At 38.1% G+C, this 121,896-nt stretch overlaps 1 protein-coding gene and 1 pseudogene across 2 annotated transcripts; both read left to right on the top strand.

Annotated features, from left to right (window-relative positions):
• The first annotated feature begins 4,034 nt into the window (after nt 1–4,034).
• Nucleotides 4,035–22,556, top strand: LOC133093023 (small ribosomal subunit protein uS2-like; annotated as a pseudogene).
• Nucleotides 22,557–24,232: 1,676 nt separating this feature from the next.
• NMD3 (NMD3 ribosome export adaptor) lies at nt 24,233–61,917 on the top strand. Of its 2 annotated transcripts, XM_061193475.1 has the most exons (16): nt 24,233–24,333; nt 24,891–24,947; nt 26,046–26,180; nt 28,302–28,398; nt 32,427–32,507; nt 33,262–33,390; nt 33,672–33,762; nt 41,377–41,455; nt 42,147–42,243; nt 44,937–45,054; nt 51,076–51,221; nt 56,884–56,996; nt 57,803–57,875; nt 59,130–59,236; nt 60,163–60,233; nt 60,686–61,917. In XM_061193475.1, exons 2-16 carry the CDS (start codon nt 24,904–24,906, stop codon nt 60,814–60,816), a joined length of 1,512 nt encoding a protein of 503 aa, XP_061049458.1. In that variant the 5' UTR covers nt 24,233–24,333; nt 24,891–24,903; the 3' UTR covers nt 60,817–61,917. The 2 variants fall into 2 exon arrangements, with proteins under 2 accessions (XP_061049458.1, XP_061049459.1); XM_061193476.1 differs by lacking the exons at nt 24,233–24,333; nt 26,046–26,180; nt 28,302–28,398.
• The last annotated feature ends 59,979 nt before the right edge of the window (nt 61,918–121,896 follow it).

Below are 121,896 nucleotides of genomic sequence, written 5' to 3'. Positions count from 1 at the left end.
ACTTTTATGTGTACTGGGAGACCAGAAAATTTGTGTGACTCCCTTTATTGCAGTGGTCTGGAACGAAATTGTAATCTCTGAGGTATGCCTGTACCTGGACAGCACTAGTGAGGTAATCTGCCTGATAGACCCCACCTTCCCACAAAGGAAGGTGACCTTGCCTGAAATAATCCATTCTTTGCTGGAAACTTCCACTTCCAGTCCCCTGCTGCCTATAAAAGCCTCACATTTTGTACAGCTCCTCGGAGCTCCTTTCTATCTGCTAGATGGGATGCTGCATGATGCATGAATCATTGAATACAGCCAATTAAATCTTTAAATTTACTCCGTTGAATTTTGTGTTTTAACAAGTTCTACAAGACAGTCCATCCTCGCCCCACCCCACCCTTCCCCAGACACACACACTTCAGATGCCAGTCACAAGCCCAGGCTGGTACCTGAGCTTCTGACCAACTGGCTATAAATCAGCGGTTTCCACAACATCCTTCTTGGGTTCAATTAATTTGCTAGAGTAGCTCACAGAACTCAGAGAGACATTTTACTTACTAGATTACTGGTTTGTTAGAAAAGGATATAACTCAGGAACAGCCAGATGGAAGAGATGCATAGGGCACAGTGTGGGGAAAGCGCTCAGAGGTTCCATGCCCTCTCCAGAGTCACCACTCTCCCCAATCTCCATGTGCTCATCAACCTGGAAGCTCTCCAAACCCCATCCTTTTGGGTTCATATGGAGGCTTCATTACATGGGCATGATTGATTGAATCACTGGTCATTGGTCACTGATTCAACCTCCAGCCCTTCTCCCCTCCCTGGAGGTCAGGGGGTGGGATTAAAAGTTCCAACACTCTAATCTCATGGTTGGCTCCATTGTCACCTCATTAACATAAAAGACACATTTATCACTTTCCACACTGATGAAATTCTAAGGGTTTTGGGAGCTGTGAGTCAGGAACTGTGGATGAAGACCAAATAGATATGACAAATATATTTTGGTCATCTGAATGACCAAATATATATTTCTTATAAATCATAATATCTCAAGTACTAAACCAGTTTTCTTTTCTGCATTGATGTGGAGGGGTCTCTGTTTACTGGTAGGACTTTTACTTCCCCAATACATGCAAATGACTTATTTTATGCTTCAGAAGCAAGTCAAGAAAAAGGAGATGTTGACCTATATTGGGGACCATGCTCTAGAAAATAGAGATGGGATCCTTACACAGAAATAAGTTCTCAGGAGCAGAAGTTTGGAGCCAGAGAAGACAAGGAGAAATGTAGTACTGCTCCTCTACTTTCCCTCCCTGCTCCTCACCCCCCAAACATATCTTAACTCCTAGAGCTGTTCAGAGTAACTCTGGGTTTCCAGTTATGAAGTTGGAATCAATTTTATTAGGCTCTTCTTACTTTAACATCTGGGATAGATACATAAACCATTTAATGTTTGACCTAATTGGGATCATCCTGTATAGATTTTTTTCATTTCTACCTTCTTTTTTTTTTTTAAAGGAATATATATGTAACATTCTCCCATGTAAAGGAACATTTTTTAAAACATCAGTTTTGATGACAACATTGAATGGATCCATAAAAATTTACTTAATAATTTTTCTCTTTCCTTTTTTTGCTATTATAGATAATTTTTCAATGAATAGCTCTGTTTTTTGGGTTTTTAAAACTTTTTTTTGGATATGATTTCAAACTCACAGAAAATTTGCAAGAATAGTACAAAGAAAACCCATATACCCTCCACCAGATTCACCTATTATTTAGATCTTGGTTCATTTGCTTTATTGTTTGCTCTTTGTTGGGGGAAAAACTGTTCCTCTACCGCCTCAGAGTGGGGTGGTGGAGGCCTGTGAATTAACTGACAATAGCCAGATTCACAGGAGGAAAGACAAGGCTTATTTACAAACATGTGGGACCACTCATAACAGTTTGTAGAGCAGCTTAATAGAGGAAAAGGTTGGGGGTGGTTAAGGGCTTCAGTGGGAAAGTACGAAAGGTTCCACTGGGCTTTTTCATCCTGGTGCTAATGGGCAGCCTCCTTCCTGGCTGGAAACTCCCCTGGAGGGGAATTTATGGCAGCTGAATTCTCACCTCCTGGTGCTGGGATTCCATTTTCTCCCAAACATGCAACTCCCTTGGAGGGGTGTTAATGGTTGCTGTATTTGGGGGTTGGCGGGCTCTGCTTTAGTCAGATAAGGGCAGCTCAGATAAGATTTCTTTATGCATCTTTTGCGCAAATGTTTCTCATTTAAAGTTATCTTTATGCCATTCTGGTGGGTTATTAGTCCCTTCATCTCTCTATATATCTATATCTTTATATCTATATCAATATCGATATAGATATATTGATATAAACTCATCAAATGTGTATATTTTCTGAACCAATTTTTTCCACCACATTTACCCCTAATACTTCAGTTTGTATGAACTATTTATTTATTTATTTATTTAATTTTCGGCGCTGTGTTGAGTCTTCGTTGCTGCGTGCGGGCTTTCTCTAGTTGTAGTGATCAGGGGCTACTCTTCGTTGCGGTGTGTGGGCTTCTCATTGCGGTGGCTTCTCGTTGCAGAGCACAGGCTCTAGGCGCATGGGCTTCAGTAGTTGTGGCATGCGGCCTTCAGTAGTTGTGGCACACAGCCTTCAGTAGTTGTGGCATGAGGGCTCAGTAGTTGTGGCTCGCAGGCAGTAGAGCGCAGGCTCAGTAGTTGTGGTTCACGGGCTTAGTTGCTCCACGGCATGTGGGATCTTTCTGGACCAGGGCTCGAACCTGTGTCCCCTGCATTGGCAGGCAGATTCTCAACCACTGCGCCACCAGGGAAGCCCTGTATGAACTATTAAAGGACAAACTGAGGCATATTAAAATTTTAAAGAGATTATTTGAGCAAAAATCTATTCCAATCTATTTAGGCAGCACCAAACCGGAAGTGGTAAGGAGCTTTCCACCAACAGGAGCTCAGGGAAAGCTTTTATAGAGAAAAGGCAGAAACAAAGCAAGGAAATTATTTGATTGGCTAGAACTTAAGTTTGCGTTATTTGGAAAAGCCTACTTTGCTTTGGTGATTGGTTGTCCTTTGGTTTTGATTTCTTCACCTTGAAGCATTTACAGGCTTAGGTTTTGGTTTGCTTACACAGGCAAACCCTTTCAGTCTAATGGCTTCCTTGTTTAATTAATTTAACTTTGCAAAGAACAGGGGTATCCCTCTTACATAACCACAGTACTGTTATCAACTTTAGTACACTTAACACTGATATAATTATATTTCCTAAATCTACCATTCACGTTCCAATTTTGTTAATTGAACCAATAATGTATTTATAGCAATTTTATCCTTTCCAGCAGAGGATCCAATCTAGGATCAGGTATCATATAGCAGACCCTTGAATAACATGGGTTTGAACTACATGGGTCCACTTATACAGGGATTTCTTTCACTGGATACATATATAGCAACGGTCCCCAATCTTTTTGGCACCAGTGACTGGTTTTATGGAAGACAATTTTTCCACAGACAGGAGGGCGGGGGATGGTTTCGGGATGATTCAAGAGCATTACATTTATTGTGCACTTTATTTCTATTATTATTACATTGTAATATATAATGAAATAATTATACAACTCACCATAATGCAAAATCAGTGGGAGCCCTGAGCTTGTTTTCACTCACTGATGGGCTTTTGATATGAGTCTGCAAGCAATTGATTTATTATGATCTCTGTGCAGTCAAACCTCTCTGCTAATGATAATCTGTATTTGCAGCCACTCCCCAGTGCTAGCATTACTGCCTCAGCTCCACCTCAGATCATCAGGCATTAGATTCTCATAAGGAGCGCGCAACCTAGATCTCTCGCACACGCAGTTCACAGTAGGGTTCACCCTCCTATGAGAATCTAATGCCGCCGCTGATCTGACAGGAGGTGGAGCTCAGGCGGTAACGCAAGCGATGGGGAGTGGCTGTAAATACAGATGAAGCTTCGCTCGCTCACCCGCCGCTCACCTCCTGCTATGTGGCCCGGTTCCTAACAGGCCATGGACGGGTACCAGTCTGTGCGTGGCCCAGGGGTTGGGGACCCCTGTACTACAATACTACATGATCCGCAGTTGGTTGAATCCAAGGATACTGAACTGCGGATACGCACGGCCGACTGTAAAGTTATACGCAGATCTTCGACTGTGGGGAACGTTGTTCCCCTAACTCCCTCATTGTTCAAGGGTCAACTGTACTTAGTTGTCTCTTTAGTCTCCTTTAATACAGAGCATTTCCTTGGCTTTTCATTGCCTTTTATGACATTGACATTTTGGGAAAAAATAGTCCGTTTTTAAAAAACAAGTAGAATATGTCTTATTTTGAGCTTGTCTAATATTGTCTCATCATTAGTTTCAGATTATGCATCCTGGCTAGAAGAGTACATTAGTGGCATTGCATCCTCAGGAGACCACACCTGGAGGCATGCAATGTGTGTGCCATCTGACCCTCATTTGTGGTGTTAGTTTTCATCTTCTGGTCAAGGTGTTGTTCACATAGTTAGCCGTTTTTTTTTTTCTCTCTTGTTACCAATAGGCAACCTGTGAGAAGAATTATGTGCAGTAGCACACCTTTGGTGGATATCAGAATCTAGTCCTGTTAATTGTCTTTGAGGTTTTGTTATATACCTGTAAACCGGCTGTATCCTGAATTCTTCTAATTTCCTCAAGTATCTGGCTACAGCGCTCCAAACTAACTTCTAATTTCTTCCATCCTTCTGACTTGAAGTCACTAAGAACAAAGGCTGCCCTTTTCTCTGCAAACTGAAGCTGGACAACTTGATATAAACTAAAGAGAAATCACTGCAACAGCTCACGTGTGGACAACCTTTATGCCTACTGCTGTGTGGGCCATGCATAAAGTTCCCTGGAACACCTGACAACATCACCAGAGAGATTCAAACCACAAAATATTCTGCAAGCCCAACATCTTGAAATCACTGGCTGTCCTCAGAACTCAGAAACTGGACTCACAGTCTGCTCTAATCATTAACCTTTGTTTTTATTTTGTTTCCATAGAAATACCTCTTATTAAATACCTGATTGCTTGAACCATATAAGCCTAACTTTGGGAGCCCACCTGTATCACTGCTATAGGGGTTCAGAATTTGTCACCTCAAAATATGCCATGTTAGTATATTGATTATTTTGAACTAACGTTACTTGAGAAACAACTGGTACAAGAAGGACACTCTGACCCTCCTTTGTCTCCCTAAAAGTAGGAGATAAATCTCCCATGAAAGGTACCCTCCCTGTACCAGCAGGGTAGAGGCATTCTTATCAACAGAGAGAGGGAATTTAGGGCCAAGAAGGCTGTGTAAACAAATGTTGCTACTTCATCATTTTACTAACCCAAGCCCAAACCCTCTTGTCTTGTCAATCTTCACAAATTTATTGTTTCTTTGTCTAAAATGTATAAAACCATCCTGCTTTGTTTACTTCTTTGTGGGGCTCCCATATAATTACATTTGTTTAACCTAGAAGGGTAGAGGAGAAATTATTTTTCCTCCCTTACACCGCCTCCTGAAATGAGACACAACTCTTTAACCGAACTGACCTATTCTCAGTACTAAGAGACTGGTTCAGTAAGATGGAGGAATCTACCAACTTCACAAGGGCTGTGAAACTTGGCGGGGAAGTTTCAAAGGCAGGAATGAAAAATAGCAGAATATGCCACACTAAAATATACCTCTTTGGCATAAGGTTTATTTTGAGCTGATTATTTTTTTAAAAAAAGCAGACACAGGAGAAGCTCCAAAAACAGAGTTGAATTTACCCTTTTTTAAGGGAAATCTCCATTGGTTAGGATGTCTCCCTCTCTGTACCAGGAAGCGAAGAATGACTCTAAATCACAAAAGACTCATCCATGAAGAAGGCGCTGGCTTAAATCTGCATAACAACCTTACCCTGTTTACTGTGTCTTTCCTGATAACCTCCCATAACTGCCCCCTCTACTCCCCAAGATCTTTCTTTTGTCTTTAGCTGAAGATAGTATTTAAAGTGATGGCTTGGGCCATTTCGGGGCTTTTTACTCAGTTTTCCTGGATATCTCTCATGTATACATGAGGTATATGTGTTAATAAACTTCTGTGTGTTTTTCGCTTATTAATCTGTCTTTTATTACAGGGGGTCTTATCACAGAACCTAGAAGGGTAGAGGGAAATTTGTTTGAAAAGGGCTTTTTTTGTGGAAAAGAGGAGGATAAAGAAGAATGACAATTAGTTCCAAAGATAATTTCATAATAGTAACAGTTATTAATGCTAGAACTGTTAATGAAAAAGATAGTGTGCGTGTTTCTAAGAGTTCTTTTAATAGGATCATTCACAACTTTCTCTTTAGGGTCAGGAGTAGTTAAAAGGTAATATGACAACATTAAGCAAAATATTAGTTGCTGTTGTTTATTTTTACAAAAGACCAAATGGAGTAAAGACACCCTCTAGTGGACGGTTAGGTCCTTTCTACAATCAAACTGAAAGAACAGAAAATCTATCCACAGTTACATTGCAATTGCGATGTGGAGATTTTGCTTTCTTTCTGAACATAGAATCAATAACAGAATTAAGAAATTAATTCCCTTATGTAAGAAATTAATTCTCATTTATATGTTCTTTTTTAAAATATATTTATTTATTTATTTAATTTATTTATTTTTGGCTGCGTTGGGTCTTCGTTGCTGCGTGCAGGCTTTCTCTAGTTGCCACGTGTGGGCTTTCTCTAGTTGCCACAGCAGGAGCTACTCTTTGTTGCGGTGCGCGGGCTTCTCATTGCGGTGGCTTCTCTTGTTGCAGAGCACAGGCTCTAGGCACGAGGGCTTCAGTAGCTGTGGTGCACGGGCTTAGTTGTTCTGCGTCATGTGGGATCTTCGCGGACCAGAGCTTGAACACGTGTCCCCTGCATTGGCAGGTGGATTCTTAACCACTGTGGCACCAGGGAAGTCCCATATGTTCTTCCTGAATGAATTTTATTTATTTTAATTACTTCTAGGGTACATTATCCTGTAAATAGGAATAACCAAATTGTCATGGTCCAGGAAATCTGTTGTTTTCTATTTTGAAAAAAAGGGTTAGCCACTCTGTATTGACAAATAAATCTACTCTTTCTCACAAGTTTATACAAATAAATATTGACTTGTTCAATAGATAATCTGAATGTGTTATCAAAATTTGCTTTAATTTTATAAAAGAAATTAATATTTGAGAGAGAATAGTTTGCAAAGTTATCAAAAGATCTAATAATAAATATCTAGAAAAATAAGATGTTGACAGAAATGCTTATTTTATGACTTTCAGTGCCAAGGTGCTTGAGAAAGAGAGAAAAGAATGAAGGGACTGAGTGTGTAGACCTGGTGGGGGTGGCGGGCAGGAGATTATACTCTCAGAGTCTAGCCCAGGGTCTTGTTCACAGTGGAAATCAATAAACATTGTTGATTGGAGGTGAGACAAGTTGTTCCCTAACCAACTGAAATAAAATCTGTTCTGGATGAATTGCTAAGATGATTGCGGTGGTAAAATATCTATAAAATGCAAAAATCCATTGTTTCATTGATTTAAAACTGTCCTGTAAGACTTACATGTTGACATTTCCTTGGTTTTGACAAAAGGAACACTGAAATACAATGGTGGAAAGATGGTCTTTTCAACGAATGGTTCTGGGCCTGTTGGATAGCCATCTGGACAAAAAAAATGAATCTTAGCTTCTACCTCACACCATAAAGAAAAATCAATTCCAAGTGGATTGCAGATGTAAATGAGAAAGGTAAAACAGCAAAGCTTCTAGAAGAAAACACAGGCACCTCAGGGACAGCAAATATTTCTCAAACTGGACATGAACAGCACTAACCACAAAGGAAAAGGTTGATAGGTTGTACTAACTGAAAATTAAGTACTTCTCTACATAGGGCTTCCCTGGTGGTGCAGTGGTAAGAATCCGCCTGCCAAGGCAGGGGACATGGGTTCAAGCCCTGGTCCAGGAAGATCCCACATGCCGCGGAGCAACGAAGCCCATGTGCCACAACTACTGAGCCTGCGCTCTAGAGCCCGTGAGCCACAATTACTGAGCCCACGTGCCACAGCTACTGAAGTCCATGTGCCTAGAGCCCATGCTCCGCAACAAGAGAAGCCACCGCAATGAGAAGCCCGCACACCACAACAAAGAGTAGCTCCTGCTCGCGGCAACTAGAGAAAGCCCGCGCGCAGCAACAAAGACCCAATGCAGCCAAAAATAAATAAATCAAATAAATAAATTTAAAAAAGAACTTCTCTACATAAAAAACACCACTAGAAGACATTTGCAATACATATAGTCAATAAAGGACTTTTATCAAGAATACATAAAGAAGGGACTACCCTGGTGGCGCAGTGGTTAAGACTCTGCACTCCCAATGCAGGGGGCCCGGGTTCGATCCCTGGTCAGGGAACTAGATCCCACATGCATGCCGCAACTAAGAGTTCACATACCGCAACTAAGGAGCCCACATGCTGCAACTAAGGAGCCTGCCTGCCGCAACTAAGACCCGGCGCAACCAAATAAATAAATATTTAAAAAAAAGAATACGTAAAGAATTACTACAAATCAATAAGAAAATGAACACAGTAGAAAAATGACCAAAAGACTTAATAGGGACTTTATAAAAAAAAGACATTCTATTGACTGATAAACTTATGAAAATGTGTTCAACTTTCTTAGTCATCAGGGAAAGAGAACTTAAATCACAGTGTGACAGCACTATAACTAACGGTATCCTGGTAAATATTCGACAATTGGCTTTCCAGAGGGTTAAAAAAGTGTGTATGTTTGTGTATCACAAATTGACAAATAATAATAAAATATACAACATAATATATACTCTTTATTGTAAATTCCATATAGCCAATTAATTCTAACAGAATGCTTCTGTTGATTTTTGGTGAACTTCTGTATCCTTATCTACAGTTGTAATTCAACCATGATTTGATAATTTTTTTTAGCTATTCACAAGATATCAACTACAAACATGACACTTTTAAGCTTAATCTGCATTATTAACGTTTCCCCCATCCCTATCTTAAGTCTATGTAAATCATCAGAACAATAAATCAAGCTCTGATTAGTAGCACTTCCCAGTTTCCAGAGTGTAAATACTCCACTGTGGTCAATTTCAAACTACCTAGAGGATATTGCTGAAGAGATGCATATAGTATTATGCACTATATAGTATTTCCACCATACAGATACAATTACTGTGAATAACCTTAATAGCATAGATGATAGTCAAATGTAGTAAAATAATTAAGAGGTGGTGAATTTTGAATACTTATTATTTTTGTTTTAATATAACATTTATATTTATGTAAGTTAATTTTTTAATAATGGTTGTGTTTAATAACGAGCTCTTAAAATTACTACAAATTTAACCTTTGGCCCCTGAGAGCCGATCTGAGCCAACTCCAACAAAGGTGAACACAAGGTAGGTTCACCTTTGAACCTACCAGAAGGAAAAGATAGCCAATACCATATGAGGCCCTATGACCTGACAATTCCTAGATATATCCCCAACAGAAATGAACACATATGTTCACCAAAGACATGTACAAGAATGTTCACAGCAGTACTATTCATAGTAGCCCTGAACAAAAAGCAACCCCAAAGTCCATCAGCAGTAGTGCAGATAAGTAAATCATACTATATTCAATGAGAATGAACAGACTATTGTTACATGTGCCAGCATGGATGAATTTCATAAATGTAATGTTGAGTGAAGTAAGCCAGACCCAAAGGTATACATGCTGTTTGTTTCCATTTATATAAAGTTCAAAAACAGACAAAAGTAGTCTACAGTGTCAAATCAGGAGAGTGGCTTCCTCTTGGGGTCAGGGCACAAGGGAGACAACTGGGGTTCTGGTTATGTTCTTTTTCTCAGCTGGCACTGTTTCCACAGGTGTGTCCGGTTTGTGAAAATTCATTAAACTGTACAGCTTAAGATCTGTGTGATTTTCTGTGGATGTTGCATTTCAGAGTTTAAAACATTTTTTTAAAACCCAGTCCCTAGATTTAAAAAAGTAAAACTGACCTAACTGATAAGTCCAAGGTAAAATTAGGTTGGCTAATTTAATTATCCATAACCGAAGGAGTAGGGGAGTAGAAACCAGAAGGTTAAGTCATGGAGTCCCATTGTCTCACCATGAGACCCTGTGAAAGGATTTTTATTCCTTTTGTGACTCAATCCTTTCTACTACAAAACAGCAGTGGCTTACAAAAACCGGAAAATTACTGAAAGACAGAGCTTACCAAATCTCTATACTAACCTTAAAAATAGCTAAACTCTTTATGAAGCTGGATTATGTCAGAGAGTAATATATCCAAAAAAAATCTACATTGTCCTTAAAAATATGACTCTAATGTTGAGAGTGATATAGCCTTTTAAAGGGTTTTCAAAGACATAATAACCTTGTTCATTTTTTTCCTTTGGCCTGGATCCACAGAGAGAAAACAGCTGCAATCTAATAAAATAAAAAAGAAAGGAGTACTTCCCAGTAAAAGATACAGGTAAATGGTTAAATGAATATTGGAAATGGAGTGAGGGCTCCATCAGCCATAAACCCAGTGGAAGGCAAGGAGCAGCCCTCTGCTGAGTACAAGTTAATTTAACATTATATGTTGCAGATAAATATGTTTGCCAGAGATTATTAATCCCTATAGATCTATACCTAGATCTTCAAATTATTATCAAATTACTTTTGAAGGTTTTCTCCTTCCATATATAGCGTATCAAAATATTACATACAAAAAGACATTACACTCTGTTGCTACATAAAGACCCTCCTTCTAGAAGTTTTACTGCTATAGCACATTTCACATTTCATAAATTTTCATGCCTCTTTTGCCCTAGACTTTCCTTTCTATGTGAGTTACTTAGCAGAACTTAGTTTAAGAATACGTGATATGTCTAAAAGAGTAATCGTTTTAGATGGATGTGATAGAAAGAGATCCTTTCTTGAAGGTTCGTTCCTGTGAGCCTTACACTTTGTTCAAGGATAAGAACCATCACTAGAGCATCAGTTTCACCATAAATCTACCCATCTCCTTTGAAAAGAGTCTATAATCAGCAATCAAAGATCTTAGAATTATTCTAGACATTTGGCTCTGCACACACACCGACTTGACAGATGTGAATAATAGGCTCAGACTGACTGGACAACCAGAAGAAGACAACATTTGGGTAAATCAAACAAAGTTTACATATTTAAAGGTGCAGCATGAAGTCAGAGCAGGTAGGCCGTGCAGTAGATAGATCAGCTCTCATTTCCTATTAATGGACAGAAGTCCTTTCACTTGAGGACCCCTCAAAGGGGCCACACCAGCAGATACACAGTTGGGGGTGGTAAGTTTGAGCAAATGAGGCTCACATCAGACCTTGCAAAGATCAGCTGCCTCCTTCAGACCTAGTCTTGCATACATGGTGCTAAAGCAGTCCAAGATGTGGTCTTGGTCTTGCCTGGGTACACACTGGAGACAACTGCACCCTGGCCAGGTGTACTGCATCTATCAGGGAGTCATAGTACACACCCCAGGTTTGCAGGAGTACATAGGGCTCCATTGGGCTGTATATAATCCTGAATTCCATGCTATGGAGCTAGAGTAAGGATCTGTCACCCATATGGCCCTGGGAGTCATGCTAACGTACCCTTGGGCCAGTTTTAGGATCTAATCTACAAGTCCAGACTTATGGTGACAAGGAATCATGAGATTGAAGAAGGAAAAAAAGACTGCAAAATATATGCCCCAACCATAGACGGTCCAATTATGTAGTCACTAAGCATTGTAAGACAACTCTTCTACATCATAATATTTTACATGTGTTTTTATGTTGCTTATTTGTTTTTGCCTTCTAAACCTACGCATTGAGATATGAGAAGGTTTCTATCTAGCCATCCTTCATCATCTGGGGGCATCCTTTCAACAGGTGGAACACCCTTTTGCTTTGGGTGGTGTCCTTCCTTTCAACTCAGTTTTGAATGATAGGATGCCAAATTGCAGCGTCGCAATGAAATCCCTGAAATCTGGGCTTAATCCATGACATTTTAATTAGGGAAGAATTACTAGATGTTACACGTCTCTGCCTAAAGCTTAATCTACCTTAACTGCTCCTTCATGCTGAAACCCTTACTCACCCTGGATCATTCTGCTGAGGCAGAGAGCTGATTTAGATCAGGAGCCAGGCTCAAACCCTGGCTTTACCATCTACTGGGCTTGTGATCTTCAGTAAGTCCCATAGACCTCTAGTTTTGCTGTCCTCATCAGTGAAGTGGGATTTAATCTACCTCATGAGTTTGTAGCGACAGTTCAGAGAATGTTTGTAACCTTGCCTTGAACGGTGCTTGACAGTCTGTGCTCAATAAATATAAATTGAGTCTAAATCTGACAGTTCAGTATTTGAAATATCTCACGTGTAAAAATTCTTTATTGTCTATAATTTTTACTGACATGCATGGGTTTTACTGAAAAGTCTTTAATTTCAGCAATAAAATAATTGCTAGGATTTTAGAGGATGAGTTTGTTGTGCTCTGAACAGACATTAAAGTGCTTGCAGCTAAAAGCATTTCCTTGTATGTGAACTTAAGGCTTGCGACTACATGCCAAGCAACTCACGAATCAATATAATATTCTGGGCCACCACTTACCCTCTTGGAAGCTTCTTCAGAAAATTAGTAAGTGTAACCAAGAATTTGTTGAACTCAAGTAAATTTTCACTGAGCTGTTTGATTGCTCAGTCTTTTAGACGGATTAAAGGTTATTAGAGAGGGGGCCGTGCTTGACAGTGCTGCTGATGGACGAGGAAGCAATAAGCCTGCACAGTAATGAAGAGAAGGAAAATCATGCCATAGTGGGATTAAGATTTTAATTGGTTTCTCAAGGCACTTGCAGACTCTATTCAGGAGCTAATTCTGAATTTTAAAAGAATATTGAAAGAGTGCAATCATGACCATTTAGGGCTTTCTGTTTTACATTTATAAATATTAATTGAATGCATCACCACTGTCTAAAAATAGCCCAATAAACATTTACCAAGAACATCTGGCTATTAGACTTCTTAATGCATCCAACTATGTTAATTTTGGCAATGAATGTGCAAATTGCTAAGCTTGTTTAGGGATTCTAAACTTGGAAGGGGCAAAGGTTGGGGAGTAGGAGGTAGTTCTTTGAAAATTAGCAAGAAAGGGACTGGACTGTAGCGGTCAGTGGCTCAAACTCTGACTCAACCTCTAGTTACTGCCCCATCTCCTTCATCTGCCCACATGATCTAGGCTCTGCTGATTACAGGTGCCAGCTCTGAACTTCTGAGTTAATGATGCAAAGAATCAGGACTGCAGGAAACCTTATGGTAGCCACACAGAGTTCCTAGGGAAGCAGGGACTGAGGTTCTAGCAGCAGTAGCTGTGTCTGCAGGGCAGGCTGCAGTGTGTATCCTGTGGGAGTGATGTCTGTGTGGTTTTGACTGGATGAGTTGGCTCTGCTGTGTGATTTTGGGTGGTGTTCCTGGCTGCATGACTCTGAGTCTTGTCCTTCACCTTCCTTTCGATTCTGAGGCCTACCAAGAGCATGTCACAAATTCCCTTTTGCTAACTAAGCCACAGTCAGTTTCTCATGCTTGTATTTAAGAATATTATACGATAAAGCAATTCATTCAATTTTTTAAAAGCCAACGTTAGACATTGTCAAAAATTCCCATGCATTGGATTTGCTGTAGTACACCACTTTGAGTCCTCCCTTATAAATTATAAGCTCCTGGGAATTCCCGGGCGGTCCAGTGGTTTGGACTCCGCTCTGTCACTGCCATGGCCCGGGTTCAATCCCTGGTCAGGGAACTAAGATCCCACAAGCCACACGGTATGGCTAAATAAATAAATAAATAAATAAATAGTAAGCTTCTTCATAAATAAAGTGGGAGAAGAGAAAATATGAACAGAATTCACACAAGTTGGGTTTCTTCATTTTCCCCCTCATTATCAAAGTAATACATCATCCTATCTTTTTAAAACAGTATTTTTAACAGAGTAATAATTATAAAGGAATTCTTTAACAAACTTATAGGATCAAAGAAAAGGCAAAGGTCAGGGGGAAAATGGCTGGGTCATAGGGCACATCTAGTTTGCCTGAGTCCTTGACATACCATGCTGACAGGAAAATGCATATTCCATAATGTTTAGAACAATGGGGTAGCCTGGTGAGAAAGACAAAGGAGGATTTTCCCTTTCCTTCTTTTAACACATGCCAATTAGTAAATGTTGTTTACTTTGGGCAAAACATTGTGCTAGCAATCTGAAGAAACTCAAAAAGTATGAATCACCTGACTGCCCTTCAAGGAAACTTATTCATTCACTCATTCATTCATTCATTCATCTTTCAAATGTTTATTAGACTCTCCTGTATTAGACCTGATGGATATAAAGGCCTACAAGGTATAGTCCTTGTCTATTGAGGCTTATGGTTAATAGGTATAATCATCCACATGACTAGAGACCTGTGTGGCCTTGTGACACACAGGCACCTATTAGATATATTTATATATATATATATATATATTTTTAGCTTATTTATTTTTGGTTAACATTTTAAGCATGTACAACCAATTACCATAACCTGTGGTGTTTTTTTGAAATTGATATTCATTGCATATCTTGAGTTTACAGATTTAAGCAGTATATAATCAGAAAAGTTATAAATAAACTCGGATTATACAGGCAAAGGTATGTTCCCAAAGGTGACACGTACAAGTACATTATTAAAAGCAGGCATCTAAAATTGTGACTGAGCTCTTTTTAAAATGCAGAAATGTAAAATTACACTCTTTTTTAAAATGAAGAGATTATCTATACACTTTAAAAATCAAATGTGGCTTATATCAGAGACGATGACAGCTATAGGATTGCACTCATCAAAGCCAATTACCTAAGATTTTTCTTGTTACCTAAACAATAGCAATGGCATTAGAAGAAAATTACACCTGCATCTTAATTGCCAATCTAGCATTAAGCTAGTTCTGCAAAAAGGTAATGCAACCGAAAGACTTCCTCCAAATTAAAAATCTGCTAGGCCCAGATTAAATTATGGAATGTTGCAGATGAAAAATAAAGATACAATTGGATTACTGAATGGAATAAGAAATTGCTGACATTTCTCTGAACCTTGGAACTACTAAATTTCATTTCTTTAAATATTTCCATTATTTTTTCTTAGTGGTGTGAGTTATCTCAAATCGCTTACAAAGTTATTTTCTACAAAGCACTTTTGTTTGCTGCTGTTCAGATAGAACAAAAACTCTTCTGCATTAACTTAACAATATATGTATATTTGTTACAAGATTTTATCATGATGGATATCTAATAGTTTTTCCATTAAAACAAAACAGTAAAATATTTTTGTTCCATTAGCACTGCATCTTAAAAATGTTAACATTAAATACAAAGAACCATTATCTTATTTGGCTATTAGATATTGAGTTGGAAAAACCTACAGTTCTGTGTTTCTCCTTTACTCTCACACTACTGCCACACTCATAACACTTCTGACACTTCCGGTCACCAAATGTTTGCGGTTTTTTCCCCCACACCAAGCAATTCTCCAGGAAACCAGCTGGGTTTATGATTTAATTGAATTCTGGCACTGTCTACCTGGAGATAGAGTCAGATTCCACAGGTTAAGGGTTCAATCCCACAAAACAGCTCCCGTCCCACTTCAGATGTCAGTTTCAAGTACTAGGTCCCTAGGTTACCGACTTCTATCTGACTTGGCTACAAATAGGAGGTTCTCACAGCTCCCTCTTTGGGTATTATTAATTTGCAAAAGTGGCTCACAGAACTCAAGGAAACACGTTTACCAGTTTATTAAAGCTATAATAGAGGATACAGGTGAATAGCCAGATGAAGATACATAGGGTGAAACCTGGGAGGGTCCTGAGCACAGGAGCTTCTGTCCCCATGAAGTGGGGTGTGTCAACCTCCCGGTATGGTATGTGGGTGTTCACCCACCTGGAAGCTCTGTGAACCCCTAACTATTGGCATTTTATGGAGGCTTCCTCACATAGGGATGGTCAATTATTAACTCCATTTCCATTCCCTCTCCCCTCTCTGGAGGATGGGTGGTGAGGTTGAAAATTCCAAAATGCTGGTCATGGCTTGGTCTTTCAGATGACCACCCTTCACGCAGGAGCCAGCCAGAAGCCTCCCCAGAGTCTCCTGAATGGAATGAAAGATGCTCCCAGTGTTCTTACCACTTAGGAATTTACAAGGGTTTTAGAAGCCCTGGGTCAGGGATTGGAGATGAAGACCAAATATACATTTCTTATTATAAATCACAATATCACAGATATATTTTAAATCTCTTACTAGAGGGAAAGGCTATGAAGAAAATGCAGAATTTCTTGAAGTTTAAAGGTTGAAGAACCCCCAAAGGCAAAATCCAATCAAGTGGTTTAGCAGCCTAGAAGGAGGTTAAAGACACTTAAATATCTTAAGACCTGAGTCAGAATGGGCTTCCTCTCTTTCTAGGTATTGTACTGATGACAAATTGAAATTATAGTGGAGGGATCACAGTTCAGGTATACAAAAATGGGGTTGGGCGGCCATGGAGATTCTGGTCTCAGACATGTCCCTGAACCACTGAGAACTGAACATTCTTTAAACTGTACCAGATCCAAGGACACAACCAGCTGTATTCAGAACAATACCTACCAAGTGCAACTTTATGTTCTCAAGGTCTCCCCTTATAACTATGAAACCATTTCAGACCCCAAACATTCCTTACTTAACAATCACCCTTACTTCTTGCTAGCTCCAATTATAATTCTTGATAAACAACTCATGTAATTAACTGTAACCTCGTGGTTTTTGCCTTTATAAGCCTCTCCCATTTTGTAGACTGGTGGAACACAATTCAAGTGCTTCTTGGATCTGTGTCTCCTGGGATGCAGTCCTAACAAACCCCAAATGAACACCTTTTTATTTCAATCAGGTCTCCATTTCATAGGATTGTTGTGAAAATTAAACAGTGAGTGTCAGGTGTCTGGCTTATAGGAGGTAACTTAAATACTTACTCATTTTTCTTTTCTCTAGGAGCTTAAGATCTAGTTGGGATGATAAGCTGTAAACCCCTGAAGAGGTAAAGAAAAATCCAAGATTTAAGCCACAATTCACATGCAGTGAGGAGGCTGGAGAAGATGATTTTTAATGTCATGTCCAGCTCTAAACATCGATTATTCTATGACAGCTGTATGAGAAGTGTCATGGGGCAGTGCATGATGAATTGGCAGTTGGGAGGTGCAGACAGTAAGTGCTATGAGGTCAAAGAAGGGAGCAACTGCCTTGGGCTGGGATGGTTTAGGAAGACTATTAAAAAATTCTGAGCTGTCTGAGCTAGAACAAAAGTCCAACTCAATTAGGAGAGTGACTGGCAAGGGTCTGTTTATAATACAAATTTAGCCCAAGCTGAGGAGAATAAGAAACATAAAATATTGTAGAGAAAGAAGAAAGGAAAAGGCAGTATCAGCAATTTGGTTTCTGAAACACACAGAGAATATAAAGCAGCTATCCTGTTTTTCATCCTTATAATAGTCTTATAATAGGTGAAGTGTATCAGCCCTGCTGAGAATCTCCTGAGTGAGGAATCTGTTAGAAGTGCGTTTGGTTACAAATAATAGAAAACCTGGCCAATGGTGGCTTACACAAATAAAGTGTTTTTGTTTTTGTTTTTTTTCTCCTTCAAGAGAAAGAACTCCAGGGTTGGTGCCACCACATAATAACACAGCCAAGACACAGGCTCTTTCTAGCTCTTTTCTGCCTCACCATACTTTGCTTGATAGCATTTGCCCTTATTGCTCTTTGCCTTATGGTCAGGAGATGGCTGCTGTGCCTCCAGGCATCACATTTGCATTCCAGACAAGAGGCAGACAAAAGAGCAAAGGAGCAAAGAGTGAGGGCAAAATGGCTTACCCACTGAGTCTGTGCCTTTTTATTAAGAAAGCTAAAGTTTTCTGGAAGATTGCCCAATAGATTTCTCCTTGTAACCTGCTGGCCAAAACTGTGTCTTGTGGTTGTTCCTAGTGGTAAACAGACTGGGGAGAAGGGGAATGTGGATGGGGTTAAGTCAGCCAACTGACGATGAAGAAAAAAGTGTTGAAGCCTTGTGAAAAAAAATTACTACAAATTCAATTTTCTTAGTCGTTATCAGGTTATTCAAACTATCTACTTCATTTTGTGTGAGTTGTGGTAGTTTGTGCTTTTTGAGGAATTGGTCTATTACACCTAAGTTTTCAAATTTCTGTGTGGAAATTTTTTCGTAGTATTCCCTTATCAATATCCAACTATTTCCCAGCTGTCTAACTCTTCAAGATATTCAGAAACATTGTATATGTCATCGATTTTTACTTTCTTGTAGAGATCTCTCTCAGAGCCATCTGACTGCTCCAATCCAGATGAAGCTCCCTTTGTGTAGCATATAACTATCCCCTTGGGATTTTGCTTAACTTTTCTCATGTTTCCTGAGTCCTATGTCTTCCTTTTTCTTGGTTTACATCTGTCAGTAACTTCCTCAGAAGGGTGAAACTAAGAATATCTTTATTCAATCCTCACACTTTATTGACAGTTTGGCCTAGGATAGAATTCAAGGTTGGAAATAATTTTTCTTCAAAATTTTCAAAGTATTTCTTCATTGCCTTCTTGTTTCTGGTGTTGCTGTTGAGAAGTCTGAAGGTATTCTGATCTTGATCCTCTGTATGTGACCTGCTTTTTTCTACTTGGAAACTTCAAGGATCTTTTCATCACTAGTGTTGTAAGCCTCATGATAATGATCTCTGGTGTGTACCAGTTTTTTCCATTTTGATGAGAATATGGTGGATTCTTTCAATCTGTACATTCTTGTCCTTATGTTCTGCAAAAATATTTCCTGTATTATTTCTTCAATAATAATAATTTTATAGTAATTTGGGAAGTTTATTAGGAGGTCATGGTTCAATTAACTGAAAAGTATCCTAAAGTAAATCAGCTACAGAGCCAGACATTTTAGAAATTGCTTTTTTCTGACATCCAAATTTGCTTACCTACACTTCCTGTACATCCTTGGCAACTCCCCTGAAACTCAACTTCAGATGCTATAAAATACTGACATAGGCAAAGTAAGTTTATTTCTAAACAGTTTTGGCAGGAAAATTCTCCCCATCACCTCCAGACAAGTACAGTTTTGAATGTCTTTTCCATTCTTGCTACAGGAGTGAAATAAAAAACAGAGCACCAAGCATCTTTGAGATCATCTGAGAGGAAGAAGTGAGCAGGCTTTTAGGACCAATGAGACACTGACATGGTAGCAAGTACTGAAAAGAAGGATCAGAGCAAAAATGTCAGTTTCATATCCCCCAATTCTTAGTTCGTTGGGACCCAGTGCATATAAAGTTTTATTTTTTATTTTTTAATTTTTATTGGGGTATAGTTGATTTACAATGTTGTGTTACTTTCTGCTGTACAGCAAAGTGAATCAGTTATACATATGCATATATCAACTCTTTTTTAGATTCTTTTCCATATAGGTCATTATAGAGTACTGAACTCTACTGTGCTATACAGTAGTCCTTATTAGTTATCTATTTTATATATAGTAGTTTTATTGTTGAAAGTTATTTTGGTGCATCTAAATTTGTTCATGTTTTTTTCTTTGTTCATCTTCTCTTTTATAATACCTATAAAATTTATTTTTGTAAAGTATTTCCTCATCTACTACTATAGTAGTTCATTCCCATCACTAACATCTAAAGCGAGAAGTCAGTGATTACATCTTTGAAAAACTACAGTAGAACATTACAAATTTAATCTCCGATATTTTGCAGTTTGCAAAAGTGGGGAAATTTCTCGAGTACTATTATAGTAATTTTATTATTTTATTTTTTCTGTTTTATTTACTGGGATTCTATGTGAGAGTTTATTTGTATTTTTAAAACTTTTTAAGTATAATACACATGCAGACATGCACGGATGTTATAGGTGAATGAATTTCACAAAATGAACACTCAAATTTCATTTTGTTCATAATTTCTTTATCTGTAAATTAAGAGTGAAGCAAGATCACAAGTGTGATGTTTCAAATTCTATACATTGGATGTATCAAATACTAACCATTCCTTGCCATTTAACTCCATTGCTGTTAAGGAGCTTCACCTGAGAATAACATAACTCTGTCCATAACAGCTTTTTATAGTTTACTAAGCACTTCTTTTTGCAGCTTACTAACATTTCTACATACCTTATCTCAATCATTTCTCACAATACTTTATGAGGGACAGATTATCACATAGTTTTAGAAAGAAGGAACCAACAAGGGCCTACTGTATAGCACAGGGAACTATACTCAATATCTTATAATAACCTTTTCCATTATAATGGAAAAGAATCTGAAGAAGAATACATATATATATATATGTTTATATATGAATAACTGAATCACTTTGCTGTCCACCTGAAACTAACACAAAATTGTAAATCAACTACAATATATTTCAATAAAAATTAAAAAAAAAAAAAAAGAAGGAAACTAAGGCTCAGAGAGGTGAAGCAACCCCTTGGGGGCAGAGGGTCTATAAGTCGCAAGTCATGGACATGAAGCAAGGCCCTGAGAGTCCAGGTCTAGTATCAATCTATAGATAAACTGCTTTTGCGTGGTGCATCCCAGATCCCCTTTCAGGAATGAAGGACTTATTCCTCTGAAAGACTTATTCCTTATTCCTGCTGCTGGCAGAAAGCTCTGAGTCTCAACCACTTCTGGGACTGTCTTGGCTGAAGAGGGAAACCTGACCTGAGGTTACGCCTCCTTCCTTGAGTGGTCACATCCAATGACTCATCAATGAACAAGGGCCCAGCCCCCTCTAGAAAACTCTCAAGTCATCTCAGCTTCAGAACTTCCGGCATTATGGCTGGTGAGGCCTCCATCAGACTGCAAGGCACCTTGGCTTCTCCCTCTACCCACTTGTGGTTCCCTTCCTTCCTTTGCACAGGTGTTGATTCTAAGCATACTCCCTAATAAACCTCTCCTGCGCTAATCTCCAACCAATGAGATCTTGATTTCCCACACGCGCTATCACATTTGATGGTGTGAAAAAAACCACACTCTGCATGTTTAAGTTCTGTGTAGAATTTCAGTGATTAACAGATATGAATGGAGCATTTACTACTTGCTAGGTATTGAAGATATTTAAAATTAATAAAACTCTACTTTTAAAACACTTATTCAGTCTGTCTTCAAGAAAGTTATGTTGTAATCTAAAACAAAACAGATGAAAATCAATATTTATATTTACCTTAATTGCTTGAGAAAGAGATTTTATGGATTCTGATCTAAACTTTTTTTTTTTTAATGAGTTTGTGGATGATGAATCTGGTGAACCTGTAACTTCCTAGGAGGTCTGAATTTAAGTTTGTAAAAACAAATGAAGGCTAAGATTCGAATAAGGACAGATATCCTGAATGTAAGGACTATGATACAAGAGAACACATTTTTTCAAGGTGAGATTTGAGGATTAAATAAAAAGTGCAAAATGAGTTTCTCTCAGGTGTAATTTGCCTATATTATCCCACTGTGAGACCAGTCCTAGCAAGGTCATCCTGGTTTGTGGCAGACATTTAACAGCAAGCACTTACTTCTCACATCTGGAGATCTTAGTACTGAGGGGTGGGAAGTGGGAGGAGAGATATAGGTATGTATTTCATTTATCAAAAGCCTGTGAATCAACTATACTCCAAAAAGAAAAATAAGCCTGTGGCCTTTCTGCATTAACCAGAGAGGGGTCCATAGGGTGGCATTGTTCTGGGCTCCCCCTTGTAACTTACAGGGAAAATTTCACAATAACCGGAGCCCTTGATGGCCTGCAAATGAAGGAGGAGGATATCCTCAAATCCCTCACAGCAGAGCCCACTTAGGTGGCACCAACCTGACTTCCAAATGGAACAGCACATCTACAAAGGAAAAGTGATGGCGTTACCTTATAAATCTGAAGAGAACCCTGGAGAAGCTTCTGCCAGCAGCTCGTGCCATTGTCGACATTGGAAACCCAGCAGATGCCAGTGTCATACCCTCCAGGAATGCTGGCCAGCGATCTGTGCTGAAGTTTGCTGCTGCCACGGGAGCCTCTCTATTGCAGGTGCTCCAACCACTCCTGGCAGCTTCACTAACCGGATCCAGGCAGCCTTCCGCTGTGTGTTGTGCGGTTATCAGGGGTGACCACCAGCCTCACAGAGGCGTCTTATGGTAACCCGCCTACCGTTGCTCCATGTCACACAGACTCTCCCCCTGCGCTGTGTGGACACTGCCATCCCTGCAGCGCGAGGGCAGCTCCCGGCGGGTCTGATGTGGTGGTGCTGGCCTGGGGATTGTGCGCCTGCGCGGCTCCGTCTCAGGTGCGCGCTCGTGGGAGGTCAGGTCCCATCTCTGCTTCTACAGGAAGAGACTGAAAAGGAAGAGCAGGCGGCTGCTGAAAAGGCTGAGACCCTGGAGGAATTTCGGGGTGAATGAGCCGCTCCAGGTCCCAAACTTATTGCTACTCAACCCGAAGTTGCAGACGGGTCTGAAGGCGCAGGTGGCCTCAGCACCTTCCAGCAGCATCTCCTAAAGGACCGCGGCGAGCAGCCAGCCTCTGAAGGCCGGTCTGCAGCTGCCGCTGCTCAGACCACTAAATGGGGAGAAACAACCACGTGGTCTCAAAGCTGCTCTTCCACAGACTCAAACAGAAGATGGAAATAAGGTCGATGGAAAATAAAGTTTCTTTGAAAAAAACGAAAAAAAGCCCACGAATAGGAATAGCTGACCTGAGCCTCAGAAGGGCTGGCAGCCTGGTATGGTGGTACATGTACACAGAGTTAGACAAACTGTTGTTCAGGTCCTGATTCTGCCACTTACTTGCTACAGAACTCTCAGCAAATTACCTAGTTTTTTGGAATATCAGCCTCATCTGTAAAACATAAGCTCCATAAGGGCAGGGACCATGTCTGTGTTGATCCAGTGCCTAACAAGACTGGCACTGTGGCACTTGGTGCCAAATCAAACAGGGTATGGAAGGAGTGTATTGAGAAAGAAAAAAGGAACAGCCCCTGACATTCAGAAGCTGGCCTGTACTCACAGGTAGGCCAGCAAGGAAGATTAGTTCTGCAGGACCTGCCAGTTGGTTTGAAAGGCTGCGTGCTTAGGAATGTGACAGGTTATGTCAGGGTCAGATCCTGAAGGGTCTTTTTTCTATACAGAGAAACTGGAAATAATCCAGAGTGGAGACCATTGAAGGATTAAAAGCAGGGGAGAGTAACAAAATCAAATTTGCATTTTAGAAGGATGGATTGGAGTGTGGAAATAAGGAGAAGGAATGGGAGACTACTTAAGTACCCTACGCAAGAAATGGGAGGCCTTCTTTAATGACCTATAAGGCGACCTTGCTTATTCCTTGAAATTTGGGGTGAGAAGACAGAAAAAGAAAATGGTTGCACTCTTCAAATATTTGAAATTCTGTCATAAGAAAGAGTGATTAGACTCTTTCTGAGCTGCTCTAGGATCAAGGTATAAAATCATAAGGAAATATTAAGTGCACTATGGGGAAGCACATTCTAATAATTAGAGTGGTCTGAAAATAACACAGACTTCTTCACAAATAATTATTTCTTACATTTCTTTCTTTCATCTATTCAACAAGTATTCCTTGGAGCAGTTAGGATGTGGCAGGCATTAGGCATATAACGGTGAACAAACTAGACAAAGGCACTGCCCTCGATGGAGGTTACTCTAATTTTTGTCCAATGTGGTACCGTTTATAGATAACTTTTATATAATCATTTAACCAAGAAGCAAGCTCCCAATAGGGGTATCTGAAAAGTGGCTCTGAGTGAACTCTGGCCAAGAAGATAGGGAAGGACGATAACCAAATAGAAGAGTTGTAAAGTCTGTGTGAGTCTCAGGCGCCATAGGACGAGAGAGCCAGAGAGCCCGCTGCCTTCTCTCCCTGATCTTTTCCACCAGCCTTTTCCGCCCCGCCCCGCCCCGCCCCCCGCTCGCCCCGCCCCCCGCTCGCCCCGCCCCCCGCTCGCCCCGCCCCCCGCTCGCCCCGCCCCCCGCTCACCAGCACCCTCCCCTTTCTCGGTCCCCCACTCGCCGCTGTGATTCGCGCTGTCAGCCCGCGAGATTTCGAGCTCTTCTCTCGCGAGATCTTCAGCGTCCTGGAGTCAGCTGTGGTGGCCGCTAACTGGGCGATAGGAACTGGTCGTGCTGCAGTTTTTCGGCACATCTGGGTCTGGCCCAGAGGCGCTAAGTAGGTTCTGGGGGCCGAGACCCGGCTTGCAGTCGTGCGGGGTCCCTAAGGAGAGAGGGGGACGGACTCCCTGGGCTCGGGCGACCTCGGGCCGCGTGCGCGCAGCGTGTGTGCCGCCGGCGGGAGCCCGCGTGAGGTCTCACCCGCGGGGTGCGGGGTCGGAGTGGGGTGGGTGGGTGGCCCGCAGGTGCGGTGACACCGCCCGCGGACTCTTATAGTGAGGTTCGAGGCACGCCTGCGGCAGGGGTGAGGGCGTGGGGTGTCCGGTGCGGCCCCGGCCCCCTCTGGCCCCTCCTTGGGTTCGCCGGTGTTGGCGCCCAGGTGCCGCCTGAGGTCAGCGCGCAGTTTAGTGGCTCGAGGGTCTTGGAGACGGGAACCTCCGGAATTCGCTTCGTTCTGTTATTAAAGAAACTACTTCTTCCAGAGGTTCCAGGTGGAATTGGTTTTTCTTATTTGCGGCTTTACGAGGCTTGGCTGCCTTATTCAGAGAGGCAGAAGGAAGATGAGTAACACGCAAATGTCTTAAATCTTACTATTCTCTCTCTCTTTAAAATCAGGATATACAGAAAAATGGAGTACATGACAGAACCCGTGAAGCACACACCTGGACACATGTGAGTCGCGTCCCTTTTCCCCCATCCCCCTTAAGTTTAAAAATGTTAGTGACTTTTTGAAACTTACTGTGGGGAAAGCTTTTCTTTGCGGGATGGGGTCGGGGGGATTCTTTTGTCTTAAGTGGGAAAAATGAAAAGCCGTGTTTCCTGAGGAAAACGAGTTCATTTTTCGCTGGGAAGTTTGTGGTAGTAAATACTGGTTTAAGAGTGTTAAAATATTCACTGTACATTCTTCTAGGTTGGCATCAGCCATTGACTTTTAAATTTAAGGTAATTAAAATGTAATAAAATTAAGTATTCAGTTGTTCCATCTACTACCCACATTTCAAGTCCTCAGTAGTAACATGTGCCTGGTGGTTACCATAGTGGACATCAGAGGTTATAGAACTTTCATTTTGGGTAACGTCAATGATTCTTAAACATTTTGTGTTCCCAGTACACCTAGGGTTATGACACTCCCATCATAGTGAGTCACTAGACGTGATACTGTTTCCATCTAAAAATTTTTCTCCTCTGGGTAAATGTTTACATTTTGACAGTCCCTGTGCTATACTGAGGCTTAAAAAAAAAATTTGCCTTTGGACTCTAAAGCTGTCTGATGATTACTATTAGCAGTTATTTTGCCTCTCTAGACCCTTTGTACATCGGCCGTATTTTGAGGCTTTTTGGAATTGCGGCCATCCCTGGGTTTTTTTCGCCTCAATAATCCAAGATTTTTTAATCTACTGCATCTTTGAAGTCAGTTTTTTAAAAAGGGTAGAGATATTATGACCTAACTTGAAGGCTTTGGTTTGTTTGTTTTTTATTTTTTTTTTATTATTTTTTGTTGAAGTATAGTTAATTTTTCAATGTTGTGTTAGTTTCTGGTGTACAGCAATGTGATTCAGTTATATATATATATATTTTTCATATTCTTTTCCATTATTGTTTATTACAGGATATTGACTATAGTTTCCTGTGCTATACAGTGGGACCTTGTTGTTTATTTTATATATAGTATTATAGTTTGTATCTGCTACTCCCTGTTTGATAGTTTTTTAATTTAACCTGTGCACTTATGAAATCTAATTTGAAAAATGTATGCTTTGTTTATTTAAGCTTGTGCTGCGATTGCGGTGTCCCGATCAGTCCAAATCCTGCCAATATTTGTGTGGCTTGTCTGCGAAGTAAAGTAGATATCAGCCAAGGCATTCCGAAACAAGTCTCTGTATCTTTCTGCAAACAGTGCCAAAGGTACGGTGTGGTACTGTTTTATCCTGCTTAAAGTTGAGATTTGTATGTGGGAGAGCCACCAGGATATACTGACAATATTTTAAGAGTGTTAAGATATTCACTGTACATTCTTCTCGATTGGCATCAGCCATTGGCCATATGTGGCTTTTTAAGTTTAAAGTAATTAAAATGTAATAAAATTAAGTATTCAGTTCTGTCTGCTACCCACATTTCAAGTCCTCAGTAGTCACATGTGCCTGGTGGTTACCATAGTGGACATCAGAGATAATAGAACTTTCATTTTGGATAACGGCAATGATTCTTAAACATTTTGTGTTCCCAGTACACCTAGGGTTATGATACTCCTTCCATCCTTTAAAAATACGTGCAATAAGCTGCATGTAATAAAGATAAGATACATGTAATAAAGTGCACGTAATTGAGATTTAAGTTATTTATGTTGGCCTAGCTAGAGATTTTAGAATTTGCAATTTTGTAGTGTTCTTTTCTAGTTTTCTCTGCTAATTTGGTAAAGTTAGTGCAAAGGTATTTGAATCTGTTCTTTTTCTGTTAAGGGATTAATAGGTTTGATGTATACAATTAATAGATACAAGTTGATGTTTTTAAGGGTGAGAGCAGATTTTAAAGACATATTACTATTAATTACCATGAAGCTTTTGTTTTCTGCTTCAATCACTAGAAGCCATGTATGATAAAAAGCACCTTATTTTTTAAGTAATTTAGTGGTGTGTTTTAAATTAAAGATCATATGTATTAATGTTCCCACGTAACTAAAATGACTATAGCTGATGGAAAAACAGCTCAGTATATCATATCTAGGATGGTCTGAAATGAAGACTGGATTTTAAGGCAGACTTCTTCTGAAAGTTAATGTTTTATTCCTTTTGTATTTTCTTTAGTTGCTGGCATAAACAGCTTATGTCTAGGAGGCCATTGAGTAATACAGAACTACACATAAAATTATATGCCTGTGATTTCCCAAATGGGTTAGGACTATAGTGACTTTTAACTTTTTTGGGAGGGAGGGGTTCATGAATCCCTTTAAGAATTTAAAAACTGCATCTTCCCAGAAAAATACATAAAACAAAGACATGAAACTTGTGTTCTGTTTCAGGGAGTTTATAGTTTGTAAGCTTGGCAGGTGTGAGGCTTAATCTATAATAAATATTCGCTATTCTTAAGAATGTCGGTGGAGTGAAAAAAACATTGGACAAAGAATCAGGAGACCCAGTTTATCTTGGATTTCTTACAAACTAGCTCTTTGATACTCTTGGCCACTTCACCTCTCTAAGCCTTAATTTCCTCATCAGAATGAAGGGGCTTTATTAGATGATATATGAAGCCCTTTTTAACTCCAAAAACATTATTATAACAAAGGGACCTATATAAATAATTTTTTTCAGTGAAACTTTAAAAGTGAAAATCAGAATATTTACTTAACAAGTAAGGAAAAAAAAAGCATTCACATAATACATTTAGAAGTATTATGTATTTAACAAACATTTATTGAGCATTTACTGTATGCTAGGCACTGTCCTAAGTCCTGAGCTGACTGGGCTAAAAAACTTAAAGTACATACATAAGGGATTTAAATTTTAATTTAGTCAGGTTTTATATAAGATTTTAAATTTTACAGTTTAAAATTTGAAAAGGGACTTTGAAGTAGATAAATAGTCTGAGCTATTATTGATACATAGTATTAGGTACTAATTTACCTTTTTTGTGTGTGAGAAATAAGCAGTTCTTAAGCATTTTAGATGTACATTATAAACCATTTTAATGCTATTTGGAGGTGATTTTTTTCACCTGTGTTTCAAAGTATAGCTTCAAGGAACACTGGGGCATTTTGTCATCTTCACTGGAATGCCTATTGGTGCTTGAAGTAATAAGACCTTTTAATAAGTTATTTCAGATTGACTTTCTCAAATACTCAGAATTTTATCTTTTTAACTACTTGTCTAACTGAAAGTTTTCTGGAACTTTTAAAATATATTTGGGTTAAGTGCCTCAGATCAACCTTGGGTATTATTATATTTGATTAATAATCATTGTTATGTCTGCATATTCACATGGAAATTTTTTTTTCTGAGAGATCCTGAGTTTCAATATATTTTCTCTCAGATATTTCCAGCCACCAGGAACTTGGGTACAATGTGCATTAGAATCTAGGGAACTTCTTGCTTTGTGTTTGAAAAAAATCAAAGCCCCTCTGAGTAAGGTAGGTCAAATAGCTAAAATCAGTTTTTGTGGGGGGTTGTGTGTGTGTGTGTGTGTTTAATCTCTCATTTTCAGATAATCCTTGTTTGAGTAGATTTTCCAAAATAACTATTAAATGCTACTGTTGGTAAGCACACTACTACAAATGCTGTTTTCATTTTTAAAGTTGTATATATTCTTTTTTAATGGAAATGAAAATCTTTCTGCTTTAAAAGATTTAGTATAGAATCAAATTTTTTTCATTCATTATTTGAGAACCTCTTATGTGCAATAATCTTTTCTGAAAATGTTTATATAAAGCCATTGCTAAACATAATTTGGAGGCTATAGTATTAGGGCTATGGTATTCGGTTTTAAAAAAATGTTCATTACTGCTCTGGAAAGAAAATATTTGTGCTTATTACTTAGTCAGTGTATAAACATCTTCAAAAAACAAATAGGATTTTTTAGTGTAGTTAGCCTCTCTACATAACACTTTCAGTTTTCTTTATGCTAAACTTTATGACTTATTTCCACCAGATATGTTTTTAATTGAAATGGGCTCTTTTGGTTTGAAGAGCTTCAGATTCTCTTAAAACTCTGATAAAATTTCATGTAAGAGTTCTTTGAAGTTTCTCCCTTTATTTTCCTTGTTTTTTCTCCCTGGAATTTGTATCAGTCAAATGTTGACCCTACTAGCTGAAAACTTTGCCTTTTTGCCCTTGTATTGTTTTTAATCTTTTTTTTTTCCTGTGTTCCTGACAGTTTCCTTTATCTTCCAATTTTTGTATTAATTTTCTTTCAGTAGTAATATTTTGAGTTTAGAGTTTTTAATGTTCTTGATACAGTCTGTTGAATATTTCTGAAGGTTTAATAATATGCTGTTATCGTTTTTTACTTTCCTTCTGTTCCCTGATTTGTCTTAGTTTTTTTTTTTTTTTTCTGGAGTCAGTTTTTGTGTAACTTGGTCTTTTGTTTTCATACTTCAGGCTTTTGTCAGATGTTCATTAATAATTCATTAACATTCAACAGATGTTTATTAACTGTCAACTCTGTGCCAGTCTACTTTTGGTGTTAGGGATGTGGAAGTGAATGAGAGAGACGAAATCCCTGTCTTAGAGAGCTTTTATTTTAGTTGAAGGGGAGGGTGTGGAGTAGTCAATGAACAAAATAAATAGGTATATTAAAAGGTATAAATTCTGTGGAGGATAAAGCCAGAACTGTGCAGGGAAGAGTTGCAATTTAAAATAGAATGGTTAGGGGAGGCCTCACTGATAAGGTGATACTTGAATAAACATTAAAGGCAGTAGGGGAGGGAGCCACAATCTGGAGGAGAAGAGCATTATGGGTAGACAAAACAAGTGTAGAGGCCAAAGGCAGGAGAATACCTGTGTGGTTAGAGTGGAGTGGGGAGGGAAAAGTAATTGGGGATGAAGCCAGGGAAGGCATGGAAAGTCAGTAGGTCAGGCCTTGTAGGCCCTTTTGAGGACTGGTTTTTACTCTGAGTATAGTGGGTATAGAGCAGGGGTCCCCAACCCTCACGTCGCGGACAGGTACTGGTCGGTGGCCTGTTAGGAACTGAGCCGCACAGCAGGAGGTGAGCAGCGGGGGTGGGTGAGCGAGCAAAGCTTCATCTGCTGCTCCCCATTGCTCCCCATCGCTTGCATTACCGCCTGAACAACCCCCCCACCCCCGTCTGTGGAAAAATTGCCTTCCGCGAAACCGGTGCCTGGTGCCATAAAGGTTGGAAGGTTGGGGACCGCTGGTATACAGGGTATGGGGCAGAATAGTGAGATGAATGATTTATAGTTTATCAGGTTCCCTCTGGCTGTGTTTAGAATAGATGTGAGGGGCATGGGCACCTTTAGGAAGCGATTGTAGTAATCATGAGAAATGATTTTTGGATCAGTAGTAGAGGAAGTGAGAAGTGGACAGATTCTGGCTGTATTTTGAAGGTAGTCAGTAGGATCTACTGATGAAGCTGGATGTATGTTTATGAGTTGGAATAGTCAAGGGTGACTTCCATGGTTCTTGACTTGATCAACCAGAGGAGGGAGTTACTGATAGTGAAGTAGGAAAGGCTTTAAGAGGAGCAGGCCCGGGGACTTCCCTGGTGGTCCAGTGGGTAAGACTCCTTGCTCCCAATGCAAGGGGCCCACGTTTGATCCCTGGTCGGGGAACTAGGTCCCGCATGCGTGCGGCAACTAAGAGTCCGCCTGCCACAACTAAGACCTGGCACAGCCAAAATAAATAATAAATAAATAGATAAAATTAAAAATTAAAAATGAGCAGGTCAGGTGGGAGAGATCAAAGCTCATCTCAAAGTAGTACTTAGATGTCCATTAGACATGGAAGTAGAAATAGTGGGGAGCTGGATAATGAGCAAGGGAGTGGTCCAGACCAGAGATAATAAATTTGGGGTGTGATGGTATTTAAAGCTGTAAAATTAGATGAGATTTCCTAGAGAGTTTAGAGAAAGGGAGAAATTTCAGGACTGAATCCTGGGATCCTTTAATGATGAAAGTTTGAGAAGATGAGAAAAAAAATCAGTCATTACTTCTAATTAGAGGCAGGGAGAGCAATATATATAATCAGGAGATCTAGAAGGTGAAGGGAATGTTCAGGAAAGAGATTGAGGATTTTGGAGGTTTTGTTGTTAGTGAATGTTGAATTCCAGAGGCCAGTAAAAGGTTTTCAGGATTTGGGGAGGAGTGTTAGATGGGATAGAAAAGGGCATATGTGGAACCGTATGGAGATCGGAGTGTGGGAGATGAGGGAGTGACTGAGGTAATGGTAAAGAAGGATTAAAGGGCTCGATAAGGTGGATTAGTCCTGGTTGTCTGAGGACAGATGGTGTGGTGAGGCTGAGGAATGGGGAATGCAGATGGAGGCTGAGGGAATAAGAAGCTCTCTGTCACCCTCTGTACCTGGTGTGGCTTGTTGACTACTAGGCTTTGCTTTAGGGAAGCCAGTCGAATGAGGAGGGTTTTACTCTGAACTGCTGTACCTATACTAGCTTATCAAGTTCTCACCAGACAGGTCTTGATAAAATTATCTGCCTGCTCATGTCTCCCAAATCTGTTATCTACAGCTCAGATTTCTCCATAGAGCTCCAGACCAAATATATATATCTCACTATATCACTGAACAGCTTCACTTGGACATCTTAGATAAATCCTCTTAAACTTAAATGTCTGAAACCAAATATAGCACATTCCTCCCCATTTAATCTGTTTTTTATTTGTGTCAGAAAAATAGTGTTACCTAGATGCCCAAGCTGGATACTTGACCATCATTCTAGAATCTTCTTTTCTTCCTTCCCATATCCAGTTATTATTAAATCCTATAGATTTTATCTCCTAAATAGCTCTTGGCTTGGATCTTTCTGCTGCTGTTATTTCCAGCCCCTCAGTTCAGGTCACCTACAACCCCTGCCCAAGTTATTGAAACAATCTCTATTTTTGCTCTCCCACCCCCTTCCTCAAAACACGCATTTTAGCCATATTGAGCTACATTCAGTTTGTCACATATGGCAAACTGTTTCTGGCCTCTGCTGATTTAGCAGTGAGTTACCGTTGTGGATTCAGTATTCAGTGCATGAGACTCCCTGTAATGAATGTTCATTCTTTTCTTTTTTAAGCCACATACATATTATAGTGAGAACAATAAAAGTAGAAACCTTTGTTCTTGAGATTTCTAGTAGATGATGAAGTCATCAGGTCTTTGTTTTCTTCTAAAAAGTGTAATTTCCATTCAAAAAACTGTATGCTGTTTTTAGGGGAAAGGAGTTTTTTTCTATACAAGTATTTTAATTTTTGCTTGAATTATACCAGTTTCATTAATATAGTCATTAGATTTTCCCTTTATTTGCTGTTTTTGTTGCCATACCTCTGATGATAAATCTTTTTCTTTTTTTAAACTGGTGATGTTGGGTAGATTAATCATGGATTCCTTGAGCATCTATGAAATTGTTTATTAATGAGTTATTCTCTCATCTCTTTTCTCCTCAGATGGGAACTTATGTTTCTTTTTGTTTGTGTTTTGTTGAAGGTACGGCTTGTAGATGCAAGCTTTGTTTGGACTGAGCCCCATTCTAAGAGACTTAAAGTTAAACTAACTATTCAGAAAGAGGTAAGCTATACATAATTTTCTCAGCATGGTTTAAAGTATAGGTAGGAAAATGAGGGGCTATTGGTAAATTATATTATGACTTGAACAGCTTAAAAGGAAACAAATGCACTCTTAATTTTAACCCTTTGTTTTCTTTTGGATCATCTGCACAGATATCAGGTCGATAGTAAGAGCAGCCATTGTTCATGATTAGTGGACTAAGTTAATCTTCTCAAAGTCATTTTTATTTGAAATAAGATTGAAGTAAAAACATGAACTAAGGCAGTGCTTCTCAAACTTGGCTGATCATTTGACTCACAGTGACTGAATCAAACTGGATTCAACTGGATGTAAGATCCAGGAATCTATTAAAGCTTCCCAGGTGATTTCTGATGATTGCCTATGTTTGGGGACAATTAAATTAAGGAATGTCTTCTTTTTTGAGAGTTTTCTTTGTCTCCTAAGGAAGAACTTTATACACACACACGCATATACATGTATATATAGCTATAAAAATTCTTCAAAGAATATCCTTACAATACTTCAACTAAAGGTAAATTTGAAATGTTAATCTAATAAATCCAATGAATTAAACCTGTGTATCTTTCTTGAAATAGTATGACTTACGATTTTAAATGTAACTCATTTGTTGTTGATTTCCTCAAAGCATTCATGGAAGAAGATTTTAAGTTAAATATGGAAGGATCTTCTTTTAAGAAAACTATTTGTTATTAGAAAGGAAAGAATGAAGGAGTGTGATTGTTTTCTTCGTCAGGTGATGAATGGTGCTATCCTTCAGCAAGTGTTTGTGGTGGATTATGTTGTTCAGCCCCAGATGTGTGGAGATTGCCATAGAGTGGAAGCTAAGGATTTCTGGAAGGCTGTGGTTCAAGTCAGGCAAAAGGTAATGAGAGAAAGATGATGTGTGAATCCTCCATCTTGTATTTCATCTTTGTCGGTTATAAATAGTGAGTAAAACCTTCTCCTTTCCCTTCTTTCCAAATCGTTCAGGCACTAGGGATATTCCAGGTCTCTGGGGCATTCACCTTTAGAAAGAGATCACTGACACATTTTAGATAATCTTTAAAGATTGTTTCTGTTTTAAAAATCAGTGTTCTATATCTGTAGATGGCTTTTTTTTTTTTTGCATTTCATTTATTAATCTGATAATGCATTTATGTTTAGACTTTGCACAAAAAAACTTTCTACTATCTGGAACAGTTGATTTTGAAATATGGCATGCACCAGAATACACTTCGTATCAAAGACATTCATGGTGAGTTAAAATTTAAAGCATTTGAAATGATGTCAGAATTTTATTTCAACTATCCTAAGGAGTCTTTTATCTTTACTGATAATATCTAGAATAGTACTGTCCAAAAGAAATTTCTGTTAGGAAGAAAAAAATCTTAGCTCTTTATCTGCACTGTCCAACTAGTATGGTAGCCTCTAGCCATATGTAGCTATTGAATATTTGAAATGTGGTTAATGCATCTGGGGAGCTGAATTTTTAATTTTTTTCTATTTTAATTGAAATTTACACCAAATAGCTACCAGATGAGTAAACCAGTAACTACATTAATAGAATGTAAAGTGGTATGATAGAAATTCATCAAAAACTTATTTTATGTAGAGGTCAGTTTCTGATTGAAAGAAAATTATTTTTGAGATCTGTAAGTTGTAATATTTTTGTTTTTCATATGCCTAGCGGCATTTGTGCTGGATACATTAAATCAAAAGGCTAAACTCCGTAATAATAAATAGTGATATACAAATGATATAATTAGATTTCTTGAAGATGGAATTTAAAAATGTTTGTGTAATTTCATAATGGCTCCTCAGAGCGTGTCCTGTCTTAGCACTTACTATTGATGTAGCATACTTTTATATACTAGTTGATGGATGAATATTTCTTTAATAATAGAAAAAAAAAATATTCTTCAGCAAACTCTTAAGTCTCTTGCTAAAAGTTAATATTTTTAGTTGTACGACGTGTATAATTTTCCTGGTTGTTAAAGTACAGGTTTAGAGATGGCTGTTCTTGAAGGAATGACCAAATTCTTGTACTACTTATTTTAAAAGTGTAAGTTCCTCTGTTACTTACTGATCTGTTAGTCATTTATCTCATATGTCTTGAGGAAAGTAATTAGAAGTGTGATTTTGGGTCCTTAAATGGGAAGAAATGAATATCAGTTATGGCACCTGGAGAAAATCTTTTAAGCTTTGTATCTGATTTGAGTGCATTACCAGTTTAAGGTTAACAGTCTAAATCTGTAAAACATAGTTTACTGAATACTTATTGTGGGGAAGGTACTTTGCAGCCTGTTTAACATGGTGCCTGGCTATTTGTGGCTAGTCATCAGGCAAAAATACACCTTTGTTCTGAGTAACTTTTGGGAATTAGGGGATCCTAATATTCTAGCAAGGGAAGCAGAAAACTCTGATTATCGTTCATCACCAGGGTAGAAATGTCCTTACACAGAATTTTTTGTAGCAAAAGACTTGGATACATTCTGGTACATACCTTTGCAGTCACTTTAAAAATCAAAAATGCTGGAAGTTTAACAATCCTTTTTTTCATCCAGAGGAATTAATCTATTTTTTTTCCCCCTACTGGTTCTTGGTTTGATGTAAATGAATCTTTTGTTTGTTTGCTTGTTTGTTTGTAACTTTGTTTTTAAAATCATAACAATTGTAGAAATTTGAACAGAAGTATATATGAATAAAGGACCTCTGTCCCATTTATCCACTTGTTATTCCCAGATGTAGCCCCTTAAAACAAGATATTACAATATGTATTCTGTATATAAATTGTGATAGCATTGGTTTCCCCTCATATATGAGACTGTTCTGTAATATTCTGTGACTTGCCATCTTAATATATTTAGAAACCTTTCCACGTCATTGCATATAATCCTATTTTATTATTTTTAACCACTGTGGTTGTGTATTTGTTAATCAGTATGTTTTTAATTATTTAGTTGTTTCCTATTAACTGGTCTGCAAGATGCTCTAGTTTTTTTGCTGCTACAAACAGTACTGTAATAAACATCCTTATGTTTGTGCGTAGTGGTTTTTCTGTGGGACCGAGTTCAGGAATTGAAATTACTAGACAAGAGTATGCAAATGTTAAATTTTTATATGTGCTGCTAGATTGTTTTCCAAAATAGTGCCAGCTTACAGTCCAATCACTTGTGAGAATTTCTGTTTTTCCAAACACTTGCCAACACTGCATAAGATTGTATTGGACTTTCTAATTTTTGCTGTTCTGATGAAGAGAATAAAGGCATCTTGTTTTTATTTTCATTTCCTTGATTACTGATGAGGGTTAACATTTTCATATGTACTGGCCATTTATGTTTATCTAATGTGAATTGTCTGTTCTGCATATATCTGTTTTTTCCTTATTTATTTTGTGTCTGTTATTCAGGATATCAATCTCATTACGTGCGTGTATTATCATATATAGAGAGAGAGGAGCACGCGGAGCATGTGTTTGAGTGTGAGCCTGAGAGAGAAGATACTTTCTTACGATGTCTCATGTCTTTTATCATCTAAATTTTTCATTTTTTAGTTTTATATAGCTAAGGCTTATGACTGTCTGTCTTACATAGGAAAGTTTTTTATACTCCAAAGATTATTTTTAGAAAGTAAATTTTTGTTTTACTTTTGGCTCTTTAATCTTACCTGGTAAGAGTTTTTCCCAGAAAGTTAACTTGCATTTGTCTCAATACTTACCTACCAAGTAGTCTGTCCTTTCCCCACTGTTTTGAAATATCTCCTCTCTTATATATACTAAATTCCTTTGTACACATGGCTCAGTTCTGGTTTATTTTGTCCCACTGCTTTTATTACAGTATGTAAATTATACTTTATAGTTATGTGCCCTTTTATTAATTCTTCTGTAAACCTTGGTTGATAGTGAGTAAGAGCATGGATTTTGGAACCAGATTTTGTGAATTTGAATCTCTGTCCCACCAGTTTTTTGCTGTGTGACCTTAGGCAAGTTATTTAACTTCTCTGAGCCTCACTTTTCCCATTAATACAATAGAGAGGACGATAATAACAGTACCTCATAGGATTATAGTGAGGATTAAATAATTTACGTAAAGCACTTAGAACTGTACCTGGTGCATAATCATGTTTATTTAGTTCTTTTCTGTATTTCAGTGACATGTTATTGTTTTCCTCGTCAAGATTTTGAATGTTTCTTGTTTTTTTGGACTATTCTATGCTTTTTGTTATTGTGGATGGCAACTTTTTTCATTATATTTTCTAAGTGATTATTGCTAGTATTTTGGAAAACTTGATTTTGTATGTTGATCTTTCTGAAATTTCTTAATCACTAATAGTTTATATTCTTGTGTCATATACATGATAATTTACTAGGTAAATTATTATCTGTACACAATGATAGTTTTATTTCTTCCTTTGCAGTATTATTCCCTCTTTTTTTCCCCTTTGGCTAGGAGTGGAGAATAGCATTGAGTGGTAATGTATCAGGCATTACCATCTTTCTGTGTTTCACCCCTAAATAGAATATTTGTTGAGATTTCTATCTGACACATATGCATACATAGTTATATTTAAACTGTTCTGTCCATCATGTTATCAGTTATATTAGTGACATTGAAACAATTGGAGTTTTTCTCTCTTTGTGCATGGTGTTACTCAACATGTTGAAGTTTTGTAAGAACCTGCCCATTAAGCCATCCAGTTTGGTATGAGGAAAGGGGGTAAAGGCTTTTCAACTCCTTTTATTAGGACGTTAGTCTCTTTCAGGTATTATACTGCTTCTTGAATCAATTTTAATAGCATTGTCCAAGGAAATTCACCATTTCGTCTAGCTTTTCATATACTTGGCATAAAATTGAACATGGTATATATATCATAGTGTTAAATCTCATCCATAACTATCGTTGTGTCTTCTTTGTTGTTGCTAATGTTGTTTGTCTTTTTCATCTCCCTTCACTTCCTCTCTCCCCGTTCCCATCAGATTTGCCAAAGTTTTGTCTATTATGCTAGTTTTTTCAAAGAGTTAGCTTTAGTTTTATCAAAAAAGTCTTACTTTTTCTTAATTTTTGCTTTTGTTACTAATCCTTCTATTTAAAAATTTTTTTAATTGAGATAGAATTGTAGAATTGACATAAAACATTATATTAGTTTCAGGTATACAACATATTGATTGAATATTTGTGTATATTGCTGAATGATCACCCTATTAAGTCTAGTTAACATACATCACCATACATAGTTATACAATTTTTTTCCCTTCTACTTTCTTTAGTTTTTTGTTTGAATTAATTGAAAGCTTATTTTCAATTTCTAATATGTAGACTTAATAAATTTTCTTCTGAGTATCATATTGGCTCTGTAGCTGGTACTTAAAGCTGTCTTTTTCCACTACCTATTGCATATTTCTTTTTTTTCTCAGCAAGTATCTCAGCTATTTGATTCTCTTGAGTACATACCTAGGTGTAGAATTGCTGAGTCATATGGTAAATTTATATTTATCTTTTTAAGAAACTACCATAGTGTTTCCAAAGTGGCTGTATCATTTTATATTCCCGTCAGCAGTGTTTGAGGGTTCTAGTTTCTACATATCCTCATCAACACTTGTTATTGTTTCTTTTTATAAATAGCCATTCTAGAGGATAATATGAAGTGGTATCTCATTGTGGTTTTAATTTGCATTTCCCAAATGACTAATGATGTTGATTATCTTTTCATGAGCTTATTAGCCATTTCTGTATCTTTTTTGGTGAAATAGCTGTTTAAGTATTTTGCCCAGTTTTTGATTGGGTTGTCTGAAGTTGTAAGAGTTATTAAAATATACACTGGATACAAGCCCCTTATCACATATGATTTGTAAATATTTTCTCCTAGTTTATCTTTTCATTTTCTTAATGGGATCTTTTTTTAAAATTGTGATAAGAACACTTAACATGAAATCTACCCTCTTAAATTTTTAAGTGTATAATACATTATAGTTGACTGTAAGTACAGTGTTATACAGCATATCTCTAGAGCTTAATCTCTTGCTTAACTGAAACTTTATGCCCATTAACTAATCACTCCTCATTTCCCCCTCCTCTCTGGCAACCATCATTCCACTGTTTAATTCAATGAATTTGACTATTTTAGGTGCCTCATATAAGTAAAATCATGCAGTGTTTGTCTTTCTGTGACTGGCTTATTTCACTTGGCATAAGGTCCTCAAGGTTAGTCCATGTTTTTGTACATTGTAGAATTTCCTTCCTTTTTAAGGCTGAATAATGTTCCATTGGAGGTATATATCACATTTTAATCGTTCATCTGTTGTGGAAACAACCTAAATGTCCATCATCTTGGCTGTAGTGAATAGTGCTGCAATAAACATGGGAGATCTTGATTTCGCTTCTTTTGGATAAATACCTAGAAATAGGATTACTGGATTATATGGTAGTTCTATTTTTAATTTTTTGAAGAACATCTGGACTATCTTCCATAGTGGCTGCACAGTTTTATATTCTCCGTAGTAGTGTACGAGGTTCCAGTATCTCCATGTTCTCGCCAGTACTTATTGTCTTGGGTGTTTTTTTTTGATAATAGCCATCCTGACAGGTGTGAACTGTAAACTCATTGTGGTTTGGATTTGCATTTCCCTGACGATTAACAACATTGAGCTTTTTTCATATACCTATTTGCCATTTGCACATCTTCTTTGGAGAAATGTCTTGTTCCTCTGCCTGTTGCTTACTTGGGTTATTAGTATTTTTGCTGTTGAGCTGTAGGAATTCCTAATAGATTTTGGAGATTAACCCCTTTTCAGATACATGGTCTGCAAATATTTTCTCCAATTCTGTAGGTTGCTCTTTCACTGTGGTGATTGTTTCTTTTGCTGTCTGGAAGCTTTTTGAGTTTGATGTAGTCTCAGTTTATTTATTTTTTATTTATTTTTATTTATTTTTATTTATTTTTATTTTTTTTATTTTTAAAAAATTATTTATTTATTTATTTATTTTTGGCTGTGTTGGGTCTTCGTTCCTGTGCGAGGGCTTTCTCCAGTTGCGGCGAGTGGGGGCCACTCTTCATCGTGGTGCGCGAGCCTCTCACTGTCGCAGCCTCTCCCGTTGCGGAGCACAGGCTCCAGATGCGCAGGCTCAGTAGTTGTGGCTCACGGGCTTAGTTGCTCCGCGGCATGTGGGATCTTCTCAGACCAGGGCTCGAACCCGTGTCCCCTGCATTGGCAGGCAGATTCTTAACCACTGCGCCACCAGGGAAGCCCCTCAGTTTATTTTTGTTTTTGTTTTGGTGTCATCCATGAAATCATTGCCAAGACCAGTGTCGTGAAGCTTTTTTTGTATGTTTTCTCGTAGAAGTTCTATAGTTTCAGGTCTTACATTTGAGTCTTTTTAATCTGTTTTGAGTTGATTTTTGTAAGACGAATTCAATTTCATTCTTTTGCATGTGGATATGCAGTTTTCCCAATGCCGTTTGTTGAAGAGACTATCATTTCCCCACCATGTATTCGTGGCACACTTGTTGAAGATCAGTTAACTGTGTATGTGTGGATTGATTCTAGACTTGTCTTTTTGTTGATACCATACTGTTTTGATTACTGTAACTTTGTAATATATTTTGAAATTAGGATGTGTGATGCCTGCATGAAATGGTGTCTTTTGAATTGTGAAACTTTAAAATTTTGAAGTCTATTTATCATTTTTTAAATAGCATGCTTTTGGTGTCATGTTTAAGAACTCTTGTCTAATCTTTATCTGTTTCTTTCAAATGTTTTATAATTTTAGCTCTTATATTTAAGTCTAATCCTTTTGAGTTAATATTTGTGCATGGTGTAAGGGTCTAAATTCATCTTTTCCCATGTGGATAGCCTGTTTTCCTAGTGAAAAGACTATTCTTTTCCCAATGTATTGCCTTGAATCCTCTGTCAAAGATCTATTGACTATAAATGTAAGGGTTTATTTTTGGATTCTCAAGTCTGTTCCGTAGATCTATATAATCTATCCTTAATATACTAGTACCTCACTGTCTTGACTACCTAAAGTTATTGAGTTTTGAAATTGGGAAGTGTAAATTCCTGACAACTTTGGTCACCTTCAAAATTGTTTTGGCTATTCTAAGTTATTTTAGTCTTCTAGTTAGCTGAGTTGTTTGGAAGAGTATCTCTAAACATTTCTTAGCGGGTAGTTTGCTTTTAGTTATCTCTTTGCTGCTGATTTTTAATGCTACTGCATTGTGATCAGATAACATTGTAGTAATTTCTGCTGTTTGGAATTTATTGAATTTTTTAAATTCTTAGTATGTGATTATTTTATGAATATTCTATGAATTTTTGAAAATAATAGTCTTTCTTGGGACCATGTTCTACAATGTCAATTAAATCAACCTTGATACTTGGTTTTTCAAGTTCTATGTATCCTTCCTATTTTTGGTCAGTTTGGTCATTTTGGTTTTGATAGTCTTATACTGGTCTCCCACAATGATTGCACGTGTGTTAACATTTGTTAATTTTATTCTTTTTAATAGTTTTTGTTTTCTACATCTCAGTGCTGTGTTATTAGATGAATTCTTATTGTCTTCTTGGTAGATTGTTCCATTTATTACATAAAATATCCTTCTTCTGTTTAATATTGTTTTCTTCCCTTTTAACCTTGATTTTATTTTGTCTGAAATTTAAATTGGGCATCTTGTTTTGTTTTGTTAGCATTTATCAGATTTATCTATCCTTTTGTCAAACAAGCCTTCAAGTGATAACGGTATTCCTACTGTGCTATGGCTAGAATATTATAATTAAATTGTTTAATATGCATTTAATTTTTGGTATAGTCATGTTAGTAGAGGAAAATCTTACTTTGCGGTATTATTTTAACATGGCTTTTTTCTTTAAAAGATGGTCTGGATTTCTATTATTCCTCAAAACAACATGCTCAGAAGATGGTAGAATTCCTTCAGTGTACGGTTCCCACTAGGTATGTTTTGAACGTACATGTGATTAAATCCAGGGAACTGGGAATGAACTTAGGTCACATCCATTCTTCAGTCTTTGGCATCCTATCTTAAAATATTTAAATTATAGTAGGAATACTTACACAGTTAGTAAGCATTTATTGGATTAGCCACTTTAAGGGAAGTATTAGCCAAAGAGCATTAACAATCTGTTTGGGGAGCTAGACCTCACCCCGCAATAGTAAGCACTGTAGTACTGAACCACTGATTGAATGTGTTTAAATAAGCGAGAAGAAAAATGGGGGTAGAGGACTTTGGGGAGAAACTTCATGGAAGAGGAAGAACTTAAGCTCATAAAATGGGGAAATTTTCAAAAGTAGAGTTTGTATTGAAAAGTGAGATTAGTGTGAACAATGACTTGGGGTAAGCATTAGTGTGGCTTTTAATGGATGCTATATGTAGACTAGATTGGTCTAAGCCAAGGGCATGTTTTGGAGGTTTTCAGTAGGTAAAGTTGAAAATAGGTAGGGTGCAGTCAGATTGGTGAAGGTTTTTAAATGAAGTGGACGTAATGAGGGTTCACCATAGCAGGCGTCAGGAAGCTGTTTCGGACCTTGGACAGTAATGATTTGATTTGATGAAAATTTATATTCTCGAGACTATACAAGTAAGGACCTTTGTTTTTTTATTACGATTAACTTTTTCTCTTAACAGATACAAAGCCTCACAGAGACTGATCTCTCAGGATGTCCATAGTAACACATACAATTACAAAAGCACTTTTTCTGTGGAAATTGTCCCGATATGCAAGGTACTTTTTCTCATTTAATTAATCCATGTCCTTCTTAATTGGTTTATATGTAATTATTAGGTCCTGGTTTCCTTCTGGGATTGGTTAAACATTTAGAAAACTTCCTTCTTAATGATTTCTGACACGTTTCAGCCGTGTTAAAAAGATGTTTAAAAGTAATCATGCTTAAAATTATGAAGTTTTGGTGTACTAATTAAAAGGCCTGGTTGCAGTTTTTTTTTTTTTTTTTTTTTTTTTTTCCTTTTCTGGTTACAGTTTTTATGGTGCAAATTCCTTAGACTTTGCGATCCTAGTGGACACTTGACAGTTCTGTGAAACTTTGAATACAGGAAATTACTTTAAAATAATTATCAGTGAACCACTTTGTGGAATATATGCAAACTGGATTTTGGCATGATAAAATTAAACAGTATTGTGGAAAGGAGATCATAGAATTATTTTTGTGATTTTTAAAAAAAATTTATTTATTTATTTTTGGCTGTGTTGGGTCTCCGTTGCTGCACGTGGGCTTTCTCTAGTTGCGGCGAGCGGGGGGCTGCTCTTCGTTGTGGTGTGCGAGCTTCTCATGGCGGTGGCTTCTCTTGTTGAGGAGCATGGACTCTAGGCACGCAGGCTTCAGTAGTTGTGGCTCGCGGGCTTTAGAGCGCAGGCTCAGTAGTTGCGGCACATGGGCTTAGTTGCTCCACAGCATGTGGGATCTTCCCGGACCAGGGCTCGAACCCATGTCCCCTGCACTGGCAGGTGGATTCTTAACCACTTCGCCACCAGGGAAATCCCTGTGATTTTAAAAATATAATCTGAATAACACTTGACATAGATTATCATTTCATTAATTGTACTAAGGTAAAACTCTGCTTCAAAAAATATAAATGAATTAAAATTCAACAAATAGTTATTGAGGATCTATTGTATAGAAGGCTGTGTGTTAAGGATTATGTAGTAGAGGTCACTGCCATGTAGGAACTTGCATGTCCATGTTTAAATCACTAATAATAAATGCCATAATTTATTGTGAGCATTCTACATAAAGTTATTATCTCTTATATTATACTTATTATTATAAGTATATTTCACCTCTTCAAGTCTCACAACAACGGGAGTAAATCATATCATCATTTGAAGATGAGGAAGTTGAAGCTTGGGGAGGTTAGATGACTTGCCCAAAGTTACATAACTACAAAAATGAAGCCAGGATTTGTGTCTAGGTCTGTGACTCTGAGGCTTTAAAGTTATCACTAATTTATGGTGTAGCACAGTACCAGGGATGAAATGATGGCTTAAAACCGAGTCAGCAAATTTTTTCTGTAAAGGGCCAGATAGTAAACATTTTCAGCTTTTAGGCTGTATAATCGGTTTTGCAACTACTCATCTGTGCTGTTGTTGCACAAAAGTAGCCATAGATAATAGGTAAATGAAGGGCTGAGGCTGTGTTCTAGCAAAACTTTATTTACAAAAATTTGGCCTGAGGATCTTATTTGCAGACTCCTAGTTTAAAACAGTGAACATTTTCCTGGTGCAAAACTGGGGAGATACGAATCTAGGGGTGAGGGCATATTTAGGCCATGTGTATTAAGTGCTTTGAGTGACTCATACAGGTATCTGGATGAATACACAGTGTAAAGAAGTTTTTTCATTAATCTTTGGAGACTCTTACTAAGTTAAAAAAAAAAGAAAAGAAAAGAAAAAGGACTGAACTAGGTGCCATTAGGGAGGCACAGAATGTCCCTTCAGTGGGGGAGCCTTGTGAATAGATACAGCTTAAAATATAACCCAGATCCTTTTTATATTTTAATAACAGCTTAAAAACAGATAACCACATTGGTGGTAATATCTCCTGATGCACACATAGGCATATGTGCTTTTAAGGGGGCATTAGATCTTTGATTTCATATTGGTACATGTAGACAAGAAGGAGGAACACGTGGCTCCTCTGAAATTAATTTTTTTTTAATAATGGTTATGTTTTTTTAAAAAATTAATTTATTTTTAGCTGTGTAGGGTCCTCATTGCTGCATGAGGGCTTTCTCTAGTTGCGGCGAACGGGGGCTACTCTTCGTTGCAGTGCGTAGGCTTTTCATTGCGGTGGCTTCTGTTGTTGCAAAGCATGGGCTCTGGGCGTGGGCTTCAGTAGTTGTGGCACGCAGGCCCTAGAGTACGGGTTGTGGCGCATAGGCTTAGTTGCTCCGCGGCATGTGGGACCTTTGCGGACTAGGGGTCAAACCTGTGTCCCCTGCATTGGCAGGTGGATTCTTAACCACTGCACCACCAGGGAAGTCCCTGAAATTAATTTTTATAGAGATTAAATGAAGTCACAAATAGATTGGAAAATCACTTTCCTTCTGGTGTTTATAATACTTTGCTTGGAATGTACACTATTAACATGGAGTAAAAAGCAGGCATTCGCACTTCAATAAAATTGAAACAAACTTAATAGTTTGGTGACTAGGATCTGGAAAATATTTTTTAAAGCATTTTTATTAAGACAGATATTCCCATCTTAAGAAGGTGTAGCTTATTTTCTGTTTCTTTAAGGTCTGATTCTTTTTTTTTTTAGGCCCTTTGTTGATACATAGAATTAAAAATGACATTTTGGTTTGGGCAAATGCACTTGGATCAGCTTTACATTGATGAGTGTTTATTGGAGACTGTTACTTAGGATTTCCTTCACACTAAATGTTAGTTCTTATGCCTAGGATAATGTTGTTTGTCTGTCTCCAAAACTGGCACAAAGCCTGGGAAACATGAACCAGATTTGTGTGTGTATTCGAGTAACCAGCGTCATCCATCTCATAGATCCAAATACCCTACAAGGTAAGTTTTCGAAACTATCTGCCTTGACGGTTCTGTCCAGCAAGCAGTAATAATTTGTTAATGTTGTTAATTTTATCAAGCATTCTTAGTAACATTGTTTTAAAAAACTACTGTACAGTCGTTAAAATTTTTACCTTACAGTGTTTTAAAATACTGGAATTTTTAAAGCTTTTAATAAGTTATCCTTGTATTTTTTTGTTTGAAGAAAGATTTCTGGGAAATTTTAAATTTTTATTAGTTGTATTCCATTTAGAGTATAATTGCTTTACAATGGTGTGTTAGTTTCTGCTTTATAACAAAGTGAATGAGCTATACATATACATATATCCCCATGTCTCCTCCCTCTTGCGTCTCCCTCACACCCTCCCTATCCCACCCCTCTATGTGGTCACAAAGCACCGAGCTGATCTCCCTGTACTATGCAGCTGCTTCCCACTAGCTATCTCTTTTACATTTGGTAGTGTATATATGTCCATGGCACTCTCTCACTTCATCCCAGCTTACTTTCCCCCTCCCTGTGTCCTCAAGTCCATTCTCTCTATGTCTGCGTCTTTATTCCTGTCCTGCTCCTAGGTTCTTCAGGACCATTTTTTTTCTTTTGACTCCATATATATGTGTTAGCATACGGTGTTTGTTTTTCTCTTTCTGACTTACTTCACTCTGTAGGACAGTCTCTAGGTCCATCTACCTCACTACAAATAACTCAATTTCATTTCTTTTTATGGCTGAGTAATATTCCATTGTATATATGTGCCACATCTTCTTTATCCATTCATCTGTCGATGGACACTAAGGTTGCTTCCATGTCCTGGCTATTGTAAATAGAGCTGCAGTGAACATTGTGGTACATGACTCTTTCTGAATTATGGTTTTCTCAGGGTATATGCCCAGTAGTGGGATTGCTGGGTTGTATGGTAGTTGTATTTTTAGTTTTTTAAGGAACCTCCATACTGTTCTCCATAGTGGCTATATCAATTTACATTCCCACCAACAGTGCAAGAGGGTTCCCTTTTCTCCACACCCTCTCCAGCATTTATTGTTTGTAGATTTTTTGTTGATGGCCATTCTGACCAGTGTGAGGTGATACCTCATTGTAGTTTTGATTAGCATTTCTCTAATGATTAGTGATGTTGAGCATCCTTTCATTTATTTATTGGCAATCTGTATATCTTTTTTGGAGAAATGTCTGGTTAGGTCTTCTGCCCATTTTTGGATTGGGTTGTCTGTTTTTTTTTGATATTGAGCTGCATGAGCTACTTGTATATTTTGGAGATTCATCCTTTGTCAGTTGCTTCGTTGGCAAATACTTTCTTCCATTCTGAGAGTTGTCTTTTTCCTTTGCTGTGCAAAAGCTTTTAAGTTTCATTAGGTCCCATTTGTTCATTTTTGTTTTTATTTCCATTTCTCTAGGAGGTGGGTCAAAAAGGATCTTGCTATGATTTATGTCATAGAATGTTCTGCCTGTGTTTTCCTCTAAGAGTTTGATAGTGTCTGGCCTTACATTTAGGTCTTTAATCCATTTTGAGTTTATTTTTGTGTATGGTGTTAGGGAGTGTTCTAATTTCCTTCTTTTACATGTAGCTGTCCAGTTTTCCCAGCACCACTTATTGAAAAGGCTGTTTTTTCTCCATTGTATATTCTTGCCTCCTTTATCAAAGATAAGGTGACCATATGTGCATGGGTTTATCTCTGGGCTTTCTATCCTGTTCCATTGATCTATATTTCTGTTTTTGTGCCAGTACCACACTGTCTTGATTACTGTATCTTTGTAGTATAGTCTGAAGTCCGGGAGCCGTATTCCTCCAGTTCCGTTTTTCTTTCTCAAGACTGCTTTGGCTATTCGGGGTCTTTTGTGTTTCCATACAAATTGTGAAATTTTTTGTTCTAGTTCTGTGAAAAATGCCATTGGTAGTTTGATAGGGATTGCATTGAATCTGTAGGTTGCTTTGGGTAGTAGAGTCATTTTCACAGTGTTGTGTCTTCCAATCCAAGAACATGGTATATCTTTCCATCTGTTTGTATCATCTTTAATTTCTTTCATCAGTGTCTTACAGTTTGCTGCATACAGGTCTTTTGTCTCCTTAGTAGATTTATTCCTAGGTATTTTATCCTTTTTGTTGCAGTGATAAATGGGAGTGTTTCCTTAATTTGTCTTTCAGATTTTTCATCATTAGTGTATAGGAATGCAAGAGATTTCTGTGCATTAATTTTGTATCCTGCTACTTTACCAAATTCATTGATTAGCTCTAGTACTTTCCTGGTAGCATCTTTAGGATTCTCTATGTATAGTATCATGTTATCTGCAAACAGTGACAGTTTTACTTGTTCTTTTCCGATTTGGATTCCTTTTTTTTCTTTTTCTTCTCTGATTGCTGTGGCTAAAACTTCCAAAACTGTGTTGAATAATAGTGGTAAGAGTGGGCAACCTTGTCTTGTTCCTGATCTTAGTGGAAATGGTTTCCGTTTTTCACCATTGAGAACGATGTTGGCTGTGGGTTTGTCATATATGGCCTTTATTATGTTGAGGTAAGTTCCCTCTATGCCTACTTTCTGGAGGGTTTTTATCATAAATGGGTGTTGAATTTCGTCAAAAGCCTTTTCTGCATGTATTGAGATGATCATATGGTTTTTATCCTTCAATTTGTTAATATGGTGTATCACATTGATTGATTTGTGTATATTGAAGAATCCTTGCATTCCTGGGATAAACCCCACTTGATCATGGTGTATGATCCTTTTAAGTGCTGTTGGATTCCGTTTGCTAGTATTTTGTTCAGGATTTTTGCATCTATGTTTATCAGTGATATTGGCCTGTAGTTTTCTTTTTTTGTGACATCTTTCTCTGGTTTTGGTATCAGGGTGATGGTGGCCTCATAGAATGAGTTTGGGAGTGTTCCTCCCTCTGCTATATTCTGGAAGAGTTTGAGGATAGGTGTTAGCTCTTCTCTAAATGTCTGATAGAATTCGCCTGTGAAGCCGTCTGGTCCTGGGCTTTTGTTTGTTGGAAGATTTTTAATCACAGTTTCAATTTCAGTGCTTGTGATTGGTCTGTTCATATTTTCTATTTCTTCCTGGTTCAGTCTCAGAAGGTTGTGCTTTTCTAAGAATTTGTCCATTTCTTCCAGGTTGTCCATTTTATTGGCATATAGTTGCTTGTAGTAATCTCTCATGATCCTTTGTATTTCTGCAGTGTCAGTTGTTACTTCTCCTTTTTCATTTCTAGTTCTATTGATTTGAGTCTTCTCCCTTTTTTTCTAGATGAGCCTGGCTAATGGTTTATCAATTTTGTTTATTTTCTCTAAGAACCAGCTTTTAGTTTTATTGACATTTGCTATCGTTTCCTTCATTTCTTTTTCATTTATTTCTGACCTGATCTTTATGATTTCTTTCCTTCTAACATGGGGTTTTTTTTGTTCTTTTTTCTCTAATTGCTTTAGGTGTAAGGTTAGGTTGTTTATTTGAGATGTTTCTTGTTTCTTAAGGTAGGATTGTATTACTGTAAGCTTCCCTCTTAGAACTGCTTTTGCTGCATCCCATAGGTTTTGGGTGGTCGTGTCTTCATTGTCATTTGTTTCTAGGTATTTTTTGATTTCCTCTTTGATTTCTTCAGTGATCTCTTGGTTATTAAGTAGTGTATTGTTTAGCCTCCATGTGTTTGTATTTTTTACAGATTTTTTCCTGTAATTGACATCTAGTCTCATAACGTTGTGGTCGGAAAAGATACTTGATATGATTTCAATTTTCTTAAATTTACCAAGGCTTGGTTTGTGACCCAAGATATGATCTATCCTGGAGAATGTTCCATGAACACTTGAGAAGAAAGTGTATTCTGTTGTTTTTGGATGGAATGTCCTATAAATATCAATTAAGTCCATCCTGTTTAATGTATCATTTAAAGCTTGTGTTTCCTTATTTATTTTCATTTTGGGTGATCTGTCCATTGGTGAAAGCGAGGTGTTAAAAGTCCCCTACTATGATTGTGTTACTGTCAATTTCCCCTTTTATGGCTGTTAACATTTGCTTTATGTATTGCCGTGCTCCTTCATTGGGTGCATAAATATTTACAATTGTTATATCTTCTTCTTGGATTGATCCTTTGATCATTACGTAGTGTCCTTCTTTGTTTCTTGTAATAGTCTTTATTTTGCAGTCTATTTTGTCTGATATGAGAATTGCTACTCCAGCTTTCTTTTGATTTCCCATTTGCATGGAATATCTTTTTTCATCCCCTCACTTTCAGTCTGTATGTGTCCCTAGGTCTGAAGTGGGTCTTTTGTAGACAGCATATATATGGGTCTTGTTTTTGTATCCATTCAGCCAGTGTATGTCTTTTGGTTGGAGCATTTAATCCGTTTACATTTAAGGTAATTATTGATATGTATGTTCCTATTCCCATTTTCTTAATTTTTTCGGGTTTGTTATTGTAGGTCTTTTCCTTCTCTTGTGTTTCCTGTGCAGAGAAGTTCCTTAGCATTTGTTGTAAAGCTGGTTTGGTGGTGCTGAATTCTCTTTTAGCTTTTGCTTGTCTGTAAAGGTTTTAATTTCTCCATCGAATCTGAGATCCTTGCTGGGTATAGTAATCTTGGTTGTAGGTTTTTCCGTTTCATCACTTTAAATATGTCCTGCCACTCCCTTCTGGCTTGCAGAGTTTCTGCTGAAAGATCAGCTGTTTACCGTATGAGGATTCCATATGTTATTTGCTGTTTTTCCCTTGGTGCTTTTAATATTTTTTCTTTGTATTTAATTTTTGATAGTTTGATTAATATGTGTCTTGGCGTGTCTCTCCTTGGATTTATCGTGTATGGGACCCTCTGCATTTCCTGGACTGGGTTGACTATTTCTTTTCCCATATTAGGGAAGTTTTCAACTATAATCTCTTCAAATATTTTCTCAGTCCCTTTCTTTTTCTCTTCTTCTTCTATAATTCGAATGTTGGTGCATTTAATGTTGTCCCAGAGGTCTCTGAGCCTGTCCTCAATTCTTTTCATTCTTTTTTCTTTATTCTGCTCTGCAGTAGTTATTTCCACTGTTTTATCTTCCAGGTCACTTATATGTTCTTATGCCTCAGTTTTTCTGCTATTGATTCCTTGTAGAGAATTTTTAATTTCATTTATTGTGTTGTTCATCACTGTTTGTTTGCTCTTTAGTTCTTCTAGGTCCTTGTTAAACATTTCTTGTATTTTCTCCATTCTCTTTCCAAGATTTTGGGTCATCTTTACTATCATTACTCTGAATTTTTTTTTCAGGTAGGCTGCCTATTTCCTCTTCATTTGTTTGGTCTGGTGGGTTTTTACCTTGCTCCTTCATCTGCCGTGTGTTACTCTGTCTTCTCATTTTGCTTAACTTACTGTGTTTGGGGTCTCCTTTTCTCAAGCTGCAGGTTTGTAGTTCCCATTGTTTTTGGTGTCTGCCCCCAGTGGCCAAGGTTGGTCCAGTGGGTTGTGTAGGCTTCCTGGTGGAGGGCACTGGTGCCTGTGTTCTGGTGGATGAAGCTGGATATTGTCCTTCTGGTGGGCAGTACTGCATCTGGGGTGTGTTTTGGGGTGCCTGTTACCTTATTATGATTTTAGGCAGCCTCTCTGCTAATGGGTGGGGTTGTGTTCCTGTCTTGCTAGTTGTTTGGCATACGGTGTCCAGCACTGTAGCTTGCTGGTCGTTGAGTCGAGCTGGGTCTTAGCGTTGAGATGGAGATCTCTGGGAGAGTTTTCGCCGTTTGATATTACGTGGAGTCGGGAGGTTTCTGGTGGACCAATGTCCTGAACTTGGCTCTCCCACCTCAGAGTCACAGACCTGACACCTGGCCAGAGCACCAAGACCCTGTCAGCCACATGGCTTCTGGGGCCGCCAATGTAGGTGAAAGTATAGGTGGAGTCTGAGTATCTGAAATCCGCCTCATGGGTTGCTGCTGCTGAAACCCTGGAAGCGGGCTCGGACACTCTGGGCATTCACCTGGGACTGCATTTGATGGCTTTTGAAATACTTCAGTTCTTTTGTTCTTTAATGTTCTTTGTTTATTCTTAGTTGCAGATATTGATGGCAACACTTTTTGGAGTCATCCTTTCAATAGTTTATGCCATCCCAAACAGCTAGAGGAGTTTATTGTTATGGAATGCAGCATAGTACGAGATCTAAAACGCAGTGCAGGTGCTGGAATGATATCAAAAAAGGTAAGTTCCATCCTGCTTACCTCTCCCTAGCCCCCAACTTACTGTTTTAGTGTCTCTCTCTCTCTTTTTTTTTTTGTATCTTTGTTTTTTAAATTTGTTGGTAATTCCAAAATGTGGTTCCAAAGAAGCTAAAAGCACATTCAGTTAAAAATGCATTCTGTGTTTGTATGCCATTTGCTTTTAACGTGTGGTCATTGTGGTGAAAACTATCAGACTTACACTATCTAGTAAGTTAACTTTTTCTCTTTAATATTGGGAAAATTAAAAAAATATTATTATGAAAAAGCATTTCCTTTCCTTTTGTACAGAAGGACCAAATGACAAGCTTAACCCTCTCTTGCTTTTTAAAAAATTTCAAACATTTTGAGTTAAATATATATATCATCAGTAAATACTGAATACTTCAATGATCATCTCTAAAACATAGAAACATTTTCTGTATAATCAAAGTACTATCATACATATAAACTGCATAGTTTGCCAGATTTCCTTATTTGTCCCAAAGTGCCTTTTATGGTTTGTTCAAACCAGTGTCTAGTTGGGGACTATATATTGAATGTGAATATTGTACCTCTTAAATATTTAATAACAGCCCCCCCTTTTTTTGTCTAATTCATTTTTTTATGATACCAACTTCCTAATGCAACTAGGGCATTTATTTATCTTGTGGATCTAGTCTTATTGTTTCCTCATGATGTCATTTAACTTGCTTTGTAATCTCTTATAGTTCCTTTAAACTGGAAAATGGATCTAAAGTTTTATTTAAGTTTAGGTTAATTTTTTTTTGGCAGAACATTTCAGAGGTGATGCTATGTACCTTTTATGATATATCAAGAGGCAAGTAATGTTTGGCTGTTTATCTGATAGCCAGGTCTCTGCATTGTAATTTATGAATTTTTTCCTTTTGCTACTACCCTGCCTCCCTTCTTCCTTCCTCCCTCCCTCCCTCCCTCTCAGATCGCCTCAAATGTAGCCAGTAGGAGCCCCTTCAGAATAGTTTCTATTTCCTTCAAAAAAAATTTTTTTAATGACTTACTTTTTTTAGAGCACTTTTAGGTTCGCAGCAAAATTAAGAGGAGGTAAAAGATTTCCTGTATACTCCTTGCCTCCACACATGCATAGCCTCCACCATTATCAAATGCCCTTCTCCTGCCAAAAGAGTGGTACATTTGTTACAATTGATGAATCTACATCGACACAGTATAATCACCCAATGTCCATATTTTACATTAGGATTCCCTCTTGGTATTGTACTTTCTATGGGTTTGGACAAATGTATAGTGACATGTATCCATCATTATAGTATCATGCCGGATATTTTCGCTGCCCTTAAGATCCTCCGTGCTCTGCCTGCTCATCCTTCCCTCACTCCTAACCCCTGGCAATCACTGATTTTTTTTTTTTTTAATACTGTCTGTATAGTTTTGCCTTTTCCAGAGTGTCATATAATTGGACTCACACAGTCTTTTCATATTGGCTTCTTTCACTTAGTAATGTGCATTTAAATTTTCTCCATGTATTTTCACGGCTTAATAGCTCTTTTTTTTTTAAGTGCCAAATAATATTGTTTTGATGTACCACAGTTTACTCATTCACCTACTGAAGAACATATTGGTTGCTTCCAAGTTTTGGCAGTTATCAATAAAGCTGCTATAAACATTCTTTTGCATGTTTTTGTGTGGACATGAGTTTTCAGCTTCTTTGTGTAAATACCAAGCAGCATGTTTGTTGGATCATTTGGTAAGAGTATGTTTAGTTTTGTAAGAAACTGCCAAACTGTCTTCCATAGTGGTGGTATTATCTTGCATTCCCGCCAGTAATGTGTGAGAGTTCCTGTTGCTACACATCTTCACCAACATTTGATGTCAGGATTTTGGATTTGTCAGTGTTTAGGGCCTTCCTAATAGGTATATAGTAGTATCTCATTGTCATTTTAATTTGTATTTCCCTGATGACACATGATGAGGAGTATTTTCTCATGCTTATTTGCCATCTGTATGTCTTTTTTGGTGAGGTGTCTGTTAAGGTCTTTGACCCATTTTTTAATCAGGTTGTTTTCTTATTTTTGAGTTTTAAGAGTTGTTTGTATATTTTGGTTAAAAGTCCTTTGTCAGATATGTTTTTTGCAAATATTTTCTCCCAGTGTGGTTTATCATCTTATTCTCTTGACATTGTCTTTCATAGAGCAGAAGTTTCTAATTTTAATGAAGTCCAGGTTATCAACTATTCTTTCATGGATCCTGCCTTTGTTACTGTATTGAAAAAGTCATTGCCAAACCCAAGGTCAGCTAGATTTTCTCCTTTGTTTTCTTCTAGGAGTTTTATAGTTGTGTGTTGTACACTTAGGTCTATGATCCATTTTGAGTTAATTTTTGTGAAGGATGTGAGGTTTGTGTCCAGATTGACTTTTTTTTTTTTTGCATGTCAATGTCCAGTTATTCTAGCACCATTAGTTGAAAAGACTGTCTTTGTTCCATTGTATTGCCTTTGCTCCCTTGTCAAAGATCAGTTGACTGTATTTATTTGGGTATATTTCTGGACTCTCTTATTTTGTTCCATTGATGTATAATATTTATTCTTTTGTCAGTACCACACTGTCATGATTACTGTAGCATTATAGTAAGTCTTCAAGTTGGGTAGTGTCAGTCCTACAACTTTGTTCTTCTCCTTCAAAATTGTGTTGACTGTTCAGGATCTCTTGTCTCGGTATAACTTTAAAAGCAGTTGTCGATATCCACAGAATATCTTATTGGAAATTTTTTTTAATTGAAACATAGTTGACATACAACAGTATGTTATTTTCAGGTGTACTACACAAGTGATTTGATATTTTCATGCATTATGAAATGATCACCCTGATAAGTCTAGTTACCATCTGTTCCCATACAAAGTTATTACAGTATTACTGACCATACTCCTTATGCTGTAATTATGCCTCTGTGGCTAAACTTGTTGGGATTTTGATTGGAATTGCATGAATCTGTAGGTCAAGTTGGGCAGAACTTACATCTTGACAATATTGAGTTTTCCTGTCCATGAACATGGAACATCTCTCTGTTTTAGTTCTTTGATTTTGTTCATCAGAGTTTTGTAGTTTTCCTCATACAGATCTTATACATATTTGGTTAGATTTACACCTAAGTATTTCATTTTTGGAGGGGTGCCAATGTAAACGGTATTTTTAAAATTCAAATTCCACTTTTTTATGTTGGTATATAGGAAAGTGACTTTCGTTTATAACCTTGTATCCTATAACCTTGCTATATTCTGGGAGCTCTTTGGTCCATTTAAATTTTCTACGTAGATGACCATGTCATCTGCAAAGATAAGTTTATTTTTTCCTTTCCAATTTATTTACCTTTCATTTCCTTTTCTTATCTTTTGTATTAGCTAGGGTTTCCAGTAGGATATTGAAAATGAGTAGTGAGAGGGGACATTCTTGCCTTGTACCTGATCTTAGTGGGAAAGCTGCAAGTTTCTCACCATTAAGTATAATGTTAGGTTTAAGGTTTTTTTTTTTTAATAGATATTCTTTATCAGGTGGAGAAGTTCCCCTCTATTTCTAGTTTACTGAGAGGTTTTTTTTTTTTTTTTTTTATCATGAATGGGTGTTGGATTTTGTCAAATGCTTTTTCTTTATTGATATCATCATGTGATTTTTTTTCCTTTTTAACCTGTTGATATGATTGATGGGCTACATTAATTTGATTTTCACATGTTGAACCAGCCTTGCATACATGGGTTAAATCCCACTTGGTAATGGTGTACAGTTCTTTTATGTTTTGTTGAGGATTTTTGAATCTGTGTTCATGAGAGATTGGTCTGTAGATTACTTTCCTTGTAATGTCTTTGTCTGGTATTGGTTTTAAGGTAATGTTGACCTTGTAAATGAGTTAGGAAGTATTCCCTCTGTTTCTGCCTTCTGGAAAAGATTCTAGAGGAATGGTATAATTTCTACCTTAAATGTTTGCTAGAATTCACCAGTGAATCCATCAGGGCCTGGTGCTTTCTATTTTGGAAGATTACTAATTATTGACTCAATTTCCTTAATAGATATAGGTCTATTCCTTTGTCCTTTTGACATGACTTTCCTAGTCTTTGAAAGCATCCTTACTTTGTGGGACAACACCACAACATTTAGGTGTTCCAAAATCACATTGTGTAATTCCTACCCCATATCTGAAATCAGGTGTTTCTTCAAGGATGTAAGTCTGATTTCTTCTACTATAAAATAGTATTTAGAGGCCCCCCCAAACTGTATACTAACAGTGCTCATTTCTATTGAGGTAATATTGTGTCTTGAGACAAAAATAACTTCCGATAACTTGAGAAAATCAATGGGAATGGAAGAATTACTTTTCATATTTTTCTTTAAAATAAAAAATTTAATAATATGATTAAGAAAAAACGTTTAGGGCTTCCGTGGTGGCGCAGTGGTTAAGAATCCGCCTGCCAACGCAGGGGACACGGGTTCGAGCCCTGGCCTGGGAAGATCCCACATGTTGCGGAGCAACTGAGCCTGCGTTCTAGAGCCTGTGCTCTGCAACAAGAGAAGCCAAGACAATGAGAAGCCCGCGCACCGCAACGAAGAGTAGCCCCCGCTTGCCTTAACTAGAGAAAGCGCATGAGCAGCAACAAAGACCCAATACAGCCAAAAATAAAAACAAATTAATAAATAAATTTATTAAAAAAAAAAAAGAACAAACGTTTATCATTTAAGCACCACCACTTCCCCATAGGCATATATAAAACTACTTTCTTTGCTTTCAAAATATGCATTTAGCTAGAATTTAGTGTTTCCCTGGTAATTCGATTTTTTTTTCCCAGTTTTTTCCTAAATCTGGGACCTGTCTGTTATTTCAGTTTCTTCCTCTCTCTCTACCTCTTCTTTTCACCTCTTTGAGATTCCTTAATTCTATCTATAATTCTTAGTATTTTGCTCTTGATCCCATTTTACTTGGTTCTGTTTTTGTTAGTAAAAGGTATTGGCATGTGCTATACTTCATTCAGCCGGGAAGTTTGAAATGTCAGTTAAAATTGCTTGTAAAATTCCATGTTGGAAAGGGACTTTAATGGTTTTCTGCTTTAAAAGTTCAAACTTGAGATGATGTTTCCATGGTAAATAGTTTAAAAAAAAGTTACACCTCAAAATAGTAGACATTAAAAAAACTGATGAAGATTTGGGTTCTGTTGTGGTAGTGGTGCTGCTGGGATTGCTAGATTATTTTCTCTGAAACCTGTTTTTTTTAACCTTATGTGTAAAACAAGGGGTTGCTTAAGATATTTTCTGGATTTAAGATTCCCCTACTTTTTTAGTTATTCTTTTTGCTCAGTCTGTGTTGGCCCATCTCCCTGTGAGAACATTTCTTTTAAAAATTCTACATATGTGTCTGTTTTTAGGTGACAATGTTAATGTTTTATAAAAGCCTTGAATAAAATCTTAACAAAAATATTTTATGAATTACTTATGAGTCTTTTTCTGTACTCATAATTCAGTAATTTGTTAATTTTGACAGTGTTTCAGAGATCTGGAAAATAAAACAATTTCTGTCTTTAAAATGAAAATCAGAAAACCAAAATCAACATTGTATCTAACTTTTCTGTGAGATGCTTTTTAAGTTATGCCTAGATTATTGAAGAGTTCATTTTCTTTCCTGTTAAGCATACCCTCGGGGAAGTCTGGGTACAGAAAACATCTGAAATGAATACAGATAAACAGTATTTTTGTCGCACTCATTTGGGACATCTTCTAAATCCTGGAGACCTGGTGTTGGGGTTTGTATTATTTTATAGTATTTTAAACTGCCGACTAGCGTTGCAGATTTTCTCTGGGAGCCAGCAAAGCTATCTAAAATAAAGTTGTTTATCCTAAAAAGAATTTAAGAGTTCTTAGGAGCCATATAGCTCACTTTATTATTGATAACTAAATGAAATTATTGATTGGACAGAAGCCCATAGTTATTCCATTTTGGCCATCATCTTAGAGTCATTTATTACAAGATTTTGAGTAATTGAACCCAGAAGTAGTATGATTAGATTATGTTTGTAGTTTTTTGAGGGAGCAGGTAGTTTTTTATTATGCATATGCTGTTGTTAAAATATTTCACTTTTAAAATATGGCAGCTGTACATGTAAGGGGTTTTTTTAGGCATAGGATAGTCCATTCTGATGCAGAGCTTATAAGCATGCCTTAAACATTATTTTTGCTCTTAGGGTTTCAGTTCCTTTTACTAGAGAATGAGGGGTGTTTTGTTTTTGTTGTCTATAAACTGAATGGAACCATGTAACTGAATCCTAATGTTAGACTGATATATAAGTCTGTTTTGCTTCTTTTACAAGAGTATAGGAAGGTGGACAATAATGGATGACATGTGAAACTGAGAGATAGAGTGCATTATTATCTTTACCAGGATCTGTAGAAGCCTGTTCACTGTATAGTACACTGCAAAACTTCTAAAGTGGGAAAGCGTATTAAATGTTTGATCTTAGGAGGAACTGTTAGGTGATCATCTATAAAATAAAAAGTTACATGGAAAGAGTAAGTGTTTTTGTCATTAAGTGTTTCATTGTTTTCATTTCAGGTTTGATTTGGCCAACTGTAACTTAAATGATGAGCATGCCAACAAAATGAAATCAGATAGAGTCCCAGATGTGGTAAGGCTTTAGATTTTCCTCTTTTTCATGTGTTGGAGACGATTGATGTAACTCTTATGGGTAAAATGCATGAGTTCACATTTTTGAAAGTAATAAATTTAGAGGTTTCTTTTGAAATTGCAGTTAAGGTATAATAGCAAAACCTTCATTTAAGATAATTCTTAGTGGATAATATCCAAGATTTTGAGTTTTTTGGTTGCTCTTATAATCAACTTTTCATTCTGTCAGAATGCTTGATAGTATCTGTAGAGTAAAAATAAATTTGCAGCTAAAAATGATGACCTTTAGAATTTATTCCTGTTCATTCTTTTAGGCTCAGCTTATTTCATGTGTTGTTAAGAAGGCATTTAGAGTTAAAACCATCATTCAGGTTTGAATATAATTGTAGTTGAAAGTAATCTTCACAGTGTTAAGTCTTAGAGAAAGAATGTTACTTCTGAAAAAAATCTGTTAAATTCTAACATGAGTTTATCAGAATCCTGAGCAACAGTGAATGTGAAATGTGAAAAGACCCTATCTCCTGTTTGCTTAACTGAATCTTTTAAAATAAACATTGATCTCTTTAGCTGTGGGCAAAAAGTCATGGTATAAGAAGGGCTCCCCTCCTCACCACCCAGTTGTGCTCTTATTAATTAATAAATTAGGAAATAGAAGCATGGTTTCGGTGTAAGTCTAAATAGGTATTTTTCAAAAAGGTCATAAGAGAAGATCAAAATGGTCTTACGTAGATTTTGTATTATAAAGTTATTTTCATTTATTCCACACTTTATTAAATTGTTCTAGGATATACAGTTGTGAAAATATGTAATTCTATAAGTGCTTATTAGTAGGAATGAAAGGGGGAAAAAGCGTCTGCCTGTGATAATGTTTCAGAATGATTTATGTGAATGGTAGCTGAAAACTGAACTTTGGCATAAAGGAAAAAAAAAACCACCAGAAACATGAAATTTTTGGTATAAAAAATTTTAATTTTCAGTCGCTGGAAAATTTCAGTTAGTAAATTTTAACAGTTATACAAATAATGGCTAAATGCATTCTCATAAAATATTAAGTACATTAATAAAAATGTTAAAAGTTCTCTTGACACCACTTCTTGATCCCTACTCCTTTCCCTTAAGGTATAACCACTGTCATTAGTTTGGTGTCTTCCTGGCATTCCCATAAGCTTTCATTTTAAAAATTTTGTTGGATTTTGAGGTCCTGTTACCTAGTTCCCATTTTTTGTAACTTTGCAAATATTTCTCTTACTTTTAGGTGTTAATCAAGAAGAGCTATGACCGTACCAAACGTCAGCGTCGTAGAAACTGGAAACTGAAAGAGCTTGCAAGAGATAGAGAAAACATGGATACAGATGATGAAAGGTCCCACTTTATATTTTATATGTTGTCTCAAAGGAAATCCTTATGATAAATCTTTATGGTTTTTTTTATCATAAAGAAATAGTCACCACACACTTGCTCCTTGCACTCAATATTAATTTTCTGTTCTTATCAATATGTTGTTTGGATCAGTATGAACAGATGTAATGACATTTACATGAAACACAGATTTAGTTATTATTTCCTGGGTTATGACCTGACAGTTGCAGTGTTATTATTGATGATTCATTTGAAAATATAATGAGCAGTTACCTTGTGGATGTCACAAATAGCAAATGAGTACTTAAGATTTAGTATAAAAAGAAAATAGCACATTGATATCAAATATGCTGTTTTTCAAACAACTTAAGGAGAAATGAAGATACTGTGTTCTAGAAAAGTTTATTGGATGATTGGAAAAGTGGCCTTAATGATGACATTAATGACACTGATGTATAAAAAAACGAAAAGTTTAAATAAAGCTGTGTCATGAAATGTGAGTGGGAAACAGCAATATTTCTAAAATATAGTCTCATAATTTAAAATACGTATATATAAGTATATAATATTAAATAGATATTGTAAGTACATATTTGACTGTTTCATCTATGGTCTTAAAGTGTGTGTATTTCAACTTGGCCATACATTTTTTGGGGGGGAGGGTAAAGTATGAAGGGGTCTTCTTACTGTCTTATATTTAATGTCACCTATATTCAGGTGTGTATTTTTTTTAATAATGTAATTTTGAAAGAAAAGAATTTTTAAAAACCTGTCAGTATTTAATTAACATCCATATTTGACCTTCATTTACTATTTTTAAAGATTTTAATACTTGGAACACACTTATAATGCTGAAAATGAAGACAACATTAACTTCATACTTTCTTGGTAAAGGTGAAATACTTAAATGTTTCTTTACCCTTCTATAGGCAATACCAAGATTTCCTTGAAGATCTTGAAGAAGATGAGGCAATTAGAAAAAATGTGAACATTTATAGAGGTTGGTGAATTAGGAGTATTTGATTTAAGTTGTAGCTTCTGTAAATAAATATATTAACCCAGTATGAGTATTTTGGTATCTTAAACTCTGATTCCATAAATGACTTTTATCATGTGTTTTTAAAACTACTCTAAACATTTACCCACCCCCCCCAAAAAAAATCCCAAACTTGCACAACAGTAAAACTTATTAAAATGTTATTTACTATACCACATTTGATATCATTTGCATCCTAGCATGATCCCTCAATTTGCTGACCCCTATACAAGTGGATAGTTATTCATACATTTATGCAAGTTCAGTCATTCAATGCATATTTAAATGCCTGCTCTAGATATGATATAAGTGCTGTGGATATAATATGGTTAAATAATAGTAATGCTGCTGGGCGCAGGTATTTGCATATTTCCATAGTTGTATTTATTTGAAATCCTCTTTGTATTTTTTCTTAGATTCAACCATTCCTGTGGAAGGTGACACAGATGATGAAGGAGCACCTCGAATTAGTCTGGCTGAGATGCTTGAAGACCTTCACATTTCCCAAGATGCTACTGGTGAAGAAGGTGAATCGATGATGACATAATGAGATCATTTGTAGGTGGTTTCCACATCCATAGGCTCAGGATGTTGGACAAAATAATTTTTACTGTCTATTCTGTCTGTGCCTTCATATTGAGAGAAGAGAAATTTAGTTTTAAACCTGAATAAATATGACTATTTTGATTGTTCACTTGAAGCACTGATAAAGGTTGATGGCTTTGAAGTTTTAGATTAAAAAATGCAGAATGTAATTATTACTGATATTTAGGCCATTTTACGTATGGAATTTTATTGGCTTGCTTTTTTATCAGACAGTAGTATTTTCACATACTATAGCTCTGGGTTTAAAAGCTCACAGGTTGTGATTCCTTGGAGGTTACCTAAATCCTCAAGCAGAAAACAAGCTTTCACATCCTTTTTATATTGATTGCTTTAGTAGAAGAGCATATGAAGAATCATTTTTAATAAGAACTTGCCATGCACTTAGTCCACTTTAGATCATTTTTATGTCCTTGGGATAGAAAACTTGGGGTTCAGTTTATCGTTGGACATTCAGTAGGAAAGCTGTCTTTTTTATTTGTAATATTTACATCTTCAAAAGCTGTTAAGCTGGGGATTATCTTAATTTTCATTGCAGAAGAAAGTATATTTAAAATATTTGTAGATTTGTAGCAAACAGTATTTAAAGGTTAAATAACAATCTGTACCTTTGTTGTTTTGGCTTGTGCCAGCAGCTTAGTGAAGTAGCTGCTTATGTCATAAAAATGTCTTCCTATCACTTCATGGATTTTGCTTTTAAAATTTTGGTTTACAAATTGAGAAGGAATTCCCTCTTTATAAGTTTCTATCACTAAACACATCACTATCAAAAAGAATATTAGAATCCAGCATGTAGTTGATGAAGTAATGAAAATGATCTTCATGCTTTATAAAACCACGAATCAGATTTGAATGAGGAATGCCTTCCACATCCTTGAAGGAAAAGCATTGGCTTGGATTTTAAAGTGTTCTGAAAATGAAGTATTAAGATCCTACTTCTGTAAGCAAGATCAGACTTACTAAGCGCTAATTCATAAATTCTATATATACCACTATATAAGGAAATTGAGTAAGTGCTGAATGGAACATTTTCCTTTTTTTAAGATCAGACTCCCTAATTCTGAAGTTTTGAATAAAGGCCTGTGCTTTCTAAAGTGGCTTCTGTCTGCATATTTAAAGTTTTTACCTGTGGTCTGTGTTTACCTCTTCTATGTCAAGACTTTAAAAAGCATGAAAATAAAAACATTCTCCCCCTTTTTTGTGTCCTTGAAGTGATTATGTGGGTGTCATATTTAAATTTCATGCAGGTTTCTGAAGTAGAATTAATGTTATTTAAGTACTTGTCATATGACTTTCCCACTGAAAAATGTAATTTCTCACTCACCTTATTTAGTCTTGTTTTCATGTTGTGTCTTTATGAGTAATGAAATCTGTTGGTTGAAAGAAGGCTGTGACAAGATGAGGGAATATAGCTAAAAGAAAAGCCGTTAGCCAAGAGTGCGCACAGTTATATAGCCTTGATAAATCTGCCATTTTAGAGGATAATTTCCAGGCTTATGTCCCAGAGTTGATACAACTTGAGAATGCTGGTATTAATCAAAATAACAGGAACCTGATTTATAACCCGATTTATAAATATTCTAAGTCAGTATGATTGATTATTTTTTTGTGGCCAAATCTGCACTTGAAGCTGCTGTTTTATTGGCAAGAGGCACTCGATGAGCAAGGAAACAGTTGAGGGGAGAGAGTTGCTTGTGTGGTTAGATGTTTAACAGCATCAAGCTAATTCCTTGCCGCAGTGGAGCCCAGAATTCCAGACTTTGTGCTAGAACACACTTCTCTGATCAGTTCTGAGTAAGTGCCAGGAGTTTTCCCATGACTCTTAAAATTTTAGTAAATGTGTTCATGCTGAGTCCCATCCTTTAATTTTTTTTAATAAGTTTATTTATTTATTTTACTTATTTATTTTTGGCTGCGTTGGGTTCATTGCTGCACGTGGGCTTTCTCTAGTGGCAGCGAGCGGGGGCTGCTCTTCGTTGCCGTGCGTGGGCTTCTCATTGCGATGGCTTCTGTTGTTGTGGAGCACGGGCTCTAGATGCGCGGGCTCAGTAATTTTGGCTTATGGGCTCTAGAGCTCAGGCTCAGTAGTTGTGGCGCACGGGCTTAGCTGCTCCGCGACATGTGGGATCTTCCCGGACCAGGGATCAAACCTGTGTCCCCTTCATTGGCAGGTGGATTCTTAACCACTGTGCCACCAGGGAAGTCGGATTCCCATCCTTTAGATAACTTGATCTGGTATTTTTAGCCCAGAGTACGTTTACTATTAAAAATAATTTATTTTTAATTTTGACATAATTTCAGACAAAAGTTGCAAAATAGTACAGAGAATTCCTTGATACCCTTCACTCGGATTTGGCAAACATGAACATAACCTTATTTTCTTTCTTTCTCTTTTTAATTTTTTTTTTCCTGAGCCATTTAAGAGTAACCACCTAAATATTTGGTTTTTCCCCTCCAAAACAAGGAATTTTCTTACATAATCACAGTGCAATGATCAAAATCAGAAAATTAACATTGACACAATACTGTTATCCAATTGATGGACCACATTGAGATTTTGTCAGTTATCCCAACCATAAAGTCTTATATGGAAAAAATAAATATCTAAGATTGTATGTTGCATTGGGTTCTCTTATGTCTTTAGACTTCTTTCATGTGGATCCATTCCTGAGTTTTTTTTAAATGTAATTGACATTTTTGAAGAGTCCAAACCGGTTGTTTTGTAGCGTGACCTCAGCTTAGGCTTGTCTGACTTTCCTCATGATTAAATTTATGTTAAGCCCTTTTAGCAGTACTTCCCCAGACGTAATGCTAAATTCTCAATGCATTGCATCAGGAGACGTATGCTGTCGATTAGTCCAGATGTTCCCAAATGTTCTTGGGTTATATTATTTGGTTTTCTGTTTGAAGGGATTAAAGGATTTAATCCTTTGCAATTGTTATTTTAACTTGATTTTTCTTTTTAAATTCATTAACTTATAGATGGTGAAGCTTATGCTTTGATTTACAGTTCTTTGAATTTTAACGTGTAGATTCATGTAATCGCCACTGCAATTAAAATACAAAAAAATTCTATCATCCTCCCCAATCCCCCTAAATTCCCTTTGCTACCCCTTTGTTTTCAAACCCTTCACCCATCCTTAACTCCTGTCAACTTCCAATCTGTTTTCTAACCTTATGGTTTGCTTTTTCCAAAATATGTAAATGCAGTCATACAGTATGTGACCATTTGAGTCTGGTTTTTTTCACTTAGCGTGGTACACTTGAGATTCATCTAAGGTGTGGTATATATCAAGAGTTTGTTACTTTTTATTTTGAATAATATTGCATTGTATATTGCATTGTATAATATTGCATTGTATAATATTGCATTGTATAATATTGCATTGTATAATATTGCATTGTATAAATTGTACCACAGTTTATTCATTCCTCTGGTGAGGCACATTTGAATTTCCAGGTTTTGATGATTAGGAGTAAAGCTGCTTTGAATATTTGTATACAGGTTTCATTTTACTTGGATAAATAACTAGGGATGCGACTGTTGGATCCTTATAGTATTTGTATATTTAACTGTTTTCCAAGTGGTTCGTGCCTTTTTGCTTTCCCACCAGCAGTGTATCAACATCTCAGTAACTGTGCATCCTCACCACCACTTGATATTGTCATTTTTTTAAAACCATCCTAATAGGTGGTTGGTTGTGTTCTTTGTGGTTTTAATTTACATTTCCCTAATGGCTTATCATGTTGAGCATCTTTTCATATGCTTATTTGTTATCCATATATCTTCACTGGTAAAATGGCTGTTCAAAACCTTTGCCTACTTTTAAAAATCAGATTGTTTGTTTTCTTTTTGTTAATCTTTTCTTTTGTTGCTCACATTATCCCAGAATTGGCTAGTGGGTGCCCCATCAGTGTGGCTCCTGTGTCCTTTTGCCAGGTTCTTCTCCATATATTTGAGTTTATTCATGGATGCTGATAATGTAACTCTTTGAGTAGGTTTTGGATTTCCCTTGTTCAGGACCTGTGTGCAGTCTCCTCTTGGCTTATTTTCATGATGGGACCAATTTCCGTAAAAATAGACCAATTTTCTTAAAAATAAGCCAGCCTTAGTTGAGTCATCCTGTGAATTAAGGAATCATGAAATAGCATCATAAGAAACACAGACATAGGCTATTCATTCTCAGTTTATCAATTCTGTCACATGTTAAAATAGCTTGAGCAGTAGGGTGGTGAGCCTTGATGAAGGCAAGAAATCAGTCTTAATATCTCTTTGAACTTAACAATAGTGTAAGGAGAATAATCGATTTGATACATTTTGAAAGAACCGCCTTATTGCCTAGGAAAGAAGCATGCTTGAGGTTGCCTCCTGGTAGAACAAGATCTAAATATTTAAAAGTTATTAGAAGTAGGTTTGGCAGTCACTGTGTTTGTGTAGCAATGCTGCTTGTGCAGATGCTCACTGACTTACGATAGTTCAGCTTAGGATTTTTCACCTTTACCATGGTGTGAAAGTGACATGCATTCAATAGAAACCATACTTTGAATTTTTATCTTTTTTTTTTCTCTCTCTTTTTTTTCCTCTTTCTTTTTTTCCTCCTTTGGCCGCGCCACGCGGCATGCAGGATCTTAGTTCCCTGACCAGGGATTGAACCCGCGCTCCCTGCAGTGGAAACACGGGGCTTAACCACTGGACCACCAGGGCAGTCCTTGAATTTTGATCTTTTCCCAGGCTAGGAATATGCAGTATGATACTCTCTTGTGACGTTGGTCAGCGGCAGAGAGCATAGCTCCCAGTGCCATGAGGGAGTAAACAATCAATGTACTTATGGTCATTCTGTACACATATAACCGTTCTGGTTTTCACCTTCAGTACAGTGTTCATTAAATTACATGAGATGTTCAACACTTTATTATAAAATAGGCTTTGTGTTAGATGATTTTGTCCACTGTAGGCTAATTAAGTATTATGAGCATTAAGGTAGGCTAGGCTAATCTGTGATGTTTGATAGGTTAGGTGTATTTAAATGCATTTTCAACTTAATGATATTTTCAATTTATGATGGGTTTATCAGGACTTAAACCCATCATTTTATCTGATGGAGGTTTTGTCTTGTCTTTGGTGGAGTTGGCACTGCAATGGTGCCTGTCACATTTTTCTTCTAACACAGTTTCACATAAATACGGTTATTTAAAACTCACTTCATAGTGTTGTTGTGAAGTACTTGAAGATAATATATGGCACTAGTGAACGAGTAATTCTAGGGAAGCTATATTATCTAAAAATAAAAGCATGTTTGAAGTCAGCTTATCTGCCATCTGTTAGCTCTGTGGCCTAAAATTTCTGAACCTCTAGTTCCTTATCTTTTAAAAAGGCATAGTGGTGTTCTTTTAGAAAGGAATAATAGTGTTCACAGAGTATTGTTAAAATTCTTAGCACAATCCGTATGCAACAAGTTGTAATTATTCAATAAATAGTATCTGCTTTTAAAATTTATAATCACAGTTCTAGTGTTTAGTATTTAAGTAAGTTGAGCAAACAAATCTTGTATGCTTATACGTTTTAGAGCCACATGGAGCTTATTCTAGAAAATGTGTATGGCACAGAGAACTGTAAAGACAAATCATAAATTGCCCATATTTCCAATAGAGAGAGATTTATCATTTAACACTTGGCTGTTTTTTCTTTTTTAATAGACTTTAATTTTTAATAGTTTCAGATTTTCAGAAAAAGTGAGAAGATAATACTGAGTATATCACACCCAGCTTCTCCTGTTTTTAACATTTTACATTTTAACATTTTATATACTTTGTTACGCTTAATAAGCCAATATTGATATATTGTTATTAGCTAAGTCCATAGTTGATTTGATTTCCTTAGTTCTTATGTAATGTTCTTGTTCTTTTCCGAAATCCTATCCAGGATACCACATTACATTTGGTTGTCCTGTTTCCTTAGGCTCCTCTTGGCAGGGGCAATTTCTCTGAATTCCTTTTTTTTGATGACCTTAACAGTTTTGAGGAGTACTGGGCACAGATTTTGTAGGATGCCCCACTATTGAGGTTTGTCTAATGTTTTTCTCATGATATGAATGGGGTTATGGGTTATTGGGAGAAAGACCACATGCAAAGTGCTATTTCCATGACATTATATCAAGGGTATATACTGTTTGCATGATTTATCACTGTTGATGTTGGTCATGGTCACCTGACTGAGATAGTGTTTGTCAGGTTTCTCCACTGTAGAGTTACTCTTATTTTTCCTCTTTCCATAATGTACACTTTGGAAGGAAGTCACTATGCACACTCCACACCTACGAAGTAGTGAGTCATGCTGCTTTTTCTTGAGGGTGGGATATCTACATAAATTATTTTGAATTCCTCTATATGGGATATTTGTCTCTTTTTTCCCATTTGCAGTCATCCCCCCATATCTTTGGGTTCTGCATCCACTGATTTAACCAACCTCAGATTAAAAATATTTGGGGAAAAAAAGAATGTATATATGCGTATAATTGAATCAGTTGCTGTACAACAGAAATTAACAGCATTGTAAATCAACTATACTTCAATTAAAAAAAAGTATTTGGGACAAAAGTTCCAGTAAGTTCCAAAAAAGCAAAACTTGAATTTGCCAAATGCCAGCAACTATTTACATTGTACTTGCAACTATTTACATAGCATTTACATTATATTAGGTATTTTAAGTAATCTAGAGATGATTTGAAGTATATAGCAGGGTGTGTCCAATATGCAAATACTGTGCCCTTTTATATAAGGGGCTTTGAGCATCCTCAGAGTTTGGTACCTATGGGGGTCCTGGAACTAATACCCTGCAGACTCTGAGGGACAGCTGTACTAGTTTGTTCAATCATTTATTTAAAGCAACATGGACTCATGAGTACTTATTATATATTTTGGGTTATTAGCTAATACTATTTTACTTTGCTCTTTGAATTGTTCTAGCTTTGGTCATTTGGAGCTCTTTTGGTTGGCTCCTGTGCTCCTTTGACATAACCCTATTGGGCTTGTGTATGTAGATTTTCTTTTTTCTCTTCCTGCCCTTCCTCTTCTTCCTCCTCCTTCCCTCTCCTGTCTTACCCTTCCCTCTTTCCTACACCCCTCCTGTCCCCTTGTCTCCCTCTCCCTTCACATTCACCTTTGCATTTCCTTATTCTCTGCCACCATAATTATGGCACTACAGAGTCATTTTGTATATTTACTACCTTAGAATCAGCCATTTTGCCAAGAAATTCTGCTTCCATTTATTAGAGAATGGTTTTAGAAACCAATATCTAGGCACAAGGAATGTTTGTTGCTCCTGGGTGTCATTTCTTTTAGGCCCTCTTAGCTGACAGGCTGAAAAAAATGCTTTTATACTAACCTATGTATTTACACATATTTATAAGTATTTCTATATGTAACCATCTCTATCTACATTAAGCTAAACATGAGTTCATACTGTCTCCAACTCTTAATTCATTACATCATGGATCAGTCTAACTTCCCTCGTTTATCTGTAAACTCCCACTCCAGTAGTAAAAAGAAAAAAACAACAAAAAAATAAAAACCCTGGTCTCCGTCATCTGCCATTCATTTACTTAATTATTCAATTCTGGTATACATGTATAGCTGTATCAGAATTGTTAACCTCTGCCCATTACAACATTATTACAGTAAGTGCTTATGTGCAGTTCCTTTTGCCTTTAGTCTTACAGACTGCAGTCATTTCCAGAGTTATTTAGTGACCTAAATAACCCTCCCCCCACCTTCAGTGAGGTTGTTTTTATGTATTTGTAATACAGTTAGAATCTCTTGTCACAGTCTGCATTTAATCCCCTAACCTCCTAAATGATTTTTTAAAATTTGCATGGATTACATTAAGGTTCATTTTGTGCTGTAAAGTTATATGGGTTTTGACAAATGCATCATGTCTTATATTCACCATTACAGTATCATACAGAATAGTTTTACTGTCCTAAAAGTCCCCTGTACTTCACCTATTCATCATGAACCCCATACCCTTGGCAACCACTAATCATTTTACTATCTCTATAGTTTAGTCTTTTCCAGAGTGTCATACATGTGATATACATATCATATATACATATATACATATCATATATACATATCATATGATATGTAACCTTTCATACTGCCTTCTTTCACTTAGCAATATGCCTTTAATGTTATTCTATCTTTTTTTTTTAAATTAATTAATTTATTTTTATTTTTGGCTGTGTTGGGTCTTCGTTTTCTGTGCGAGGGCTTTCTCTAGTTGCGGCAAGCTGGGGCCACTCCTCATCGCAGTGCGCGGGCCTCTCACTATCGCGGCCTCTCTTGTCGCGGAGCACAGGCTCCAGACGCACAGGCTCAGTAGTTGTGGCTCACGGGCCTAGTTGCTCTGCGGCATGTGGGATCTTCCCAGACCAGGGCTCAAACCCGTGTCCCCTGCATTAGCAGGCAGGTTCTCAACCACTGCGCCACCAGGGAAGCCCCTGTTATTCTATCTTTTGTGGCTTGTTAGTGCATTTATTTTTATTGTTGAGTAATATTCCATAGTATAGGTGTACCATACTTTGTTTATTCGTTCACGTGTCAAAACATATCTTGGTTATTTCCAGCTTTTGGTGATGATTAATAAATCTGTTATAAACTTCCATATGCAGGTTTTTGTGTTGATAAAGATTTTCACATCAATTGGTTGAATACCTAGGGGCATATTGCTGGCTTTTATGGTAACACTATGTTTAGCTTTGGAAGAGACTACCAGACTCTTCCAAAGTGGCTGTGCCATTCTACATTCCCACCAGCAATGTGTAAGAGTTCCTGTTGCTTTGCATCCTTGCCAGCATTTGGTATTGTTAGCTTTTTTGATTTTAGCTATTCTAATAGCTGTGTAGTGGTATTTCATTGTTGTAATTTGCAGTTGCCTGTTGACAAAGGATGATTAGCATCTTTTCATATACTTAATTGCCATCTGTATATGTTCTATAATGAGGTGTCTGTTCAGATCTTTGGCCCTTTTTTTTTTAATGAAGTATAGTTGATTTACAATGTTGTGTTAGTTTCAGGTGTACAGTAAAGTGATTCAGTTACACATACACATATACCTATTTTTTTCAGATTCTTTTCCCTTATAGGTTATTACAAAATATTGAGTATAGTTCCCTGTGCTATACAGTAGATCCTTGTTGGTTATCTATTTTATATATAGTAGTGTGTGTATATGTTAATCACAAACTCCTAATTTATGCCCTCGCCTTCCCCTTTGGTAACCATGTTTGTTTTCTATGTCTGTGGGTCTATTTCTGTTTTGTATATAAGTTCACTTGTATCATTTTTGTTTTGGATTCTACATATAAAGGATATCATATATTTGTCTTTGACAGCCCATTTTTATTTTTTTATTATCATTTTTAAATTAATTAATTAATTATTTTTGGCTGCATTGGGTCTTTGTTGCTGTCCGCGGCTTTCTCTAGTTGCGGCGAGTGGGGGCTACTCTACGTTGCGGTGCGCGGGCTTCTCATTGCGGTGGCTTCTCTTGTTGCGGAGCTTGGGTTCTAGGCGCGCGGGCTTCAGTAGTTGTGGCTCGTGGGCTCTAGAGCGCAGGCTCAGTAGTTGTGGCGCATGGGCTTAATTACTCCACGGCATGTGGGATCTTCCTGGACCAGGGCTCGAACCCATGTCCCATGCATTGGCAGGTGGATTCTTAACCACTACACCACCAGGGAAGCCCTGGTGGCCCATTTTTAAATTGAGTTTTTTTCTTCCAGTTTTACTGAGATATAATTGACATGCAGCACCATATACGTTTAAGGTATACAACATAATGATATACATCATGAAATGATTATCACAATAAGTTTATTGAACACCGATTATCTCATATAGATACAGAATTAAAGAAATAGAAAAAAAAATTTTTCCTTGTGATGAGAACTCTTAGGATTTACTCTCTTAACAACTTTCATATATAACATACAGCAGTGTTAATTATATTCTTATTGAGTTTTAAGAGTTCTTTGTGTATTTTGGATACAGGTCCTTTATCAGATAGATACCTGTTTTGAAAATATATTCTTTATTTGTGGCTTACTTTTAAAAATATATATGAAAATAATATATGTATATGAATTATTTATATGTAATATATGTAATTTACTTATATATGATTATGTAGAGGTGAGCTCATACTGCCTGTTTATTTTTGTACCTTCTTTTCTCTTTAACATTATTTTATAAACCTTCTCTAAACCGTTAAAATTTTTTAAACATATTTAATAATAAAACAATATTCCACTGGTAGATTGCAGGAATAGCCCCAATTCTTTACTCTTCACTGTGTCCATTCCCTTTACTGTAATTTTACGATAAGACTAAATAATAAACATTTAAGGATTTTCAGGTCATATGGTCTCTGTCACAACTATTCTGCTGTTGTAGCCTGAAAGATCCATAGAAAATATGTAAATGAAAGGAAGTGTCTATATTCTAATAAAACTTTATTTTAAAAAAACAGGCAGTAGGTCACATTTTGCCTGTAGCCTATAGTTTGTTGACCCCGGATGTAACTTTGTAGTGCCCTTATACTCTTCTCTGGGTTTTGGTGATTAGAATGAGGTGGAAGTTCTGAGTTTAGGGCTCAGGAGGGCTTGCACCTCTGTCTTAACTGTGAAAACATGCCTGGTTGAGTGTTGGAGGAAGAGATACAGGTGGCACAGACCAAGTTGCCCCATTGCCCTGTATGAAGCCAGCCAACCCTCGGACATTGAGCAAGCCCAGCTAAGATCAGCAGAACTGCTGAGCTGACCCCTGACTAACCCCAGACGCGTGAGCAGTAAACTTATATGCCCCTGAAGGTTTGTGTTCACTGCATAGCATTGTTGTGGCATTAGACAATTGGTAGACTGATGTGCCAGCATTTAATTATCCAATTTCTAAAGTTGGTCGTTGCCAGGTTTTTTTCATTTTTTCCTTTTCTTATAAAAATCTGTCCATTTTGCTCATTATTTTCTTAGGAGTGAAATTACTGTCAAAGAGCATGTATGAATCTCAGGACACATTACAAAAATCCTTTCCAGAAAGATGCTTTCCATGTGGTAGAATTTTTACGAGTGTCTCTTTTACAATCTTACTATTCTTGATGATTGACATGTTTCTGTTTTCACTTAATATTTTCTGGGCTTAAGTAGGTGAGGCCCAGTCCACAGTGATCTATTTGCTGAACTTCTGTAGCAGTTACTGTCTGTTCTACTTGGTTAGTTTTTATATGCCTCCTGAGTTATCATTACTATTTTTATGTGTGTTTGTCTTTCTCTCTAACTAGACTGCATTTCCTTAAGGCAACACAAATATAATGCATAAGTCCTCAAATATATAGTTAGTAGTATGATTTGATTGAAGTCAATATTTTGAAAAATGGGTATAGTTTTGTTTTAAATAATTCCTTACGAGTCTGGCCATGAAATAAGAAATCAAGCAGATCTTACTGGCGTTAGAGAGGCAGTAAGTGGGATTTGTAGGGAGAGTTGTTCATGTTGGTCAAGACTTCATTTTACTTAATAGAAACAAAACCTGCATCTAATTCTAAGCTTGGTAAATTTTATGTGAGTAGTGCTAATTATAATTAATTAACCACAGAAGTCTTATGTTGTAGTATTAACACAAACTGTTCAGTGTAACACACAGTAAATAGTTTTCTTACTTTAGGGTACTTTATTGTATATAATAGCACAAATGGTATTTGTAAATGATCATGTGGACAGAGAAGTACAAATGACCTATGCAGAGAAGGTAACTTGTAATCGGATAAACTCTTGGGCAGTATTCAAGAAGTATAAAATATGTCTGGTAGTTTTCCTGTGTTTATGCATTTGGATCAGAATAATGTTGATGTGCTGACTACTTGACAGAGGCTGAGATGAATCAGTGTTCATTTGGGTTCTAGAGTGTCAGCATAAACAAATGCTATAGAAGTCTCCGCGGAGTGTTGCGAGACAGATTCCTGGGTTGGTGACACTCTGAATAGTCTGGAATGCGGAATTCTGTGTTTCCGAGAGGATCTTAAAAATATCTGTGTTCTGATTGTAGAATTCCATTTTGGCATTTTGCCTTTTTATTTTTATTGGAGAATAGTTGGTTTACAATGCTGTGTTAGTTTCTGCTGTACAGCAAAGTGAATCAGTTATACATATACACATATCCACTCTTTTTTAGATTCTTTTCCCATATATATATAGGCCATTACAGAGTTTTGAGTAGAGTTCCCTGTGCTATACAGTAGGTCCTTATTAGTTATCTGTTTTATATATAGTAGTGTGTATATGTCAGTCCCAATTTCCCAATTTATCGCCCCCCACACCCAGCCTTCCCTCCTGGTAACCATAAGTTTGTTTTCTACATCTGTGACTATTTCTGTGGCATTTTGCCTTTTATTTTGTGAGAATACATAGATTCTGATCCTAGGTAAATTTGTAATTTGCAGAAAGTTTGTTTGGGGTTGTTCCCCCAGTCCCTTACTCTGCCTTCCCTAGTCATGTTTGCCTTTTCTTCTTTTCATAGGAAATGATATTCATAGTAAGGGATAGAATAAATAGTTATGGAGTAAAGTGTTACTCCTGAGAGTATTTTCATTTTTGTTAGGGACTTAAGCAAAGGCACATTCAAATGGAGGAAATATATTTTGGGAGATAGCAAATCTTCTGAGTGTGGTAGATTGAATTGTTGGTCACAATTCTTAATTCCTCTGTAAGTAATCAATAGCCTTATATTGCCCCAGTCCTTATGGTGGTGGAGTGTATTTCTTTGTCCCTTAACTTTGGATTTGGCTGTGTGACTTGCTTTGGCAGTGGGGTGTTAGTGGATATGGTAAGAAGATTAAAATGCCTTTGCTTATTTACACTTGTGTTCCTGTCTTTCTGCCTTCACCGTGAGAAGAAATGCCCTGGATAGTCACTGCCTCATCTGGGCTCAGAATGGAACATTTGAAGCAGTGTCACTCTAAACAACCCCGAGTGTAAGAATAAATGATTAGTTGTTAAGCCTTTGAGTTTTGGGGTGGTTTCTTATGTAGTATTATTGGCAATAGCTAACTGACAGTCTCTTCATCTTTAAAATTCATTTCATTAAGTAGTTGTCAATGGATACCTTCTCTGATTGTAGAAATAGCCAATCTCCCTTCCCCCATTCATTGGATAGGGTTAAAGTTAAGATAATAGTGGATATACTCCTGTAGAGTCCCTTAAAGCAGCCTGGCTTTTACTGCTGCTTTCACTGTTGTGAACAAGTACAAAAATTTTATTGGGTTCATTCCCATGCATTCTCCTTTCTGCCTGTATTATAGGCTTTACTGGTTTAAATAATGGTACCTTGGGCAGATGGGGGAGGCCAAGAAGACCTAGCTCCAGTTGTTCCCAGCTCTGCTTAAGGCAAGCAGCTTCACTTTTATTTAGATATTTGGTTTTCATGTAAGATTTTGTTAGGAAAAAAAGGTATTTTTTAGAAAATCTAAAAATTGCTTATAAACAAACTTGTACATTCATACCATGGGATATTATTCATCAATTAAAAGGAATGAACTGTTGATACACACAACTTGGATGAATCTCAAGGGAATTATGCTGAGTGAAAAGAGTCAATCTCAAAAGGTTATATATTGTGTCATTCCATTTATATAACATTCTTGAAACAAATTTATAGATAGAGAATGGCTTAGTGATTGCCAGGGTTTAGGGATGGGTGTGTGTGTGGAGGTTGGGTGTGGCTATAACGGGGTAGCACAAGGGAGGTTTTTGAGGATGGAACAGTTCTGAGGTTTGACTGTGGTGATGATCACATGAAACTACACAGGTGATAAAATTGCACAGACAGGCAGACAGATACACATACACATGCTTTTAAAACTAATAAGATCTGAATAAGCTCTGTAGATTGTCTCAGTGTCAGTTTCCTGGTTTTGGTCCTGTATTCTAGTTATGCAAGATGTTACCCTGGTGGGAGGATAGATGGAGAATGCACAGGACCTCCCTGTACATTTTTTTTTGTTATTTCTTGTGAGTATATGATTATTTCAGAATTAAAAGGGGAATTAAAGGCATTGCCATGTGTAAGAGCTAATATTAGAGGAAAAGAAATAATTTTTCCTTTAATAAATCAAATAATCATAATAAATAATAAATAAATCAAATAATCATAATAAATAATAAATAAATCAAATGATTTATTTGAAAGAAACTTAAGTGAATATTGATACATTTTACTGGCAAGTTATTCATTTCTGATAATCTAAGATGTTCCTTAGAGAAAAGTTAATGTGACAGAAGAGAGGGTGCATGTATGTATGTGTGTGTGTTTATTCAGTTCTGTCAAGTAGAATTTATAGGAGTCCCACAAAAGGACCCATTGTTATTGCTGATATTAGCAAAAGGAAAGAGGAGGATATTAAGTAAGGGAAAAGAGAAGAGAGGGTCTACATTTTACGAGACAGAAGGCAACTAACAGAGGACTAGCAATTTTCAGTTCTGGCAATCCAGGGAGACCTTTGTGTTAGGAAACTAAAAGCAGTTTTCTTTCCATTAGGAATGTTCAAAGCTGTAAATGTTCACAGTAACATGCTCCCTTGCTGTCACGTATTTGGGAATAAACTGAAGTTCACAGGAGTTGGGTTGAGGCTTACTGGTTTGAGAATAAAATCATCTAACAGCCCCTAGCTTTGGACTCTAATCTAATTCAGTGATGTTAACATCACCAGTGTCCTATACAAATTTCCCCATTGTTCTGTGATTTGAGAATTTCCAGTTCAAGCAAAAAAATAGAAATGCTTTTTTTAAAAAATAATTTTAAAGATTGTGATATGATTTGTCTTAGTACTTCTTTTAGTTATTTAAAAACAAAAGTTTATGATGCAAAACAATCTAACATGGGTTACGGGTCTGATAATATGTTTACCCAATCTGGTGCTTCCCACTGACTAAACCATGGAAAGTTGAGCATCAGACCTGTAGTATGAAATAAGGAACCATATTTACCCCAAGCATATGAATGAATCTATCAAGAAGGAAGGGAGGTCAGTCATATCCTTTACTGTATAACTGCTTTTTCATATTTTCCTTTTTCTAAGGTATGAGGATACAAAATAAAAGGCGCACAGGTGGTACTCAGCTGTCTTTACCGTACAGTCATATTTTCTTTTTTTATATGGCATCATATGGTAATACAGTTTTACTCTACTTATATGTGTGCGAAAGGAAGTGCGGAATATAGTTAAGTGCATAGGCTCAAGAGCCAAATGTCCTGAGTCCAGATCCCAGCTGTGATCCTCAGGCAAGTACTTCCCTTCTTTGACTCAATCTACTTATCTGTAAAATGGGAATTCAGTTGTTTAAAATTGTGGTGTCCCATTATTGTGAGGGTAATAGAAATGCGGTATTTTTCAGATGGTCTGTACTGTCTCTACTCACATAAAGGGACTGGAAGTGCAAAAAGGAAAACAAGTGAGCCTGGAGCAGTAAAAAGGAAGATGAAGGGGTGATACCCAGAGATAGAAGTGCAGATGCTGCCGCCCTTGAGTTGACCTGCTGCTGTACTCTTGAAGGCACAGAGGCAGGCCTGGATCTGCTGAAGAGGTGTCACTTAACCAAAGGCTGCTGCTTCTGCCCTGACTGCTCATCTGGAATCCATTTCCATAGCAGCAAGAGTGTCTGCCAGCAACTGTCACACATTGGGAGCCAGGGCCTTTCTCTTTCTTCAGCTTCCTCAGTTCCCTTCAATGCCTAACAGGAAGCTACCTGGCAAGAGAGCTTAGAAATATAGTTGGATGTTTCCCAGCCCCAGATGTTCAGAGTAGCATATAGAAGGGTAGGTGGGGTGAAAAATAACAGGTAACTAACCTGTGCAAAGACTATGTATATGCACATATCTTCTATAATCAGTAACTGTGTCTCTAGGAAGGAGAACTTGGGGGCTTGAGCACAGCAGTGGAGGGATACATTCATTTTATTCCTTGTCTTTGGGGCTTTGTTTTTAATGCCTTTAGATCCACAGAATTAAGTTGATTTTATTCATTTCATAGCATGTTGATTTTTGTTCATGCAATGCATCATGCCATTCCTTTTTCCCATTGTCACTTATGCCATGTATGTCTACCTCCCATACTTTTATATAGATGTATTGAAATTCTTGAAAGAGATTGGGTTGGTGAAAAGGTTCATTAGGTTTTTTCTGTAAGATGGCTCTAGTAGCACTTAGTTGTCTTTAACTTCATTCAAAACAATTTTGTTAGATTGTATGCGACAGCTGTCATTAGCGTGCCTTTAAAAAAAGACTTACCAAAATTGGTGAATTTTTGTGTAGCTATTTTAATACTGAAGATGGAAGGAAGAAAGCAACATTTTTGGCATATTATGCTTTATTATTTCAAGAAAGGTAAAAGTGCAGCTGAAACGCAAAAAAAGATTTCTGCAGTGTATGGAGACGGTGCTGTGACTGATCGAACGTGTCAAATGTGGTTTGCCAAGTTTCGCGCTGGAGATTTCCCGCTGGATGATGCTCCGCGGTCGGGTAGACCAGTTGAAGTTGATAGTGATCAAATCGAGACATTAATTGAGAACAATCAGTGTTATACCACGCGGGAGAGAGCCGACATACTCAAAATATCCAAATCAAGGGTTGAAAATCATTTGCACCAGCTTGGTTATGTTCATCACTTTGATGTTTGAGTTCCACGTAAGTTAAGTGAAAAAAACCTTCTTGACTGTATTTCTGCATGTGGTTCTCTACTTAAACGTAATGAAAACGTTCTGCTTTTAAAATAAATTGTGACGGGTGATGAAAAGTGGATACTGTACAATAATGTGGAACGGAAGAGATCGTGGGGCAAGCGAAATGAACCACACCACACCAAAGGCCAATCTTCATCCAAAGAAGGTGATGTGTATATGGTAGGATTGGAAGGGAGTCCACTATTATGAGCTCCTTCCAGAAAATCAATTAATTCCAACAAGTACTGTTCCCAATTAGACCAACTGAAAGCAGCACTCAATGAAAAGCATCCGGAATTAGTCAACAGGAAACGCATAATCTTCCATCAAGATAACGCAAGACCACATGTTTCTTTGATGACCAGGCAAAAACTGTTACAGCTTGGCTGGGAAGTTCTGATTCATCCGCCGTATTCACCAGACATTGCACCTTCGGATTTCCATTTATTTCGGTCTTTACAAAATTCTCTTAATGGAAAGAATGTCAATTCCCTGGAAGACTGTAAAAGGCACCTGGAACAGTTCTTTGCTCAAAAAGATAAAAAGTTTTGGGAAGATGGAATTATGAAGTTGCCTGAAAAATGGCAGAAGGTAGTGGAACAAAAGGGTGAATACGTTGTTCAATGAAGTTCTTGGTGAAAATGAAAAATGTGTCTTTTATTTTTACTTAAAAACCAAAGGTGCTTTTTGGCCAACCCAATATGTAATGTTATTCATGGGTTAGATTTAAATAAATGCTGTTGTGCTAAAAATTTTATTCTTTATTACTTTTTTACAGTTAGCATTAGGTTTCTGAAATGGATCCATGTTGCTGTATATAAATTTGGTTCACTATTTTTTGTTGCATGATATTCTACCATATGCATTTATCACCCTTTCTCTTCTCATCTGTTTTTCCATAGGTGGGCATTTAAGTTGCCTGCAGTTATCTTGCATACAATACTGCAATGAGCAGCTTCATCCCTGTTTTATTTACTTTATATTGATCTGTTGAGAGTTTCTGCGGTATATATCCAGTGTGGCAGGCAGCCTCAAAAATAGCTCCCAATCATCCCTGCCTCCTAATATTCACACCTTGTTTAATCTCCTCCCCTTTCATGTGGACTGACCCTAGCGATTCTCTTCTAGTGAATAGTATCTGGCAATTGTGATGAGATGTCACTTCCAAGATTAGATTTTTAAAGATCTGTGACTTCTGTCTTACTTGCCATTTCTCATTCTCTCTTCTTTGGGGGAAGCAAGTTGCTATGTTATGAACCACCCTGTGGAGAGGTCCATGTAGCAGGGAACTTAAGTCTCTGACCAACAGCCAACAAGGCTCTGAGATCTGGCAACAGCTTTGTGAGTGAGCTTGGAAGCAGATGCTTCCCAAGTTACCCCTTGAGGAAACTGCGGCCCCAGCTGACTCTTGATTGCAACCTTTTGAGAGACCCTACTCAGAGGCACCCGACTAAACCACATCTGGATTCCTGACCCACAGAAACTTTGAGATAATAATCTTGGGTAATTTGTTGCACAGCAATAGGTGACTAATATACCCAGAAATGTGATTGTTGGGCTGTGGGATATATGAATACTTAAGTACTGCCAGATTTCTTTCTTGTCAGCAATACTTGAGGCTTTTGTTTCCTCACACTTTTCACTAGCACTTGCTAGTGTCAGATGTTTCTAAATAATTTTTTGCAGACCTGATAGGTGTAAAGTGATATCTCATTTTAATTATATTTATTTGATAACATACTAAATATCCGGTCATATCCCTTTTGGTCAGCGCTTATTTATATTCTTTGCTCTTCTTTCTTTGATTTTTCTGTCTTGTGTTGATTTGATGAAATGTCTTATAATAGCCCTTACTGGTTTCAGAAATTGCAAATATCTTCACTCATTTTATTAGTTGTTAAATTTGCAAATAATGTCCTTCATTAAACAGACGTATTTAACTTTGATGTAGTTATAACAAGAAATTCTTTCTCCTTAAGGTTTGTGCTTCTCTGGATCTTGTTCAAGCAGGACCACTGATATCTATAATTTAGATTTTCTGAATAAATAAAAGTCTTCTCACTAAAAACTGTTGGATGAATTGAAGCAGGTTTAAAAATATGGACAAACACTATGCTCTGTTGTTGCCCATTTCATTTGAATTTGCTTTGCAACACCACTGCAAGTACTTATCTTACATATAATGTGGTAACTTAACCCATTCATAAATCTGGATAAAGATGAGATGTGGCCGTGTTGCAAGTGACCGGACTTAGGTTAATAGAACCTCGTGGGAGTGAATTAATGCATTGGTCCCCAAGTTATAGAAACTATAAGATAAAGTATGTTGCAAAATAATAAAAGGTATTTTTCTACTTTATTTAAGTTAGAGGAGAAAGCCCCAAACTCTTTTAAATAATAATTTTAGCTTTAGTTTAAAAATGTCCACCAGATGGCACCAGTGCATGATAAGTACTTAATAAAAATCAGAAGCATTATTCTCACATTTATCGTAAAATCTGTTGAAATAAGAATGTATTGACAGTGTAATTATGGAGATAATTTTGGCTCCCTATTAATTAGTCTTCAAGAAACCCTTTCTGAGGCTCCAGGTTGGGTGAGGTAATTTTATTCTGTAATTATTTACTAGAGTCTATTTCTTTCACTTGAGGTAGAGATCAGGACATTTTTAGCCTCACTAGGCCATGAATAGTGGGATTTTATTTTTCTAGTAATCATTAGGTTATGAGTTAAAGCCAGGTTTGGGAGAAGTGAAACGTAAAATGTAGACTTTCTAATTTAAACATATCTTTCAACATGTATAAAACCTGCAGGTTGGGAAAATCATGGAAATAAACATTGCATTGCTTTAATTTTATATAATGAATTGATAATGAAAAAAATAGGCAAGATTATCCACCTCATTCACTGGACTGATCTACAAATACCATTTCCTTTTGGGAAGTAAGCATAGAGAAATTTGTAGACTTTGAAAAATAAATATTAATTAATATATCCAAGGACCATAAGAGTAACTTCCAAGCAACAATCTGTACTCCAAGTATAAAACTTTCATACCATTTATTCTGAATGGTACTGATGACTCAGGCTCTGTGTCTGGGTCCAAACATCCTAGAAAAGTTTCTATGAGCTCCCTCTCTCTTGTCCTTTGGAGACATGATATCTTTTCTATATTACTGATACATTGAGAGGCCCAGCCAAGCATCAGGCTTTCCATCCCTGATATCTCCAGAACCTTCTTACTGCTGTTCACTTGCGGCAGGTACTCAGTATGTTTTCACTATTGAATTCACTTTTAAAAAATGATCAATGCCAATATTTCCCAAAGTGTGATTAATGAAACGATAATCTTCCCAGAAGCTACTTGGAAGGTGTTCTGTGGTTAAGCAAATTTTTTTCTCAGCACCGCTCACATTATCATGTTAAAGATTCTCTGAAGCCTTTTAGCCATGATTCTCAGTAGAGTGGTACTGCCCCCTAGGAGACATTTTATAAATTATAAATTTGTGGGAGTGTTCTTGTCACACCACTTGGCCCAGATGCCATGGACAGTAGATAGTGTGCAATGCACAGTCCTATAAAAACAAGAGCTGTCCCTCGCCCCCTGGGACTTACTTTTGTCCTTGTAGCTTTAAAATCTGTTTATAATTAAGCTTAGGACCTAACTCTGTTTTACAGATAAACACATAGTAGTTGTGATTTTATAATAGTAGACAGTGAATGTCTTAGGAATACAATGACCATGTAAATTAAGGGAAGGTTGTATTTTGTTTTATTTGGAGCTTTACCAAGAATTGTTTACTATTTCATAAAAGGACATCAAAAGCAAACCACACTGGTTGTATTTGAGTCTGATACAGCACAGCTCTGTTGCCTATGTTTGTAGTTGTTATATTTTCCATGATTTTCTGTCTATGTCTTTTGGTTTAGTCATTCCCAAGATTTACATATTAAAATACACATTATGTTATTGTTGGTCTTTTTGGAAATTATGTTTATGTAGGACATACCTATGAATTTTGTTTCAGGATGGTCAAGGAGGTGTTACAAAGATACATGTTTACAACAAGGGCATATTGGATCTGAAAGGGTTCGGAACCACTATCCCAAGTGGAGAAATCTGGAGAATCTTCTTAACCCTGCGTTTGGTAAATTAAATTTGATAATAGAACCTTTATTTTGTGTAACATCTGTTAACTTTAGGGAAGGCTATACTAATGCTATACTAACTCTGTCATTAATGAAACTTTTCATAGTACTTTATACTTCTCAAAATGCCTTCACATGCCTTATTTCAACTAATTTTCACATCTTATGAGGTGCATAGGATAGGCATTCTCATTCTGTAGATGAAACAGAAGAAGAAAGGATTCAGGTGACTCATCGTAGGTCACTCAGAGGCCTGTGCCAGAGCTAGGATGAGAGGCCTGATTCCCAGATCCATGCCCTTTCTTCTGTATCTTACAGCTCTGGAAGTTTGCCAATCTTAGCACAGACTTCTCTCCATTCCTCCGTGCTTCTATAACCAGGGAGTAAGTAGGCAGGGAAGAGGTTGAACCCTGCGACAGAGCAACGTTGGGGCAGGTGAAGCATTCCCCCAGTAAGGGGCTGTCTGTCCAGTCTGAAATGCACCAGTTTCTTATTTCCCTATTCCTACTTCTTGTTGCTTGCCTTTCAAGTTCATCACCTTTCTTATATCTCTAGATCAAAAAGGTGATCAAGGGAAGGGAAAGAAAATGAAATTGCAGCTCACTAGTTAAAACTACCAGATGGAGTGTGGAATCTGTGATTTAGCACTGCTTTGTATTACTTTGTTTTCCCATTATCTTTTGTTCTTCCTGGGGCTTGTGGTTGGCATTTGCATAACCAACTCTAGTTGTGATTAGGGACCTATAGGATGTCTTTATTCTTAGGAAGATATAATAATAGCAAACAGTGTGTACTACAAGTCAGACATTGTTCTAAGTGCCTTATGTAAATACATTAATTCATGTAATCCTTACAAAAACTTTATGAGGTAGGTAATAGTGTTATCTTTATTCAGATGAGGAAAATGAGGCAAAAGAGAGTTAAATTGTGTACTCAAGGTTACACAGCTAGTAAGTGGTGGAGAAGGGACAGTATTTTGCCCCAAGCCATACAGTGGCAGAACCCAGATTTGAACTTGGGGAGTCTGGCTTCAGAGAAAAGCTTATAGATTACCAAAGAGAAACAGGCTAGGGTATACTCAGAACAAGACAGGTGGAATCTTGTGGTTCTCTTTTAGGATGAGTATTGCAAGAAATTTTATTGAAGATTTAGTTGACTGAAGAAAAACGTACAACCCAAAAGTTGCGACTTATGTTTTATTCAGGGAGCTTACTGAGGACTGTAGCCCGGGAGACAGCCCTCAGATAGCTCTGAGGAACTATTCCGAAGAGGTAAGGGAGGAGCCAGGATATAAAGGAGTTTTTGCTGGGGAAAAAAAGAAGTGTAGTCAAACATCAAAAGATTACTGCTAATCACAAAAAACAGACATCTCAAGTTAATGGTTTTAGTGCTTTCCTATGTATGGGAAGGTGCAAGAGTCTGGGCTCACTGAAGTTATTCCTTAGATATGCATCTTATCTAGGACCTGTGTCCTGTTTTTCTCCATCCTGAATTCCCCCTCAGGGGACACCAGTGGGGGTGGCTGCTGTGGCTGAGGGCTTGATGGCGGGCAGTATTTACTGGAATGGCAGGCAACGTTCTTAGTTTACTGAAATGGCAGGCAACGTTTCTTGTCTGCAACTCATTACCAAGTTTGAGCTTTGTTTTGAAATCTAAAAGGGTGTCATGGTATAAGAAGTCTTAGAAGGAACTTCCTACCTCTAAATCTCTCCATTCAGGTGTCGTAGTCTCTTAAATTCTATCCATAAAGTGTCAGACCTTTGAGTTTTCTTTGGGTTCAACTGTTAGAAAGATATATTCTTAAAAGAGTAACATATTAAACTAATTGACAGACAAGTATCAGTTACTTAGTAGTTTTGAGCAAAGCTGCAAAGAGGTGAGGCTAGAGCCTCCTGTCCAGCTTTCTTCTTTCTTTCTTTCTTGCTTTCCTTCCCTCCTTCCTTCCCTATTTCCTTCCTCTGTCCTTTGGCTTTGTTTATAGCTGCAATCTGAGTAATATCAACAGCAAATATCAGCAAAAATAGATTTAAAATGAGGAGCAGGGCATTTTTATTTGATGCTTGCTGTCAAGTTTTATTAAGCTTTTTTACTGGACTGTCTATTTGTCCCTCTGTGAGTTTGGTGTAAATGTATTACCCATCCAACATGTGGGCCAATGCTCTTTTTCAAGCTTGTGCTAATTAATAATAGAGACCAGAGCTGGAACTCAGACAAGGCAAATCTACAAGTGGAACACTGGATGGGGAAGCAGGTGCATATCCTGTCTTGAGGTGGTGGTGAGCATGTGGGTGACTAGAGGTGAGGTGCAGTGGGACCAGCCTGGGAAAGACGGGGGACCAATGGGCGTGCACCAAGGGAGTGCCTGCTTACTCAGGGTTGGGCCCTGGGCACTTGCCATACAATGGCAAACAGGTAAAAGACTTCACTGGCATCCTTCCTGATTCCTGAATTCAGAGTTTAAAATAAGGGAGGGGCTTCCCTGGTGGCGCAGTGGTTAAGAATCCACCTGCCAATGCAGGGGACATGGGTTCGAGCCCTGGTCCGGGAAGATCCCACATGCCGCGGAGCAACTAAGCCTGTGCGCCACAACTACTGAGCCTGCGCTCTGGAGCCTGCGAGCCACAACTACTGAAGCCCACATGCCTAGAACCCATGCTCCGCAACAAGAGAAGCTACTGCAATGAGAAGCCCGTGCACCACAACGAAGAGTAACCCCTGCTCGCCGCAACTAGAGAAAGCCTGCACGCAGCAACGAAGACCCGATGCAGCCATAAATTAATTAACTAATTACTTAATTAAAAACAAAATAAAGGGAATATGTGGAGACTTTAGAAAGTCTCAGTTGTGATGAAATTTTCCTCAGAACTCCTTAGCAGCACATCTTATCTACCTTAAAATAGTTATCCAAATTGTGATTTTAGATATTTAAAAGCCTGATATAAAGCTAGTTTTACATTCCTTTTACTACATGCCAAAGGTAACATGTATCATAAAGAAAAGATAGGTGAGAATGATTTTGTTTCAAACACTACTATGAACCCTTTTCATAAAGCATGTAATAGATATTAAGAACTAAGGTGCTTTGAATGCTGAACAGTCAGCTACAGAGCAATTCGTCACCAGAGCAACTCACATGGAAAGCATCTGACAGATGAAATCTGGAAATGGCTAAATAAAATGAGTGGATCACAGTGGTATTCCTGGTGGCCATATTTGGCCAGGATTAGGAAACCACAGGATTGGGAATTAGCCTTCTTGGGCTTGCCTCCTGTTTTACTGTGAAACCATGGGAGGTGCAGTTAACCTCTCTGTTAGTGTCTTACCTGCCTACTTCATCAGGGATTATTAGCACCATATACAACGATGTATGGGAAAGTATCTTAAAAACTGAAACTTCTGTACCAATTAAGATATTGTCATTACTTGTTAATCCTAGTTCATAATGCAAATAATTTAAATGAGGCTCATTTTTCCTTAGCAAATGGATTCCTTTCTGTTATAATATTCTATTGATAACACTTATTTAAGTAACAGAAACATCAGGCAAACAGTAAGTAGCAGTGCTGCAGCTGGAGCCCTGATGATGTTTGGGGGGAATATATGAATATCCTGATTCATCCTGGGGTGTTTCTTTAGGGTCTTTAGGTCACCTGCATTCACTGCTGCTGGGGGGTCTCACTTCCTCTAATTTTGTATAATTAGTTTCTTGCTCAGTGAAGTTGCTATTTTGTCTTCTAAATAGTCAAGAGAGACAAACTTCTGGTTTTAATACATCTCCACATCATTTTTACGGATCATGGACTTTTTCTTCCCACATGGGCTTCAGTATCTGGGCTCCAGCCTATTTCCTATAGTTGACTGCAGGTAAAAGGGTATCCCCCATTTTATGTCTACACCCATATGTGCAGACTAGTCTGAGTCTCCAGGGAGGCTCTGTTTTTTGGTGACCTCAGGAGCTGGGGAAATTGCACAGGAGATTCCTGCTTGGGGTGAGCACAGAAAGCTAGCTATACTCTTAGAGGCTCGAGTGGTTCCAGGCCATCTCTGAGTCCCAGACTTCTCCATCTTGGCTCTGACCCACCTCATCAGACTTGGATCTGCAGGGCCTGCCCAGAAGAACCCAGAAACCCTCTGAGGGAGCCTTAGAACTGACCAGAGTCCTGAGGCATCTTCCAGGCTGAGCTGCATGGACCACTGGCTGATCTTGGTAGAGAGCTGTGGTTGTCATAAGCCTTCTGTTCCCAATATATGTCCTCAGGGTTCTTCTAGGGCATCTCCAGTTTGTCCTAGGCTTCCTGTGATAGAGACTGCTGTCAACAGTTAGCTCTGTCTGCCAGAGGGGCACTAGCAGCCCTGAACTCACTCTGCTCTCAGGCTGGGCTGTTCTTCACAGAGTCCTCACTGTGTGGTCAATTTCATTCTCGTCATTATAAGTTCCCCTAAGATACTGCTTCCTATTTCAAGGCCCAGCTCAAATGTCACTTTTTTCCCCTGCAGGCTTCCAACTTTAACAGAATAAATTACTCCATAAAGTGCTATCTCTGCTCATAGTTATTTATCTGTAACTCTAGTGAAACAACACACAGGCGTCTAAAATGTGTCTGCCTTTATGCTTAAAGGGAGCTGTAAACTTCTTGAGAGAAAAGATTACATGTAACTCATTTCATCTGTTCATATATTTGCAAGGCCTTGAACCATGATTGGAACAATACATGTTTATTGACTTAAATTCCTTTAAAGGACAATAAGATGGAGATCAAAGACAGTACCACTCTTTCCTAATTAATGATTTCAACAAATTTGTTGAGAACCTACTCACATATTAGACACTGGCATGCCCTGAAGAGGCAATTATAAATAAGACACACATAATTCTTACCTCTAAGGAGCTTATAGTCTTCTCTACTTTCATGCCTTGGTCTCTCAGTTTAGTGATAAATCAATTGTTGCTTTTGGTGGTGGTGAGCTGAGCCAGACCACTCCTTCTCACACACCCAGGACATGGAAAAGTTCTGCTGTTGGTGGTGGTAGAAGCAGCAGACAGCATGGCAGAATTGTGCCCTCCTGACTATACTCATGATTATTGTAGCATGTCCAACCATCATGTACTGTTTCCCACTTCTTCCCAAGCAGATGCCAGATAAGCATCTGGATAATGACTAGTTTGGTCTGGGAGCCTAGGCTTGATCTCCTGGAGTAGATAGGATGGATGAGCCAGGAAATAAGGAGGGGGTCAAATCAGAGAAGCCAAGTCCATTTCAGATCCAAAGGACAAGCATGGGATGGACAGTGGGGGACAATGTTCAAAGTTTAGAGGCAATATTGGACAGGAATAAATCTGGGAATTATAGGAATGGAGCTGGAGGTTAAGAGTTAGGTAGTTGATGGATCCAAGAATTTTGTGGTAAAGAAAGCTAGGATGTCCACATTTTTCCATTCTTGAATTTCTCAGCTTGCTGAAAGATACAGGGCTGAGCTGTTTGGGGAGCGATGTCAGCCATATGGCTGAATAAGACATCACTCGTTTGTGGCCTTCCCCCAACAACAACAATTTGGCATCCATCCAGGGACAGAAGTGCCTTTGTGGGAGCTGTGGTATCCAGCCCCATAGGCCAAGGGGTCCAGGAAGGGTCTTGCCCACTCATGTGTCAGATAATAGGCAACTGGACCTTGGTCCTGGCTCTGGACCCTGCACTGACCTGTGAACCGGCTCCAGTCCCTCTTGGCTACAGTCCAGGAGCCCCTGGAAAACACTGTCTTAGTCATCCATGAGCAAGAGAGCCTTTGTGGAAGTCAAAATTTCCAGTGGAGAAATCCTAGCACACCACTGAAACAAAAACATATGAGTTTGGATGCAGTGGAGTGGGTAAGAGGAACAGTTTGACTTTACCTGCATCACCCCATCCCCAAGACGGCACTGCTTAGGGCCAAGACAGATCTTCTCAGCCTGTGATTTCTCCTGTGGGGGAAATGAGAGAGTGTGTGAATGAGCACCTGGATTCCCCATTGTGTGGGACACTCTCAGAGAGGCTCATTTCTCTCACCCATCCAGGGTACTGAGTTGTGAGCTGCATGACTGGGCAGGTGCAGGGCAAGACTGGGAGGGCACCAGATTGGACTCTTGGAGGGCGTCAAAGGGGCACAGATCCTCCTGTGTCACAGACTCCATCAAGAAGCTTGCCCATGAGCTGCTGGGGGCACTTGCCAGCAGATCCCCCCAACTGGCCTATGGGCACCCCCAGTGTTCTGTGTGCTTCATCCCCCGCCCCCCGCCTACTGTGGTGGCTCCCTGTGCATGCTCCCACTGGTGGCAGCAAGAGTGAGCTTTGGCAAATCGCTAGTGAGCATGTACAGAAAATCGACCTGAATCTGTGGACCAGGGAGAACCTACAAACTCGAGTTTTAGTGCTACTTTTGTAAAAACAAAAAGGAGGCCATCAGTACTCAGCCTGGTTTGTTGCAAAATCAAGAGAAGGTATACAGGCATATCTTTTTTTTTAAACATCTTTATTGGAGTATAATTGCTTTACAATGGTTTGTTAGTTTCTGCTTTATAACAAAGTGAGTCAGCTATACATATACACATATCCCCATATCTCCTCCCTCTTGCGTCTGCCTCCCACCCTCCCTACCCCACCCCTCTAGGTGGACACAAAGCACTGAGCTGATCTCCCTGTGCTATGCGGCTGCTTCCCACTAGCTAGCTATTTTACGTTTGGTAGTGTATATATATCTTATTTTATTGTGCATTGCTTTACTGCATTTTGCAGGTTATTGTGTTCTTTACAAATTGAAGGTTTGTGGCAACCCTGTGTTGAGCAAATCTATTGGTGCCATTTTTCCAACAACATTTGCTCACTTTCTGTCTCTGTGTCACATTTTGGTAATTCTCACAATATTTCAAACTTTTTCATTATAATTATATTTGTCATGGTGATCTGTGATCAGTGATCTTTGATGTTACTATTGTAATTGTTTTGGGGTGCCACAAACTGTGCCCATATAAGATAGTGAACTTAATCGATTGTTGAAATGACAACAAAGGATTTAGAATATTACATATATTACATAAACTTAGTTGATAAAGCAACAGCAGGGTTTGAGAGGATTGATTCCAATTTTAAAAGAAGATCTATTGTGGGTAAAATGCTATCAAACAGCATTGTGTGCTACAGAGAATCATTTGTAAAAGCAGGAATCGATGTGGCAAACTTCATTGCTGTCTTATTTTAGGAAATCGCCACAGCCACCCCACCCTTCAGCAACCACCCCCCTGACAAGTCAGCAGCCATCAACATCGAGGCAAGATCCTCCACCAGCAAAAAAAATTGCAACTTGCTGAAGTCTCAGATGATGGTTAGTATTTTTGGGCAATAAAGTATTTTTTAATTAAGATATGTACATTTTTTTAGACATAATGCTATTGGACACTTACTAGACTACAGTATAGTGTAGACATAACTTTTATATGCACTGGGAAACCAAACACTTCATGTGACTTTCTTTATTGCGATATTCACTTTATTGTGGTGGTTTGGAACTGAACCTGCAATATCTTCAAGGTATGCCTATAAATTAGGAATTCTTCCACAAGAGGGAGCAAGAAGCATGGAGCAGGTATACCCATAGAAAGCCTCAGAATCACTAGCAGGGCTGGTGGAAGGTATTTCTTTCTCAAAGGAGGTTAATAAAGACTAAAGGAAGAGACTGTTACTTCAAATGAGAAGACGGCAACACAAAACTTCAAGGACGTGAAAAAATCAAGGAAACAGGACATCACCAAAGGATTATAATTATTTTCCAGTAACTGATCTCAAAGACATGAAAATCTGTACTTTACATGATAAAAATTTCAAAATAGTTGTTTTAAGGAAACAATGAGCTACAAGAAAATACAGTTCAAAAAAATCAGGAAAACAATACATAAACAAAATGAAAAGTTTAACAAAGAGACAGAAATCATAAAGAAGTGAATAAAAATTCTGGAGCTGAAGAATACAAGGAATGAAATGAAAAATGAAATGGAGAGCATCAACATCAGAATGGATCAAGCCAAAGGAAAAATCTGTGAGAAGATAGGAACTTTGAAGGTATCCAGTCAGAGAACAAAGGAAAAAGAATGAAAAAGAATGAAGGAAGCCTATGTGATTTATGGGGCACCATGAAAAAAAATACTTTGTGAATTATTGGAGTTCCAATAGCAAGAGAGGGAGAGAAAGGGGCAGAAAGCTTGTTTAAGGAAATAACAACCGAAAACTTCTCAAATTTGGACAGAGATTTGGATATCCAAGTTTATGGATCTCATAGGTCACCAAACAAACTCAGCTTTAAGAAATTCTCTTCAAGACACATTATACTAAAACTGTTAAAATTTAAAGACAAAGGGAGAATCTTAAAAGCAGTAAGAGAAAAGAAGCTTGTAAATTACAAGGGAACCCCTATAAGGCTATCAGTGGATTTCTCAGTGTAAACCTTACATCAGAAGAGAGTGGGATGATATGTTCAAAGTGCTAAGAGAAAAAACACTGCCAACCAAGAATACTGTATCTGGCAAAGTTATATTTTAGAAATGAAGGAGAGATAATGACTTTCCCAGAAAAGCAAAAACTGAGAGAGTTCAACACTACTAAAAATACCTTACAAGAAATGCTGAAAGGAGTTCTTCCAGCAGAAATGTAAGGATGCTAATTAGTAACCTAAAAAATATACAACACACTCTTAAATGATATAAAAAATAAACTCAAAATAGATTAAAGACTTAAATGTAAGACCTGAAACCAAAAATCCTAGAAGAAAACAAAGGCAATAAGCTCTTTGACGTTAGTTTTAGCAATTTTTTTTTTTTTGCATGTCTCCACAGGCAAGTGTAAGAACAGCAAAAATAAACAAATGGGACTACATCAAGCTAAAAAGCTTTTGCACAGTGAAGGAAACCATCAATAAAATGAAAAGGCAACTGACTGAATGGGAGAAGATACTTGCAAATGATGTATCTGGTAAGGGGTTGATATCCAAAATATATAAAGAGCTCAGACAGCTCAATATCTAAAAAACAAACAACCTGATTAAAAAATGGGCAGAGGAGCTAAAGACATATTTTTCCAAAGAAGACATACAGATGGTTAACCCATATAAAGATGCTCAACATAACTAATCATCAGGGAAATGCAAATCAAAACCACAACGAGAACTCCCAACAAACAAAAGTCCAGGACCAGATGGCTTCACGGGTGAATTCTACCAAACACTTAAAAAAGAGTTAACATCTATCCTTCTCAAATTATTCCAAAAACTTGCAGAGGAAGGAATGCTTCCAGACTCATTTTACAAGGCCAGCATCACCCAGATACCAAAACTAGACAAAGACACTACAAAAAAATAAAATTACAGGTCAATATCACTGATGGTCATAGATGCAAAAACTCTCAACAAAATACTAGCAAACTGAAGTCGACCATACATTAAAAGGATCATAAACCATGATCAAGTGGGGTTTATCCCAGGGATGCAAGGATGGTTTAATATCTGCAAATCAATAAATGTGATACACCACATTAACAAACTGAAGAATAAAAACCTTATGATTATCTCAATAGATGCAGAAAAAGCTTTTGACAAAATTCAACATCCATTTATGATAAAAACTTTGAACAAAGTGGGTATAGAGAGAACATACCTCAACATGATAAAGGCCATATATGACAAACCCACAGCTAACATCATACTCAAAGGTGAAAAGCTGAAAGCATTTCTTCTAAAATCAGGAACAAGACAAAGATTCCACTCGAGCCACTTTTATTCAACATAGTATTGGAAGTCCTAGTCACAGCAATCAGATGAGAAAAAGAAAGGGCATCCAAATTGGAAAGGAATAAATAAAACTGTCACTGTTTGCAGATGACATGATACTATACATAGAAAATCCTAAAGATGCCATCACAAAGATATTAGAACTCATCAAGGTATTCAGTAAAGTTGTAAGATATGAAATTAATATACAGAAATCTGTTGCATTTCTATGCACTAACAACACTATCAGAAAGAGAAATTAAGAGAACGATCCCATTTACAACTGCATCAAAAAGAATAAAATACCTAGTAATAAATCTAACCAAGGAGGTAAAAGGCCTATACTCAAAAAAACTGTAAGACACTGATGAAAGAAATTGAAGATGACACAAAAAAATGGAAAAATAACCCATGCTCCTGGATTGGAAGAATTAATATTGTTAAAATTACCATACGACCCAAGGCAATCTACAGATTCAATGTAATCCCTATCAAAATACCAGTGGCACTTTTCACAGAATTAGAACAAATAATTCTAAAATTTATATGGAAACATGAAAGGCCCTGAACAGACAAATATATCTTGAGGAAGAACAAAGCTGGAGGTATCACCCTCCTTGATTTCAAACTATACTACAAAGCTACAGTAATAGTAAGGAAACTACAAACAAAATGAAAAGGCAACCTATGGAATGGGAGAAGATATTAGCAAATGATATATTTGATATGTATCTGAAATATATAAAAAACTCAATATCAAAAAAACAGACAATACAATTTTAAAAATGGGCAGAAGATCTGAATAAACATTTTTCCAAAGAAGACATGCAGATGGCCAACAAACACATTTGGTGCAGCCGCTATGGGAAACTGTATGGAGATTCCTCAAAAAATTAAAAATATAACTACCACACAATCCAGCAATTCTACTCCTGGGTATTTATCTGCAGAAAATGAAAACACTAATTTAAAAAATTATATAAGCTTCTATGTTCATTGTGGCATTATTTACAACAGCCTAGACATGGAAGCAACCTAAGTTCTCACTGATAGACGAATGGAAAAAGAAGATGTGGTATATATAAACCATATGTCTATCAATGAGCAATATTCATATATAGGTATATACATATCTATATATACTCTGCCATAAAAAATAATGAAATCTTGCCATTTGTGACAACATGGTTGGACCCAGAGGGTATTATGCTAAGTGAAATAAGACAAAGACAAATACCATATAATTTCACTCATATGTAGAATCTAAAAAACAACACAAATGAACAAACAAAGCAAAACAAAAAAGACTCATAGAGGGAGTTCCCTGGTGGCCTAGTGGTTAGGATTCTGGGCTTTCACCGCCGTGGCCCGGGTGCAATCCCTGGTTGGGGAACTGAGATCCCGCAAGCCATGTGGCATAGCCAAAAAAAAAAAAATAGACTCAGATACAGAGAACAAACTGGTGGCTGCCAGAGGGAAGCAGGTGGGGAAGAGGGGTGAAGTAAGTGAAGGAGATTAATAGGTACAAACTTCCAGCTAGAAAATAAATAAATCATAGGGATATAATATACAACATAGGGAATATAGTCAATAATATTATAATAACTCTGTATGGTGACAGATGGTAACTAGGCTTATCATGGTAATCATTTAAACATCAAATCACTATGTTGTACACCTGAAACTAACATAATATTGTCTGTCAATTATAATTCAATAAAAAAAAGAAAGTGTAGAATATACTGGTAAAGGTAAGTTTATAGTTAAATTCAGAATACTCTAATACATGTAATATGGTGGTGTGTTAGCCACTTAAGTATAGTGTAAAAGTTAAAGAACAAGAGTATTAAAAATAACTATAGGTACTTTAATTTGTTAACAAATACACAATACAAAAAGAGGTAATTGTGACATCAAAAACAAAAAAGAGGGAGGAGTAAAAGGGTGGAGCTTTTATATGTGATTGGAGTTAAGTTGCTATCAACTTAAAATGGATTGTTTTATCTATAAGATGTTTTATGTAAGCCTCATGGTAACCCCAAAAGCAAAAACCTTTCGTAGATTCACAAAAAATAAAGAGAGGGGAATCAGAGTATACCACCATGGAAAATCACCAATTCACAAAGTTAGGCAGAAAGAGAGGAAAAAGGGAACAATGGAACTACAAAACATCCAGAAAGCAATTAATAAGATGACATTAGTATGTCCTTAATTGTCAATAATTACTCTAAATGTAAATGGATTGAAATCAACAATCAAAAGGCAGAGGGGCTGGATGGATTAAAAAACAAGACCCAACTATATGCTGCCTATAAGAGACTCACTTCAGCCTTAAGGACACACATAGGCTCAAAGTGAAGAGATGGAAAAAAATATTTCATGCAAGTGGAAAAGAAAAGAGAGCAGGGGTATACTATACTTATATCAGACAAAATAGACTTTAAACCAAAAAGGGTAACAAGAGACAAGCACAGCCTCATTCACAGCCAGCAATCCATGCCACACAGTGAATGGCCAGAATTGCAGCCTAGTCAATCAACTTTCTTTTTCTGAAAACCTTTTGAAGAATATCTCATGGAAGTATTCCTGGCTCTCGTACTTCAGCCATCGGAAAGTTAAGAGTACCCCCAAACTCTTTTGTTTGACCAAAGAGTGGTGTATAGAAATGGCTGCTCCTTTGAGGCTGGCATTCTACCACATGTGGATGACATGGATCAATCTGCCTTTGGGCCGGGGAGAGTTTCCCAGCTTCACCTGGAGCTTGACTCACCTTGTTGCCTTCTGTTGCCCATTCTGTGGCATGTTTTCCGTTCTGCTAGGTTGCCCTTCAGTGACTGAAAGACAGCTAGTCACCACTTAGGCCTGTGCAGTCATGTAAGTCTTAGTACTCAGTGGGAACCCCATGTGTCCTGATGTCTCTCCCCAAGTTCTGCACTTAACACTTGCCTTTGTGTTAGGAAATACAGAATTTTGAGTTCCTCTGAGGCATGAAATAAGATGTCTCATTAATAACCGGCTTTCCTGTCCTTGCTTTGCTGTCAGGAGAGAACTGGATAGTAAAACCTATGATTTATTTGGACTGGCTCCATTAAGAAGTGACAGAGTGATGACTTAATTCCAGTAATGCTTTATTCTTACTCTGCATTTTGACAATTCCCTCTAGCTGTTCCTCTGCTGGAAGTGACTCTTAGTCATTAATTCTAAACTCACTCCAAGAGTATAAAACAGTACACGTCACCTAAAATTTCGGTGGAGTAACCTTTGTCACTATAAAATTTTGTAAGCCTTTCAAAGTCTTTCTCAAATTATTATCAGAAGATTGAAAAGTCCAGACAATTTACAGGTTCTCTTTTTGACTGACTGACTTGCCCTTACAGGTGTTTCAAAAGGACCCTGCAGTTGGTTGTACAGTGATGAATGTGTTGGTTAGTTCGTTCATCATGGGTTTATTGGGTGTCTTTTCTCTGTCATGCTCTGTTGTAGGTGTTGGTAATGGTTCAGTGAATAAAACAGAAACCTGCCCTCATTTAGTGATGGAAGATAGACAAAAAACAGAGGAAATGAAGTAATTGGTTATCTGAGCATGAGAAGAGCTCATGAGAAGGAGAGAAATGAATTGGGGAAGGAGATGTAGCTTGCTGGTTTGATGGAGACAAGTAGGGAAAGCACTTCCGTTTTAAATATTGTTGTCTGGAAAGGCCTCACCGAGAAAGTGACATTAGAGCAAAGGTTCGAAGGAGAGAAAGGAGTGAGCCATCTGCATAATGGGGGGAAAAGTTGTCCCAGGCAGAGGGAGCAGTGGGGACAGGGGTCCTGAGGTAGGAAGTGTCTGTTATATTCCTAACCAGGCTGATGATAACAGCACACAGACAGTGCTTCCTGCATGCCCCACACTGTTCTGAAGGCTTTATATCCATTGTCTCATTCAGTCTTCCGTATTTCCCCAGTCCCGATTTATATATGAAGAAACTGAGGCACAAACAGCTTAAATAACTTGCCCAAGATTACTCAGCTAGAAAGTGGTGGAACCCAGACAGTCTGGCTCCAGAGTCTGTGTGCTCAACCACTCTGCTTTGCTGCCTGGTGTTTAATCATTTGGAGATGCAGAGGGCACTGCTCATCACACTGCCCTGTGCCCCTTTGCTTTCAGGAGGAAATATTTTCCTGATCTTAATATTGGCATTAGTTGTGCTTGTCTTGAGCCACTGGTTTATTTCAATCTACCGAACACTGTTCATCACTGTGATGATTACTGATCATGATTTTATGTCGGCCATTGAATACTTACCACTCTTATTTCTTTTTCTTTCTTACTTCATGTTGTTATATTTTGTCTATCATTGTAAACTCCCTTACATCCCTTTAGATATAGGGAATGATGAATGAATAGAAGTACATTTAAAAAGAAGACTCAGAGTCCTTAGAGGTTTGGAACTAGGTGGCAAGCAGCCCTGGCTCTGGGAAAAGCCACCCTCCAGCTTGGCCTTGCGTGACTAGGATTCCCATTTCTCCATTCTCCTGGCCCTTCTCCTTTTACTCGTACTCGGGGCTCCCGCAGGAACTGACAGAAAGGGACAGAAGCAGGCTTCTCTGACTACTACAGTCCATGTGGCAGTTAGGAGCATGGACTGGATCAAACAATTCATATCCTGACCACCACCTCTCTGGAGTCTGAGACCTCACACCTTCATCTGTAAAATGAAGGTCAAAATAGTGCCTACCTCCTAGAGTCATGAGGATTAAGTAGGATAATGTTCCCAAACAAAGTACACAGCACAGAGCTGATGCGTATAAACACTATGGAAATCTTAGCTGTTGTTATCATTAGTTACTCTTCTTTAACAACAAACAGAACAAACTACTGTCTTTAAAAACAAACCACTGTCTTTAAAAACAAACAAAAACCCCTGGGCTTGGTTGAAATCTGGCTCTCCACATTATCCTGCCAGATGCCCTGTGGGGCTTCTCTGTGGTACTGATCCCTCACATCTTGGCTCCCAAGATGGATATGGCCTATTGGAAACAGAATAAAACAGGTATGAATAGTGAATAAGACCAACGAGCACAGCCAGGTTCCAACTTACTAAAAGACTCAGTCACGCTAAAGATAGGGTTTCTCAGAGATGCTGTGAGAGAGGGGACAAGTACCTCTGCTTTGTCAGCCTGTCCTCCTCCAGCAACACCTTCTAATTGCTCAAGAATAGTCTAGGCTTCTTACAAAATTGGCATTGGCTTTTTAAGGATTACTTCAAGTTATGCAAGAAGAAAATGATCCTGCAAAAGAAGCTCACAAAGTTCAGTTAAATATATTTTAATGAATTGTGTTAGAATGAAAGAAAGGCTTTTTCAAAAAGCTTATATGTTTAATAATTTTTTTTTCATCCTGTAAGAATGTTGAACCCTGACCTTGGAGTGGAATGGCCCGGTACTGTGGAAAAAACATGTGCGTTGAACCCGACTCTCAGCTCTGCATTTGGAGGCTGTAGGAAGTTCCATCAAGGCCACGGGGTCCTCATCTGTACAATGGGGATAACACCTACCTCACAAGGCTGTTGAGAGGATTAAGTGGCATGGCTCTAGGAACGTTCCTGGCAGGTAACAGATTTTCAATGATGTTAATTTGATTTTTTGAAGCTTTTTCTTCAGTTATTTTACTTTCTGCTACATCATTAGAACTGCTTAATTATTCAGGATTTTTTACATCCAGTTTATGGATTATCAAAGCCCTTTGCTAATAAGTCTGTCTCCTGCTGACTTTTATTTATTTATTTATTTATTTTTAACATCTTTATTGGAGTATAATTGCTTTACAATGGTGTGTTAGTTTCTGCTGTATAACAAAGTGAATGAGCTATACATAAACATATATCCCCATATCTCCTCCCTCTTGAGTCTCCCTCCCACCCTCCCTATCCCACCCCTCTAGGTGGTCACAAAGCACCGAGCTGATCTCCCTGTGCTATGCGGCTGCTTCCCACTAGCTATCTATTTTACGTTTGGTAGTGTATATATGTCCATGCCACTCTCTCACTTTGTCCCAACTTACCCTTCCCCCTCCCTGTGTCCTCAAGTCGATTCTCTACGTCTGCATCTTTATTCCTCCTGCTGACTTTTAAAATTGCAGTGTAACTGCCTATCAGCCTGTCAGTTATGAGAAATAGCAGATGATTTAACATCAATATTGCTGAATGCCTTGGTAAAATGGTTTTATGAAAAAGTTTGAAGCTATAGTTAAAAGGGAGCTTTATTTATTTATCTATGGACAGATTTTACAAGTTGATAGTTTTCTCATTTTTAAGATTTATTTTTTATATTTTGTGCAATTATCACAAAAATGTGAAGGTCAGAATAAAATCACTCATTATTCTATTGCCCAGAAATAACCACTATTAACTTTTAATTTTTTTCCTTTTTATATTCATAGTTCTTTATATGACTTTTTCCACCTAAAAGTCTATCATAAGTACTCTACTATACTGCTAACATTTAAATTACTTTCATACTGGTTATACTGCGACCTACATAATCATTTTTCCTAATTTAGACATTAACATTCTTCGAAACTTCTCTGCAAGAAATGTTTGGGTGTAAGCCTTTGTCTGCATTCCTAATTAGTGCCTGAGGATACATTTCTAGAAGCAAAATTTTTGGATCAATATCAGGTCAATATTCTGTGTAACATGTCCTCCAAACTTAAAACCTAGTCACTTAAAACTTAAAACAGCAATCATTCATTTGCTTGCAATTTGGGGACAATTTGTCTTTGCTCCACATGTTAGCTGGCTGGGGTGGCTTGACTGGGGCTAGAGGATCCACTTCCGAGGTAACTTTCACATGACTGACAAGTTGGTGCTGGCTGTTGGCTGGGACCTCAGTTCCCCTCCAGTGTGGGCGTCTCCACTGGGTTCAGAGAGGGAGGAGGTGGAAGCTGCCAGTCCTGTTAAAGGTTAGGCCTGGAACTGGCACAGAGTCTCCTCCACCATGCTCTCTCGGTCAAAGCAGTCACAGGTCAGATTCCAGAGGCGGGGGAAGTGACAAGGAATTTGTGGCCATATTTTATCTACCGTAGTCAAAGAGCATATTGTTGAAGGATCTTTATACACATCACCAAATCACTTTCCAGAAAGGTGCTGATATGCAGTTCTACCAGCAGTTCGTGAGAATGCACACTTACCAACATTAAATATTAAAAATTTAAAAATCTCTACTTATTCAACATATGAAATGTGGGATATCATTGTTTTACTTTGAATTTACTTCATTATTCGTGAGCTTCCATATGTTTGATAAAAATTTATATTTCTTCCTTTGTGAACTGTCTGCTCATTTTGGGGGCAATTTGTTTATGTGTTAAACAAACTTATAGAATTACATGAGTTTATTACTGACATTAAGAATGGGCCATATTTGTTGTAAATATTCCTTTCATTTCTCTCAGTTAAAAATCAAAAGCCTTTCCCTGTTATTTGAGAAAAAAGTTAGACAAAACTACTTTCTATTAAATTCACATGATTTTCATAAGAGTCTGGCAGCCATACATTGGTCTCAAAATATTGATATATGTTATAGTAAAATATTTTGAATAAATGTCAGTTTTACTCACCTAACATGTCAAGAGAAACCCAGGAAATAATCTGATTTATTAATTATCTTCATTTTGGAGGGACTGAACCAAAAAAGAGTTTAGATATCTTTACTGTAACAGAAATGGAGGAACAAAATTGTGTCATGATACCTTAATTTTCTCTTTATCCCTTTAGCTCTCTGGTAGGCAAGCCCCTTAACCTCTCTGAGCCTCAACTTTCTTTTTTTTTTTAAATAAATGAAGAGGTATCTTTATTTATTTATTTTTGGCTGTGTTGGGTCTCTGTTTCTGTGCGAGGGCTTTCTCTAGTTGCAGCAAGCGGGGGCCACTCTTCATCGCGGTGCGCGGGCCTCTCACTATTGTGGCCTCTCTTGTTGTGGAGCACAGGCTCCAGACGCGCAGGCTCAGTTGTTGTGGCTCACGGGCCTAGTTGCTCCGCGGCATGTAGGATCCTCCCAGACCAGGGCTCGAACCCGTGTCCCCTGCATTAGCAGGCAGATTCTCAACCACTGCGCCACCAGGGAAGCCCTCAGCTTTCTTAACTGTAAAATGCAGATAATAGCAGGTATGCTCTGAGGCTTAGAGAACATGTTTTTAAGGGGCCTAGCACAGGCAGGGCCTGGTCTGTGGTGGGCACCATCAATTGTTTGCCTCTTATGTTCTGCCTTGTGAATCAAGAAAGACCTTGCTAGGCCTGAATCTCAGAGTAAGTTCTCTGACTGGCTTTCCAGGCCAGGACTTGGATTGTGTGAATGCCATCATTCAGCTCACCTCTGTCCATTAGTCATGGGTAGGTGTTACTACACAGTGCGTTACACTGTGGTGCAAATCAGGTGCTTTGTTCCAAATAGCACATCACGATTGTCAGGCCACAGCTGGAGCAAATGTCTGTGTTGTCGTATGGTATACTCCTTGAGAATGACCCTTGGGGGAGCTTCTCAGAGCAATCTGGTGTCCAATCTGAACACTCTGAGAGTTCCATGCTAGTATTATGACTAATAATACCTTTTACTTGTATGGCACTAGATAGTTTTCACAGGACCTTCATGTGTTTTGTCTCCTTTGATCTTCATAGCCATCCTGGGAGGCCTGCAGGTCAAGGAATATTATTTCCCTTATATGTGTAACAAAGTCAAGGCTTGGAGGCATTATGACTTGCCCAAAGTTACAAAGCTAGTAGGTGCCAGACCCAGTACCAGAGGGCTCCCATAGGCCCCATCCAGAATTTTTCTATTGGATCATATGCTGCCTAACTCCACCACCAAGGACATTACAGCAGGTGACCCTAGGATGAGGATATGTATAGGATGGATTTTTTTTTTCTGTCTTCCATTAAAATGGGTGGGTGAGTGTAGTAGTCAATATGGACTCTGGAGTCATTATCTACATTTGGATCCTGGTTCCATCTCTTGTTAGTTGTGTGTCCTTGAGGAAATTATTTAACCTCTCTGTATCTCAGTTTCTTCATATATACAATGAGAATGCTGGTACCTAACTTATTGGACTGTTGGGGGTTTAAATGAGACCATCTATGAGAAATGCTAGCACAGTGCCTGGCATCTAAGTAAACACTAACTAAAGCCCCTGTTCTTACTTGGTGTGATCTGAGAAACTAAAAGCTTACTTCCCTTTAAAACGTCTGCACTGCAGGCCTTTCGCTGAGCCTTGGACTTCAGGCATTGGTTTCAGGAAGCCTCTGTTTGTAAGAGAGCCATTGTCCGTCCATGGGAGAGGCAGCTGTCCACACTACGCTGCACTGCACTGAGTGTCCTCCAGCACGTTATCACAGTTTATCAGATTGGCCCTGAGGGGATGGAGCACAGGACAGGTAAACATTGATTGTTTAAAAAAAAAAAAAGCACCAATTAACCACTGTTAACATTTTGGTGTATTCCTTGCCCACCTTATACAACCTTTAAAAATTTTGAATTGAAGGAAAGTAGAATATGCTACCCCCAAATATGCCATTTTGGTGTATCGATTACTTTGGATTAAAGTTACCTAAGAAACAGCTGGTGCAAGAACACTCTGACCCTCCTTTGTACCCCTGAAAGCAGGAAATAAATCTCCTATGTGAAAGGAACCCTCCAGGTACCAGGAGGCTAGAAGGCATCCTTATCATCAGAGACAGGGAATTTAGGGCTGAGAAGGCTATATAAACAAACCTTGTTACTTCTTCGCTAATTTACTACCCCAAGCCCAAACTCCTTATCTTGTCAATTCTTTACAAATTTATTGTTTCCTTGTCAAGCAGGTATAAAAGCTGCCTGCTTTGGTCACTTCTTTGAGTTTTATATATTTTATTGGGCTCCTGTACTTATGAAATTAAATTTGTTTTTCTCCTGTTAATCTGTCTTATGTCAATTTAATTATTAGGCCAGGCAAAGAAACTAGAAGGGAAGAAGGGAAAAGTTTTCTGCCCCTGCAGAATCATATTGTATAAAGACTTTTTGTGATTTGCTTTCTTCAATTCATATTTACATTGTCTTTCCATCTCCTTAGTAATCCTGAAAAACCAACTTTCATGGTTGCATTGGATTCCATAGGTGGAGACACTGTTATTTATTACCAATTTGGTATGTGAGATAGTTAGTTTTATTTTTATATTATAAACAATGCTACAGTAAACATCCTTTTACACATATTTTTGAGATCTTCTCTGATTATATCCTTAAAATAAATTCCTAGAAGTGGGATTGTTAAGTCAAAGGTTATATGCATTTTGAGGAATACTGCCAAACTGCTCACTAGAAAGTTGTATAAATTTACTACTCCCAACAACAGTGTATCAGTGATGAAATCATTCAAGGCCTTCCACATTTTTCCTGACTTTTCTTTCCACCTAAAGTTTTCCAAATATATTCCTGTATAAAGCCTTTACTTCAGATCTGCCCTCAGTTACAGCTACATTGTTTTGATTTCAAACATCCTTCCATGGGTACCATCTCAGGGCCTTTCCCATGCCTTTCTGGAAATGTCTTTGTCCTCTTCATCCATCTCTGAATCATATGTCCTTAACTCAAATCCCCACCCATCTGCAAAGCCTTTCTTGATTGTCAAATTTAGTAAACTACCCTCCCTTCTCTGAAGTCCTTCCATCCTCTATTGTCTGTGCCACCTGTATGTCAGTTGTCACATGCTGCCTAATCTTGTGAATTGTTTTTTTTTTATGTATGCTTGCGTTGTTTCCTGAAGGACTCGTACAGTACAAAATTACACTTAAAAATGCCTTATATTACCCATTACATACACAAATGTAGCTTTGTATATATGTAATTATATTGTAATGCGTATAATGTATATAATAATATATAGTATAAAACTCCAGTGAGGGATCATAGTGAAAACTGAAGTCACCTTTTGGGTAACTGTCCCACCAGATCAAATCCTCCCCATTGTTTCAGTCACCAACAAAAAGCAGGTATCCCTGTTGGGCCTGTCCCAGACATCCGGGAGGCTCGGACCCCAGCCTCTTTGAATTTAAACTTCCTTTGTACTATGCTTATCTAAATTAAAAATGATAGGAACTCTTTTCAATCATAAAATTATGAAAAGAACAATCTGTTTAATGTCTAGAATCAGGAATCAAAGTCAATTTGACAAAGGATATATGCATATTGCAACAAAAAACCTTTAACCTGAATGATATAGGAAGTCTAGATACTGTTAGTGGTCAGAAATGATAGCTCTTTCAAGAAATACTAAGATTGAAAACATCTTAATTAAGTCACATTATATAAATAATTAGTTACATAATGCGAACATACCACAAGAATCTGAAAATTCTATAATTTCATGTTGCATTTAGATATAATGAGTGCTTCTTCATCATAACTAGATCACTAATGATCTAGTTAACTTTCCTGGCAATCTTAGAAGACAAGGTATATGAGAAAATAGTTAAAACTGATATTCGTAATACTTTATAGAGTCCATCATCCTGCTGGAGTAGCATGACCATACTTTCAGAGAGGCATTAATTGTACAAATCAAGAATCGGAGACCTGAGGAGATTAAAACCTTGGGTAAAGCCATACAACCATAAGTGAGGTTCCCAGGTCTCACACCCAGGTCTGCCTGCTCTTAGTCTAGTTTACACTCAAGAATTTCTTTGCCTTTTAATTTGCTTTATTTTCCTCAAAGCACTTACCAGCCTCTGATAATATTATATATTTACTTGCTAACACTCACATGTAAGCTCTGCAAGGACAGGAGTAAAAATTCCTAATAAAAATTGCTTTGAGGGACTTCCCTAGTGGTGCAGTGGATAAGAATCCACCTGCCAATGCAGGGGACACGGGTTCAAGCCCTGATCCAGGAAGATCCCACATGCTGTGGAGCAACTAAGCCCGTGCACCATAACTACTGAGCCTGCGCCCTAGAGCCCATGAGCCACAACTACTGAAGCCTGTGCGCCTACAGCCCGTGCTCAGCAACAAAGAGAAGCCACCGCAATGACAAGCCTGCGCATCGCAACGAAGAGTAGCCCCGATCACCGCAACTAGAGAAAAGCCCGCAAGCAGCAACAAAGACCCAATGCAGCCAAAACTAACTAACTAACTAAATAATTGCTCTGTTCCCTGGTGTATCCCAGACCTAGAGCAATGGCTGGCATCTACAAGACAATCAATAAATATTTGTAAAATGTATACAAATTAAAAAATAAATCCATGTAATTTCAAGTTTGAATTGATAGCAGTAAGATTGGCTTCTATGGCAGCAGTCTGAATGGCCTGATTCCTAGATCCGAGTTCTTCATTCATTCACCCATTCACTCTGCTTTGATTTTCTTCACATACCTTATCACACCTGAAACTTTAATATACACTTATTTATTGTCTCCTTTATTTTAATATAAGCTCCAAGAAGGAAGGGGTTTTGCCTGCCTTGTAAAGTGCTATATCTCCACGTAGAAAACAGTATCTGGGCACATAACAGGTGTTTGAGAAATATCCCTTATCATGAATTAGTAAGTGTATTCATGTAAGAAACATTTGTTGAGCACCTACTACACGGCTGGAACAATTTATCTTTAGTCTCATGAGGGAGAAAGACAAGTCAACAGGGAATTTTAACACAGGTAAGATTTACTGTAGAAGAAGGAAACACAGAGAGACCCCTAACCTGACTATGATGGGTCACAGAGAACTTTCCAGGTAGGATTTATCCTGAGTCAGGCTTGAAGGGCGACAGCATATGCAAAGGCACTGGGCCAAGTGAGAATATGGCAAAGTGTTGGACGTGCAAATATTTTGATATGAGACTGGGAGTTAGGGTTGGAGAAGGGGCCAGAGAAAGCTGGAAAGCCAAGGAGCTTGTATGATATGCTGGGATGTTGGACTTTATTCTGAGGTCAATGGAAGATTTTAAGCAGGAATTTGACGTGAACAGATTCTCTTTATTATCTCACTGTAAGCTTGAGAAGAAGGACAAGGCAGCAAAATCCATCCTCATATCAGCTCCACAAAGTCATCAAGTTGTAGGTTTGACACGACAACTGAGCTCTTCAGTTTGTCAAGCACAGGCATGAGATGGATGTGTACAGCCCAATTAGCCTCCTGCCTGGTTGGTGAAGAAACCTGGTTATGGGCTCAGCCTTCCATGAGTGGGTGGCTGGGGTGTGCCATGGCTCCATGAAGTTGATCTAATTCCAGTACAGCTCCTGGTGACAGTTTATGACTATTTTTGAAATGCCTGCCAGGAGATTTCTCACTAGTGTAAAACTTAGAATTAAGTAAAAATCTAAATATCTAAAAATCTTGATAAGCTAGTAATTAATACTCTTAACTCTAGAGTGCCAGTGCCCTAAGACCTCAGCTTTTATCAGAACCTCATGCCAGCCCAGGAATGCAGGAAATCACACTGTTGTCCTGTCTGTCCTGTAGCTTGGAACAGGGCGGGAGTTGACTACTAGCCCTGGTTCCCCATACCATGAGATCAAAAAGTCATCTCCGCATTTGAAGGAGATATGGAGTGTGTTCATGGGGGTAGTGGCTCAGCAAATCAGGTTTACTGGAGTCACGGGGCAGGTGGAGCAGGCTGGTCTCACCTCCTTCCCAACTTACCACTGATGTGCCAGCCCACCGGCTCTCGTGGGTAAGCTCTCGACAGCCACCCAGCATATGGCACAGTCCTACACTCTTGCCTTCCTCCATCCATGTCGTGTGAAAGGACTCTTTTTAATAAATGAGCAAGTGTCCTAAGCGACATTATCCAGAGATTGTCCTTTCCATCCTCAAATCCTGTGACTGGGATCACTCAACAGCACTGTGATGTATTATTTTCAATGAGGTGCCTTTCTTAACTGTCCAAATGCTGCCTTGTTTGGCCCCTAAATCAATAAAGTGCGTTAAAAGTTTGTTAAAAAAAAAAAAAGTTGGTGGCCTGTGGCCTTTTGGAAAGGCCACAGGTCACCAACTCCATGAAGTGGCGAATTGGTCCTTGTTTTGGAAAATCCTCCAGGTATTTATCCAGAAATATATGTTCATGAAATTCTGAAACATCATCATCAAAACCTGCTTCGTTGTTAATTGGGAACTCCCACAATTTCCCCTCTTTTGTGCACTGGATCATCTCTTCAAAAGCATTCTGAAAGTGTTGTTCATTGACTGCCGCTAACTGCTTAGCAAATTTTTTTTTTTCATTTTGAAAAAACTATTTACTTTTTTCCAAATATTATTCCAAATACATGTTTTACAGGCCACTATGGGTCAGAAACATTCTATAAAAGAAAGCATTTTGATAGACATTGGAAATAATTTTAATAGAAGAAAAAGCTCATATTTATCTAGATGTGGCTATGTTATACAGGAAGATTTCAGCATCCAAAGTGCAAAGACAAAATGACTGGGGCTTTTCTTGCCACTCAAAATATAGACAATCTTCCCTTATAGCCTACTCTAAATTGTTAGTTGGGTGCCAAATAGATGGTACACTGACCTTTAGAAGCAAGGCTTCTAAATGGACAAGGGGGTGGGGGGTGTCAAGCATCAGAATGAATTCAACTTAGGAACAACCTGGCTTTGACCCCAACCAAACCCAAAGTCCAGCCAGAGGCCCATTAGAAATAAATATAAATTTTAGTATCACTTTTACAGGGTTGTGCCACTTAACACTATTAAACCTAATCAATCCAAATTAAAGCTAAGCACACTCCCATTATTAGTTCAGTCCTCACTGTATAGGAAGATAAAAACTCACCTTTCCCCACTTTAATCATGCATACAATTTTAAGTAATAATACAAATATTACATTTAATACTTGGAGATTTTTTAAAATAATAAGGTGCGTAAGCAGAAAGTCAAAGTGATAATATGAATTAACTTTGACTGAATCTCCAGTTTCTTGAGACCCTATGCCAATCTGTGTCAGCAAAGCCTACTTCCACCTGCGTGTAATAGGGAGATAGATAATAGGGGGCCTGTGAATGTATGTTGGGATAGAGGGATCTGTGCCTCTGGGGGAAAACTCCCAGCCTAGTGAGAGAAAATGCTTGGTGAGGAGAGTGTCCGTTTACCCAGCTCACCTGTAGTTGGCCCTATGTATGAAAAGTATGATGTTAACTATATACCTACAGTAATCAAGGCTGGATGGTATTAAACAGACACACATAAATATGTCCAACTTTTTTAAAAAAAAATTGAGGTCAAATTCCTATAACATAAAATTAACATTTTAAAGTGACATTTAGTGCATTCACAATGTTTTGCAACCGCTGTCTCTATCTAGTTCCAAAACATTTTTATCACCCCAGAGGAAACCCTGTACCTATTAAGCAGTTGCTCTCAATTTCTCCTCTCCACTGCTCCTGGGCACTACCAATCTGCATTCCCACTCTATGAATTTACCTTTTCAGGGTATTTCATATAAATGGAATCACACAATATGTAACCTCTTGTGTCTGCCTTCTTTCACTTATATAATGTTTAGAGGTTCATCCACCTTGTAGCATGTATCAGTACTTCATTCCTTTTTATGGCTAAATAATATTCCATTATATATATATGTGTGTATATATATACGTGTATATATATATACACATATATATACGTGTGTGTATATATATATATATATATATATATATACATACACGCTAAAAGTAGTGATAATACCAAATGCTAGAGAGAATGCCGAGAAACTGGATTCCTCATATATTGCTGGGGGGAATGGCATAGCCACTCTGGAAAGATAACTTGGCAGTTTTTTATAAAACTGAACATGCACTTACCATAATGACCCAGCAATTGCACTCTTGGGCATTTATCCCAGATAAAGGAAAACTTAACGTTCACACAAACATCTATACATGAATGTTTATAGCAGCTTTATTTGTAATACCTCCAAACTGGAAACAAACTCTGGTACATTCATACCTTGGAATACTACTCAGCGATAAAAAGTAATGAACTATTGATACACACAACAACCTGGATGGATCTCAAGGGCATTATGATGAAAAAAGTCAACATCAAGAGGTTTTATACTTTAAAACCTTTAAAGGTTTTATACATACTTTATAATTTCATTTGCATAACATTCTCAAAATGGTAAACTATAGTTGGAGAACAGATTACTGGTTGCCATGGGGCAGGGATAGATGTCGGGGGGATGTGAAGATAAATGGAGAGTATGAGCAGGATCCTTTGTGATGATGGAACAGCTCTGTATCTTGACTGTGGCTACATAAATGTATATACATGGGATTGCATATGCATATAGTGCATAGAAACACATACAAATGAGTGCATGTAAAAATTGATGAACATTGAACACGGTCTGTAGTCTAGTTAAGAGTATTGTACCAATGTCAGTTTCCTGTTTTGATCTTGTGTTCAACATGTTGCCACTGGGGGAAGCTGGATGAAGGGTATTATAAATGTTTTAAAATAAAAAGTTTAAAAAAACCCCTAGGTAGTGAGTAAAAATGCTTATAAAAACATAGAAGTATCTGTATTTTATTAATAACTTGAAAAAAGGCAATAATGACTTTGAACATAAGAACAGAAGTGTGATTTTAGGCCTTGCTGAACATTCTAGGTGAGTTAGAGGGAGTCCTTGCCCTCTAGGTGCTTACAGGCAGTGGGGAAGATAGTTCAGTGAATGGCACATTGTCTACTGGGAGGTGGGCATGTAAACAACCATATATAATCTCTGAGTCAAATAAATTGAATAATTACAAGCAAAGTGTGGCAGGAATTAGAGGAAGGAGATTTTAAAGTGGTCTGAGGAGCTGGGGGGAAATTTATTGGAGGAGGTGATTTCTGAAGTGGAGCTTGAAGGATGGATCTGATTCTGAAGGTACAGAAGAGAGTAAGGAAGGTTTTTTTTTAATGTATATCCTAGACTTTTTGGTTAGTATTTTCTTATTCAAACTTCTACTTTTTCTCCAAACATATTCTTTCATGCCTTTAGCCTATGAAACTAGACGTGTTTATATATGGTAAAAATTCAACATGGGGACTAGCTTGAGATGTTCTTTTTTTGAAGCCCAAAGAGCATTTAGAGTGACTTTGTAGTTCTTCAAAGAGAAATACTTTGAGAGAGAACTTGAAGTCCTGGGTTCTATTGCCATTTGCCTGGAGGTACCAACCTGCAGTCATGTAGCTGGGAACCCTGCTAAAATAAAAGAGTATTTCTTCCACCCACATAGCTTTTTCTTTTTCTTTTTTTTAGATCAGGAAGAACTTGAAAAATGAATTGAAATTGAAAGCTAAGTACTGCTGACAATAAAGAATATTGCCCCAGATAGGGACACAACAAATCATTGCAGTTAATAGAGTTTTGATTTTATATATATATATATATATATATATATATAGTATGTGTGTGTGTGTTTACTTAAATTCAAGCTCCAGCCCAGAGGAGCCAAATTCCAAAGGAAAGCTAAATGCCAGATATAAATAGACCTGGAGCACAGGCAGTTTATTTCATCACTTATTGAAATGAGGGATTTACATTTTACTTGGGCCGACCTTATCTTATTGGCAAGTGTTAACTGTATTATTTACCTAGTGAAGTTTTACTCTATTTTGGCAGACACGAATTTTTACTTTAGGAGAAGATTGAAAGAGCCCTTTAAACTATCTGTAGAGAAAAGATGCCCTTACAGAGCCAACCATTAGAGTGCACATGCAATTATAGAAAGAACCCTGGATGTTTGGCTGAAATGAGCCCTGAAGATGACCTTATTCAATAACTTTATTTCACAGGTGAGGAAACCGAGACCAGAAGAAAATGCTCCTTCTTCCTCAGAGAATAACTGGTTTTCAAGGTATTCATTCATTCGTTTGTTTGTTCAGTGCCTTCTGAGCACCTAAGAGCCACATATTGTTCTGGGTGTTGGGGATATAGAGACCTGCACCAGGGAGCTTACCTAAGTGTGTTTGTGAAGGAGGGACTAGATAATTTTTAAAAAGTAAACAAATGAACTGCCCATTTCATCACAGAGTTAGGTGTTGTAAAGAAAAGAAGTCCGAGGAGAGGGACTTTCTGATGGGGGTGGGAGGAGCTCAGGGAGGGCCTTTTTGAGGAGATGACATTTAAGCTGAGGCTTGAATGATGAGAAGGAGCCATCTGTGTTAAGGCATTGGGGGAGATTGTTACAGGTTAGAGGAATTGCCGAGGCCCTGAGGCAGGAAGTCAGGTTCAAAGAGTCCAAAGCAGACCAGTGTATAGGGAAGGAGATGTGCTGTTAGGTGAAGAGCTTGAGGGCTGGACCCTTCAGGCCTTGTGGGTCTAGGGGGAGACTTTTGAGGCCATTGAGGGTTTAAACACAGGAGTTGTGGGAGCTGATTTATATTTTAAAAATATTTTGTTGAGTGTGATGTGGAATGGTAGAGAGGCAAGAGCAGAGGTAGGGGGGCTAGCACTGCAGGTCAGACCAGGCAAGAAAGTTCTGGCCCAACTAGATGGTGGTGGCAGAAGCGAGCAAGAGAAGTGAATGGATTTAGGATATATATTTGGAGACAGAACCCTTCGGACTGCAGTTCCTTTGGATGTGGGTTTGAGGACAAATGAGAAGGACTCAGAAGAACTGAGGTTTTTGGCTTAAGCGACTGGGTAGGACTGTCTCCTAAGATGGGCAAGTCTGGAGAGGAGCAGGTTGGGAACAGTGCAGGTGGGGTGAGAAATCATTTATCAGAAAAAAGTCAGTAGGTATTGAGATCGAGACAAACAGGAGTAGATCCATTTCGGCAGAGCAGTTAATAAAGACCTCACTCAGAAGTTGACATTTAAGGTGAGATACGAAAGGTACAAAGAGCCAGCAGAGAGAACATTCCAGACAGAGGGAACCATAGGTGCACAGGCACAAAGGGAGGAAACGGCAAGTCAGAGGTAAGTAACAGGAACTATTGTGGCTGCAGGGTGGGGAGTGAGGTAATCAAAAGAGTGTTTTCTGTCTTTCATATTGCTCAGGGACAAGTTTAACACGGTAACTTAGATGTGCAAAAAGAAATATCGCTTTTTCTCTCTCTAGAGCTGACCTGATTTTTCTCACAGCTGCCACCCTGAATGGGAGGTGAGACTGAAAGAAGGGACCAGAAATTTAAACCTGCCAGTTTGTGGTATATTCATCACTTTCAGATGACTCCATTGTCTTTGCAAGGTGGCAGGGAAGAGAGGCCCCAGGTCCACACACCAGTTGTCTGCTGCCCTCTGGCTCCTCCTGTCTCCATCTTGACAGGTGGAGCCAGAGCTCTGGTCTTGCCCTTGTCCATCCAGTCAGGTATTGGGGTTGGGGGCACTTTGCTTACCTGTCTCTGGAGAACTCTCAGTCTGTTCTCTGGGCTCAGTTGGTCCAGAAGTCTTTCCTGCAGACTCACCCTACTTCCATTTTCTCTGATGCCACAGTTTCTTCTCCCTAAGGTCTGAGGATGCCTGTGATTCCCAATTTAAAGCACTTCAGAGTGACCTCATTATTGCTCTGTGGTACCTTTGCCATCAGCAACATCATCTTCTCACATCCTTCATGAGATAGGCAGAAACTTCTAAATTTCTTCTGTGCCACAAGGAAGGCTCTGGGTAATTGATGCTCTCATTACCTAACTGGGCTGGGCTGCCATTTTCACTTTGTTGCATCATTCATTGTTGGTGCCTTATGTGGTGACATCTTCCCAGAATTGTGAATGGGAAGTGGTTGAGGCTTCTCTACTTTTGGCTTTCTTCTTGACTCTTTACTGTCTGATACCAGCCACTCAGATCTTATGGTCTGGGGAGGTGTGGTGGTGATCCCTAGCACATATGCATCTGACAATTTGCTTCCCCTACCTCTCTTCTCTTTCAAGTAAATTCTCCAAGCTGGAAGGAGTAGGTGTCCTTCTTCCTTATGGTGGTTGTGAAACATGTCTGCAAATTCCCTGATGCTCTTTTCATCAAGAGGTGAAGTCTATGTCACTTCTTGTGAACCTGGGTGGACATTTGTGACTTGCTTAATGAATATGGCAGAAGCGACGCAGTATGACATGAGGCTAGATTAGAAAAGGCCATGCCATTTCTGCCAGTTTCTCTTGGGACTTTCTCTGGGAGCCTTCAGCCCCCATGTGAGAAGTCCAGCTATCCTGAGGCAACCATTTGGGGAGAGCATGTGGAGATGAGAGAGTTAGAGAGGGAGGTTGGGAGGGAGGAAGGGAGGGAGGAGGGGGGGGAAGAGAGAGAGATCTGAGGAGCTTGAGCTGTTAGCTGTTCAAGGGTGCCCAACCCAGGTGCTGACGTGCAAGTTAAGAAGGCTTCAAGATGGTATCAGTTTCAATCACTATCTGACTGCAACCTCAAGAGACACCCTGAGCAAGAAACACCCAGCTAAGCCCATTCAACACTCAGATTCACGAGCAAAAGAAATGATTGCTCTTATTTTAAGTCACTCTTTTGGGGTGGTTTGTTCATAGATGACTGAAGCACTCACTCCTTCTGGAGCTCACATTCTTACCAGTCTTCCTCTTCTATCTTAAATAATCTCTACACTATGGCTCATAACTAAACTGTAGGTCCAGAACTCTAAGTGGAGTGACCGATTACCCTGATTTGGGACTGAGGGGGTTCCTGAGATGTGGGACTCTCAGTGCTAAAACTGGGAACATCCTGGGCAAATCAAGATGAGTTGGTCAAGGTTTGCTTTTCTTATATAAAGGAAGCTGAAAGAATTTAGAGATTTTTAAAATTGGTGATTACTATTGTTTTTTAATAAGAATTTTAATAAGAAGCAGTTTTGGACATGGATGCTGACCCTTTGTTATAGATGATATCTGCCCTCCCAAAGGAATGGATGCTTCAGAGTCAAAGAGTGGGCTACCATAGGCAAGGATAATTGTAGGATATGAAAATATTTTTAAAATGTCTCATAATATACAGTTAGGGAAACTAAATCCAGACCAGGTCACTGACTTTCCCAAGGGCTAATAGTGACTAGGTCATGATTGGGATGCAGATATTTGAACTTCAGTCCAGGGCTCTTACCCCCATATTATTGTCATTTCCAATCCTTATCAATATTTACCATGTGAGTATGGGATAATAGTGAACCCTGGAAAATAATTAGGCTGAGGGAGAGGTGTCTTTACCAGTAAGATGGCTCACATCTTCAGCTCTAGGCAGCACTGATTAGACTAAAATCTAATCTCAGCCATACCTGGACAAACTAAGAACCAGAAAATACATCTGGCTTTAAAACAAAACCCTAAGCCAACTTCAGATCTGTTTTGAAATGAAGTGTTTAACAATCTCATTAAATGTTAGTGAAAAAATTGTTGGCTCTGGTGCTGCTGTCCCAGAAGAAGCCAGGTTAACTTTGGGCCCTGATTTTAGTTAGGGCTCTTCACAAACGTGAAGTATGGGAGGCTTCCAGCTGGCAGCACAGCCGGTGTAACTGGGTATGGGCTGATGAGCCTTCCTGAGTGTATCTTTTGGCAAAGAAACTCAGACTGCTTTCACTAATAAATAGGAGGCTAGTAACTATCTGCACTGCCTAGAGCTGAAGATGGCAAACTAGGTGGGAGGGAGGGTGGAGGAGGAGAGCATTACTGACTCGGCAGGAAACGGACATCATGGTGCTTGCCCCACCTCTGTTTAGAAAGTATACGTGGTGTGCTTGGGTGTGGGCTCTGTGTGTACCTAACAATTAGAGTAGAGCTTTTATCAAAGAAGGCAAATTGCTCATTGATATCACTCCAATGACTTGGCTACCAAGAGCCAGCCTCATCCTGTCCAAGGGAGCCAGGAGGAAACTGTTCTGACCAGCAAGGCAACATGGTAACTCGGCCATGAATCACAGACAGATTAGATTCAGCTGACGTGAGCAGGCATGAGTTCATTTCATGTAATGATTACAAGAAAAAGCCCTATAATTTTGCACAACCCTTGGACTCATTCATGAGAAACTAAAAGTTAAAAAAAAAATGAGTTAAAGCTCTTGGGATGGGATACTATTTTGAGATTTTTAAACTTTGCTTTTCTTCTGTGTTTCCTCCTTTCTATTCCTTCGGTTGAAGCAGAGTAAAGTCTGTTCTTTGCTTCTGTGGAGGGATATGGTTGGGAGAAAATAAAGCATAGTCTACATGTTTTCCTGGCTCTGTGGGCAGAGGTGGGGATGGTATGGGTCAGAAACAACATATTGGCCAGACACCCCCAAAAATAAAAACTTCTCTGAGACTAGAGAGAGATTTTCCAGGGCTGGAGAGAGGGAACATAAGGAAAACAGAGAGCTCTGAAGTCCTGGGACAAAGAAGGAACATGCACTGAATCTTTCAACATTCATTCATTCTTTAACTTCTGTATACACCATGCACTGGTCTAAGAGCAGTGAACAAATACACAAAGATCCTGATCCTTGCCTCATGGAGATTACCTTTTAGTGAATATCAAAACGTGTGGGATTCTGGTATGCCAGACACTATTCTAAGTGCATGGCATGTATTTACTTCTTACAACCTGTTGAGTTAGATACTATTGATATATTCCCAGCTTACAAATGAAGAAATTGAGACATAGATAGGTTACATAATTTGCTGATCTTATAGCTAGTAGGTATCAGAGCTGGATATTGAACCCAGAAAGCTGGTTTTGTTTTTCTTAACTGCTTGCTTAATTTCTAGGCAGGGCTTTGGGAGGGTGGAAAGACTCTAGAGTTGAGAAAGCTGCTTGGGGCAGTTTCATGGAGACTCCCAGGCCTCAGCTAGGTCAGGCAGCAGTGGGAAAACTCTGAAATTCCAGGGACCGCCGCCTCTATGTTGGATGTCTCCAAGTCTGTCTTTCCCTGACTGCCTTCCACTGCCCAAGATCCTGGGACCCCAGCATGACCAGAGGGAAGGAACCATGGCTTGAGGCTGGGTTTCCTCCCTGCCCAGCATGATGGGAACCCAAAACAGAAATTAAGCTGAATTAAAAGAATAAAGAATAAAATAGAAAGAATGAGGGAATTCCCTGGCAGTCCAGTGGTTATGCCTCCATGCTCTCACTGCCAAGGGCCCGGGTTCAGTCCCTGGTCGGGGAACTAAGATCCCACAAGCCTCTCGGCTCAGCCAAAAACAAAAAGAAAAGAAAGGAATGACAAAAATAATAAGAATAAATATTTTTTTGTAATCCTGAGTTTGTGGGCTAAGATCCAGCTCCATATTCTGGGAAGCGTGGAATTAGAAAGAACTAAGCGCAGCCAGTGGGAGGAGTTAAAAATCTGAATCTCCATCTCACATTTACCCCCTGATATTGGGGCCTTGTAAAAGGAGGAACTAGGATTTCATGATTGCTAAAATGGAGACCTAATCAAGTCAGAATATTCACTCATTTTTTCAGAGTGGGTGTGGTCTACTCTGTGTGTCTATCAACATTCCATTAAGAAAATAAATGAACAATATGCAATATAATTATTCTATAATCAGTACAAATACATTAGATTATTTAGTTTTCTCACAAAACACAAACCAGGATCTGTAGTAAAATTTGGGAATGAGTTCTCTGTAATCAGTGCCCTCAGCTTCCCACACTGGGAAAAGATGTTCAAATCTACCCTACCTGTTATAATCCAGAGACATGAAGAGATGCAGGTCCTGTCCACATAGGGGAAGCATGTTCAATTTCTCTCTGTTTAAAAAAAAAATTAGAAGTCAGTGCTAATGCATTGGTTTTTAAAGCCAACTTTTCTTAAGGTATGAGGCCATATCCCTTGAATAACTTTGGTAATTCATTCAGGTGGTCTAAACTCCACATTATTTTTTTTTTATCAAGTTGGATTACTGCAGATAATATATTCTGACTCAATTTGTCTTGCTCCTACAAAACTTGCTGTCCCTGGGCTGTAATTGAAAGTATGCTCTTGTTTTCTTGAGGTTTTAAGAATGTCTCTATAAAACTGCTGCATGAAGACATTATCTGTTATGTTATAAATTTCCCTTTATATAAGAATCCAGTGCTTTGTTCTTTCTAGAATTTATGGACAGACAAATTTGTTTCCTTTTACGACAAGCAGTATGAACTCATGGTCCGCACTCACTGGCTATCTGATTTCCTCATCTCCTGATTGTGAATCAGCCCTCTAAAACTAGGCTTTCTGCTCAGTACTCGCCCCACTCAGAGGACCAGTGACTTTCAATTTTCTGTATTCCTCCTTCAACTCTTATCACACACGCTGAGTGGATGTCTTGCTCTTCCTCATGTGTGGTCATGCAGAAACTTGCATCGCACTGCCTTGTCTGTTCCTAAATGAGCCTAAGGCGTAAGGTGGTCTGCAGTGTCAAAGGGGAAAGAGGACAAAGATGTATGTATTAGTTTCCTATTCCTGTTATAACGAATGACCACAAACTGAGTGCCTTAAAACAGCAAAACTCTATCTTGCACAGTTCTGGAGGTCAGAAGTCCCAAATCAGTTTCATTGGGCTAAAGTCAAGGTGTTGGCAGGGCTGGTTCCTTCTGGCAGCTCTTTGGGGAGAATCCATTTCCTTGCTTCTTGCAGTTTCTATGGCCACCTTCCTTGGCTTTCTTGCCTTGTGGCCCCTCCCTCATCTTAAAATTCGTCACTACAAACTCTGTTTCTGGTATCACATTACCTTCTCTCTGACTCTGACCTCTCCTGCTTCCCTCTTATAAGGACCATTGCGATTATATCGGGCCAAACTGGATAATACAGGATTATCTCCTTACTTCAAGATCCTTAACTTAATCACATCTGTAAAGCCCCTTTTGCCATGTAAGGTAGTGTATTCACAGGGTCTGGGAATTAGCATATGGATATATTTGGGGGACCATTATTCAGCCTACCACAAAAGGTTGGTAGTGAACCTGCCAAACTGGGGGTCCCTCCAGCCCCCAGTACATCCAAGTCTGGGAGGTTCAGCAGCCCTCCCTCAGTGAGAACGCTGCTCAGTGTTGTTCGGGAACTCCCAGCAGCTCTACTGCCCCCTGTGATCTGTGATGCAACAGCAGCTCAACACACCTGGTCATCTTGTCTTCCCTTCAGGGTTGAGCAGGGCTGCTCCCCGCTGCTGCTTCCTCTGTGTGTGTCCACATTCACCCTTCCCAAGGGCATTAGTCAGGGTTCGCCAGAGAAACAGAACAATAGGATATCTGTATATATAGATATAGATATAACCAGTAGGATATCTATCTGTCTATCTATGTATCTATCTATCATGTCTATGTCTATACCTATATCTATATCTATCTATATCTATAACTATAAGAATTGGTTCACACAATGATGGAGACTGAGAAGTCCCATAATCTGTTGTCTGCAAGCTGGAGACCCAGGAAAGCCAGTGGTATAATTTAGTCCAAGTTCAAAGGTCTGAGAACCAGGGAAGCTGATGGTGTAAATCCCAATCTGAGGACTGGAGAAGATGAATGAGGTGTCCCAGCTCAAGCAGTGAGGCAGGGAAGAAAGGGGCAAATTCTTCCTTCTTCCACCTTTTGTTCTATTCAGACCTTCAATGGGTTGGATGATGCTCACCCATATTGGGGAGGGTAGTCTACTGAGTCCACTGATTCAAATGCTCATCTCATCTGGAAACATCTTCAAAGATACACCTAGAAATAATGTTTAATCTGGGCACCCGTGGCCAGTCAAATTGACACATAAAATTAACCATCACATTGAGGGGGAGGCTGTGCCTGCATGGACTTGTCACCATCCATCATGAAGCGCCCCTACTGGGCATGGCTGAGTTCTTATTGATCAAATTCCCTTTAGGTTGAATTGATCCAAATGTCAATTAGTGATGCACAGTCTTAAAACTGCAGGTTGTGTGAACTGCTCTTCAATAAAGCTGCATGGCCCATGTTTTATATTTTATGTAGCCCAGAATATGTTTTTATTTTTCTAGGTACATATCCAGCCATTTTGAATTGAATGGATTTTGAACTTGAGACACCGCAAATACATGTCACTTCCCAAAGAGGAAACAATAAAAATTTTACACAGATTGATTGTGTTTATTACTACAAACTACACTTGTTTTCTCACCTGAAATCCCAAGTATTCTTTTGTATGTGTTATCCTCTAGTTAGGGCATCTAGTGCATGGAAACCCCTGTTTGTGAATTCAGTCCTAGGTAGTCACCTGCTTCTCCTTCAGGAGAGGGAATACTCCTGACTCCAGTAAGTGCTCCTGTAACATCCTGGACATATTTCAATTGCTAAATTTAATTCATTCCATTGTCATCATTATGTCTGTCTACCCTACTGGATGCTGGGCTCTTCAGGTCATTGTTACATCGTCTGTCTTTATATCCACACAGCGAGCATGGTATCTGAGGCATTGTGAGTCCTCCACAAATATTTGTTAAGTGGATTTGTTTATTAAAGGAAGAACTCATGTACTTTATTTGATTACCTGATGGGAGCTTTGCATCATTTTCTGGTTTTCTTTTCCCTTGCATGCCAGAAAACTTCAAGCCAGATTTTATGCTCTGTTGTGATAATAACTACCTTATCCCAATTCTAAAAGACTTCTGCTTATTTTTCTTTAAATTAGCCTGACTACATATTTTTATTATAAGTGATGTCAAATGCATTTTAGAACTACAAATAACATAAATTATAAAGATATATGGCAAATTTTGGCTCATCTCTGATTCATGTTTAAGGAAAATTAATGCCTTTCGCCATAGTGAACCTAATCGCTGTGATGGTAACATTAAGAAAAATCAAGGAGCAATAACTATTAGATAAACGTGGGAAGATGGTATGTATTATGCTTATAAATAGGAAGGAAAAATTAGGGTCATTCCAAGAATTGACTTCTGATGTATAAACTATAAATACATATATTTATATGGAGAGAGTTGCTGAAGTTGACTTGGTGTGGATGGATACTATGTAGCTGGAAGAACCATGTGTTGAAAAAAGTATTTTACCTTTAGTTATTTAATCGTTTTTATTTTTTTTTATATCTAAGAGAAGGAGAAAAGGACATAGAAAATCCAAAGAATTTCTCAGAGGAAAAGGAATATTATAAACCTGGTGAGAAAGCTGCACAGTGGTCCAATTACGAGAAAGGCAGATATAAGATATATGTACTAAGGTCAGACAGCACAGTCTGAAAGGTGTACTTCTATCACAATGAGAGAAAAACAGTATTAGATTTGAGATTGGGGAATGGTTGCCTTGGCTAGTTACAGTGACGTAAATCAACAAGAATATTACTTTGTGAAGTGAGGAGGATAGTCTTTGTCAAATTACTCTTGATTTTGTTATAGGCTAACCAAAAGGCCTAGGGCCAGAGTGAAATGGGAAAACAAGAAACAATAGGAGAGAAAAGAAAAATCAAAATGCTTGATGACAAGCCAGAGCTTTATTTATTAAAGTTTTACTTTGGAAAATTTGAGGAAGTAAAGTAGTCCAGAATTTTCTTGAGCTGAAAACAGACCATTGGTCCTACTTCTAAAGCAAACAACACTTTCTAAATGAAAACAAATAAGTGAAAGAATCAACAAAGAAGCAGTCATCTCACCATGAAATGAGTCAATATTTGCTCTTTATGGTAATCAGAAATATCTGGTTTTTTTTTTAAACCTGATGCTATAACATTTTAGAAATTCTTACTAAAGTTTAAAAAAGGTACATAGTCCAACCTTTAGTAAAAAATTGGAAAGAACTTTCTAACAGTAGGAGAGGTTTGCTCTTACAAATGAACTCCAGTTTTAGAATAAAAAGTGTACTCATTTAAAATGTTTTTGTTTGTCAAAGTTGATAGAAATGTCTAGACATTGGGAGGTGGGAAAGGAACATGCCTGTGGAAAGTGCTGGGGTGGGAAAGGAAGCTCTGAGGGGGTTGGCTGAGCTTGGCCTGTAGTGAGAGCTCTCATCCTTGACAGTTGCTCTCAAAGGGCACAAAACATTTAGCCCTCATTATATTTGAAATTTCCTATATTCATTATTAACATTTAATCATGAAATTTCACATGCAAATCCACATTTCTGATTTCTCTTGAAAAATCTGATAGCATTCCACCATAGTAGCTCTCACTGAGTAAGACTGAATAGTGGCTGCTCATTTGGGACAGAGCCAGTTCCCCATTGTCCATTCCCCTCTCACCCTTTTATTTTCTCCAGACGTGGAAGCTGAATGTCAATTGTAATCCATCCATCCATGTGATGGTTATTTGTCTGATGGTAGAATTAACAGAATATTAGAATATGTCCGATAACCTCATTTGTATCAAAAAGCATGATGCAGACCAAGATGCCACATGATTCAAGAACAATGGGAGAAAGCATATTTCCTTGTGGAAGTGAGAGTGTCCTAGGGATTCATATGCATTTAAATAGATCTCTACAGGAATCACCTGCATGTTTTGCTCATTTACTCACTTACAGACTTTGTGTTTAAGATACCCAGTTTAGCTTTTGTACCTGTGATCTTATCTTCAGGCACAGATCATCCCTGAGGCTGAAATAATATGTTTATTATTCCAAGAGACATTCCCCTTTTCTTTCTTTTCAATGAAACTCTGAGATTTTTTATGGTGGCAAGGTGTGTATAGCTGGGTCTATGCCTAAATTTTTAATCACATTCCTGTATTTCTCAGCTTCCCTTGTTTCTAGCCATGTAACCCAGTTCTAACCAATGAGATGTAGGCAGAGCATGCTGATGAGCTGGGGAATATGTTATTTCTCTATAAAAAATGACAGGCACAGTTGGTTTGGCCCTTGACCATTCCCCCTTTCTTCCTGCTTTGAAATGAACAAGTTATCTGGAGATGCAAAAGCTACCTTGTTCCCATGGGGAGATAGCCATGGGAGCAAAAGCCAATCTGTGAAGAATACTGAGCAGAAATAAAGCAAGAGTCTTGGCCCTTGGGTGCGGCTGAGTAGCTAAACCAATTGCCAGTACCTGCTTAGTTTTGGTTATATGAGAAAAATAAATTCTTCACTGTTTAATTCATGGTTGTTCAGCTTTTCTGTTACTTGCAGACAAAGGCATTCCTAGTCGATACATTCCTTTTCCCTCTCCTCCACTCATATATGCACAATGCTTTGCACCATTCCTGTACATCCCACATTTGCCAAATTATGCCAGCACCCCAATTCAATTCCTACTGGAGAATATTTGCAAGGCATGGCACTTGGAGTGAGGGTTCTATGAAGATAAGACAAATTCTTTGTCTTTAAATAGCTTGTTATCTAGAAGGGAAAATTAGATACGTGCACACATAATTGCAGCACAACGTAGAATAGGACAGTGCCATGGAAGTGCAGGTTGTCGTGGAGTGTTCAGGGTGGGGGCTGACATAAGTGCATTTTTTGGTTCACAACCTCCTTGAGAGCTTCCTGGGTGTAATCTGAAACTGGCTCCCATACACAGGGGGCAGCAAGAGACTCAAGAAAGAGGCAAATCACTCCACATTGGTAGGTGGCAAATAAGGAAGGGAACAAACCTACAGTGCTTGTTTTGGGCGGCCACAAGATGAGTAGATTTCCGCACCCACCCACCAGAATCTTAAAATGGAGGACAGCTTTTATTATTAGAGACCTTTCAGTGTTCACTAAAGATAGGCCTTGCTGGCTTTCACTGAAGGCTTGCTGGTTGAAATTAGTAAGGGCTTCTATGTGTGCTATAATGTCCTCCAGGCCAACAGAGGGAACAAACGGTGGCCAAATGATTGTACCAGTGGAAAACAGAACATGCCCCCCTGGCCTTCAAGAGAGGGAGGTTGGCAGCTTTAGGAGACTGACCTGGTTGTGCACACCATACATGCTGGCTGGGGAGGCAGCAATCTCAGGCACAAGGAGACGGACTGGGGGTGAGATATACCAGACCAGGACCCCCACCTTCTCCCCTCTTTCAATGGTGTGTGTTCCATTCCAAGTATAATGTGTTTCAACAGGTCCAGCTTGCAGCAGGACAATGGGATCCCTGAGGAGATTGCATAGTTTCCTTTCACCCAGGGGTGCAAAGTCTCTGATCTGAGTGAGACGTCCTATTGTGAATTCCAGGAGACAATTCCCAGGTGTGATGGGGCCCGGTGTCCTCAAAAGCAGCAGGTTGATCCATGGTGAGAGTTGGGGCAATGGCTTTTTCCTGCCATTTCCATACCTCTACAGTATTGGGTGCCTTGGCAGAGGTCCCTAGTCTGGCATATGGGACAACAGGCCATACTGGTTGATCATTCATATGTATTAAAGCCTAAGACAGTACTTTAGTTCACCCTGCCAAGGTGATTTTACTTGATAGTAATTTAATCTGCTGTCTTAATATTCCATTTTTCCTTCCTACCAGCCCTGTTGCTTGCAGATTGTAGGGGAAATGGAACC

The sequence above is a fragment of the Eubalaena glacialis genome, chromosome 6 (assembly GCF_028564815.1).
Source record: "Eubalaena glacialis isolate mEubGla1 chromosome 6, mEubGla1.1.hap2.+ XY, whole genome shotgun sequence".
Lineage (NCBI taxonomy): Eukaryota > Metazoa > Chordata > Mammalia > Artiodactyla > Balaenidae > Eubalaena > Eubalaena glacialis.
The sequence above is the reverse complement of the archived record's forward strand: the minus strand, read 5'-3'. Positions and strand labels throughout refer to the sequence as shown.

Coding starts and splice junctions, on each gene's coding strand:
- NMD3 (XM_061193475.1), top strand. CDS start 24,904: ATGGAGTACATGACAGAACCCGTGAAGCACACACCTGGACACAT. Junction 51,222..56,883: donor CTGGAATGATATCAAAAAAG/GTAAGTTCCATC, acceptor TTTCCTGTTAAG/CATACCCTCGGGGAAGTCTG. Junction 56,997..57,802: donor CCTGGAGACCTGGTGTTGGG/GTTTGTATTATT, acceptor TTTTCATTTCAG/GTTTGATTTGGCCAACTGTA.